Source organism: Ovis canadensis, chromosome 6 (genome assembly GCF_042477335.2).
Source record: "Ovis canadensis isolate MfBH-ARS-UI-01 breed Bighorn chromosome 6, ARS-UI_OviCan_v2, whole genome shotgun sequence".
In the NCBI taxonomy this organism is placed as follows: Eukaryota; Metazoa; Chordata; class Mammalia; order Artiodactyla; family Bovidae; genus Ovis; species Ovis canadensis.
The window spans coordinates 51,773,832-51,918,010 of record NC_091250.1 but is presented as its reverse complement, the minus strand read 5'-3'; the positions used below and the strand labels follow the sequence as shown (position 1 = coordinate 51,918,010).

Sequence of the window (144,179 nt, the reverse complement as noted above, 5' to 3'; positions counted from 1 at the left end):
CTGAAACAGGCACTGACAAGCCCAAGAATGTGACACGGGTTACTGAGTTGTAGTGAGAGGCAAATTCTTGCTCCAGAGAGAGAAATAGAAAAGAGGAACATTTAAGGTTTACTCAATAACTTTATATGGAAAAAAAAAAACCCTTTTCTCCCATAGTAGTTTCATGAGAAATTTCAATGGTTTGGGCTAGATATAATTGAGTATTCATGTATACTTTTGAGAATTGAGAATGCTGTAAAAAGTGAAATAATAATTTAGAGAAATAAAGTACTGGAATAGAGAGTTAAATGAGAATGTTTGACATACATATCAACCTGAAAAAACATATTCTGGAATCGCTTCGATTCACTAACCCATTTCTGAGCATCTGTATTTAAAGCCACTGTGAACTATGATGAAAATGTCCCTGATACCAAGAAACATAGTCTAATAATAAGGGTAATGGGATCAATACATAAATACATATTTTGAGCTTCTATGAGGTGCTCGGCTTTTCCCAAAGATCTTTATGCAGGTAAGATCATCGAATCTATGAAGGTTAATCTATAATTAACCTGGTTAATCTCACTTCTTTAGATGAAGAAACTGAGATTTGCGGAGGCTAAGTCATTCATCCAAGGTTGATAAACTAGGATTTAAACTCACCTTTTTTTTTGGTCCTAACGCTTTCTGCTTTCTTAACAGGGGAGATTAAACATGGACATCAATTATAAATGTTAGAATGTGGTATGTGCTGTAAACAAACAAAAGGCCATCAGAGCATGTAACATAGTCTCACTGGTAGTGGATAAAAACAGACATTATGGGGAAGATATCTGATCCAGTTCTCACAGGAAGAGTAGAGTTTTGTTGTTCTACATTTAATAACTCTCTTTAGGTTGTATTCTCAAGTGGTTTTGTTATGAAATATATTTGGGTTTACAGAACAGCTGCAAAGGAGTATTCCTTTGTACCCTTCACCCAGTTGTTCCTCAGGTGAACATCTTACACACTCTTGGCACAAGAAGCAAAATTAGTAAATTAACACAGATACAATACTATTTACTAAATGACAGATTTTGTTCAGATTTCCCCCATTTTCCCCACTAATGTCCTTTCTCGGTTCCAAACTCAAGTAATGAATTTTATCAGGAGAAGATTCAAGAGGAAGATATTCCACAAAAAAGGGAAGTCCTTGAACAATGTCTAAGTCCAGGATACTTCTTCTAAGGTAGCCAATGATGTTTCATGAATCTAAGTTGCTTTGTTAGCAAATGGAGAACTCTCCATTGCTCTTTACCTTTCTGTCTGGTTGAATATAATAAATAATGAATAAAAAGGGAAATAATTCATGTTGTTCTCTCGTTGCTCTGCGGTGTTTTCCTTTTGCATCACTAATAACAGAAAACTAGGCTGTGTGCGTTTCAGTGCTAGTGGCGCTCTCAATGGCTTTTGCTGTCTTGGTCTGACAGTTCTAGCCTCATGGTAACATTACCACAGATCTGAGAAAAAATATGCCAGTCTAATGTTGTGTTTCCCCAAATAACTTTTTCATTTTGAAAGGCAGAAAGAACCTGCTCTCCAAAACAGCATAAACAAAGCCATTAAGTTCACCCTAGATCTTCTTCTAAAAGGCTTTCAGCACAGTCATATTAAAAAAACAACCACTATAAGCTCCACAGAGCAATAATACACTAGACATAAATTTAGAGTATGTCTCCATTCAAAACAACCATCACAGAAACAGTCACCTGAGTCTCCAGGGAAATACGAATGAGGGGACATGTTGAACCTTATCAAGTTCTATATGAAGAACCAAAGGAATACTTTCTCAGAGGAACAGCAGGTATGTCTCCAAGCGAATCTTGTTTTCTCTGTTTGGATTTGATGCATTTCAGCCATGTTCATGTTCATCTACTTTTCCATTTTGCCCTGTAGATAATCATCTACATACATATTTTTAAAAGTTGATCATTTTCTTTTAAATAAGAGTTGCTATCAACTCCTCTTCTTTGACTTTAAGGGAAAACATGTGACATATTCTGGCTGATCCAAGGCAGAGGCAAAGCTGCAAGCTGACTGTGCCCATGTTACCAGGGCCAATGACTCAAAGGTCACCAGCCATCAGTATTTTTCCTGTTGTTTTTAGGACTGCAAACTGGCACATTTTTAGTGACATTACTCACAACCGCACTTTGGCTGTTTAAACTGGAAGGAATGATAATGAGAGTAATTTGCGGGTAATTAAGCCTCTCCTTTCCACCTGTCAGTTATGCAAACTAGAAGGAGATGAGCAGCACAGTCATGTGTTGCTTCAATTAAGAACAGTTTCACAGGGGCTTTGAATAATGTGGGTAGTCTACTAAAACGTTAGAGGAAAAAGTTGAAATCTGTTATGCTTTAAAAAAAGTTTTATTGAGATATTTTATGTATCATAGAATTTACCCATTGCTCTTAGGTAGCTATGAAACACTGGAATTGCAAGGTCACATGGTAAATTTGTTTAATGTTTTTTAGGAAACGCTAATCTGTTTTCCAATATAATTGTCATTTTACATTCTCACCAGCCGTGCATGAGTGCCAGTTTCTGTACATCTTTGGCAATCTTTGCTACTGTTTGTCTTTTTTATATACCCACCTTAGTGGGTGAGAAATGGTGTCTATGGTTTTCATACACATTTTCCTAATGAGTAAAGAATGACGTTGAGAAGCTTTTCATGTCCTTATTGGTTTATTGATAGCTTCTTTGGATAAATGTGCATTTAAATCCTTTGTCCATTTTTGAATTGGGTTACTTGCTTATTTCATCTCCCTGTCTCCTCCTGGAGGAAAGCACTATCTCAAATTTTAGGACCATTATTTCTTTGTGTATAAAAGTTTTGTTTTTATAATGTATGGCTTAAAAAATTATCACATATTTTTAAACAAAACTGGTGGCTCAGAGGTTAAAAGCGTCTACTTCCAATGCGGGAGACCTGGGTTTGATCCCTGGGTCGGGAAGATCCCCTGGAGAAGGAAATGGCAACCCACTCCAGTATTCTTGCCTGGAGAATCCCATGGATGGAGGAGCCTCGTAGACCCCAGTCCATGGGGTCGCAAAGAGTCGGACACAACTGAGCAATTTCACTTTCACTTTTCACTTTAAAAAAAACCAGTGTTTTACTTTGCTTCCTCTGAGCTTTACCAAAACAGATTTATATACTCTTAAAAATTCAACTTTCGTGTTGGATAAAATCAATTGTTTTCCAACAGTGGTGCTAGAATACTCAATGCAGAAAGTTAAGCTTTGAAAAAAGGTGTATAAATGAGAACTTGCAGTTGCTGATTCATGTCTTTTGGAAAATTTAATGGAGTTATTGTGAGTAGGGTATAAGGGTGACAAAATGCCCTCAGAATTTATGAACACCAACGATTGCACTCATCTGATATTAGAATGTACCACTGTGTGCCTCTAAGCAGTCCTACCCTTCTGGGAATGTTTCAGTTTGTGAGCCTAATTTTTATAACTTTACTGTCTCTTCTTTTCTCTGAATCTGATAATTACATCATTTATTCCTCTCACAGCTGTCAACAGGCTGTTTTCTATCTGATACAGATTTAGAAAACAGATAATTTAGAAATGGGATTGGGATTAGAGTGAATATTTTAGGCTCTGATTCAGAGTCTGAGAGATTCCCTTAGAGAAGAGTTAATAAGCTTTAGTGCATGGATTATGTGAAATTTATTTTGATTGCAAAAGGCTTTTTTGCTTCCTTTTTTCTTAGCTTTTCTGAGCAGAGATTTAAGAGAATGGATTTGAAGACTGAACTGGTTTTAAATCTTTGTTTTGCCGTTTTATTGGCAACAAATAAAATAGTCCATATTCTTTGTTCTCTAAATGGTATTAGAATGATCTATCACATATATTACATGATATCACAAAATAAGGTGATATCTCTAAAGCATCTATCTCTAAGCACTCAAATTTGAGGATATTGTCTTTTTATAATATATAAAGAAGCTCATTAATATCAAATTATTTTCTGATGACATCTAAGTAGGAAAAATAAAATCACTACAAACAATAGAAATTGTACTGCTTAGACAAGATGCGTAATGCGTGTTAGGAAAAAAGAGAATGAAGAACAAGTGTGGAATTGGTGGCAGGTCAGAGCAGTAGAAACGGCATCACTGCCTCAATGGACGTAAGTCTGAGCAAACACCAAGAGAGAGTGAAGGACAGGGAAGCCTGGCATGCTGCAGTCCTTGGGTCACAAAGAGTTGGACACGACCTAATGACTGAGCAACAATAGGGATGAAGTACTCCAAGAAAGCCAATAAAAAAAACTCCCACATTCCTGGTGAGACAAGGTGATGCCAGGAGGGCTATACCATCAAGAGAGTACTGAATGGGGGCTTAAGCGTCACCCAGCTCAGAGTTCTCAAATTTTATCACCACTAAGATTCTCTTTTATTACTTTTTCCTCCACTGACTCCCTTGAATTAATCTGTTTCACCAAGAGCTTTGATGTCCCGTGGATTAACTCATGTGTGGGGGAACAGAGTCTGGAGGGGAGAATGCTTTCCCCTCTTTTTCCTGTCCAGGAGAATGAAGAAGGGTTGGGTGGGGCTTCAGAGATTGTAAGACAGTGGTTGACAGCATGTGTTCTCTAGCTTTCAACTTGGCTAGGGTCCATGGCTTTATCTGGGCTTTATGGGGAGAAGCCATTCCCCTTCATTCTGTGCTGAATCTGGCTTCACCTCAGTGTAACAAAAACCACAGGGTATACAAGCTTATCAGCAACTCAAGGGTCCTGTAGCACTGAAAGTCAAGCAGACAACCTCATGGGCCTGGTGGACCTCCCTAGACAGTGTCTGTAACCAAGGTGGTGGTGCTTACGATTTTGGATTTGCAGAGGGGAGTTATCATCAAGTTGATAGGAGGGCAAACAGGAGTTCACTGGTTTGTTGGTATTTGTATAACTCTCCAGGTATTCTCAGAAGTAACTATGGGAGAAATGATTAAGGAGGTACCTGACAGTTATACGGATGAGGGTGATATATCAGATAAATTTTGGATTAAATGATAAAGTCATTTAAATACACAGAAGGATGTGGTCCCAAGATTTTTGTATTATGTAGATAATTTACAAATTAAAGCAAAAATAACCAAATGCATTAGTCTAGTGCCAAAGTAATAACAACAACAACAACAACAAAAAACCAGACCACCTTACCTGCCTCCTGAGAAATCTGCAATTTCTCAGGTCAATAAGCAACAGTTAGAACTGGACATGGAAAAACAGACTGGTTCCAAATTGGGAAAGGAGTATGTCAAGGCTGTATATTGTCACCCTGCTTATTTAACTTATATGCAGAGTACATTATGTGAAATGCTGGGCTGGCTGAAGCACAACTGGAATCAAGATTGCTGGGAGAAACATCAATAACCTCAGATACACAAATGACACCACCCTTATGGCAGAAAGCGAAGAACTAAAGAGACTCGATGAAAGGGAAACAGGAGACTGAAAAATCTGGCTTAAAATTCAACATTCAGAAAGCTAAGATCATGGCATCTGGTCCCATCACTTCATGGCAAATAGATGGGGAAACAATGGAAACAGTGACAGACACAGTGACAGACTTTATTTTGGGCTCCAAGATCACTGCAGATGGTGACTGCAGCCATGAAATTAAAAGATGCTTACTCCTTGGAAGAAAAGTTATGACAAACATAGACAGCATATTAAAAAGCAGAGACATTACTTTGCTGACAAAGGTCCATGAAGTCAAAGCTATGATTTTTCCAGTAGCCATGTATGGATGTGAGAGTTGCACTATAAAGAAAGCTGAGTGCCGAAGAACTGATGCTTCTAAACTGTGGTGTTGGAGAAGACTCTTGAGAGTCCCTTGGACTTCAAGGAGATCAAACCAGTCAATCCTAAGGAAATCAGTCCTGAATATTCATTGGAAGGACTGATGGTGAAGCTGAAACCAATACTTTGGCAACCTGATGCAAAGAACTGACTCATTTGAAAAGACCCTGATGCTGAGAAAGATTGAAGGCAGGAGGAGAAGGGGACGACAAAGGATGAGATGGTTGAATGACATCACCGACTTGATGGACATGAATTTGAGCAAACTCCGGGAGTTGGTGATGGACATGGAAGCCTGGAGTGCTGTAGTCCATGGGGTCGCAGAGTCAGACATGACTGAGCGACTGAACTGAAAGTAATAATTATTAACTTATATATTTTTACTAATAATTATATAATTATGTCTTTAGAAATATGATGTTTTGGCTAACATATGCATAAGCTGTTTATATTTCCTAGATATTTGTGATTACATTTTAAACTCTTAAGGACCTTAAATTGGGAATAGTGATATAATTCATCTTTTTCCATACAGACAGAGATAAATGAGGCCTGGAGTGATAAAGTTAGTATTGGAACTCAGCTCTCTTTTTCTAACTCAATGGTTTTCTATTCTCATTCTCTGTTTCTCTCAGTCAATTTAAAGATCACTAGCCCATAGCCATCTGTTACATAGAAGGGAACTCAGCAAATGTAAAGAGCAATTAGTGAATTGCAAAGTAGTCACGTTTGCTGGTAGTCCATTACATCCTAGAGATAAAGTACGTTGGAGTTTTGGGTGGAGCTGAGGAGAGAATGGTATCTCAGACTTGTGGCAGAATGTCACCTTGCTTAAAAACTGGGGAAAGTGAAAATACAGTGCATACTTAGCACTACCTAAGAAGCCACAGTACACATCTCAGGAGAAGAAAGAGCCAGAATGGTGGCATAGAGGCTGTAGCAAGTAGCCTAGCGAGAGTATTGATGAGCTTAGTAGGCAGGAGGGAGAGGGAAGGGGAACTGGCATCTTGTCCTATGGGGTCTCAGAGAGGTTGGTCATCTAGGCCTGTCCAGCAGAGGGCAGTCACAGCTTTGTTTTTCTCAGGCACTCCAAGCTTTCACAGCTTGGTCTGAGCTAACTCTGGGGTCTCAAGCATGGGTTAGGGCGGCTCTCTCTTTTCTGCAGGAGGAGTCTTCCCCAATCCGCAGAGAGGGAAAAGGCTTTTATCAAGGTCTCAAATTCCAGAGAGGACCTTGGAAACTTAGCTACATTTTCTCTTTCAGGGCACAGAACTGAGGAACCATCCACAAAGGTTTTCTTTTTGCTTCCCTGCTCTCAAGTTTGACCAGTTCTCTCTTTAGACCATGTCTGTTCAAAATGCAGTATGTTAGACAAAGGTTGGACTGAAATTATCATTGCTTAACCGAAAATTTCTTGCAAGAGAGGAAATATAGATGATTAAATGTAGAAAACCTAAAAGTATTTAACAGATTTCAGAAATGTATAAGGGGAAAAAAAAAAAAAAAACCAAAACACCTACTTAAGGGACTTCAAAACACCTAGAAGGCAGGTACTTTTTGTATCAATTATTTTGCTAGAAATTCTTGATAATAAAGAGTAACGCACCACCTCAGAATGTGCCCTTTAGTATACTGATTATTTTGAACTGTGGATACTTGAGAAATGGCAACTGTTCAGACACACTCTCTCTGAACTACTCTTATAAGCCTAAAGACAGATCCTCCAAAAGAAACTAAATTGTCATAAATCCTCTTCTGAGGAGTTTCATTACAGGAGACACCCAGATAAACTTTGTCACTAACTATCGTAACTTCAAACGATTCTTCTAAGGGACTACTCACTTTTCCTAAAAATCATTTACCCTGCCCAAAAAAGTCAATCTTCCCTTTCCCTTTTTCCTATGATGATATGTAAGCCTGAATTCTAGCCTACCTCAGAGAGATGCACTTTTTTTTCCCTGGGTTTCTCCCATATATTCATGAAGTATACATGCTAATAACCTGCTTGCTTTCTTCTTATTAATCTACGTTTTACTAAGGAGGTCTCAGGTGAGAACTCAGACAGATAGTGGAAAAATTCTTTTTCCCCCCTTAGAATAATTTCAAGTCCACAGTCTACGACTCTTTTGTTAATTTACTCTGTACTCTATATTTATTAATAGGAAAATGAAATGCTATTCCATTCTTACTAATAACCAAGTCTTAGGTCATTCTGTGGTATAAATGTTTTAAATTAATTGTTGTTTGTTTCTCTTTTTTTGAATTTGGGATTCAAAGGGTGTTTTAGCCAAATTATCCACATTGTTTTCCTGTCCCTACAGGGAAGTTGTTTCAAGAGACTTAACCTCCCAATAAACTGCTGAGTATTTTTTCTAATAAACTTTTACGTACTGCATTCTTTTTGTAAATTGAAGTATAGTTGATTTACAATATTGTGTTATCTTTATTATTAAAAATAATATAAAAATTATTTTAAAAATGCTTTATAAAGCATTATTTATTATGTACTTTTTGGACATATTTTCATGATGGATATAAAGTTACTAGTTCCTGATATTATAACAATTAAAGTACCCTTTGGTTCTAAATTGTTCTCAAAGATTCACCATCCAATTTTAGTGTGTATGTGTATCGTGGGTGGGGGATGTTTCCTCAAATTATCAAACAATTCTGGTGACCTACAATTCAACTCAATTCTGACACTCTCTACCTGGAGACAATCCAAGTCCAGGCTGCCACCTGTCTTTCTGACCAACAAGCTATAGGTCAGAGGTTCCAATGACCTCCTCCTTGAGTTTGATTAACTTGCTAGAGCAGCTCACAGAACTCAGAGAAACATTTTACTTACTAGATTACTGGTTTATCATAAAAAGATACGACTCAGGAATAGCCAAATGGAAGAGATACATAAGGCAAGGCAATGGGGAAGGGCACAAAGCTTCCATGTGAATTCCATTTCACCAGTCTCCTTGAAACTTCTTAGGTTACCAACCTGGAAGCTCTCTGATTCCCATCCTTTCTGGGTTTTCTGGAGGCTTCGTTACATAGACATGATTAAATCACTGGCCGTTGGTGATTGAACCAGCTTCCAGCCCCTCTTCCTGCTCTGTTGTTCATTTACTAAGTCGTGTCTGACTCTTTGCAACCCCATGGACTGCAGCTTGCTAGGCTTCCCTGTCCTTCACTATCTGTTTGCTCAAACTCATATCCATTGAGTTGGTTTTGCTATCCACCATTTTTATCTTCTGTCACCCCCTTCTTCTCCTGCCTCAATCTTTCCCAGCATCAGGGTCTTTTCCAACGAGTTGGCTCTTTGCATCAGGTGGTCAAAGTATTGGAGCTTCGGCTTCCGCACAAGTCCTTCCAATGAATATTCAGGGTTGATTTCCTTTAGGATTGATTGGTTTGAATTCCTCGCTGTCCAAGAGACTCTCATGGGAAGCCTTTCCTTCTCTGCGTGTGCATGCTAAGTTGTCACTTCAGTTGTGTCTGACTCTTGGCTACCCCATGGACTGTAGCCTGGCAGTCTTCTCTGTCCATGGGATTCTCCAGGCAAGAATCCTTCTCTGAGTGAACCTCTAATCACATGATTAGTTCCCCTGGCAACTAGCCCCCATCCTGAGGCTTTGGTCCAAAACCCACTTTAAGTTACAGAACAAAAGACACCTTTAAAGCTTTCATCACTTAGGAAATTCCAACAGGGTTAGCTCTGTGCCAGAAACAGGATGAAGATAAAATATTTACTTCTTACAGACTACAGCAACCTAATCAGAAATTTGAGTCCACAATCTCCCTCCTAATTCTGCCAATTCCTACACAAACCTTGGTTTAATTATTCCCACTGACGGATTCATTTGGCCAGAAGCAAGTTTATATACTTCCAATTGGATATGAATATATTCAATGCAATTTTAATTCAAGAGGAAACATTTTATCCATCCTTGTAAGAGAATAAATAAAATTATTTTCCCTACCCTGAGAAGAAGAGAACAGCCATTATATCTCTAAGGACTGGGCCCTTCTTACTTGGAGAGAGGGTGTGACAGATTGAAGATTATATGCTCTAGAGATGGTTACATCAGTGTTTATCCAGTCTCACATGCTTTTCTCACAAGGTGATTGACACTCCTCTCAGTGGGATTTATGTTCTTTTGCTCCCTCTCTCGCTAGAATCTGGTCCTTGACTAATGGATACCTCAGTAGCAATGGTATGAGATATCCAATGCTAAATCATAAAAAGGACGGAGTTTCTGCCTCTCCCTCTCATCGTAAAGGAATATAGGCTCGTGTGCCCAGATGGAGGGGAGTTGAAGGAGGAGTGGGGCTGAAAGCTACAAACTCTCAACATTTTTGAGATACCATCTTCTACTATAGGCAATGGTGTGGACTCAGAGGACTCAGATTTGAATGCTATTCATACTATGGAAGGAGAAACTGAAGTCTGCAGACTGAATAGTCAGTAGTGAAAAGAGGAGGTTTGCTTCTCTCTGACCCTTTTACATTAAACTGAGAGAATTTTCGTTTTGAAGACTCTCCAATACCCCAAGAGTGGAAGTAGAGACGGAATGAAAACCCAGGCCACACTAACCTGCCTTTGTCTGTGATGAAGACATGCTTCACACATGAGGTTAGCATCATGAGGTGGAACTGGGCAACCTCCAACCCTTTAGTTCCAGACTGGGAAAATTACCGTTTCTTTTAACATGGAAGGACATGAGAGCGAGTTTTTGATTAATGGCATAATTTCTGATTGACTTCTGTTGCTTCTTGGCATTTCATTTTGAGGTCTGTCACAACAGGCAAGATGTGGACAGTGAGGGGGCCGGTGGTCCGACCCGACTTCTTAGAGGCACCAGTGTGGTCTAACCACAGGTGCGCGGCCATTACACTGCTCCCACCTCAAACCCTTACATACCGGACCCTGATGGCTGTGTGAGGCAGCCCCCTCACACTGCAAGTCCTAGGGGGCAGTCTGAGCACCTCAGGGTGGGCTTTATCAGAGGCCCAAGGTGAATACAATGAGCAACTGACCTTCTAGGTTCACACCTGTTTTGACCCACATGTCATCTCCACTCAAGAAGGTCATGTGACTTACTGTTTTCTGTTAACACACACTGAACGCCACAGACCTTTTTAAATCCTACCCTGGCATATGGTATTCTTTGTCACGCTCATGTTTCAGAGATCATGAACTCAATAGTGTCAAAGTGAAAGGAAACAATGGCCTCACATTTTTTTTCTATAACAAAGCATACTCTAAAACATTATATTAGGTTATGATGTACTGCCCTCAACTGCTGGTTCCAAACATGATTTAGGGGTTTTGGATAAAGAGGGCTCATTTCTACATATCATACCTCACCATATATTACCTCATATCTTACTAATACATGTTTTATATAGTAAATATATTATTTTTAAGTGTTATATCACTCAATTATTTTTCATGGTACTACCCACTTAAAATGATCACAGCTCACCAATAAATGTGTGAATACATGAGAACATACATTCAGCCTTACCAATATTATGATATAATACGTTCACTGACAAATAATTTGTGACATTATAATACAAGTTCAGTCGTGTCCAATTCTTTGCAACCCCATAGACTATACAGTCCATGGAATTCTCCAGGCCACAATACTGGAGTGAGTAGCCTTTCCCTTCTCCAGGGGATCTTCCCAATCCAGGGATTGAACCCAGGTCTCCTGCATTGCAGGTGGATTCTTTACCAGCTGAACCACCAGGGAAGCCCATGGTGGCTAAGACAGTAAAGAGTCTGCCTGAAGTGTGGGAGACCTGGGTTTGATCCCTCTGTCGGGAAGATCCTCTGGAGAAGGAAATGGCAACCCACTCCAGTATTCTGGCCTGGAGAATCCCATGGACATGGGATCACAAGAGTCAGACACAACTGAGCGGCTTCACTTTCATTTTCAATACGAGTTACTATAACCACACAGGAGCGCAAATGCACAGTGTGACATTCCATGCACCGTGTTCTCCTGGCTCCACCCTCCAACTTCTGGCTTGAACCCCAGAGAGGGAGTCAGAGCTTCATCTTCTGGGCTCCTGTAGTAACTGATGAGAGATCCACTGTGGCCTTTTTGATATTACTGTGCTTTGTGGTCTACATATCTGGGAAGCTGTTAGAGTGTGGGTAATTCACATTTTCAACACACCTGTTTGTCAATATCACACACATGCTTGGTGGAGGTATCTAATTTATGTTTACTGAATGAAACAATGGCTCTTTTGACGTCGTTTTGTTTAAGTCTGTAATAGGTTCTCGGATTAAGATTCTGGTTGACATTTGACCTAGTGTAGAAAAATTCCCCCAGTTAAAGTCAAAACCGGTTATAATGACCTGGAAAGTTCTCAGAAGAAGAAATAATCTGTTTTCACCTTTTTAAAACTGAGAATATTTCTTCCAAGTCATCCATCGCCTTGGAAAAAAAGAAAGTGAAGTCGCTTAGTCATGTCCGACTCTGTGACCCCATAGACTGTAGCCTACCAGGTTCCTCCACCCATGGGATTTTCCAGGCAAGAGTACTGGAGTGGGTTGCCATTTCCTTCTCCAGAGGATCTTCCCAACCCAGGGACTGAACCCGGGTTTTCTGTATTGTAGGCAGACGCTTTACCATCTGAGCCACCAGGGAAGTTCAAAGGCCTTAGAAGATTAAGTCAAAAACCTTCTCAAAATGAAATTATTACATCACTTACAAATTCATAATTACTTTAAATGTCTCAGTCCATACATTTGCCCAATGTTCTTAGAATTAGTATCTTTAAATGAGCATTTCACCTTTAAGGGAAAAATAAGGTTGTCCTGGGCCTTGGTTTTTTCACAAAGGCAGCTATAATTAAAAACTTATACCTTCCAATAACTGTATTAATTATTTTAAAATATGCTCAAGGGTTGTTCATATATTTTGAGTTACATTTCTAAAGTTCATAAAAATTTAACTTAATAATTAATATTTAAAACACTTGTGAGGGTAGAAAGCAATCTCATTTGCTATGAAACAAGAAATAACTTTCAATCAATTTGTGTTAACTGTACTTCAGATCGCACATAAAATAATGCCTTCATACACCTAGATCCTTTTTTTTTTCCCCAGAAAAGGGCATGTAATTGTATACAGTTTCAGTAAGCATTCTCCTGTTTTTTTTTGCAGTCTTAGCATAAAGTTACTTGTGATTGTGATATTGATATGATTGATATGATTGATATGATTGTGATATGAATGGATATTTTTGATACCTAAACATGTTTTTTTTTTAATTCCCTCCCATTTCCACACTATTTAGAGGAAATACATTTGAGAAAACTTCATTTTCTCCTAGAAGTAATTGTTCTCTTTTCTTAATACTCCTCCCATGGTTAGAGAAGATTTGTTCCTTTGAGAGAGGCATCACATAACACTTTGGAAGTTAATACAACTTTGTAAGGGCCAATAGATCATGAGAAAACCCCTAGATTTTATTGAAGTAGTATCTAACATCCTGATATTGCCCCCTAATTTTTTTGGTCATCAGCCGCTGGATCATGGAAAAAGCAAGAGAATTCCAGAAAAACATCTATTTCTGCTTTATTGACTATGCTAAAGCCTTTGACTGTGTGGATCACAATAACCTGTGGAAAATTCTGAAAGAGATGGGAATATCAGACCACCTGACTGCCTCTTGAGAAATCTGTATGCAGGTCAGGAAGCAACAGTTAGAACTGGACATGGAACAACAGACAGGTGCCAAATAGGAAAAGGAGTACGTCAAGGCTGTATATTGTCACCCTGCTTATTTAACTTATATGCAGAGTACATCATGAGAAATGCTGGACTGGAAGAAACACAAGCTGGAATCAAGATTGCTTGGAGAAATAACCTCAGATATGCAGATGACACCACCCTTATGGCAGAAAGTGAAGAGGAGCTAAAAAGCCTCTTGATGAAAGTGAAAGAGGAGAGTGAAAAACTTGGCTTAAAGCTCAACATTCAGAAAACAAAGATCATGGCATCCGGTCCCATCACTTCATGGGAAATAGATGGGAAGACAGTAGATACAGTGTCAGACTTTATTTTTTTGGGCTCCAAAATCACTGCAGATGGTGACTGCAGCCATGAAATTAAAAGACACTTACTCCTTGGAAGAAAAGTTATGACCAACCTAGATAGCATATTCAAAGCAGAGACATTACTTTGCCGACTAAGGTCCGTCTAGTCAAGGTTATGGTTTTTCCTGTGGTCATGTATGGATGTGAGAGTTGGATTGTGAAGAAGGCTGAGCATCGAAGAATTGATGCTTTTGAACTGTGGTGTTGGAGAAGACTCTTGAGAGTCCCTTGGACTGCAAGGAGATCCAACCAGTCCATTCTGAAGGAGACCAGCCCTGGGATTTCTTTGGAAGGAATGATGCTGAAGCTGAAACTCCAGTACTTTGGCCACCTCATGCGAAGAGTTGACTCATTGGAAAAGACTCTGATGCTGAGAGCGATTGGGGGCAGGAGGAGAAGGGGACAACAGAGGATGAGATGGCTGGATGGCATCACAGACTCGATGGACATGAGTCTGAGTGAACTCCGGGAGATGGTGATGGACAGGGAGGCCTGGCGTGCTGCGATTCATGGGGTCGCAAAGAGTCGGACACAACTGAGCGACTGAACTGAACTGAACTGAAGGCAGCCTTAGTAAACTCGTGAGATGTAAGTGAATAACACCAGGCTTGAGTAGGTTTGAATCATGGTGTCACCACCAACCAGCTATATGCACTGAATCTCTTTGCTTTCCATTTCATCTACAAATTGCATTTTATCATTCATATGTACAATGGGCAGGACTATAATAATATTTCCATCACAGTGTTATTGTGAAGAGTAGTAGGAAATCTCTACTTCTGCTTTATTGACTATGCCAAAGACTTTGACTGTGTGGATCACAATAAACTCTGGGAAATTCTTCAAGAGATGGGCATACCAGACCACCTGACCTGCCTCTTGAGAAATCTGTATGCACGTCAGGAAGCAACAGTTAGAACTGGACATGGAACAACAGACTGATTCCAAATAAGGAGAGGAGTACGTCAAGGCTGTATATTGTCACCCTGCTTATTTGACTTATATGCAGAGTACATCATGAGAAATGCTGGGCTGGATGAAGCACAAGCTGCAATCAAGATTGCTGGGAGAAATATCAATAACCTCAGATAGGCAGATGACACCACCCTTAAGGCAGAAAGTGAAGAAGAACTAAAGAGCCTCTTGATGAAAGAGAAACAGGAGAGTGAAAAAGTTGGCTTAAAACTCAACATTCAGAAAACGAAGATCATGCAATCTGGTCCCATCATTTCATGGCAAATAGATGGGGAAACAGTGGAAACAGTGTCAGACTTTATTTTGGGGGGCTCCAAAATCACTGTAGATGGGGATTGCAGCATAAAATTAAAAGATGCTTGCTCCTTGGAAGAAAAGTTATGGCCAATCTAGACAGCATATTAAAATGCAGAGACATTACTTTGCCAACAAAGGTCGGTCTTGTCAAAGCTATGGTTTTTCCAGTAGTCAAGTATGGGTGTGAGTGTTGGACTATAAAGAAAGCTGAGTGCTAAAGAATTGATCCTTTTGAACTGTGGTGCTGGACAAGACTCTTGAGAGTCCCTTGGACTGCAAGGAGATCCAACCAGTCCATCCTAAAGGAAATCAGTCCTGAATATTCATTGGAAGCACTGATGCTGAAGCTGAAACTCCAATGCTTTGGCCATCTGATGCGAAGAGCTGACTCATTTGAAAAAACCCTAATGCTGGGAAAGATAGAGGGCAGGAGGAGAAGGGGATGACAGAGGATGAGATGGTTGGATGGCATCAACAACTTAATGGACATGAATTTGATTAAACTCTGGGAGTTGGTGATAGACAGGGAGGCCTGGTGTACTGCAGTCCATGGGGCTGCAGGGTCGGACACAACTGAGCGACTGAACTAACTTGAATAGGAAACGTATCTAAGAAACTTGGAATTAAGACTAGTGTGTAATCAACTATCAATACACTTTAGTTATTATTATTAATAGCAATAATATGAAAAATTACTAAAGTATAATCTTTTATATATGAAATTTAATTTAATTTGTGAGTAGGGGACAAATATACTAATTGTCCTGTTTTGCAAATGGGGAAGATGAGGCATATCATTTCATTAACTGTTTATCTTAAAAGCTCTGCCACGCACTGGTATCTGAGGTATCTTGTAACACCCTGGTACCTATTTCACACCAGAAGGCTTCTCCTTTACTGAAAATGACATTCCCTGGTGGCTCAGGCTGTGAAGACTCTACCTGTAATATGGAAGACCAGGGTTGGGAAGATCCCCTAGAGGAGGGCATGGCAACCCACTCCAGTATTCTTGCCTGGAGAATCCCCACGGACAGAGGAGTCTGGGGGGCTATACGCTGGGGTCACAAAGAGTCAGACACAAACTGAGCGGCAAAGCATACACACCATACAGTAAAGACAATCTTGTATTCATAGGATCTACAGTAGTTACACCAACAAATGGTCTTCCAATTTCATGCAGTATTCTAACAGGGAGGTGGGAATAAGAAGCTAATAATACTTGAAGGTCAAAGGGCACAGCTGGACATAGCCATCCAACAGATACAGAAATGTATCTTAAGCTCCACATTTTATCATTTAAAAATGGACACTTTGACTACTCTAACAGTCTGTTAAGAAACTGCTGGCATTTTAAAATAGCATAACTGAAGAGAATTCTATGAAGAGATTTACGCAAATATAGGTAGGTTTTAGGGCACTCACTCAATAGTAGTGGAGGACCAGGGGTCTAGTGACCGGGTGGGGGTCCCCAGCACAAGAATCCTAGGCTTGAGAAGTCAAGGGCAGGAGAAGTAACCAGGAGTCACCTAATGGAGAGGTCTGTCGGCAGGGGTTCTGGCTTGATCAAGCATGACACAATGCATGGGGCCAATCTGGGAAATAAATGTCCCAGCCTTCGTTTCTCTTCTCCCTGCTACCCATCTGCAGTCAGCACATGGGTGCCATGGGGGGCAGCATGGCACAGGGACTACGGTACACGTCTGCCCAGGTCAGCCTCCAAGTGCACAGAGCAGGATGAGTCAGGGTGAAGAGCACAGGGGAGATAACCAGCACAGCTAAAAACATCCAGGATCACTTCATTGTTAAAGTGACTCAGCTACTTACCCATTAAAACTCCCATCAGATGTTTCCGGAAAATGGATACTCCAGAATGGAAGGCTTCCTGTGTCTTGATTTGGGTGGCAAAGATAGAAACAAGTTCTTGACTTCCCAACTGGTCTTTGGCAATTTCAAATCCATAACTGAGAGTTGTATCAGTTTTCCAGTGCTATGTAACAAGTTACCAGAGACTTAGCAACTTAAGACAGTATACACTTGTTATCTTAACAATTTCTGCTATTGTGCCGGTGCTTGGTCATTGATTCCTGTCAGATTCTTTGCAACCCTACAGGACTGTAGCCCACCAGGCTCTTCCCCCTGTGGAATTTTTCAGGGAAGAATTCTGGAGTGGGGTGCCATTTCTTCCTCCAGTGAATCTTCCTGACCCAGGGATCGAACCAGCATATCTTGCCTCTCTTCCATTGGCAGGTGGATTCTTTACCACTGTCAGAAGTACAGGTCCAGCATGTCTGGCCTCTCTTCCAGGTCTTGCCTGCCGGAAATCAACGTGTTGGTCCGGGCTGCAATTCTCACCTGAGTTAAGGAGTCCTCTGCCAAGCTCATTGGCTGTTGGCAGAATTCATTTCCTTGTGGTTGTAGGGCTGAGTTGCTGTTTTCACTTCTCCTAGGCAGCTGGCAAGGAGACTCCCAGCCCCTTGAAGATGTCCCAATTCCTTGCCACTTGGCCTCCTCTCTGCTAGCCAAATGGGATGCTTGCTTTCCCCCAGACCAGACAGAATGTTTCTCCTTGACTTCTGGTACCAGCCGGAAAAAACGCTATCTTTTAAAGGACTCACGTGATTAGGTCTGGCCCACGCAGATAATCTTTCTATTTTAAGGTCAGCTGACCTGGGACTTTAATTACAAAATCACCCCCACAGCTGTGCTTGACTGAATAACTGAGGGAAGGTATGTGCTTATCAGAGGCAGGGAATCTCCAGGGCCCTTTTAGAATTCTGCCTACCTCAGTGCATCTGGCGGAGAGAAGGCAATGGCAACCCACTCCAGTACTCTTGCCTGGAAAATCCCATGGGCGGAGGAGCCTGGTAAGCTGCAGTCCGTGGGGTCTCGAAGAGTCAGACACGACTGAGCAGCTTCACTTTCACTTTTCACTTTCATGCATTGGAGAAGGAAATGGCAACCCACTCCAGTGTTCTTGCCTGGAGAATCCCAGGGACTGGGGAGCCTGATGGGCTGCCGTTATGGGGTCACAGAGTCGGACATGACTGAAGCGACTTAGCAGCAGCAGCAGCAGCAGTGAGTCTGGATAAGTGGAAGAAGAATCACCTGGGACCCTGCCTCCACGACCCATGCAAAGTCCGATGTCACCGATTTCTAAAATCTGGGGTAGATTTGGAGCCTCCGGACTAGTGGCAGTTGCAAATGCAATTGTTTTCAGGGGCCAAGCAGGTAGCAGGGCTCAGTCACATGAACTTCCAGTATTTTCTGTCCACACAAAGCTTTCCATCAGGTGGCAAGGTCATCATTAGTGACATCATCTGTTTCAGCTTTGGGGACCCTCCCCGATTCAGCAGGCATAGTTCATTCAAATCGCAAATGCAGTCTCAATGCAAATTTTAAATGCCCAGTCTCATGGAATAATCGTTATTCTGTTTACAACTGGAAGTTCCCTCCTTATCAGCCTCACAGACCCACACGAAGGAGGGGGTTGTGATTTGGCTTTTTGTTTTTGTACCCCGTAAAGATTCCATTTCTGCCAGATAATCTGGATGAAGACCAGGGAGAAGTAGGAACAAAGGGGATCTGGAAAGTTCATACTTTGCTGAGGGTTGCACTCTCTGGCAAGGGCTTATTTGAACCTACGCTGGTGGGCATTCTGCGGATTCTTTCAAGAGTTCTCCCTGTGCCCCCGCCTCCCTTACATGCAAACGTGCTGTTTCTGGGTGCATGCACGCACACACACTGATTCTCTCTCCCTCCCTCCCATGCACACATCTCCAGGGTTCTCCAACTTGCAGATTTTTTTTTTTTTTTTAGTACCGGTGAAGCACTCTCTTCCTACTCTTGCATGCAAAGCTCCTAACTCAGCCTTTGTAACTCTGGAAGGTCTCCTCGAACAGCATTCAGCTGTGAGGGATAGAGATTTGTTAGTGGAGTCGAGCATATTTTCATACGTTCATGATGCTTGCTTGTGTAGTTTGATGAATCTCTCTGTTGTATTCATCTTTTTGTAACTGGTTTGTAGGTGTTCTTCCTATTTTTCTAGATTCCAATATTTTGTCAGTTATATCACCTCTCTTAATTTGCGTATGGAATCTTTTTTTATCATATCTAAGTTTCAAATATTCATATAAAGTTACCAATTGTTTCTTCCCTTTGCTCCTTTTTTGAATTGGTAATATTTTAATTAGCATTTAACTTTATATTTTAAAAATCATATTTGATGTGACAGAGTTAAACTAATCAAAATCTTTTACTAATTCTTAAGGATCTGATAACTCTAAACGTTGGAATAGTGTTACCCTTATGTTTTGAACAAAAAGGGAAATATGCTTAAAGTGACAATTTAGGTATGTCATAGTCATATTTAAACCAGTCTTAGTGCTTTTCTAGATTTATTAAAAAGTTTACTAACTAGAAGAAAGTGGCAAAATGCCAGCCTTTTTATAATCTAATGGTAAAGCTCAAGCAAAGAATACAAAACTCAAAGGAGCAGCGGAAAGAACTAACTTTTATTCTCCCTGGGTCATTTAATCCTCATAATTTTGCAAAGTAAGTATCGTTATCTCCATTTCACAGGTGAACTCACTGAAGCTCAAAATGATTAAGTGACTGGGCCAAGAAATTTAGTTTTAAAGCTGATATTTGAACCCAGGATTCTTTGGTTCTAAGCCTGGGTAATTACCATGATATCTTTTTGAACATCCATTGTTTGAACATCCATTTCAAGTATCCAACCCTGAAAAAATGTGCAATGTTATACAATACTTCCCAAGGTGGAGATATATGTAGAAGTGCCCAGCAGAATATTTAGCCCTTGATCATCACTGTTTGTATTGACTTTAGGAAAAAAGAACACAGATAATAACCAAATACTTTCAGCCTTTTAAGAAGGCTTGTCTTACTTCTAAACACTTAGAATATCTTTGACAGTGATATTCTGCTTAGGTTTTTTTTTCTTGTTTTGAATGACAGGCCAAGTTTCTTGTGTAGTTTGATTGAGAGGTGTCAAATGGGAATAAAAAAAAAAAGGCATAGGAAAATATCATCCCTGGGAAGCCAGTACTCCCACCAGAAATTTCTTTGAGCACTTGCAGATTCCATCCTGATAATATGAATTTCTACTATGTTAGTCCTGTATGATATTTTTAGAAAATAGGACATTAAGATGATTCAAAGAGTCTAAAGAATTTAGAACTCTAACTTAGCTTACTGATAGTCTAGAATGGTTTTAAGGGAAATTTAACAATATCGGTATTCATGAGTTCATAAGAATATATCTTAGACTTAAAGAGTTCCTGAATGGTTTACAAAAGGTGTACTCTTTACAAGAAATAAGTATTTTGAATTCACAATCAGTCCAGTGAAGCCAGATTATGCTAAGGCTGTTTTGTGTTTACTACTTAACATTAAAGATGTGGGTGTGTGAGAACAGTTGGCTGTAAATGGCACCTAATAGGAATGCTGCTGGTGGCACATAAACAGCTACAGGCATAAGATAAAACATCTCAGCCCTCCTGAGGATCCTTGCATCATCTAACTTCTCCACAAATAGCGTTTATATCTTTGGAAATGTATGAAGTTTCATTTGCCAAAATGAATGTCTCAGTGTTCAAGAGTCAGATAATGGCAGCCCCAGGACATCATTTTAGGCTGGAATAGTGTGTATTTATACATACAGTCATTGGACGGAGAGCAAGGCCGTTGGAAGTTTTGAAACAATCACTGTTTAAGGTTCATGGAAAGTTCACTAAATCATTTTGCAAGATTGAAAGAAAGTGAAAGTGCTAGTCGTGTCTGACACTTTGTGACTCCACGGACTGTGGCCTGCCAGGCTCCTCTGTCCATGGGATTCTCCAGGCAAGAATAGTGGAGTGGTTGTCATTCCCTTCTCCAGGGGATCTTCCTAACTCAGGGATCAAATCTGGGTCTCTCCCACATTGCAGGCAGGTTCTTTCCCATCTGAGCCTTGGAGTTCATAAATGTTTTATCTATCCAACTCACCAGTTCTTCAATGAATTGAACACAGATTCAAGGAGGCAAAAAGGGATCTAACTATAGTGTTAGTTTTATTAATGGTTAAACTGGATTTAAGTCCATGGCTGGGTTTTCTGTCTCCTTTTGGGAGCATAAACTGCAGGATGCTGATTTATTTACCAAGGAGCGGGCAGAAAAGCTGAAACCCCACAGCAACACACCAGGGTGGGCATGGGCAGAGGCATGAGACAGTATAAGCTTGAATATAGGTTTCTATGCTTCCATAAGAGCAGATGTACCCTGCACTCTACCTCCTCCTATATTTCCATGAACATCAACCTCTCATCACCTCTCACTGAGAAAAAGTTCACACATGGACAGCCACATGGCCATGTATACACATACCACTGTGCCATGCTGAGCAGGAAAAACCACTGTCTCAGATGAGCTGCAGGCATGGGAATTCTATTTTAATTAATGGAATTGATACTTTCCGTGTAAATACTTTCAGCTTTACTGCAGAAGTGTGTCACACTGAAAATCAGTTGATCCTAAACATCCTAGGGCTAAGGAACAACTTTGCCAGCAATGGCAGAAGCAATAATAACAAAAAACAAAGACTGTATCTCTTAATCTATATTACGTTTATTATGGAAAGTGAAAAAAAGCAACAAAATCATATTTGACATTTTTTTAAGGATAAAACTAAGTCATCAGTTGAATTTCATTCATTCATCCATTCAAAACTCAAATCCAAAATGAGGGTGGATGTGCAGGTAATTTCAAAATCTTGATCTATCCTCATGTAAATCATAACACTCCATCTTTTTTCCTAGGTAATGAAATTTTATTGATAGGTCAATTGACAGAGGATGGGGACTTTCTTAAATAAGCAGTTTAATGACCTTTGTCTATAGGCATCATGAAAAGACATAACTTTAGATTCATAAATGGAATTTCACTTTATTACTGTTTCTCCAGTGATTTAACATCATACTACACTTTTGGTCTTTCTCCACTGAGTACACACATAAATGATTCTTATATTGACATCTATAATTTTTCTGGTTGGCACTTAATACATGACTTCCAAAATAATTACATAAATTTATCTTTTAAGCAACAGTAAATATTGACATCAAGATTTCATGTATGCTTTTATAACATCTATTTTTGGTAGTTAAAAAACACAGCTAGGTGTAGTTGTAATTGTGTTTTTATGGTGTTTATCCTTTTTTAATCTAAGATATAAAGATGGCACATTCAGTCTTTAAAATATGAGTACCTATGAAATGGTATAATTGACTTTCTACTGAGAAGTGGTTATATTTGTACTTTGCCACACAGAAGTTTCTGTTGATGGCAATTCTGGTATTTCTTTTCATAACTTCAACCTAATATCCAGCCAACATAAGTATTAGTGTCAAAATATCAGGATCAAATCGTATTAGGTTTAAGGACCAGATGAGACTTTTCAACGTCTAATAGAGTACCTCCTTTTTGAAGAAATGAGAGAAACTAAAACATCGATTCACTGACTGGCATTGTGATAAACTGACTGCTCTTGTCCAGTATTGACATTTGCTGGCTAATGACTCTAATCTTGTTATCTAGTCCACACAGTGTCACCAATTGTCAATAACAGTCATTTATTTGAGTCCATTTTAAGGAAATCCCAATTGCTAACATCCTGTTATTCTACCAGTATCATTTGTAACTTTTAAAAATAAGATCTTTACTCTTTGACTTTTCTTTGGTGTTGCTAAACATTGTTTTGCCGATCTCAAGAGAAGAATGCCTGCAAGCATGTTTCATGTAGAGCGATTATATCTCTTTTGAAATCTCGGGATACAGCTCTACAATATAGAGCTTTTCTGAGCCTGTGCGAATAAACACGCCACTAAACACACAAAACGAGTCTATGGAGCATAATAGGTTTTCCCCAGTGGTTGTCATTTCCAGACATGAAATTAGGTACTTAAGGAACAGCACTAAACCTTTGAAGCTGCTCGCGTACCTGTCTGTGTCTCAAGTAAAAGATCACCTAGATTTTCGGGACTCAGTGGGGCTGGGCTTTCCTAAGCGCCAAATGTGCTGCGAGGGAGTAACACCATTAAATAAGAAGCATCTAATCTGCTATCAATCCGTGTGAAACTGAACAGTCACGAAAAGATGCAACTTTCAATTAGTTGTTTTAATTTGTGATTGATTTAGATGTACCAGGATGAATAATATGCATTTATGTGTGCATATATATGTGGGTAAGCTATTTACAGTTATGTATACATTTTTATGTGTAGAAAATGAAAATACACATTGATGAGCCCTTTTGAGGCTTTTGAACGACTGTTTCTTCTTCCTGCTTTCCACTGCTTTGAGAATTTAGATAATTCATACAAGGTATGTACACAATCACACCCATAGTATGTACATCCTAATCACACAACACAGAGAAGATGTGTGAGGAATGTAAATCAACCCAGTGGTCAAAGAATTGACCTTACCTGTGACTAATGGCATGGGGAATTAGCCCTGGCATATTTGGTAATAGGCCAATCTACTGATGACTGCATTCAGCCTTTGTGATAATTATGTTATCTACTCTGGGAGATGATTAAAAGAAGAAAACAACAGCCCTTTCTGACCTTCAAAAGCGAAAGGACAAATTCTGTCACTTAACACACATGCACACTTTTGTTGGTTTTATTCACTTTCGGCCATGTGCCTACCTGATGACAGAACTTAGCCTTGAAATGGGATGCAGCGTGTTTTTTTGTGGTTTTTTTTTTTTTTTCCTACACATAAAAATAGAAAACCAACTGCTCACAGACTGTACATACTTACAAAATATACTGATGTACCACAACCAGCTACAGGGTAATGCACAATATAGTGTTTACATGTTAGTAAAGCAGAGATAAATACATTTAGAAGTTTAGTAATTGTTAGTATATTTCCTTCTTGGGTTTTCAGGCCCTGATGACCTTTCTCAAATACCTGGGAAAGGTATTTCCAGATGCCCTTGAAAACAAGACTTAGTCTCTCCAACCCTCTAGGGAATGGGGAGTGTGAGAATAATACTGTAATCTCCCAAGTTACCAACATCAGAAATGATGGAAAACATTTTACAAAATAATTTACTCAAAGATGTGGTTAAATAAATGCTAAGAAGTCTAAATGGGTAAGCCCCTTCTGCTCATTTCATAGTTTGCTCTATACATAACACAAAAACAATAGGAACCATAAAAAAATGTTTAACTTCTCTAAAGTTTTGCTTAAAAATAATTTAATTTTTAAAGGAACAAAGAGTAATGCTAGCAGCAAGGTCAAAAAGCAAGCTATCTTTTTCACTCCAAAATAAGCGGATGGCCTCCCATATCTTAAAAGATCGAGAAAGAAGTTAGTGTTTCTTCCCCACTCAGTTTTCTTTAACACACTTAAATCTTTAGGGTATTTGTTATCACAACTATCATCATGCTGGTTGATCATCAGTACCTTTTTCTAAAGTGTAAAATGCTGCTGCTGCTGCTGCTAAGTCACTTGAGTCGGAAATATGTGATCTTTATTCCAGCCAGTTGATTTCGAGCTTGAACCCAAAAGAATACTTGGTGAAGAATTAGTATTTAGAAACGCCCATCTACAACATCATATTCTGTAAGGCATTATGTCCGGCCGCTTTTGATATGAGTATTCACGTTTTAGCTTCCTCATTTGAGAACCCATTTTTTTCATAGCTAAATCTGGTCATCTTCCAGGCAAAATTAACTGAATTGATTTCTTATAGGCTAGTGTCCAGGGAGAGTAATTACTATACATTTAGCCTTCCATTTCAACCACGTTTCTGGTTGAAGCCGTCTTGAATTTTAAGCTAGCAAGACTCTTGGTGATTCCTTCGGTCTTGACTCATGTTAAAACACAGCTGTTAACCATATGATCTAGTGTTCACTAGTGCTGTACCTCTTTATGGAGCTCCTACAGAAGTTTTTCCAGCAAGAAAGCAGAAATTATGCCTTTGCTTATTTTATCCCGTGGGTTATGCTCAGTCTTCATAGAGCAAACCATAAATATATAATGGTGTGCCCATAATAGATGCACTTGGTGGTATAACTGCCTCTTTTTGGCACTTTATTGCTTGACTTTAATTTCATTATCAACAGTCTTTATTCTCAGGATGAATAGCTGAGATATCTGGGTCTTAGAAAAACACACCAAACTTGGGAATAACACCTTGTTGCACCATTCTGGCCTTCACGGTCATTTCACCAAGGCTTGCCATTATTTAAATGTCCTTTTGATTATCACCTTGATTTACCTAACAGCCAACAGTAATTTTTCAGGGTTTTTTTGTTTTGTTTTGTTTGTTTCTATCTACACATATATACCAATGTACTGGATTTACTTTGAGAGAGGTTATTTGGTTGTGGCAAGTGAGTAGTTTAGCTGGTGAATGTTCACAGTTAAAAGTAGCTGTAATGAACTCTGGTAGATGTCACTGATTTGTGAGACAGAATTTTTCCACTTCAGTCCATCTTCATTTATGTCCTTGGTCATTGCAAATCGAGTTTATTTCTGTAGCCAAGGAGAATTCATTTTTTTCCAACAGTAGGGTAAAGTTCATGGAAATCTGTTTCAGTCTTTACAAGACTAATTTTTCCCCTTTTGCCAAAAATAATGTCTAAAATTCTGTAGATATGCTTCAGCCCATGTAGCTGTACAATGACATTCATAAATTACTCAGCTGGCTTCAGAATTTCATTAAGAAGGATAAAGTCACAAAGTTGGACAGGAGATCTGGCACGTCACCTGGTATTTGCCAGGTGGCAGCAGCTGACCCACCTTTGGCGATTCAACCCAAAGGGCCACACATAGAACCAAGAACATTGCTAACAGAAAAGAAAATGCTCAGATGGGCATATAAAATAGCAAGCACTGAGGCAGAGGAGGGCAAGACTTCTGATTCACTGTGTAGACAGAACAGGGATACAGACAAGATGGCCAGTTTATTTATCCAAGATACTGCTGAGTTCACTGCATTCTTATCACAAAGGGAAGTTCATAGGCTCCGTTTCTCAAATACCGCTTAGGACAAAGCTGGAGAGAGTAAACAGCGTCATCTCCATGGCAGCATTGTAGATGATTAGTAAATCAGACACGCAGAGGCCTACACAAGGCTACAAGTGACATTTGTGATATTCAGTAAAAACACACACACATACATACATACATATATATATATATGCAAACCTTATCCTAACGTATTGTTTTCCTTTATACTGATTCGTAAAAAGTAGACAAGGGCTGTGGTAAATTATGTGGCACTAGAAATGGACAAATTGTTAAACACTTGCACAATATGTAGGAGGAAGAACAGACAGTTTCTCACATTTTGGAAGCAAAACAGTAACAAACAGGATAAAACAGAGGCCAAACAATTTACATTAACAGCCTACTCGTATAGGTCCTCTGTAAACAAATCTTAAAGTCACATCATAGTCTAGTCTTCATGTGGTATATACAGATATTTCCCAAATGATAGGAAATCCCAGAGATGAGAGGAAGACTATCAAAATAAGCTAGAACAATAAAAACCTTAATACTCTTAGATACAACCCAAAGCAGTTTCCCTCTTCTTCTTTCTTAAGATGACAAGCTCTTATTAAGAATTTGGTTCCAAAATTCAACCTCTAGGGTATATGGTACACATGCATATTCAGTCCAGTTTATTCCAGTTATGATATTTAACCTATAACATGGAGAACACTGATATCCAAAATAATAAATATTAGACCATTCTAAAGATTAAAGATCATCAGAAATCAAATTATATTCAATATAGCTGACTTGTCAAGGTAGGAAAACACAGTAATCTTTTTTTTATAAATATTTAATTTTGGATGCAAACAAAAAAGGCTTCTGGTCCACTGTGACCTAACAAAAGGTTTAACATGTGCTACTGACCCAAAACACAAAGCTTAATTAGGATTTCAGTGTATGTAAAGTAGCTGGTCTGTGGCATCCAGGGTAATACTCCAGAAAGACATAATTAGAAAAACACTGAAGGCAAATAGATACATAACAGTTGAAGTGGTCACATTTTTTTCTTGTAGTCATAAAATAGAAAAATTGGTATTTAAATTAAAAGTTTTCACTGGGTACACATCTTCACATGTTAAACATACGGATGGCCTAAGTCGTCTCTTTTTCGCTGCTGGTTTAAAAAATATCTTATACTGATTTACTTAATAAAGTATTTCCTCTATTTATTTCAACAACTAAAATACATTTAAAAGGACCAAAAGATAACTAAAAGAAATAAGGACAAAAACAGCTTTGAACGCTGTGTGTCATGCAGGTAACGAATCGCAGAGCAAGTTCGAAGAGTCTGCCATGTAAATTGTTTTGCAACTTCATCTGTTGAGTGAACCGAAGGAATCACAAACGATGTCTTGAATGTGTATGCGTCATAGATCCAACTGAAAGAGTGTTTTCAAAACACGGCTTTATCCTGAGACTCTTTGGGGGATCATAATGCAGAAACACCACTGTTTTGAATAGGCTCCTGTCTTATCTAAAATCTATTTGATGAGCTATTTCTGTGACAGTTTTTTCCAGGACTTTTCCTTCCATAAGATTCAGCAAGTGAGAAGAAAGCTTTTGTAACATTTTGTGACAATCTTTACAGTGTGGTAAAGATCGAAAGTAAAAAACTGAAGATTAAGAAGTAAAGGTTAGTTTTAGTCCCCAGAAAAACCAAAGTGACTCTAGCACACATTAAGTTTTAATTTATTGAATTTTATTAATTTGCTTCTAATGTGTGGCAACAACAATGTCTATAACTCTCTCTGGCCTCTGTTTCCTTTCACTATTTATAAATCACATGGTTACTCCAATCTCATGAAAACTAATGTTATTACCAGATGCTAAATTCTTCCTTTTTTCCCATTTTAATGCAGGGACAGCCTGTTCTAGCCAGTTCAGAGCAGAGGGTGACCTGGGCCCACCCATCTGGAGTGGGTGCTGTTGACAGCTGCCACTGTGTACAGAGGGTGTTCTCTATGTGTACACAGCATGTGTGAGGGAGACAGCCAGTGAGTGAGACAGGAGGGAGGTTAAACTCTGGCAAAGGCATCTCCTACAGAAGTGACATGAACACCGCAGCCAATGGGTATTTAAGGCCCAAAGAGTTTTAGACTCAATTCATTAATAATAATTTTGGCTGCTAATTTGATGATAATTTCTACTTAGATAGCCTTCTTAGTAGAGACCAACTGGTAAGAAACAAACATGTGCTTTATTTAAAAAATTCACTGTAAGTTTCAATCCTAACAACTGTAATTGCCATTCTCTGGCTCTGACTCTGAGAATGGCTCTGTGGTCTGCTTATGTACGCTTCATAGTCCAATTACTTTGAAAGAAATGGATGACTATTGACTAATTTATGTCTGATGTAGCTTGTGGTGTTAAAGTTGAGGTATAATATCCTCCTGCAATATGTTCAGAATCTGCAAAAGAGAATCCAAATTAAAAAAAAATAGAAACTTTGCATTTACTACATAAATGGCATTTATAAATCTCTGGAGAGATAGTACACAGCTGGACAATTCTTTCCTGGCTCATCAAGGCAGTGAGTTTAGAGAAAAGAGCCAATGCCCCTTCATCACTAACAGTGATTCTCTAAATGCAAGGCAGAAACCAACAACCTCCAGGGCTCACTCCCCTCTTCCCCTCTAGCCCCACTCAAGCCACTGTGGTCACCCCAGCCAGTGCCCTGCACAACACCCATGGGCCCCGAGGACACGCTTCCATTATGGAGACGGGTGAGGGCTCAGCTCAAACAGGTGCCTATGTTCTCAAGGACTGCTGCTGCTGCTGCTAAGCGGCTTCAGTCGTGTCCGACTCTGTGCGACCCCATAGACGGCAGCCCACCAGGCTTCCCCGTCCCTGGGTTTCTCCAGGCAAGAACACTGGAGTGGGTTGCCACTTCCTTTTCCAATGCACGAAAGTGAAAAGGGAAAGTGGACTAAGCTCACCCAAAGTTCAAATGATGTTTTAGTAAAGGCAGTTTCTTTTAATGGGTTGGAAGGATGAGATATGATGGTATTTCTCTTAAAATTAATAGGCTTGAAGAGATTACCTTTTTACCAAAGATTAGTCTTATGCAATTAGATGATATCAGTCTGCATACAAAAGCAGCAAGGGAGCTCATTTCTATTTGACTACATTTTCTATTAGAAGCTACCAAACCAAATCAAAGCAAAAATACAAACTGCATCCTGTTTACAGGAGCCACAGTTAAACCTGCTGTTTTGTTACTCAGGAGACTTTCTTTTTTTCAACACAAGAAAAGGAGTGTTTGGTAATTGGCTATTTATAATTCCTTACCAGAACCTTAACATTCTCAGCAGAATGTTATTGGAGACAGCTGAACAACATAAAATTCAGTATTATCAATAATATGATAATTCTCTTCAAGAATTCAGTCACATGTATTTCCTCTTGGGCAAGGAAATATGAATTTAATCTAAGCACAGAGATGACTCTTGCCCTTAGTGCAGGAAAATGTATATACATAAATTCATGTTTTATGTGGGCAGTATTCAAATGGTTTGCTAACTTTTTTCCTAATATAACTTTCTTACATTTATTAACAGGTATAACAAGGTTTATAAAAAGGGTTATATGCAGATGTTTACAAATATTATTTCATATTTGGCATTTTATGCATGTAAGTACTTTTATTTATATCCTCTAGCTGAGGAATGAGTCAAATTTGTTTCCATTGTTTTTCCATGATATTTCTCATCACCTACTTAAATTTTGTGTGGTATCAGCATTCTTATTGCAATGGGCTACAAAGTATTACTGTTTTTGCTAACAGTGTCTTTGCTACTTTTAATATAAAGCAGGGGTTTTAATGGAAATACCATAGTGTGATAAATTGAGGCAGTAATATAAAATGACACATGTGTAATGAGCATGTTATTCTAAAAACATCATATTAAAAAAAAACAGTGTTATTTCCTCTTAATTAAGGTTGTAAACCTTCAGTGAAGCTTACTTCTTCACTTCCTTTCAAATTGAAACAATATTTTTTATTTATGGAGCCCCAAGCAAAGGACCCCGCCATTGTTAGTAGCAATTTCTGTGAGTTAATGCTTTCTCTTCCTGGCCCCTCAGAAGAAAAATGAAGTAAGCTCTGACATAGACCGATGGACACCTCTGAAGCCCGTAGCAGTATCCAAGGGCTTCTGGACACGTTCCTTTTCAGTCCAGCACAGAAGAAGGAGCAGGACGAATGCAGCAGCTGGGGCGTCGAAAGTTCTGCAGCATGGACTGGAAAACGCCGTGCTGCCTGCCTTTGAGCTTTTTATTAGAAGAAGTATCTGAGGAGATGGACCTCCGGCTCTGGCCGCTTTGAGCTTTGATTAACTTCTCGTGTTCTCTGATTTGTCTTTGTAAATGGTTCTGTATGGCAATGCCCAGGGACTCCGGGTCCAGGGAAGCGCCATACACCTCCCAGGTCATGCCCTGCTCGTCCCACACCACGTCCCGGACACGCTTGGACTGTTTTAACTGGAGCTTGGACTCGGCACTCAGCTGCTTCTTCTTCTCTCCTGGAGTGAGTCCCACCTGGGCGGCGGCAGCCGTCACGTTTAACTTCTGCTCCTTGAGGAACTCGCTGACTCGGCTGGCTCGGCGGGGGCTGGCTTTGACGGAGCGAGAAGGGGTCCTTTTGCCAGAGCCAGGACTAGAGTCCCCAATGGCATCCGACGGCAGGCTTAGGCTGGCAGCTGTCTTGGTCTGTCTGGTTTCTTCCCCGGTGCCCTCCTGGCTCCTTCTAACCGGGGAGGGTGTAGGGCTGGGACCTGATGCCACGCCTCCACTTTCTTGAGATTTAGGATTGAGCAGTAGGCTTTTGGCTTCTGCCCTTGCCCTCACCTCCAGGATATCGATGCAAGGAGATTCTTGTTCTTTCATTATCTGAGGAGACGCAAGCTTCTTCTCTCTTGCATCCCCTTGATTTGTGAGATCCAAGCTCCTGGACTGGTCGGCTTTGCTGGCAGGGCCACAGGAGTCGGAGAGTTTGCAGTCGGGGTCTGGTTTGTGGCCACTGGTGGTTGCCCCTGCAAACTCAGATGGCTTCGTTTCACATTTCCCTAATCCATGACCTGTCTCAACTTGACGTCCTGCGCTAAGAGAAATCTGGTCACTGGGGCCAGCTTTCAGGGAGTTAGAACTAGTACCCGAAAGCTGTCTAAAGGAAAGCTCTTGCCCCGCTGGGGTCATTCCCGCTGATTTCCCGTCTTCTTTACACGTCTCCTGAGCATCACGGGATGACGTGTTCATGGCTGAGGTTTTAAGGACCTCCCCCGGTAGGCTCCCTGATTTACTTTCTCCTTGGAAAGCTGCAGAAACAGCTGTAGCTGTCTGGATGTGCACCGCTGGCATGAGGTCACGGCACTGACCAGCCTCCCCGGGGGCTAGGGTGTTCTCAGAGAGCTCCAATGTGTGGTTCGCACTGCCGTGGCAAATGACACGCAGCTGTTCTTGTTCGAACCGCTCTGGAGCAGGGGTTTCCTTTAAGAATGCAGCGAGGATGCTGGGGCTGGTGGATGCCGATCTGCTCTCGACACTCGCCACTGCCTGCACCTCGGCATCTTGCTGAGCCCTGGGCGGGGTTTTCTTGATCTCATTTTCAGCTTGGCTGGTCATTGTACTTGCTTCTTTAAACCTTGACACTTGAGGCTGTGCTGCCAGCGGCACCTTCTCTGGATCTGGAGGAAACATCGATCTGTTGCTAGGGAGGTGGGATGGTTGAGGAATCACCGAAGTCATGGCCTGGGTGTCTGAGGTGGCGGCAGAGGGCGGTTTGTTTCCTGAACATCCATCTTCTCCTGTTGGAGAGCCACAGGACCTTGTCTGGGAAGTGCAGACAGCTTGCTGCCTTTCTGCGTCGGGTCCACCTACAGTAGCGCAAGTAGGACTGGACGCCCTGGCTGCGGTATCTTCAGTTTGCACCATTCCCTGCACTGTTTCTTGAGAAGGAAAATCACAGGGCACTTGATCTTTGCCACAGATGACCCCCACCGGACAACCTGACTTCTCAGGTTGCCCTCCATCTGCAGTTCTCTGTGATTCCACCAGGGCATCTTCAGGCCCTGCTTGGGGGCTGGCATTGGGCTGGTTACCTGGAACAACCGGGTGGATGTGTTGACTGGCTGGCATTGTAAATGCTGCACATATTAGATCCTTGCCTACTGCAGAACACAGGGCTGGTGCTGTGGGCTCTCTGCCCCCTGACAGCTGAGTATTGCCAGGAGAGTTGAGTGTGGGAGGTGCTTTCCCCACCTCACTGACAATGTCAGGAGAGGGCATGGCTGGCTGCGAGGGCACATGCTCACCGGCCTGCATCAGGGCCTTGGCAGCTGTTCTGGGGCTGAGATCTGGCTCTGCAGGAGTGCTGGAAAGGCCATTGGTGTTCTCACACAGGACTTCTGGTCGAGGCTGGGGTGAGGCAGCCTGCACCTCTCCCAGGCCCTCTTCTTCTCCAGAAGCTGCAATCAGGGATGTTTTGGCTGATCTCAGAGGGTCAGGTACAGTCCCCATGGAATCTCTCTCCAGGAAAAACCTTGGAGCTCGCACCTGGACAGCGCTTCTATACGGAAGCAGCCGAAGCTCAAAGTGAAGATGCAATCAGGGGTGATTCCTCTGAAGGACCAATCTGTGAATCAAGGAAACAGTACCATTAATACAGTACAGTACCTGGGGGTTGAAACTATACCAATTTGTCACTTGTATAGGGTCTCACAAGCACAGGAAATCTTTTCTTTCCATAACTGTTGATATAAATGCAGATCTTGGGAAGAAAGATTATGGAAAAATTATTTTAATTAGACAAGGATTATCTTGATATGTTAGTTTCTGCTTCATCCCATTGCTGTCTAGAAAATAGGCTTTTAACATATTAATACTTACATATGCACTTGATAACTACTTCAAGTCATTGGTGTAATCTGATTTACCAGATATCAGAAAATCCTATAAAGCAACTGTAATCAAATGAATAAGTATTAAAATAAGAAATAAGCCCAAACAGATATGTAGACTAGATTATCTTGAAATAGATCCAGATATAAAATGAGGATTTAATATATGACAAAAGAGGCATTTCAATCTAGTGACGAAAGGATGGATTATTTACTATAAGGGGCTGGAAAACTCTTTAGTCATCTGAAAGAAAAGAAAGCTCCCTCTTATACCAATTCCAAAACTAAATCTTAGATAGACTTAGAGAGATTAAAGCTTAAAATATAAATATTTAAATAAAAAATTCTGTTCAGAAAATATAGGCTCATAAATATATCTAGGAGCAAGGTAGATAGGTTTCTTTGGCCAGGCAGAAAATATACCCAGAATTATGAGAGAAAACATCAGCACAGATGGCTAAAAAAAATGACAAAACTTTTGCATGGCAAAAGATGATACAAACAGATACAATAGATTTAAAAAAAGTGTTTACAACCCTAGAGGACAGGTAAAAATATCTGAAATATAGTAGAAGTTCTTAAAAACTTATAAGGAGACAAAATAATCCATTGGAAAAATGGATATGGAAGCACAGTTTATAAGGTAGGAAATCCAGTAGCCAACAACCTGATGAAAAGATGGATCAAATTCATTTGTAATCAAAGAAATGCAAATACACAATGAGATTTTACTCTGTACCAACTGCACTTGCAAAAACTTTTAAAAAATGTTGTAACACCATGGCCTGGGAAGACCTTGTGAAAGGAAATATTTCTATTAGTTGTACGTGCAAATGTGTATTGTTGCAGCTTTCTTAGGGAAGTAGTTTAGCTTGTAAAACTAAAAATACACATGTCCTTCACTCAGTGAACCTATCAATAGAAATAAAATACCAGCATATGTAGATAAATATACAAGTATGTTTATTAAAAAAGCTTTCCCTGGTAGCTCAGATGGTAAAGAATCCACCTGCAATGGAGGAGACCCAGGTTCAATCCCTGGGTTGGGAAGATCCCCTGGAGAAGGAAATGGCAACCCACTCTAGTATTCTTGCCTGTAAAATTCTGTGGATAGAGGAGACTGGTGGGCCACAGCCCATGAGATCACAGAGTTGGACACCACTCAGTGACTAACACATGCATACATGTTTATTGAAGAACTATTTGTAGAGGCAAAAAACTCAAACTGGTCTCCTTAAATAGGTGGAGAGGCAGAATAAATCATGATATAGCTCTACAGTAGGGCATTATACAACCATTAAAATAGCTAATGAGGCTATAACTTTTCACTTGGGAGAAATTTCACCAAGGTATGGTTGAATGAGAAAAGCAAGGTACATAAAAGAATATATATTTTCATTTCTGTAAAACAGTGACCTAAAACTCTACATACATATGTGTTATGTGTAGGTTTGTGTATAATTATATAAATTCCGAAAATATACATAATGAGACATATTAGGTGGCAAATGGAGTTTTGTGACTTAGAAATAGGGAAAAAGAGATGCAGGTATCCAAAAGTGGGAAAATTTTGGATGTTAACAAGTATATCTGAGTCTTTAAAAGTATATATGAAAATTCATGCATGTGTGTTTATGCATAAACATTTTTTTAGAAAGAATAACCTGACTATGTGATGAAGACAAAGCAATAGTTCAGAAATTAGCAGATGACTGTTTTAATATTACTTCCATCACTCAGAGGTTCTATGACCTCATGGGAATCTCTTAATCTTTCTGCACCCCAAATTAACTCATTGGCAAAATGAATTATATGATTTCTAAGGGCTCTTCCAGCTCCAAAGTTCAAAGATCCTACTTTTTGCTGTGATTTAGATAATAAATCAAACATCACAATCATAACTCCAGCTTTAGGGTCAAAGTAAGGCAAAGGTCAATCTGGTTGGGCCCAGATTTTGAAAATAAATACTTTTGTATTTTCGTTCAATGGTATTTGATTGCTCAATCATATGATATTTAACAATAAATCCAATTTATCTTCTTTCCCAAAGAGCTCTTCCTTCTAATTTCATTATTCATATTGATGGGTTAAATATTTTCCCATCCTTGGTCTTGACTGGTTTCTGCTCATTCAAATCACTTCCCCAGGTTTATGTTCCATTTCTTCCTTTCTAGAATTTTCTGTTGCAGTCACTTTTTGTGCCCCAAGCTTATTTTCGCTCTGCCTCTTTGGCATCTGTCTTTATTATACCTTTAGTACTACTCTCTGACCTCATCTTCAAAAAGCATACTTGTTCTTCAAAACCCCACTTAAACCCCATCCTTTCTGAAGGCTCCTAAGGCTTTTTAAGTCATAAAAATCTCTCTTTTCAAAATTCTACAGCTATGGCCATCTGTGTTCTTTGTATTGTGCTTTTCATGTACTGTTTTTGTGCTGTTGTTGCTTGTATAAATGTCTCATTTCTCCATAAGTCCTTCAAGTCCCAGGAGGGAAGGGGACGATCTTATTGATTCTTTTCTGTTCATTCCTCAGGACACGGTGCAGAGCCTTGTGCACAAAAAGGTGTTAATTGATCCCATTTCTCTCCAAAATGGCCATTATTAAGCCATGCCAAGCTTCAAAATAATCAGCAAATTTAAACCATGACACGAAATAGTAATGAAAACAGTATTTAAAAGAGTGCTATTTTTTGGAAATAAAATAGTTGTATCTTATTTATGAGACTTCGCATAATTAAAAACAAGTCCATTGGCCACCTCCTATAAAAAGTTGGAAGGTCAGAACATCTGGTTGGGGGATATCCCTTGTTACATGGCGGGAGCCAAGAAGCCTGGCTTGCCAGAGAGGACTGTAAAATATGAACACCTCAGCGTCCAGCAACTGAAGGCTGGAAGACTTAGAAAAGATGAGGAACTTCACTGAAATCTCAGAAGTCACCAAGTTGATCCCCCTTTCCCACAGAGAGCTGATTATACTAGTTTATATCTAAAAGAACATTTTCTTTTTGTGTGCTTTGTTAGCAGCAGTTAAATTATCCATCAGTTCAAGAAGAAAAGCCCAGATTGCTTGGTTAACACATGTAATCTGAAATCTCTTGATTCGTGAGTAGACAGGAAACCAACACTACTTGAAACACATTTGCTATTGTAATTGTCACTGCACCTCCATGAGCCCTGGACAGACTGCTTAACCTCAAGAAACAATTCTCCTCCCTTTGCTCCTTTCCTCTCCAACTAAATAGCAGAAACCCACAGTCTCTAATAGGTTACACAAATAGGTTATTTAAAAAAATGTAATTACTTGGTGGTTTAGAGTAAGGAGTAAGTCTTTAAAATCAGTAGGATTCCACTGTGATAAGATTTAATAACCTTTAAAAATGAGGCTATTGAATGAGGTGGCCCACAGACTGAATACATTCCTTCTGCAGGTCTGTCTGTGTGTTTCTTGCGCAACTTTCCCTTCCGTTTCCTTTCTCTTCCCCTCTCTCCTTTCCCTTTTTCTCTTCCCTCTGTCTACTGAAGAGATCATTCATAAAAATCCATATTTCTCTCTTCTGTTTCTCCACCTTCCCACCTCAGAAGACATGCATTTCCAGATACCAACACAACATGGTGATGTGAAGCTCAGTCTTTCTAGAGCGCAGGGGCATTCCAGACTCCACACAACCCTTCCTCACCTAGACTGCTTCACTCCTTTGCATAATTTACCCTGGCTCCTATGGACGGGGAAGTTTGAGAGCTTTGTGTTAAGAGCACTGACACAGCAGACTTCCCAACCTAATTTTCAGTCTTCTGAGGACAGGCGGGCATTGTGTTTAAGAACATGAACCCTGGGGCCAGGCCCCCTGGCTTCCACCACATATCAGTTCCACCATATAGCTCTAGCTTTGTGTGCTTGGACAGATAATTTAACATCTCAGGGCCCCAGTGTAATCCATAAATTGAGGCTAGTAATAATAATACAGCCTCACTGAGCTGTTGTGAGGAATAGATTTAGCTGTTAAAACAAGTAATGTCTTGGCTCATGTTAAGCACCAAAGAAGTGTTAGCCTCTTTAAAAAACCTCATATTTATACTTTGATCTGGAGCTTCCCAGGTGGCACTAGTGGTTATGAACCCGTCTGCCAATGCAGGAGACATAAGAGACACGGGTTCGGGTAGATGCCCTGGAGGAGGGCATGGCAACCCACTCCAATATTCTTGCCTGGAGAATCCCATGGAAAGAGGAGCCTGGCGTTCTACAGTCCATTGGGTCACATAGAGTTGGACACAATGGACACGACTAAGTACGCATGCAAACTTTGATCTATGTTAAAGAGAAATTTATTCTGACACTTGCTAAAATGATAAGGAAGACTTCATCTAGGCTATTGCAATAGGGGTAAAGCCCATGCAGGAGGAAAGAAAGACTGTGTTCAACTCCAAATACACAAAAATGTGTAGGGATTTATAACCAAGGAGTAGGTTTGTGTGTGAATGGGGGTGGGGTGGGGGCGGGTCAGTGGATGGAAAATTATTAAGAAGAGACATCAAGGGTAGGGGGACTGTTGCTAAAGGCAACAATCTTAAAATTCAACATTAAAAAAACTAAGATCATAGAATCTGGTCCCATTACTTCATGGAAAATAGGTGGGGAAACAATGGAAACAGTGACAGACTTTATTTTTTTGGGCTCCAAAATCAATGTGGACAGTAACTGCAGCCATGAAATTAAAAGACACTTGCTCCTTGGAAGAAAAGCTATGACAGACCTAGACAGCATATAAAAAAGCAGAGACATCACTTTGATCCATATAGTCAAAGCTGTGGTTTTTCCAGTAGTCATGTATGGATGTGAAAGATGAACCATAAAAAAAGCTGATCAGTCCTGAGTGTTCATTGGAAGGGCTGATGTTGAAGCTAAAACTCCAATACTTTGGCCACCTGATGCAAAGAGCTGACTCATTTGAAAAGACCCTGATGCTGGGAAAGATTGAAGGCAGGAGAAGAAGGGGACGACAGAGGATGAGATGGTTGGATGGCATCACTGACTCAATGGACATGAGTTTGAGTAAGCTCCAGGAGTTGGTGATGGACACGGAGGCCTGGTGTGCTGCAGTCCATGGGGTCTCAAAGAGTCAGACACGACTGAGCAACTGAACTGAACTGAAAGAAAGCTGAGCGCCGAAGAATTGATACTTTTGAACTGTAGTGCTGGCAAAGACTCTTGAATGTCCCTTGGATAGCAAGGAAATAAAACTAGTCCATCCTAAAGGAAATCAACTCTGAATACTCATTGGAAGGACTGATGCTGGAGCTGAAGCTCCAATACTTTGGCCACCTGATGCACAGAGATGACTCACTGGAAAAGACCCTGATGCTGGGAAAGACTGAGTGTAGGAGGTAAAGGAGGTGACAGAGGATGAGACGGTTGGATGGCATCACCGACTCAATGGACATGAGTCTGAATGAACTTTCAGGAGACAGTGAAGAACAGGGAAGCCTGGCTTGCTGCAGTTCATAGGGTCCGCAAAGAGTCGGACATGACTTTGCAACTGAACAACAACAAATTGAGAACGACCAAGACTGTCCTTATCATCTCATCTCATTAACAGCAGCAAATAAGAATTTTCTTACAAGACTCTCTGGGGCATTATGACTTCTTTCTGAATTGGGCATGAATTCCACAGAAGCTGATGGTATCATTAAGTCAGTTTGTTTTTAAGTCTGTTGGAGAACTGGACTTTTGACAGCAGGCCCCTTCGGCGCTTTTGCCTTTAAAATTGTGAACAAAGACTTAAACTTGTTCCAGCAATGCAGCAAGCCTGCAGGGTAAACACTACTGACTTTTTACAGGGAAGGTAACTGAGGCCCAGAGACTGACTCGAGGCCAATCTAATTCCTGTTATAATTGAATTCTTATGAACGGTAATGCCTGGGCCCCATCTATGCTGCTTCCTTATTATCTCTAATTCTGGAAAGAAAATGTAAAAAAAGAGGGAAAAAAAAGTATCTTCAGAGGAGAGGGAAGTTTCTTTCTGTAAGTGGTTTGCAACTTAGCAGCAGCTTGGACGGTACTGACTACAATGGCATTCCTCAGTGGTCACTTTATGAAAAGCTCAACTTGTTGAAAGCCGACACTGCCACTGCTCATTCTGAAAATAGTGGGTTCCACTACTCAGCCGCGCTGCCTATTTTCATAACAGACACCCACGCTTAATAAGACGGGCAGCAGGAAATTGCAGCCCTTTGTGACTTGCTCCAAAGCTGCTCTGGTGGGAAGAGCATTAGAGGCAAACAAGAATGGGGAGAGGCTTGGCAGTCCTGGGCCAGCAAGATGCCAAGATGCTGCAGATCACGGTGACAATCCTGTGGCAGCAATGACCTTTGCCCACTTAATGACATCTGTGCTGCTCGAACAAGGGCTCCAGGATGTCATCAGTGACATTAGGAAAGTGTTACAGGGACCCTGGTGTCCCTGTTTACACTCATCTGACAGCAGCCATCAGATCGGTAATCACAAAGACCCTTGGAGAACAGTAGGGTGAGAGATAAGAGACTGTTAATCCTCAAAAAAAGGATAAAGAAAAAAATATCATCTGGTTTCCTATTCAATCTGATTTTATTTGCTCCCTTTACTTGGAACCTTTGCCTAGATCATTTGCATTCTGAACCCAGCAGATCCTGCCAGTGCACAGCTTTAAGGGGAGGTGATTCAGTCCCAGGAAAACACCCACAGGCTAGGAAAAGCAGTTGCTGCTTCTTTCTTTAAAAAATCATACCCTCACACTAATAGCTGCCTCAAATGCACTCTTCAAAGATATCAGCTGAAAAACTGGTTCTTCCCTTCGAACTGCATCTAAAGTCAATCAGAAGGCTCAAGAGACAGGCAGTCTCTGCTTTGTGCCAACAACAGTGTCCCAGACTTTTGGTTATAATGGTTATTTTAATAAAGGCACATGAGAAACAGGCTGCATCCCTTCCCCATTCGGCTTTTCTTTTGTTCCACAGTTTTTCAGAAAAACAAATGCATGGTTTGTGATCTCATTGAATTCCATGGTAAGCAGGGCTGGACAAAAACAAAGACGTAAAAATGAGCTTTGAAAAGCATGAAGACCACAAATATATCCTTCCTTTTTGTCAAATATGATTTGAAAAGATGACTTCTAAGTTCACAACTGATTAGAAGCACACAGTACAGCAAGCACTCCCTTACTGTTCTCTGTATTCCAAACATTGTTCTTTATGTGAATTTGTTTGACTCAGAACAACTCCAGGTGGATGGTCCTACTCTGAGTTCCATGTTGCAGAACTGGAAGCTGAGGCAAGGTCATGCAAGCAAACAGTAAGAGACAACAGATTTAAATCCAGACCATATGGCTCCAGAGTCCAAGTTGTTAACCAATTTTACACAGGAGAGAGATGGGCATTTCTTCTAGAGGCAAGCTCAATGACCTGGGCAAGAAACAAGCGTAGTCAGACAATGAAAGAAACAAGAGAAAACTCAAAAAACATAGCCTTGAAACCATTTACCAGCTCAGGCTAATAGAGGTAGACCAAATTCCTGCTCTTCATAATGATTTATCCAACTTGAATGCATTAAGGGTCACGGAGTTTTCTGAGAAGCTGATGAAAACTATGTACTCTTTCTAGAAACACATATGTGCGCACACACATACACGTATGTAGATTATTTTAGGAAATTCATGTCTAGAAAACTTTCTAAGACTGCACCTTAATATCCTTTTGTCTGAGGCCTTGGAAAAACGTCACAAGATGGAATTTATCTGCCTCAGAGTTGTTACAGAGCTTAAATAAGTTAAACACTCTGCTGGTTCTTGGAAAAAGATACACAATCAGGAACTATTATCATTTAAAAATATTATTTTGGAGTCATTTACCTAAGAAGGTAGAAACCATGCAATCTATTTCTAGAAAGCCATCTTAAACATGCCAATACTTAAAATTTAAGTTTACAATATGTTCTCCCAAACCCCTGACCAAACACCATCATTTGAAGAGGAACGTTTTAGCTAACTTGAAAATAAACACAATAGTGAGCTCTATTCTTTTTAGATCATGTAGGAAATGTGACCTTTTCAGGTTTTTTCTCATGAAAGTCAAGACTCAAGCTTTAGTAACCTTCAAAAATTAACCCCTCAGTAGCTCCACTGTCCTACCTGTGGAGATAACTATCTAAAGTTACCTAAGATAATTTCTATAAACATCCAAGATACCTAAGTATCTAAGGTATCTAAATATCAAAGTTGCTGTTTCAAAAACGTCTTAAAATATTTAAACTTGAACTATTCTAGGGAAGAATGATTAAATATTTGTTTTGCCTTTTTTTTTAACCTTTTCCTAATCAAGGTGTCTCTTATCATTTACTAGGCTTGCTTTATAGATATTTGAATCTGAATGTTTTCTCTCAAAACAGCTTTGAAGGTCTTCAGTTGCAAGCTTGTCTTAACTGGAAAGAGAAGGCAACAGGATCTCAGAGCTAAAAGGTAGATGAACAACAAGCTGTTGAAATAAACCCAGCAGTCAGTATTTGCAACTTTTTTTTTTTGGATTTGCATTTTAAACTGTTGTGTTAGACAGGATCAAAGCTGCCCCGCAGCCCAATTTTCTCCAAGATCCATTAGCGCCACGGAGCTTACAAACCAGAATTCTCGTTTGTTTCGTTTGACCTTGCAGGCCTGTTGCCACCCTTCCCCCACCCACACAGGTGCGGCTCCTTAAAACCTGGCCTCTGGCTCCACCCACTTCCCTTCTGGCCACGTGCCTCCACACGCGTGGCAGCCCTAGAGGGGGCTGCTGAGCGGAGACCGCAGCTAGCAGCCAGCGGTAGGAAAGCTTACTGGTGATTTTGGCCACTTAGTTCAAGTCACACTGGGGCCTTTAATTGGACGATGAAAAGTGTCTGATGGCAGGATTTGTGGTGACCGGACACAGATGTGAAAAGAGAGCTCTTCCCCAACCGTCAGTCAGGGCTCTTCTTAAAGCCAGTGGATTTGAGGTTCTTGCTTACCTGGGAAAGAATTCCGAGAGGAACTTACAGGTAGGAAGTGGATTTATTTATCCGCCCACACACAGGCGGAGTGTGGGCCACTTCAGAAGGGGAGAGAATGCAAGAGTGTGCGAGAGTGCAAGAGAAAGAAAGGGACAGAGAGAGAGGGACAGAGAAAGAGAGAAATTCAAAATATAGCGTGGTTAGTTTTCATGGGCTGAGTAATTTCATAGGCTAAGAAGTGGGAGGACTGTACTAATTATTTTGGGGAAGGGGCAGGGATTTCTAGGAACTGGGCCACCGCCCACTTCTTGGCCTTTTCTCTTCCGCCTCAAAACTGTCATGGCGCTGGTGGGTATGTCATTTACATGCTAATATATTACAATGAGCCTGTCATGAAACTCAAGGTTTACTGCAAGTCGAATCTTGGACCTAGTTGGTTCTAACCTGTCTTTGTCATGTCCCTATGGCCATGTCATTCTTTCAAAGGTCATGCCCTGCTCCCTTTCCTCGTTTCATCCTCTCCTAGAGAACAAGGTGGGGAGGAGGGAGAAAGCCAAGTGAGGAAGATGATGGATCCTTGGCGGCACAGACCTTCTGCTGTTGACCTGCATGTCTGAGAGAGTCTGGGCTACTCTGCTCTTTGTTTTTTCCTTCAAATGGTTAGTCTTTCTTTATTTTTGGCTGCACTGCACTGCAAGGTCTTAGTCCTGACCAGCGACCAAACCTGTGCCCCCTTCAGTGGAAGCACAGAGCGCTAACGACAGGACTTAAAGAGAATTCCCATGGGTGTTCCGCTTTTGAGTAGTTTTCTTGTTGGGAGAAGGCAATGGCACCCCACTCCAGTACTCCTGCCTGGAAAATCCCATGGACAGAGGAACCTGGTAGGCTGCAGTCCATGGGGTCGCTAAGAGTCAGACACAACTGAGAGACTTCACTTTCACTTTTCACTTTCCTGCATTTGAGAAGGAAATGGCAACCCACTCCAGTGTTCTTGCCTGGAGAATCCCAGGGACGGAGGAGCCTGGTGGGCTGCCATCTATGGGGTCGCACAGAGTCGGACACGACTGAAGCGACTTAGCAGCATGAGCAGCAGCAGTTTCCTTGTTGAGGTCAGAATCTGCTTTGGGTGAGGTCTGAGTTGTGATTAGCGAAAAAGATGAACCAACCTGTCTCTCTCCTGCGTTATAGTCTGTAAAGTCCTAAGTTAGGCCTCACTGAGGTCCTTAAAATTTTTGATTTTGCCCTTCAGAAGATTTCAGTCCGTTTGAGGAGACAAGACACATTCAATCCAAAGCTATAAATGAGCAAGCTAGTCTATAATTAAGTGATTAATGATATGGTAATAAACCAGAGTTTATAGAAGTTTAAGTCAGGGGAGGGGCCCATACTTATTCAGCTGACACTTTCTGGTACAATTCCTCTGTCTGCTAGAAAAAATTACTTGTGTAAGTCTGAAGAAAACGGAAAGTAACAGAAAGTGAGCAAGTAAGAGTAAAAAAACAAATATATAAAATAAGTCACACTTTAAGTCACAATGAGACAACTAGAAAGTACTTTTACATCCATTCACTCATTTAAGAAGCTGAGTACCTTCTTGATGCTGGATATTCAGATATAAATAAGATATATTCATCTTTTTTGAGGAGCTCACAGTTCCTATAAATCATTAATTTCAATACAACATAAATGTTGGGAAAAAAAAACAAAAGCAAATGTACTATGAAAGCACAGAGGTCTCATTATTTTATTTGGTTACAGAGTCGAGGAGCTGCAGTTTTGTAAGATATATTTAATACAATCAGGAGGATGTAGACATGATCTATGGTAGGTGTTCTTACTTTGCACTACTGATGTTTTGGACCAGATAACCCTTTGTGGGGAGGGACAGAGGAATGACGGTCCTGTGCCTGTACCCTAGTGGCACCTCCACCTCCTTCTGGTGATAATAAAAAATGTCTCCAGACATTGCCAAATGTCTCCTGGGAGGCAAAACTGTCCCCAGTTGAGAACCACTCATCTAGGAGACAAATGTATCCACTTGGATAGAAAGCAGCATCTTCAGAATGAATACCATGAGTGGATGTGACAGCCTTTGAATTTACTCCAGGTACATAGGAATTAATGATAGAGTTTTCTGCTTTCAGGTCAAACATAGTGTTCTTCATATTCTACCTGTGAGAATGCAAATTTTTTTGAGAATGCAAATTAATACAATTTTTTTGGCGCTATTTATCAAAGATACAAAGTCAAATACACTTTGACTCAACAATTTCACCTTAGGTACTTATGAGTCAAATACATGTACTAATTGATACATGTACAAGGTTATTCACTGCATGAAATAACAAAAGATTAGAAGCAATCTAAATATCCATTAATAGGGAGCAGATTAGTTACACAATTTATGGCACGTCCATATAAGTTCAACGAGGTGAAAGTTGCTCAGTCGTGTGCTCAGTCGTGTCCGACTCTTTGTGACCCCATGGAATTCTCCAGGCCAGAATACTGGAGTGGGCAGCCTTTCCCTTCTCCAGAGAATCTTCCCAACTCAGGGATCGAACTGAGGTCTCCCACACTGTGGGAGGATTCTTTACCAGCTGAGCCACAAGGGAAGCCCAAGAATACTGGAGTGGGTAGCCTATCCCTTCTCCAGAGGATCTTCCAACGTAGGAATCGAACTGGGGTCTCCTGTATTGCAGGCAGATTCTTTGCTATATAAGCAGTCAGATTTAATAATGAGGAAACTTTTATATATTGATATGGAATGCTGCTGCTGCTAAGTCTCTTCAGTTGTGTCTGACTCTGTGTGATCCCACAGATGGCAGCCCACCAGGCTCCGCCATCCCTGGGATTCTCCAGACAAGAACACTGGAGTGGGTTGCCATTTCCTTCTCCAATGCATGAAAGGGAAGTCGCTCAATTGTGTCTGACTTTTAGCGACCCCATGGACTGCAGCCTACCAGGCTCCTCCGTCCATGGGATTTTCCAGGCAAGAGTACTGCAGTGGGGTGCCATCGCCTACTCCGATATGGAATAGTCCAAAACATATTGTTAGGTAAAACAACAAGTAAGACAAAAACATAATGATAGTTAAAAAAAAAATCCTTAAGATACAGAGCAGTATGTTTCCAATGCTACTAACTATATTAGAAAGGGAAAAATGAGTATCTTTTGCTTGTGTATACATAAAATATCTCTGCAAGGATAAATAAGAAATTGTTTTCAGAGGAGGGGAACTGGGTGTCTAGGGGAATAGGATGGGTGGAAGACTGCATTCATATTCTTTGGTACTTTTTAAATTTTATGTTATATGAGTGTATACATATTTAAAAATAATTAAAAATTTAAAAGCTCGTGCTCCCCTCCTAGGCAAAACTGAGAAAATCTGTACCCTGAATCTTTTCTATCAGTGCTGATGGATTTGTGCTGATCTGTCCTTTCACACTCTTGCCATCTACTCTTTGTTCGGTAAGGAGATCAGTCTGGAATGCAACCAGTTAAAAAGAAACCATAATTTCCTTATCCATCTTGGTTATCTACAAGCTCCAAGCTAGGCGATATAATTATTTTTCAAAGTCAACAGCTGAGAAATGCTTTTTAAAGCGATGTCTGTTGGGCCACAAAATAAAGTTTACTTAAGATTCTTTTCCCAGACTCTCTGACTCCTGTTTATCAGTTGATTTCCTTTTTTTCCCTCCCTCCTTTCCTATTCCTGGTAGCTTGAGCAGTTGGTCCTCAAGTCATATATACTTCAAACAATAAATCCAAGAATGGCCTAAAGCCAGACTCTGGGGAAACTGGGTCAAAACATCAATGAGAATGATTTTAAAAAGTTATTTTGTTTTTATTTTGAGAATTGACTAAATATTAAGATATAAAGTTTAGAAAACATATTTTAATTGCCAGTTATCAAATCCACCTCTTCTGTGTCTACCAGGCTTAACTGAATTTATCATGTCTCACAACAGTGCAGTACCATACTACTTGGTCTCATTTAGCCAATTCTGAAAACGTACCTGCCACTTGCTGCCCGTGTTATCTTCCTAAAACAAACATACGCTATGTCACTTCTCTGTGCAAAACCATTTTAATGGTTCTCCATTACCTATAAAATAAGATACATGCTCCTTAGCACAGTTTAATAAATGTCCTTCACTATCTGATCCGGTTGTCTTTTAATAGTGACATCCTCTCTCATCATCTGTCAGACCTTGTATGTTGCTTACTCTTCTTTCAACAAGCTTCAAAGAGGGTTATTATCTTTATTTTACAGATGAGAAAGCTGGCTCAGAGAAATCCAGCTCACCAAAGTTGCAAGTTCAGTACGTGGCATAGTTGGAATTCAAATCCTGGTGAGTCTGAACCCACACTCTACTGCTTCCAAAGGCACAAAATGAGGTAAAAATGAATTCATGATGTATGCATATTAAAGACAGCAAGAGGGGTAAATATGCATAGCTTTTTGGAATTATAATGTCTCCCTAGGACCTTTTCTGATTACATCAACCCAAACCAGTTGTCCTAGCTCTCATCTCCTGTAGTTAACTGTTCATTGTTGTACCAATGGCAGTTTTTACCTCATCCTTTGTGCTCCAGGCAGAAGGCACAACTAGTACAAAAGTGGGAACTTACGGGTAAGGCTGAAGAGCCCAGCGTGGCAGCTGGAGCTGAGTAGGAGGGCAAGGGAGTGAAATCAGGTGAAGAGACAGCACAGGGCTTCTAAATGCCTTTGCTCAGGTATTGTCTTCCCAATGAGGTCCTCCAGACCAGCACATTATTAAATCACCAATCTCCGATTTCCACTCTCTGTTACTTCTGAAGTTCCACTAAGCTTATGTATAATTCTACTTCTGGGAAGTGAGCCTAAAGAAGTAAACAAAACAACATGCAAGTGTTGGTGAACAATGACATTCATTGGAGGGTTATACAGCAGGAGCTCTCTAACCTCCATCCAGCTAAAGAGCTTTCCATTCTCAATGTAGGCTTTACTGGTGAGAATCATAACTCATGGAAACTTCACAGAAGGTAGCCCCTTCTCTGGTGGTCCTGCCCAATTCTGTTTCCATCACTTATACTGTATTAAAGCCAAGAGTCAGTGGCTTTTCCTAAACTTGCTCATTTCAATTGCTATGTTCTCACCACCATATCATTTGACTACTGTATTGCATAAAAAAGGATAAAACTTGATGACAAAAGTGTTTTTGCTTCTTGGAAACCAAGGTGAATGCTTTGGTAAGACTTGACAAAGGTAGGTCACTAAAAAAAAAAAAGGAACGATCAGATTAGGAATGGGTAAGATGGCTATAAAAGGGGAAAATAACAACATTTAGTATTCTTATTCTTAATTAGAAATTCTTTGCTTTACTCTAATAAAACTGAAGTAGAAAAGTATCAAAGAGTCCATTATGAGTTTATATAAGAAAAAAGATACAAACTCCAACTAGTGGTTCCATTTGCCCTGTGTCAAAAGGCTAGTGAATGATGAAACTTAAAATGTTTTATGTTGGAAGGAAAATAATAAGAATATACATATCATTTCATAATTTCTTATTTTCTCTAGTTTTGATCAATTATATCAGTAAGTTGTGATGCTATAGGCTGTAAGAAATTTATATCTAATGTAATATGTAAAGAAAACACATATGCAGAAAAAATATTAGAGGGAAATATAGAAAATATTAGTGTGTTGATATATGGTAGTTTTATGGGTGACTTAAAAAATTTTATTCTTTTGTACTTTTAAAACCCTGTAGTCTTATTTCCACTGTATAAAACTTAGTAAAAAGTGTAAAGAAGAAAAAGAATGGAAAAATATTACTGTCAAATCAAACTCCAGAACCCTGAGGTTTCCTACTTTATAACCCAGGTTAAAACTCTGGGTTCCCCATTGCTAAGAGTATCAGTAAGAAGGATGTTTTTCTCTAACATTGCACTTTCAGATCTAATTTTCTCTTGATTCACTTTGGATTTTCAGATATTACACCAGCTCTTTACTTTGTCTAACTAAATCAGTTCTGCCCTCTAGTCCTAAGTATACAATGAGACTCCACTGGATACCTGAGAAGAAATCTGGGGTTAAACCTGCCTCATTGAGGTAGTTGCTGCCTTAGAAGGTTTACAGTCACCCTGATGTTTCTGGTTCAACAGCATTAACATGCCTTTTCTAGGAGTTACTTATTACTGCTCCTCATCAGCCCTTGGCATTCTTTCCTTTCTGGGCTCCAGTAAGTCTCTGGCTTCTGGTTTAAGCCATTGAAAAGGCACAGTCGTTTCTCTCTCTTACTGCTTGTTTTAAGACATATTATGTCCTCTTTTTGCTTGTTAATATCTTTAAGTTCTACATGAATTTGAGTCTGCCCTTGAATGATAAGAGAAGACTTCAACTGTAGTGGGGAGGAATTCAGAAGAATCCACAAAAAGAAGACACAGACATGGGGAAAATATACTAGTTGTTCAAGGAAGAGTAGGTTGTCCTGAAAATTCAAATATAGTGTACTTATAAGCAGGAGTATCACTAAAAACGTTTACCAGTTAGTATATGCCTACGTGTGCCTGACTTATCGGATGCAAGGCTATGTATGAAACAACCAATACTGGTATGTAGTTACATAAAAATGGCTATGGGGAGCTAAAAGCTGATACCATTCATCAGGTGAGACTGGAAAGCCTTTATTGGCTTTGTTAACAAATTTGGGTTTCTTCAGTGGGCAGTAGGAAGCTACTAGAGCTTTTCCAACAGGCCAGTGAGACAATTAGAAAGTTTACAAATGAAGCAGATTTCAAATTACACTGACTAGTAGAAAAGAATCCAGTGAGGGAGATCAGTTACAAGGCTACTGCCACCTAAAAAGGTAGGGAGAGTCCATCAATGTTGTTAATATAAAGAATATAAAGAGAAAAGAGATACGAAAACTATGGCAGAGGTGCCATGTGGGAGGGAAGCAAGGCTAGGGAGGAATCAAAGATGATTCCAAGATTTCAAATCAGAGCGACTGGGAGGATGTTGGGAAGGTTGACAAGATGATTAAAGAATAGGGAACCACATGTACACATAGCTATATTTAAAATGGATAACCAGCAAGAACCTACTGTATAACACAGGGAACTCTGCTCAATATTATGTAACGACCTAAATGAGAAAAGAATTTAAAAAAGAAGAGATACATGTATATGTATAACTGAGTCACATTGCTGTGCATCTGAAACTATGACAGCATTGCTAATCAACTACATTCCAGTATAAAATAAAAACTTTTTAAAATATAAAGAAGCTCTAACCTGAAAAAAAAAAAAAAACAACCCAAAACTGAACAGGGACCAAAGCTGGACTGGAAGACTTTTAATGGGTGTCTGTGTAAAAGTTGGCAAATGGCATGAACGGGGTTACTCCTCTGAGCTGCTCTTCCACTGCTCTCTCTGTCTGTGCCTCTCAACTCCAAATAAACATATAACCCAATAAAAACAGTGCACTTAATATGCAGCTTCTCTTTCCAATTACATTGGTCCTGTGTATTCCTTTTTATATAGAAATTATGGAGCTGCTAGTAAGGTACCTAAGTGATGAATGATGGGAATAGCAGGCCTATAAGCAGTGCTGTGCTGGATCTCCATAGTCAGTAACTCTATCAGTAACGTCAAGTAGCTTGAAACTGGCCATGGTGGGCGTGTTTACAGAGTACTGTAATACTGGCAACACAGAAACTGCCAAACTATAAATGGAGGGCTGTTTTTCTCCTAGAGAGCCAGTTATTAAATATTTATATCTCTCTTGAGAAATTGGCTATGAAAGCAAGAAAAATAGTGAAGTTTTATATATGCTCTTGAATGACTATAAGGCAACATTTAAGAGTATCAGTTGGAAGGAGAAAAGGGGGGAGCATATAATTTTGAGGTATGCTTGATATACCTGCTATCAAGGTTCAGGCAAGGTGGGATGGCAGAATTTATTCCCACTGAGAAGGAATTGCTAAATATTTCTAAGTTAGCTATTGTTTCCCTGAAGGAAAGACTTTTGATTTTTAAGACAATATTTAATACTCTGGCATAAATATATTTTTCAAAGATGACCACTGTAGGCAATTCCTGCTTCTTATCCTTCCTGTAGCAGTTATCCTGCTGGATTTCCTCTGCAAGTCTGGTGAATTATTCAACTGTGCAATAATGACTTTTCTTCAGCAGCTAGCATGCTTAATATGTGAGTGTTAGTCACTCAGTCATGTCTGATTCTTTGTGACCCCATGGAATATAGCCTGCCGGGCTCCTCTGTCCATAGAATTCTCCAGGCAAGAATGGGTAGCCATTTCCTTCCCCAGGGGATCTTCCTAACCCAGGGATCGAACCTGAGTCTCCTGCATTACAGGCAGATTCTTTACTGTCTGAGCCACCAGGGAAGCCCAATATGTAAGAGTTATTTAAAAAGATAGTAATTCGTCTCAAAGGTATATTACTAAACTTCTCTTTTAGGGCACCTTTCTGGAACTCGGTTTGTGTTAAAACATCTACCCCATCCCTCTACCACCCCGTCTGCCTGGTCTTTCTCCTCCCTCCTATAGAAAGCTAATGTAGTTTGTATTCACTCATTTCACAGTTATTTCTAAGGCTTAATCCCTCAACTGTGAAATTTATTACAGAAATTCTTAACCAGAGCTGGCAGGATACAATAGGTTATTATGCCTAAATGACATTTTGGTTGGATTAAGGCTAAGATCCATGGCCCATGGTTAAGATACCCGTTATTTAGAACCATATTCTCCCATACAGGACAAAATACAGTTCTTCAAGCCTCTGCAAGTATTAGAAAAAAACTATGGATTGAGCGACAGAGATTCCTATGTAATTTTCAAGACAATGATGGCTGTGCTGTGCTGTGCTTAGTCACTCAGCCATGTTTGACTCTTTACGACCCTAATGACTGGAGCCCACTAGGCTCTTCTGTCCATGGGATTCTCCAGGCAAGAATGCTAGAGTGGGTTGCCATGCCCTCCCCCAGGGGATCTTCCCAACCCAGGAATCAAACCCAGGACTCCTGCATTACAGGTGGATTCTTTACCATCTGAGCCACCAGGGAAGCCCAAGAATACTGGAGTGGGTAGCCTGTCCCTTCTCCAGGGGATCTTCCCGACCTAGGAATTGAACTGGGGGCTCCTGCATTGCAGGCGGATTCTTTACCAGCTGAGCTACGTGGGAAGCCCCAAGAAAATGATTAGGCATTATCAAAGAATCCAATCTCTTGTTCTGTGGTTTAATACATAATTGGTGTTCAAAAATATTTGTGGAGTGACAGGAATATTTTTCTGTAGCAGTAGAGTTCTCATTGCACTAAGTTTTAAATCAAATATTTGAGGAACTTAGGCAATACATGTCCCTTTCATTTAAAATTCTATTGTATAACTGTCAGCTTAATTTAACCAACCAATAGCATGTAAAGCTTGAGTATTTATGCTTAGCTTGAGTATTTTTACTTTTCTGGGGGGAAATATTATGAGACCTATTGACTAATTACTATTTTAAAATTACCAAAGCAGAATACATAGTGACATGAGAAAGTATAAAGAAAGTGAGGAAAGGGATGTGGTAAATTGATGTACAAAAGGACAAAAGGAGTGGGGGAAAAAGAGAGATAAAAGGCTTCGCTTTATCTGCTGGTCTTAGTACAGTTTCTCAGGTGTGAAGAAAGTGGCTTCACATTGATAACCTCTGGGGCCTATATCAAATCTGGTGACTAAGTCAGTCTCCCTGCAATCTGCTTTGATGCGGAGAAAACACAGTTCAGTTAACTAGAATCAAATTAGCTTATCAAAGTTGCCAGACAAATGTAGACCCCACTGTGTTTGGAAATACAAATGGTTCATCTGTTTGTTTCAAACATATTTTTTCTTATATGTAATTCATCATATTTGGCATTTTTACCTTTTCATTTGCTATGGCACCTCTCCTATAAATCTCATGCTTAGAGATACACATAGAAGAAACAATACCTCATCACACATATTGCTAAAGGCCAAATGAAGGCAGAAAACAAGGTGTGAAATGATGCAGAAGTGGGAATGTGGCACAGCAGAGAAGGATTAGAGTGCATGGGAAAAGTAGCAACTGAGGGAGAAGGCAAACATCTCAGAGGCTGTCATGCTCCAGGACAGCTACAGTGTCAAGTCTGTGAATCAGGAGGATTTGACAATACAAGTTCGGCATGTCACACTAAGGGAAGATGAGTATTGTTTGGAAGCATGTACACTCCATCATATAGGTTAGCAATGTGTTATGATATGGAAGCGTATTATTGAGCACGTACTATGCTCCAGGTATTCTTGTGTCCTAAAGACTTCATAAGCTTTATCTCATTTAAAACCCACAATAACCCTTTTTGTTGTTATTTAGTGGCTAAGTTATGTCCGACTGTTTGTGACCCCATGGACTGTAGTAGCCCATCAGACTCCTCTGTCCATGGGATTCTCCAGGCAAGAATACTGGAGTGGGTTGCCATTTCCTACTCCAGGGGATCTTCCCTATCCAGAGATTATTAAACCCCTGACTCTTGAGTCTCCTGCATTGGCAGATGGATTATTGACCACTGTGCCACCTGGGAAGCAAGGCGATGGACAGGTAGTTAAAACAATAGTCTGGACTAACAGTGAGAAGGGGAGTGGAAAGAGGAAGGACGTGGATGTGATACATCTTTTCAAGGAAGAGTTACCAGGACTTGAATTCTAACTGGTTAGAGTGAATAAGGGCAAAAACTGGAAGCTGGGCCTACATGTTGGTGAGAAGGCTGTAAAAATTAGGTTTTTAATAGAAGACTGCAGGGAGTGGCTGGAGAGAGGTAGGCAATAGAGTCACAAAATGGAGCTGCTGATGTCGAGTACTGAGACAGATCACATTGTGCCACACCACACAGGACTCTGCTGATCCCATACGGAATGCCCTTTCAGAGGTTTATGGTCGGTTGTATCACTATGGCAGTCATGATTATCTTAGCACTTCCTATTTTATGATTTATAAAAATAATATTTTCTTTTCATATTTTTAATCACTCTTTGGCCATTCAATTCAAACTTTCATTTCCACTGATTTCCTGATGGCATGTTTCTAGCTGTTTGAAAACAACTGCAATTAATGTGATTTTTGCTTCAATAGAATACTTAGGCTCTCACAAATTTTTCTGTCAATATATTAGCTATACTAGTGGATTTTGAGCTTTTTTTTTTGACACAATGTATCTTTAAAAAATTACCTCACAATCCAGTACACACATTTTTATCCAATTGTTTAGCCCATTAAAATAAAATGGTACTAAAATAATACTTCTGATATTTCAATTCCTTCCCATTTAAAAATGCTGACTAGATGCAGACTTACATATAGATTGGATAAGCAAGAAGAGCATACTGTATAGCACAGGAACTATATTCAATATCCTATAATAAACCATAATGGAAAAGAATATGAAAAAGTATGTGTGTGTGTATGTATATATATATATATATTCTTATATTGTTGTTGCTGTTCAGTTGCTAAGTTGTGTCCAACTCTGTGACTCCATGAACTGCAGCACACCAGGCAGGCTTCTCTGTCCATCACTATCTCCCGGAGTTTCCTCAAACTCATGTCCATTGAGTGGGTGATGCCATCCAACCATCTCATCCTCTGTTGCCCCCTTCTCCTCTTGCCCTCAATTTTTCCAGCATCAGGGTCTTTTCCAATGAGTCAACTCTTTGCATCAGGTGGCCAAAGTTTTGGAGCTTCAACTTCACATCAATCCTTCCAATGAATATTCAGGGTTGATTTCTTTAGGGTTGACTGGTTTGATCTCCTTGCTGTCCAAGGGACTCTCAAGAGTCTTCTCCAGCACCACAGTTTGAAGTGTCAATTCTTTGGTGCTCAGCCTTCTTTATGGTGCAACTCTCATATCCATACATGACTACTGAAAAAAATATAGCTTTTACTATATGGGTCTTTGTTGGCAAAGTGATGTCTCTGCTTTTTAAAACACTGTCTAGGTTTGACATAGCTATTCTTTCAAGGGGCAAGCATCTTTTAATTTTGTGGCTGTAGTCACCATTTGCATTGATTTTGGAGCTCAAGATAATGAAATCTGACACTGTTTCCACATTTTCCCCATTTGTTTTCCATGAAGTGATAGGACTGGATGCCATGATCTTAGTTTTTTGAATGTTGAATTTTAAGCCAATATATACATTATTTTATATATATATATATATATATGAAGTATTATATATATAAAACTAAATCATACACCAAAAACACAATGTTGTAAAGCAACTATGTGTCAATAAAATAAATTTTTAAAAAGTGTTGACTGCTGCTGCTGAGTCACTTCAGTCGTGTCCGACTCTGTGTGACCCCGTAGACGGCAGCCCAGCAGGCTCCCCCATCCCTGGGATTCTCTAGGCAAGAACACTGGAGTGGGTTGCCATTTCCTTCTCCAATGCATGAAAGTGAAAAGTGAAAAGTGAAGTCTCTTAGTTGTGTCCGACTCTTTGTGACCCCATGGACTGCAGCCCACCAGGCTCCTCCATCCATGGGATTTTCCTGGCAAGAGTACTGGAGTGGGGTGCCATAAAGTGTTGACTAAAATCCATCAAATTTATATCTATAGTGACCCAAAGATTGAAAAACAGACAGCTTAACTGAGAGCTTCAAATAAGACGTAACCATGTGGTCATCTTGGGCCTCTGGTGCCCACACAGAATCTAACATGTAAAGCTTTAGAAATGTTGCAAATAGGAAAGAGGGAAGGAATCACATCTTTTGGGTAGATCCTCCATTTTTCTTAAAAAAGATTTGGTAAATTCACTGCATGACTATCTCAGTTTATGCCATCTGCAAACTTAGTAAATTTGTCCCCAAGTCCCAGACAATCCCAACTGTAGCATTAAATCCAACAGCCACAACAAATTGGAGTTTAAAATCTTCTGAAGCTCATGGACAGGCAATAGGAGCTATAGATGTAGCCAGAGGAGCTTCAGTTGCTATGGCAAGCACTGTGTCATGCTGACTTCTACATATTCCAGGATGGGGCCAGGCAACCTCTGTGTATGTATGTGTATGTGTGTGTGTGTGCACGCTCAGTGTGTACAATCACACGTGGGTATGGGGAGGGGGGGATGAAAGCAACTTTAGAGTAAAGCAGTGCCTTTGTCTGAGAAGAGAACTCAAATAGAAGACAGGTTTGGCCCTGTGACTTGAATAGTAGAACAAATGCTGCATCTCTAATTTTAAAGCTTTACCAAGGATGTCTACATCTTATTATTTAAGATATTCTAATCAGTAATAAAATAGTAGCATCCTGCCTAGAGCCAGCAGCCACTCAATGCCAGACTGAGTCAGAACATTCTTGATCCTGGTTGTATTTGAGTAATTTTGGTATCAGTAGGAAAAAAAGGAATCAAATCAGAGATAAAAGACGATAGGATAGCTTTCTTCTTCCTTCTTGAGAACAGATTTGGATTCCCCGACGGTTGGACTAGATCTGCTCTGGAAGTCCTGTGCCCCTGCTGACATGATGAGAACTGTGTCCATCCTTGGAGGAGGAGCAGAAGGCAGCCCTCCTTCCTCCTCACTCATTTCCCACCAGCCCTGCAAAGAGCTCTAGGGAAAGTAATTGTGCAACCCCTTACTCGGCTGTTTATTTCTTCCTTAATGAAACAGACCTTTGTTTATCTCCTTGTCCATGTCAACAGGAATGACAAACAGTAATGTTGTCACCGTAATGTAATCTGGGTCCTAATCGGACTAGTTAATATTTGCCAACACATTTCATAAGAAAAAGAGAAAATCAAAACGCAACCTGCTTAACTGATCTTAACAGTGGGTCAGTTTCATGTGGAGCTCTCAGTTCCATAATGTCTACAATTAACCTAGGCCAGGCAGACTTAATTTTAATGGAAGGTTCTCTGAGCCTTACCTGTCTCAAGGGGCTTGAATCCAGGAAATTCTTGCTTAAAAACAGAATTACCTGTCTCAGAACTCAGAGCTATTTTGTCCCTCTGCCATATAGCAAATAAGAGTATTTTTGATACTAACAATGAATTTAGTAACCATTCTCTTATATTTATTGATCACCTACTATATACTATGTATAATCATGTATAATTATACTTTATACAGTTCTTACTCCTTGTATTTTTTCTACCATCTATGCACTGATTTTTTAAAAATTGATTTAAAACATTTTATTGAAGTGTAATTGACTTACAACATTTTATTAGATTCAAGTATATGACATAGTGATTCAATTATTTTTATAGCTTATACACCATACAAAGTTATTATGATATTACTGACTATATCTCCTGTGCTGTACATTACATCCCCGTGACTTTTTTATTTTAGAACTGGTAGTTTGTACCTCTTAATTCTCTTTGCCTATTTTGCCCATCCTCTGAACCCCTTAGCCTCAGGGAGAAACCATCAGTTTGTTCTATTTGTCTGTTTCTGTTTTCTTACATTTGTTTAATCTTTTAGATTCCACATATAAATTAAAATATACACTGATCTTTAGGTTCCTTTCAGAATATTTATTTTAATTTATTGTGGTTTTGCTAATGATATTCTAATTCACATTTTAATGCAACCTGTCTTAATTAGAGATTCATTTTGTTAATTACTGTTGTACTTACACTTCTGTTATTGCTTAGAATTTGGATTTTCCTTTTCCTTATTATTTATACATGAAGAAAGACTAGCTGAAAATGATACCCTCAGTAGGTAGTTTCTTTTTAAAAAATTTTATGCAATAGAAATAGATATATTGATATAATATCCTTTTTATAAAAACATGTAAAAATGGCATGATGGGCTATGGTGAATGATGAGGAAAAGGATAGAAGTGGGATAGAATGAAAAAGAGAAATTAATTATTTGATTAACTAACAAGACAGAGTCCTTTAAAGACCAATGCTCATAAACTAAAATGAGTTGAGAGCTAAGATTAATTCAACCATCACTAATAACAGTAACTAAATTTTAGAATATATAATATTTAAAGGATAAATTTTTCTAATCTTCAGAAATACTATTAAAATTTTTTAAATTCAGATTTTTTTTTTAGAGTAGTTTAAGATTTACAGCGAGTCTTCCCTGGTGGCTCAGATGGTAAAGCGTCTGCCTGCAATGCGGGAGACCTGGGTTCAATCCCTGGGTTGGGAAGATCTCCTGGAGAAGGAAATGGCAACCCACTCCAGTACGCTTGCCTGGAGAATCCCACGGACGGAGGAGCCTGGTAGGCTACAGTCCATGGGATCGCAGAGTTGGACACGACTGAGCAACTTCACTTTCACTTTCAAGGTTTACAGCAGATTGATAAGAAGATATAGAGAATTTTTTAAAATATACTTCTGTCCCCACGCATGCATAAAGTCCCCACCATCAACATTCCCCACCAGAGTGGAGTGGCATATTTGTTATAATCAATGAACCTTCATGTACACATCATCCAATGTCTACAGTTTACATTAGGGCTCATTCTTGGTGTTGTATATTCTGTGGGTTTGTACAAATGTGCAACGACGTGTTTCTATCATAATGGGAACCACACAGAGTTGTTTCGGTGTCCTGTTTCACTCTGTGCTCCATCCTCCCTTCCCTGCCCTTCTTTTTTAGTATATGTGCTGCAGAAGCAAGCACCCTCCCTGCCCTTCTAACCCCTGGAAAACACTCATATTTTTATTATCTCCATAGTTTTGCCTTTTCCAGAATGTCATATAGTTGGAATTTTACAGTATGTAGACTTTTCAGATGTGTTGGTTGCTTCCAAGTTTGGGTAATTATGATTAAAGCTGCTATAAGCATCCATGTGGAGGTTTTTGTGTAGCTATGAGTTTTCAACTTATTTGAGTAAATACCAAAGAGTGCAACTGCTGGATTGTATGTTAGGAGTATGTTTAACTTTCTAAGAAATTGCCAGATAATCTTCCAAAGTGGTTGTACCTTTTTGCATTCCACCAGCAACTGAGTGACTTCCCTTTCACTTTTCACTTTCATGCGTTGGAGAAGGAAATGGCAACCCACTCCAGTGTTCTTGCCTGGAGAATCCCAGGGACGGGGGAGCCTGGTGGGATGCCGTCTATGGGGTCGCACAGAGTTGAACATGACTGAAGTGACTTAGCAGCAGCAGTAGCAGCAGCAATGAATGAGAGTTCTTATTCCACATCCTCACCAGCCTTTGGTGTTACTTTGATTTTTTGGATTTTAGTCATTCTAAATGATGTGTAATGGCATCTGGTGGTTGTTGTAATTTGCATTTCTCTAATGAAGTATGATGTGGAGCAGCTTCTCATACGCTTATCTGTTCTTTGTATATTTTCTTTGGTGAAGTGTCTCTTAAAGATTTGTGGCCCATTTTAAAATCAGATTGTTTTGTTTCCTAATTGAATTTTAAGAGTTCTTTGTATATTTTGAGTTAATAGTCGTTTTCCAGATACGTCTTTTAAAAATATTTTCTCTCAATCTGTAGTTGGTCTTCTCATTCTCTTGGCATCATCTTTCATAGAGCATAAGTTTTTAATTTAGATGAAGTTCAGTTTATCAATTCTTTCTTTCATGGATTGTGCCTTTAGTGTCATATCTAAAAGGTCATCACCATACCCAAGGTCATCCGAGTTTTCTCCTCTGTGATTTTCTAGGAGTTTAATAGTTTCACATTTTGCATTTAGGTCTATGATCCACCATTTTGAATTAGTTTTTGTGAAGGGTGCAAGGTCTGTATCTGGACTAACTTTTTGCTTACCTTTGCTCTTTTCTTGATGATCAGTTGACTATATTTATATGGGCCAAAATCTGAACTCTGATGACATTTCATTACTCCATTGATTTATTTGTCTGTTCTTTAACCAAGATCAGACTGCCTTGATTATTGTACCTTTATAGGAAGCCATGAAGTTTGGTAGCATCAGTCCTTCAGTTTTGTTCTTCTTTAATATTGTGTTGGCTATTCTAGGTATTTTGCCTCTCCACATAAACTTTAGAATCAGTTTGGCAAGGTCATAAAATAACTTGCTGAGATTTCAATTGGTGTTACATTAAATTTATAAATCAAGTTGGGAAGAACTTGCATTTTGCCATTTTTGAATCTTCCTATCCTTGAACATGGAAATATCTCTTCATTTGAGATAGAGTCTTATAGCTTTCCTCATAGAGTTTCTACATATTTTGTTAAATTTATACTGAAGTGTTTCATTTGGGGGAGGCTAATATAAATGGTGGTTAGTTTCTTTTGATAAATTAGATATCACTCTTTTTTTTTTTTAAAAAGAATGGATCTTTAATCAGAATAAACTGAAAAATTTTTTATGTAGGACACATATAACTTGATGTTTAAATCCAGTTTAACTGTTTAACATTCTAGTTCACCAAAACTTATAAAGTCATTTAAATTGTGTTAGGAAGATAATAAATTATTGATATCACTCTTATGTTTCTCTATAGAAATAACAAGTAATCTGCTACACATGAGAAGTATATCCTCCCCTCACTCACCCCAAAGCCTCTTAAAGTAAAAGAGAAGAAACATAAAGGTACTAGAAAATAATGTGAATTCTTCATAATCTGTAAAGAAATGGAGAAAGACCAGTCACAGATTATTATTATTGTTGTTGTCAGGCGAATTGTCATTGTTTTCTAGCCTCTTCTCTGAGATCCCTATGATAGGAAGTCAAAGCAGGTGGATCATTTCTCCCACCTTCATTTGTAGAGTGGATATGTTAGCTGGGAGATGCTCTGCCTGCCAAGAATCCAGCAGCAGGAGCTGTGCCCCAGCAACTTCAGTTTGAACATATTCTTAATATTCCCATAATGGGTAGAGGGAAGATATACTCATAAAATGACGGCATATAAGAATACATGTCAAAAGTAAGGCTGGATATGATAATGTAAGACCAGATACTATAAAACTCCTAGAGAAAACACAGACAGAACATTTTTTGATATAAACTGCGGCAGTAATTTTTTTGGATTCATCTCCTAGAGTAATAGAAATAAAAGCAAAAATAAACAAATATGACCTAATCAAATGTAAAAGCTTTTGCACAGCAAAGGAAACCATAAACAAAACAGGACAACCTACAGAATGGGAAAATATATTTGCAATTAATGTGATTGATAAGGGATTCATTTCCAAAATATACAAACAACTCATATAGCTCTATATCAAAAAAACAAACAGCCCAATCAAAAAAATGGGCAGATTTCAACAGATATTTCTCCAAAGAAGACATACAGATGTCAAATAGTCACATGAAAAGGTTCTCAACATTGCTGATTATTAGAGCAACGCAAATCAAAACTACATGAGATATCACTTCACACACTCAGAACGGCCATTATAAAAAAATCTACAAATAATAAATGCTGGAGAGGGTGTGGAGAAAAGGGAACCATCCTACACTGTTGGTGGGAATGTAAATTGGTGCTGCCTCTATGGAGGACAGTCTGGAGCTTCCTTAAGAAGCTAAAAATAGAGTTGCCATATAATCCAGGAATCCCACTCCTGGGCATATATCAAAAAAAAAAAAAAAACTAATTCAAAAAGATACATGTACTCAAGTGTTCATAGCAGCACTATTTACAATAGTCAAGACATAGAAGCAACCTGTGTTCCTCAACAGATAAAGGGACAAAGAAGATGTGGTGTATATACATATATATAGAGATGTGATATGCATATATATCACACTGCTTTTTTTTTTTTTTTTTTTCCTGAGAAAAACCCAAACAAACCTTCTGGCCAACTTGCAGTATGTGCCAAAGTGCAAAATATGCCACTTGCAACAATATGGATGGACCTAGAGGTTATCATACTAAGTGTAGTAAATCAGACAGAGAAAGACAAATATCATATGATCTCACTTATATGTGAAATTTAAAAAGATGATCCAAACAAACTTATTTGCAGAATAGAAATAGACTCAGAGACACAGAAAACAAACTTATAGTTACTAAAGAGAAAAGGTGGGCAGGGAGGGATAAATTAGGAGTTTGGGATTGACAGATACACATTGTTATACATAAAGTAGATAAACAAGAAGGATACTGTATCGCACAGGGAAATATATTCAATGTCATGTAATAGCCTATAATGGAAAGAAATCTAAAAATGAATACATATATATGTGTATATGTATAACTGAATTATTTTTAAAAAAAGAAAAAAAAGTATGTGTCAAATATGCTTGTCTGCGGGCTTCCCTGGTAGCTCAGCTGGTAAAGAATCCACTTGCAATGAAGGAGCTGCTGCTGCCGCTAAGTCGCTTCAGTCGTGTCCGACTCTGTGCGATCCCATAGGCGGCAGCCCACCAGGCTCTTCTGTCCCTGGGATTCTCCAGGCAAGAACACTGGAGTGGGTTGCCATTTCCTTCTCCAATACGTGAAAGTGAAGTCACTCAGTCGTGTCTGACTCTTCACAACTGGGATTTTCCAGGCAGACGTACTGGAGTGGGTTGCCATTTCTTTCTCCAGCAATGCGGGAGGCTCTGGTTCAATTCCCGGGTCGGGAAGATCCCCTGGAGAAGGGATAGGCTACTCACTCCAGTATTCTAGTGCTTCCCTGGTGGCTCAGATGGTAAAGAATCCACCTGCAATGATGGAGACCTGAGCTGGATCCCTGGGTTGGAAAGATCCCCTGGAGAAGGGCATGACATCCCACTCCATGGACTGAGAAGCCTGGCGTCTCAGCCAGGTGTCCATGGGGTCGCAGAGAGTTGGACACGACTGAGTGACTAAGCACACACACATACATACGTGCCTGTTTGGGCAGACCTAAACATAACACTTTTTTAATACCTTTTTTCCTTTTCAACAGTTCATTCTGCTTCATAAGCTTCTCACACATTTTGGGAAGGGCCTTCAGCCCAAACAAAGAATTTTTCTCCCAGAACCTTTAAAGTTGGGGAGTGTTTTGACTCACAAGTGTCCATTCTCCATCACAGTGGCTTTTGAGATCACAGCTGAATTCTCAAAATGTTTTAGGAATTTTAGATTCTAGCCCAAATGGTGGAGAAAGTGGCCACTGTTCCCTCTTTTTGTGGGCTAACCTCTCAGGAGAAGTGGCAGATTCTGCCTTTGTGGGGTCTATGTCTAGGTGGGAGGCAAGATGACCCCAGGGAAAGGCATGAGAGATCTGCAAAAGTAGAACATCTGTCCCCAAGGGACAGTCTGCAGTGTACACACTGTGCATTTCAGGAGAGAGGCGAGGAACCCCAGGGAACACAGGCTGAACTCTTCTGCTTCTGAACCACTGTGCTTTCTTGTGTAGATATTGTTCTATGTGGCTGCCTGCCCTTCACTGCTCCACCGGTCAGATCTTCAACTTGGCTTTTCCTCTTTTGTCATGGGACCTTGGAGAGTCAGTCCACAATGGTGACCTTCCGATAACTTGTCTGCAGTAATCAGACAAGAAAAAATTGTCATGTTTGTCTGTTGGGCCATCTGCTGGGCCTTAATCATTTCAAACTCCTTTTTTCCATCCTCTGTCCTTGGGTTCTGAGGCTCCTGGATATATAATATTTTCTTGTCACTAGTTGCTCATGATTTGACTCATAAGCCTTCATCCCTGCATTCCACCCAGCCTCATACTGTCATCACTGGTGACCTTGACGTATGTGAATCCAAAACACTTTCTGGCTTCATCTTAGTCGACCTCTTAGCCAGGTTCAACACATGAATGTTTCTTCTTTGAAATGTGTGTCTCTTCTAGCTTCTATGACCCACAGTTTCCTTGGTTTTCTTCTGTATTTTGGTCCAGACAGCCTTGGGTAGCTTTTTTTCCTTAGTTCTATCTGCCAGAGTTTGTTAGATTTATTCCTTGGCTTTTTTCACTATCCCCTATTTTCCTTTAAAGGAGGTCTTAATCCTATCGCTTTATCAGCTTCCTTATCTTTGCTGCAATATTGCTGTTTAACAAACTACCCTAGAATTCAATGTCAGATAGCCATGAGCATTTTCTGCCTGAGGAAATTGAGACCTAGAGAGAAATACTACCTTCTTATAGGGGACATAAGTGACATAAGCCTTCAAATCTGATGCTCCAGTCACTGCATTTTCTACTGTATTATGAACTTAGAAAGGAACTATCATATCCATCTCATTTCTATCAATTGACAATGTGGAGTTATCACATTTCAAAATAATTTTTAAAAATTCACCCATATTTGTTCTCTAAAATTCTGTACAAATATGCCATTAATGTCTCTTGCTAACCTCCTTTATCTGATACTTAAATGAGAACTTTCATCTCTCTCTAAACCATTGTAGTGGTCAATCCCTATGAAAGTATTAATTACATGAGATATTCAAGTTTAGTATAATATCATATAATGTTACTCATTTGGAATGAAGGAGGTATCCGTAAAGATTCCTTGGTGGCACACAAACAAATGATCCTGACTAGCTTACAGAGAAGGGGAATTTATCAGAAAAGTAATAACAATACCTAGAGCACCTCCTTTGAGTAGATACCATTCTACACATTAAAATCATCAATTCCTAGAGAACCTCATATATAGGCATCATCACTAGTCTCACAGATGTGGAAACCAAGGCACAGAGAAGTTAAATGGTAACTTGCTCCAAATCACTCAGTTAGAGTGTGGCTAGTCTGGATTTGAACCCAAGCCATGTGGTTCCCAGAGTTTGGCACTATAGCCTATCAAAAGACACAGGGTAGTTGTAGAATGGAAGAGAAGGCTACAGAAGCAGGGTAGAAGAGGGAAGAAACCAGGGTATGGTAAAGAACTGTCACTGGGATAAGTTATTTCTAATCACCCCCACCGCCACCTCCCAAACCCCTGCCTGCATCAACTAAATGTTCCAGATGCAAAGCCCAAGGAGAGAGGCTAATTGACCTTGCCTGGAGCAGGATAGGTCCCCTCATGTGATAGTTCTAAGGTTTGGGAAAGGTAGCCAGCAAAACATGCCCATTTCATGGAGAATGAAAGATATTTATTCATATAACACAATGACCACATAGCAGCTCTGTGAGAGATCCCAAAACTATCTTAAGAACATGTCCTCATAGACTTCCTTATTTGGGAGAGATGTCCCTACTCATTTCCCACCTTCTACTTCTGCCCCAAGGCCACTCTGTAGACCTCATATTCTCCCACTTGAATTGAATCACAGCATGTTTAAATCTCCATCAGGGGAAAACTCTTCCCTAACCCCATGGAGCTACTGATTCCACCAGAGCTCTGATTCTTCACAATCCACCATCTTGAAATGACAGTCCATGATCCCTACATATCTCCCTTCCTGTAGAGTCACTTCCAGATCACCGTGGTCTTTTTTCTTCCTCTGTCATTCCTGTCATTCCACCAACACTGCCCTTGCTAAAACCACCAATGATTGTATTTTGCCAAAACAAACACTTTTCTCTCCTTATCTTCGCAGACTTCTCAGCAGCATTGACAGTCTGAACACCTTGTCCTTCTGGAAGCTCTCTTATCTGTGATGTGCTCTCCTTGGGTTTTCCTCTCTTTTCTATAGACGTCTCCTTCATAATGCAGTCTTTGGCTTTTTTTTTTTTTTTTCTCAGTTAATTTCCTAAATGTTGGCATTTCCCAGAACTTTTGCTCATCTCACTTTTTACTTTCAACTTGAGGGGCACCATTACTTATATGTTCATGAATCTCAAATCTCAAGCCAGAATAGTCAGTCAATCTCCAAAACAGCAGTCCTCCACTTAGAAGTGTTATTACCTCTGCTGCTGCTGCCGCTAAGTTGCTTCAGTCGTGTCCAACTCCGTGTGACCCCATAGAAGGCAGCCCACCAGGCTCCCTCATCCCTGGGATTCTCCAGGCAAGAACACTGGAGTGGGTTGCCATTTCTTCCTCCAATGCATGAAGGTGAAAAGAGAAAGTGAAGTCGCTCAGTCATGTCTGACTCTTAGCGACCCCATGGACTACAGCCTACCAGGCTCCTCCGTCCATGGGATTTTCCAGGCAAGAGTACTGGAGCGGGGTGCCATTGCCTCTCAAGTAGGTTCAAATGCTCACACACCTTGATCTCTAATCATGTTCCTTCTTCTCAACTAGCTAAGCGAATGTCACCTCCATCTCCTCACATACAGCCAGAAACTTCAAAGCCACTCTTTTCTCTCTGCTCTTCTCCCTCACACCCAACTAGCCACCATGTCTTAGAGATCCTGCTTTTTAAATATCTCCTCTATGGACCACTTTCTCTCGAGTCTCCCGACTGCTGATGTGATGTAGGCACTTATCACTTCTTGCCAGAATTATTTCAAGGACTTCCTATATAATCTCTCTATCTCCAATCTGTACCTTCTTCTAGTCTCTGCATTGCTGCCAGATAGATTTTTCTAAAATGCAAATATAATCATGTAACTTCCAGAATTAAAATCCTTCTGTGACACCCACTCATTCCATGAGGAAATTCAAATTCCTAAGCTTGGCACACAAAACTCTTTGTAAGGAAGCTCCTGTTGCCTCTGAGCCTCTAACTTGTTAGGATCTCCAGAACCTTTTAATCCAACTGTAGACAAGCATCCATGATGCTTCCTGTTTCTTGAATGTCCTCTGTACTCTCAATACTGTCGCTAAAATTCAGGTCCACCCATAACCTGTGAATGTGAGCTTAACCCACAACTAGCGTCTTTGTAGATATAATCAAGTTAGGAAGAGGTCACGCTGGGTTAGATTAAGTCCTAAATCCAATATGACTAGTTCATTAAGAAGAGGGGAGAATGGACCTAGACACAAATACCGGGGAGAAGCTCCTGTGAAGAGACAGGAGCAGAGCCTGGAGTGATATGTTTACAATCCGAGCACTGTGGGCAACCACCAAAAGCTAGGAGAGGGACATGGAAAAGATTCTTAGAGCCACCAGAAGGAACCAACTCTGCTGACACCTTGGTCTCAGATTCTAGCCTGCAAAACAGTGAGAGAACAAATCCCTGTTGTTTCAAGCCACCCAGTTTGTGGCATTTTGCTATGACAGATCTAGGAAACTAATACACTCTTCCTAGCTCTTTATTCCCTTGTGAACCTCAGTTCAGCTCAGCATCTCCTCCTCTGGGTAACTTTTTTAGACCTCTCCCACCCTAAGCGTTTCCCAACCCCTGATTTAGACACCTCCCCTCTGTTCTCATTGCATCAGTGCGGGTGCATAGCCCCTTTATATGGTATTGCTTTGCTGTCAAACAGTGATTTTTGTTCCTTTGTTTTTATTTGTTAAGCAGTAAGGTCTAGGAGGGTAAAGAGAGTTCCTACCTGGCAGGCCTGATATCCTCCCTGGCACTGGCAAGAAAAAAAAAGCGTGCAATTAACACTGGTAAAAGTTTAACATGCCTCAAAAGAAGTGTGCTTTTATTTCCTTCAAATAGAAAGTTATAAATCATCAAGTAGAGTGGACATAAGTTAATGGGAAAATAAGATCTAACATTAAACCAATAATGTGCAATGTATTGCCAACAAAATCACTTTAACATAAAGGAAGAGCTGTTTCTATTATTGAAGTTAGTTTTATTCACTAGCTATGATGAGAATCATGTCCATGCCATCTCAACTCATGAACTGTTTGCTCTGCATTTTTATTCACTGCTTTGACTAGCAGTTTTAAACAAAAATAAATGTTCTATATCCTTTTTAAACAAGAAAATAAATGGAATCCAGGAAAGTTCACATCATGCCTTGTCAGCCTGACCATGAGCAGTTGTGTTCTCTCTCTTGCTTCAGCAGCGCACATCCTTTATTGGGATAAACCCACAGGTTTAGAAGATTTCATTAAGAAAGGATCAATCCAAAATGTGTAGGCGCTAGCCTGAGAACTTACTTTGCAGATGTGTTGGTGCTTTTCATTAAAAATGACCTCTTCGTGGCCTGAAGTGGCTTAGTGGGCTATTCCTACTTGATTATCATGAGGATTATGAATTTATGTCAGAAATCTCACAAATCTGTGGAAATTCACCTAATAAAGTTATAAGGAGCTGGACTTGTTTGCTTTTAAGAATTCATTAATACAATAATTTGTCATACATGCAATTATATTACTCTCAGATGGGAATGGAGGCCATTTTTTCCTAAAAGTGATAAGAACATCACCCACATCTGCTCAGGCCTAAGAAGACCACATGCTATTAGGATTAACAAAGCTTGCCAAGGGCCTCAGCATGTAGCTTTGTAAAACCTCTTGCTTAACTAAAGGCTATAATATGAGATGAAGGCAGGCCTCCGCAGTAATTATTTTTATATCCATTCAACTCTTATACAGCTAAATAAAGGGCCTGAAGTACTAAACATGAAGCATACTACTTTTTTTAGATATTTCAAAATTTTTTAACATACACTAGTGCTGGGCCTGTGGTAGGTACCAGAAAGACACAGAAATGAGCAAAACTTCATTCCGGCCTATAGGGGTTGGCATCTGCTGGGGACAGAGGCAATTTAAGTGCCAGAGATTTCAACAGGAACACAAGAGGAAAAAGACTCATTCCAATCTGTGCAATCAGTGGAAATAACCACACAGATCACGGTACACACAAAGTGGACTTCGAGAACAGCTCCAGGTTTAATGAGGAGTAAGGCGGAAGGAGAGATGGTAAGTCATTAGGCACCAAAGGTGGAAATAATGTTATTTATATGTGTTTATATATGTGACATTTAAACATGTATATTAACTCATTAATTCATTCATCAAACATTATCTAGCTTTTGCTACATCCCAGGCACTGACAGTATCATGATAAATATACCAGTTCTCACCTTTAGGAAGTTCCTCCCTAGGGAAGAAGGAAGAACAAAAAGGGATGATTGGAATATAATGAGCTTCATGAAAGAATGAGATACAGGGCATTAGGAAATCACACTGTTGGTGAAACTGAGAGAGGGCCTACCTAGGGAATCTGAGTGTAAGTGACAGCAAAGCTGCCTTGAAAGTCAAGCAGGAATCCTCAATAGCATAGTAACAAACTGAATCCAACAATATATAATAGAGATCATACATCCTGATTAAGGTGGGCTTATGCCAGAGACACAAGGATGGTTCAGTATGTGCAAATCAATCAGTGTGATACACCATATTAATAAAGGGAAGGATAAAAATCACACAAGCATCTCAACAGACACAGAAAAGGCATCTGACAAAATTCAGGATAAAGACTCTCATCAAAGTGAATATAGAGGGAACATATGTCAGCATGACCACACCAGTCAGAATGGCTACCATTAAAAAGACTACAAATAATAAATACTGGTGAGGATGTAGAGAAAAGGGAACTTGTGTACACCTTGGGTGGGAATACAGATTGGTACAGCCACTATGGAAACTGGTATGCAGTTTCCTCAAAAAAGTAAAAATAGAACTATCATACGATCCTACAATTCCACTTTGGGTATATCCAGAAAAAGAAAAAAACACTAATTAGAGAAGATACATCCACCTCAATGTTCAGAGCATACTATTCACAATAGGTAAGATATGGAAGCAACTCAAATGTCCATCAACAGATAAATAAAGAAGATGTGGTAAAAATAGATAATGGAATATTAGTCATAAAAAAGAATGAAATAATGTCATTTAGAGCAATATGATGGACCTAGAGAATATTAGGATTAGTGAAATAAGTCAGACAGAGAAATACAAATACTATATGATATTACTTAGATATAGAATCTAAAAAATAAAACCAATGTAAGTAGCAAAACAGAAAAGACTCATAGATACAGAAAGCAAACTAATGGTTACCAATGGGGAGAGGGGAGAGAGTACAAATCATGGGCATGAGATTAACAGATACAAACTACTAAGTATAAAAATAGATTATATTTTAGGGAATTATCACCACTGTCTTATAATAACTTATAATAACTCTAATGGAGATAATCTATAAAAATACTGACTCACTATGCTGTATATCTGAGACTACCATAATATTGTAAATCAACTGTATCTCAATTTTAAAAAAAGAAAGTTGAGCAGGAGTTGTCAGTGAAGGGTATAGAGCATTTCACGTGCACATTGAGAACAACTCATGGACAGATGTTAGAAGAGAGAGACAGCTTGTTGGCAGGAGTGGTCGAGGGTGGGGTGAGGTTGGAACAACGTATTGTTGAGCATTACTGGAGCTCCAGATCAGGGGTGATAGTGCAAAGCAGCCATCTGTCAAGAGATGAGACTAAAGGGAGCAACAAAGTGAGACTGCGCTGGGCTTTTCCCCTTGCTAACAGGCAGTCACTGAGGGCTTGACAGGGCAGGTGTGTGGAGACTGGAGGGAAAAGGACCTTTCAGGTGACTGCACGAGGCACTGAGAGAACCAGGGTATGGTCACAGGAACAGAGAGGAAGGGACGGATCTAGAAATACTGAAGCTATGAAGTCTCCTGTGCACCATGACTGACTGGATGTGAAGGATGAGTTAGCTGGGCTATCCAAGATGTCAAGATGAGGCAGTATAGTAGCAGGTAAGTGCTGTGATGAAAGTGCTCATAAGACACCATATAAGTCTGTGAGGGAACGGACCCCACCACCTTCAGGAGGGTTCTGGAAAGCTTTGCTGAGCAGGATGACCCCTGAACTGAGACCTGAACGGTGAAGAGTTAGCCACGTGAAGGAACGGGTGGAAGGGAGGAGGTCACTCAAGGCAAAGAAAACAGCATGAGCAGAGGCAGGAGACTGAACTTGATGTGTTAGAGAACTACTAGCAGTTTAGGGTTACTGTGGACCTTATCTTTGAGAAACATTTCTCTGTGGGAGAGGCTCCATTAGCAAGATTGTTAAGAATTTTCTGGAAGCGGATGATTTGAATTCACACCCAGCTTGCCACTTATGAACTGTGTGGCCTTGGGTAAATGACTTAACTCCTCGGTGCCTAGAGCTTATAACACAGGGACGGAAGTAGCATCTACCTCATGGGGTTGTTGTGAGCTCTTGGAAGAAGGCTTTGCACACAGTGTTGGCTAGCAGCAGCAGCAACATATGTAATGTTAGTCACAGTACAACTACTTGTAGTTTCTTACTAATAAACTTACTGCCAGGAAACCTTCCAAGTCCACTGCCCCTTCCCCACCTCCCTTCCCTTACTCCATCCTCTCCATAATCACAGAACAACCCAAGATCATGGTCCGTAACTTGACATTTTAATTCTGAAAATATTTTGGAACCTTAGGCTGCACTGAAAAGATCTCAGTTCTTAACTCTGTCCTACAACGCACTTCTTTTTGCTTTTCTCAAATCTTACCATGTCCTTTCTGCATAATTATTCCCGAAAGAAATGATCAAGATTCACCTTTTATACAAAATGGAATTGACACGGATTGGGGAAAAGGCACATAAAGTAATTCAGCGTCCAAGAACTAGCAGAGAAACTGGGTGTTTGGTAGGGAATCTCTATGAGCAAGGAGCTCATTAGAACATCCACTCTGCCTAAATCTCTAACTCTGCTACTCCAGCTGCTTAATCTATCCTCAGTGGACAAGGAAGTCATATACTAGTTTTCCACTTAGATACATCATTTCCTAGCTTGACTTCATCAGTTGCTTATCTTTTCAGCTCTTTCCCTTTTTCTTTTACAAAATATCTATATATCTTTTTCTTTAACTGATAGACACTTTCCTTTTCATAGAGGTTGCTCAATCATACTCCTTTTTTTTAATAGAAGGAATATATTTTCCTCATGTAATTACACATAAAAATTAAGAGGACACAATACTTAAGTAGTTGTCATGTTCTCTGAATGTTTTAACAAAAGTTTTAGAAGGAATTATCAATATTAGTCAAGGATACTGGTTTGTAAAACACAAAAATGTTCATTTCAAAAGCTGAACTGCTTCAAGAAAATTGTGGGTTTTTGCTGATCATCTTGTTAAAGTTATATAGATAACAGTATCAGGTGGGTGATGCTCATTATAACCATTCTATCATGGTGACCCAGAAATCTTGTCCTCAGCTTTCTGATTCCTCATACTCTGGCTGGGACTGACTTCAGATAAGCTTTGATGTTTCTCTTCCAGCAAAATTCACCTTTCATTGTTGCTTTCCTGTATTCTGTCTTTATCACATCAGATAAAGTTTCTTTTCATCTGAGAATCTACCTCATAATTGGAAAGCTTACTTTAAAAAAATACTATAGATCCTTTGCCCTTCTTTTCATTTTAAAAATGTGACTCCAGCTTCAATGTATTTGCATTTTCTATGTACATTTCCTCTTATACATTATAAATACATTCCTATTTTTATTTTATCTCTTATCATTGGTTCCAGGAGTTTTTTGACTTTCAGAATGAATAGAAAACAAAAACCTCAAGGAAGAAAAGTCCCCAAGTACTGACTGGGAAATATATGCTTTATTTCATTACATTAAAGATGCTTTAAATATAATAAATATCTTACACACAATAAAGCCACTTATAAAAAACAACTGTTAATTTTAGAAGGATTTATAAGTACCACAAAAATACTTATAAAGCAAATTGTTATTATTTTTTAGTCTACTATGCTAATCTCAAATTCCTGAAGAATTTCAACACTGAACGAGGAAAACTGAACTAAGTAAACATTTTTGAGGAGTCCTATGTTTAAGGCATTATGTTAAGTTTGGGGGGTGGGCTATGCCAAAAAGCTGGCTGATAGGCTCTAGAAGTGAACATTTTAAGGAAGATACACCTCTAAGAACAACTACTGTACTAGGCTTATAAAGGAAAGTGCTAGGAGAATACAGGAGGGCAAATATTCAGTTGACACTAGAGTAAAATTCAAAGGCTTTTTGCAAGTGCTGGCAAAGATTTTAAGAAACACATATAATGTTTTTTCCTTAAGCTTTGACATTTTGGGGTTATGTGTAATTAGAAATTAGTCTACTGTGGCTTACACATTTGAACTAACTAAACTGGACGGTGTGCTATTTCATAGCACATGGTAAAGATGTTAGTTGAGGTTTGAAAGTTGAGCTTTGGGAGTGAGGAGACAGCCTAAGGAAAGATTCAGAGATGGGAAATTATAGACTTACTGTGGTCCATTATGCCTGGAACTTAAGAGTCTATAAAGGAGGAGAGCTGGGAGTTGTGCGAAAATGGGGTATGGGTTGGGATATTCTTTGGGAAATGTGGCTCTCAGCCCAAGTCTATTATGAATAGACTTCAGTGCCAGGTTAAGAAATTTAATTTTATTATTTCAAAGCCCTATACTTTGAAATAAGTGAAAAATAAATCACTAACTAAAATGTAGAATGAAAGTACAGAAAGAAATGTGTATATTTAGAGATGTTTCTGAAAATTCAGCAAATCATAATAAATCCTAAAGTTAAGAAAGATTGATGATCTTAATTTATCTACTTAAAAATAATTGTAATATATAGTGGGACTATATGTAACTTCATTCTGTATTTTCCAAGTCTCTTGTAAATGTGTTATCATACTTTCATAATTTAAAAAACAAAAAAGAGAAAAGAAGAGGAATATTGATGAGCTGGTTCCATGATAAGATTGATTTTTACTAATTGCTATCTAGGAGAAAATGTGCCTGGTTTCAGTGTTGGGGCAGCAACTCATATCAAATGATGACAAAAAGGTGTTATCAATTTCTTTGGGAGGTCCCATAGTTTTTTTTAGCTGATATATAGTTGACCTACAATATTACATTAGTTTTAGAATTATACTACACAGTGATTCAACATTTGCATATACCATGCAATGATTACCACAAGTTAGTAACCATCTGGCACTATACAAAGTCATTACAATATTATTGACCATCTTTGTTATGCTGTATATTACATCCCAGTGGCTTATTTATATCTGGAGATTGGTACCTCTTAATCTCCTCAACCTATTTTGCCCCCTGCATCCCTTCCCTCTAGCAATCACCCATTTGTTTTCTGTTTATTTGTCTAGTTTCATTTCATTTTGTTTGTTTCATTTTTTAGATTCCCACATATAAGCAAGATCATACAGTATTTGCCTTTTTATTGACTTTTTTCACAGTAATCTCTAGATCCATCAACATGGTCAAAAATAACAAGCTTTCGTTTTTATGGCTGACTAATATTCCATTGTGTATTCAGTTGACTCTTGAACAGTGTGGTTTTGAGCTGCTCAGGTCCACCTATATACAGATTTTTTTCATTATAAATAAAGTGCTACACAGTCTTTTGGGGGTTGGCATTGCCTATTGGTGGGCAAAGCTGTGTCCCTAGCACAAATAGGTTATAGAGACAATTCCAAAACAGTGATTGCCAACGCTGATGTTATCTTGGTAGAATGAGTTCCCAAAGAAGGCTCCCAGGGGGAGTCCCAGTTGCCTCCTGTTTTTCCAGGAGGCTCTCCAAGATCATCAAGTAGGTTTGACCCTGGCTTCTTTCAAACTGCTGCCTGTGCCAGGACTCAGAGAGAAGCTGATAAGGGGCTATTATGCTGTGATCTTTCAAGATCCTCATGGCTCTGAAATTCAATGGCACATTACTCCATGTGTTTAAACGATTAATCAAAAATTGTAGAGGGAAAGTGGCCAAGATGGCAGAGTAGGAAGACTCTGAGCTCACCTCCTCCTGCAGACACACCAAACTTACAGCTATTTACAGAGCAACTATCCATGAGAACAACCCGAAGACATGCAGAAAAGATTTCCACAACTAAAGACACAGAGGAGAAATCAGCAATATGAGCAGGAGGAGCAGACACACAGTGTAGTCAGGACGCATCCCCCTGGACTGGTGAGCCATGAATGGAAGGAATGTCACAATCACAGAGGTCCTCCCCAAGGAGCAAAGGGTCCAAGCCTACAAAGGGCTGAGCTTGGGGTCCTACACCAGGAAAACAAGCCCCAGAACATCTGGCTTTGAAAACCAAGGGACTTATGTTCAACATGCCAGTGAATTTCAGAGCCCTGAGGATCTTAAAAGATACAGTATCCTGCTCCTTGCCTTGGATAGTGCTCCCCAGAGTAACTGCCGATGTCCCCAAGCCTCTTGTGCTTTCTCACTTGTTTCTTTAATAGTGTACATTTTCAAGGCGGCTGGTTTGAGATGAGACACAACATGTGATCCTGGAAGATTTTTTACCCTACTTTAAAAGTAAACTGGTTTTTACCTGAATCAAAGCAGAGATGCTCAGTCTTTTAGATAAAAATCTAAAAAATAATCAGCATGGCACAAATAGATTTTATGATTGTTCTATGCTGTCTGGTCACTTATACATAAGACAGTGTAAAAGTGTATATATCAAACGGATATTCTTTTAATTTTTCTCCCCTTCACTAGTGATTTTCTGAGTTAACAAAGTTTACATGTCCACCTTCAGGATTGAAATATGGCATTAATTCCATATAAATAATACATTTCACATTAGGGCAGCAGCAGGAAGCAGACAGGCAAGTTCTTAACCTGTGTATCTGTGCTTTGATTTAACTTTGGCAGGGATGGAAGAAATTTTTTTCAAGCAGGACACCTTCATGAGTCACTGAAAAACAGTATGCTTTTGTCAGAACAGTATGGAGCTCTTCCTAAATGATAGTGGAGCAAGGTTTTATGCTTTAAAGGTTGGTAGATGTTAATTATGCTGCAAATTTAGCCTATGATTTATGTTTTAGAAATGAACATGACACACACAAAACTCACAAGGCCTGAGTAATTAATTTTTTTTTATAATTCCTGAAAGATACTGAAAATGAGACTTCATTTCTAATAGCAATAGAAATGCTGTAGTAACAGCTCCTATTTGAAGACTATTATGTATAAGATATTGCTCTGTCTTATTTATTTTCCACAAGAAGCCAGCAAGGAAAGTATTATTTTATCAATTTTAAAATAAGGAAGCTGAATTTTATTCCTCATCTGCCGAGAACTCCAGGCATGGTTTTCACCACTGAACCCTTCTCTCTGACACTCTTCCTAGGTGACTTTCATTTCCACTTTTGGACAGTCCTTTTGTAGCCTTAGATCAAACTGTTTCCTTTTCTGACCCTTAAACATGGGTTTTATCAGGAATTCTTCTCTTTAGTCCTCTTCTTTCCTGCCCTTGGAAATCTCTTTCACACTTAGGGTATCTAATGGTGCTGATCTAATAGCTGTAACTTCTTTACAGGCACCACTTTCCCCCACGCTCCCATCCTCCTATATTTTACAACTGTGGACCTGCATGTTATGCCAGTATCCCAAATTCAGCAGGGTACAGCGACTGAATGGTGAATTTGTCTATCCCATATTCGACATCATTCTGCCAAAATGAACTTTCCCTCTTGACATCTCTGTTCCTATTAACAGCACCAGTGGTCACCCAGCCAGGTCTGGCTTAAAATCCTGGAATGGTTTTGACAGCTTCAGATCCCTCATCCCCCATAATCATGCAGTCCCCAGCTCCTGTCACAGGTCTGCCAGAAATATTTGCAACTTTCCTTCCTATAACCAAGACTCAAATAACAATACTTCTCACATTTATGTAGCTCTTTTGAATATACAAAGCTCCCACAGATATTCTTTCTTACAATTTCCACATTAACCTTACAGATGAAAAAGACTGAGGCTTCAGGAACTTCTGTGATTTATACCATAGCTTAGAAGCAGAGTTAGGACTTGAACCCAGGGCTTCTGACGCTTGTTTTCCAGTTTCGATCTTCCAACCCTTGAGCTCTCCAAGTCATGCTTGAGCTGGTATAGGTGCCTCAGGTATGGTTTTTTCCCTTTGCTTCAATATAGCTTATATAATCAGTAATAGTCACTGTCTTATAATCACTGTCAAATGACATTATCTTAAAAGACTGATCACTTCACTTTCAGCTCAGAATCCTTCAGAGGCTTCCTATACTGAAACATGTTCATATTATTTAACATGCACTGAAGAATACCTCCAGTTTGATTTCAACACCATTTTGATTTCACCACATTGGTTTCCACAAGCCCCCTATACTCCAGCCAGACAGAACAACTCTGTTTCTCAAACATGCATCTCTCAAGCATTTGCCTGAATTTCTGTGCTCAGCCCATGTCCCCCTGGTGTGTGTTCTCCACCTCTGTCTTTTATTTCATTTATTAATTATAAAACATTGATGTATCAGTAAAACATAGTATATCAGGGACTGGATGAAATATGGAGGAAACTAGTAAATAAGATAGAAAAGACCCATTTCTCAAAGACCTTAGGAACTAAGAATCTCAAAGTTCAGGACAAACACCATGCTCTCCTCAAAGTAAACCTTTCTGATGCTCCTGGCAGGAAGTGGTGACTTCGGTCTCTCAATAGCCACAGTCCAGTGAGGAGACCTTTATTACAGGATTTATCATGTCTTGTCTCTCACCCTAGGTTGTAAGCTCCACTTTTGATACAGACTCTAAGTAGCTCGGTATTAGTGCTCACAGCATGTAGTTTAGCACTTCCCATATTATAAGACCTTAATAAATAAGATTGGAGTGAGCAATCACCTTCAGGGTCTGTGAACGTGAGATTGTTGAGAGAAGGGGTCATAGCCCATTCACACACGGCCAGTAGAAGACACAGCAAGCGCACAATACCCTCACCTACATCCACCATGTGGTTAACGTAACAGCATTTTTGGCAACAGAATCCTTAGCTGATATTCAGGGCCCCGTGATCCCTGCCTCCATCCATCTAAAGAGAGTTTTGAGATCGAAACTAACCCAAGATTTCTGGACATCAGAGCACAAATCTGTTCAGTCTGCACATTTTTCTATGTCAATAAACAGAGAATAGGATTAGCATCTTCTCCATATGGCTTGATTTTCTGATCTTAGAACAAAGAGGATGCTAAACTCAACCATGATTCAAAGCTGACTTTATTTTTTTAAGAATTAAAAAAAAATATGTACAGTAATATTTACTTTTGGGGGGTACAATTCTATGAGTTTTGATAAATGCTGTATAACCACCACTACAGTCAAGATACAAAACTATCCTGTCATTCCCAAAGAAAGTCCTTGACTATTGACCATTCATCTGTAGTCAAATTCTCCCCCACTCTTAACCACTCATTTGTTTTCCACTTCTGACTTTGCTTTTTTCAGACTGTCACATAACAGTAAAAGTACAGAGCTATTTCGGACTGGCTTCTTTATTTGGCATAATATATTTGAAATTCATCTGTGCTGTTGGTTGTATCGATAATGTCTTCCTTTTCACTGCTGGATAGTATTCCATTGCACAAGTGTGCCACTGTTTGATTATACATTCTCTAGTTGAGCTATGTTTTCAGTATGTCTTGTTTTGGCAATTATGAATAAAGCCACTAGAAATAGATCTTTGGGTTACTGTAGGTTTTAATTTCCCTTAAGTTAATAGGAGTAGAGGTGCCAGATCATGGGGTAACTGAATGTTTAACTCTATAAGCAACTGCCAAAATACGTTCCATAGTCGCTGTACCATTTTGTATTCCAGTTATGTATTCCAGTTATTTTTGTATTCCAGAACATGTGAGAGTTCCAGTTATACCACATCTTTGCCAACACTTGGTATTGTAAAGTTTTTGTTTTGTCCTTGTCATTCTAGATGCATAGTGTGGGACAGTATTTTAAAACATCATCTTTTTAGAACCAGAATATCTCCACTTCCATATTAAGCCCACATTAAATACTTGCTCCTCTCCCTCACTTGAATCTCTGTATTATCTCTCTCACTAGATTACAGATTTATTCTTGGTAAGAAGTCAATCTTGGGCTTCCCCAGTGGCTCAGCAGTAAAGAATCTGCCTGCAGTGCGGAAGATGCAGGAGACGTAGGTTTGACCTCTGGGTTGTGAAGATCCTCTGGAGGAGGGCATGGCAACTCACTCCAGTATTCTTGCCTGGAGACTCTCATGGACAGGGGAGCCTGCGAGCTACAGTCCATAGGGTCTCAAAGAGTCAGACGTGACTGAAGGGACTGAGCATGCACAAGGAGTAAATCGTAACCACTTTGTGTATAGAGTGCACTGTCACCCTAACCCAAGTGCAGAGATTTGCAACAACAGGCAAATGACACATGCTGCGTTGGGCTTCCCTGGTGATTCAGATGGTAATCTGCCTGCAGTGCAGGAGACCCAGGTTTCATCGCTGGGTGGGGAAGATACCCTGGAGAAGGGAATGCCTATCCACTCCATTATTCTTGCCTGGAGAATTCCATGGACCGAAGAGCCAGGTGGGCTATAGTCCATGGGGTCGCAAAGAGGTGGAGAAGGCAGCTTATCTCTAAATGAGCCTTTTCTTTTCTGTAACATTATATTATATGAACCTTCTGTAGCACCTATGGAAATCTAAAAATGGAGTTTGGAATCTATTGTGGCAGAAAATATGTTCATCATTACCTCATTCAGCCATGTGCTGAGTTAATCTCATTAACTTCTGTATTGCAAGATGATATATATTTTGAAGTGATGAGCTCAGTGGCTTAAATGACATGAATCCAGGAACTTTTTTTTTTTTAACAGATACTACTTTTGAAGCTTTAGTCTTTGAGTGTAAGTAAACCAACAACTCATAGTTGCATGCAGAATAAAATTTGTATAAATAGAAGAAAATGTCTTAAACATAATCCATGAGCAGACTGGAACCTGAGTCCTTCAGTTTAAAGGATTCTCACAGAACTCAAAAACAAGGGGCTGTCTGACCTTAGCCATTTCTCTTTCTATTTATTGACTAGTTTCCGTGATGGTTTTGTACCAGCTGGCAATTTAGCTTAGATGCAAACCCAGTTCCAGAATTCTCTTCTCTAAATGTTTCTTCATTACACTTGGCTACAAGGAAAATCTAGGTGAGCTTTGGAAGACAGAAGTGAAGCAGTAGTATTACTACTCTCAGAAGGGCAATGTGGTACAACAGGTGCTGGGCACAGATCTTCCAGTTCACCTTGGTGAAGTCAAGAAGCAGCCAGGTTGTGGTTCTTTGCCTCCCACCAAATCCACATCCCATGAAGAAGGAAATGGCAACTTGCTTCAGTATTCTTGCCTGGAAAATCCCATGGGTAGAGGAGCCTGGCAGACTACAGTCCATGGGGTTGCAAAGAGCTGGACATGACTGGGCACGCAGATCCCCATCTTCACCTTCTGGGCCAGGTGCATGAACAGCTTTGCAATGCAGAGTGCCAGCTCCTTCCACAGTTCTCCCAGATCACTGGGGCTGGATGGGACAGTTGTCCGACACAGCTTCCAGTCTGCCTTTGCCCGTCCTCACTTAACATCCAGCTTTTCTTCCCACTACCAGCGCTGTTAGGGGTTCTGTTAGTGGCCAGCTCTGTTAGTAGCTCAGATGGCAAAGCATCCGCCTGCAATTCAGGAGACCCGGATTCCATCCCTGGATCAGGAACATCCCCTGGAGAAGCAAATGGCTACCCACTCCAGTATTCTTGCCTGGAGAATTTTGTGGACAGAGGAGCCTGGCGGGCTACAATCCACAGGGTCACAAAGAGTCAGACATGACTGACTAACACACACACAACACACACCAGCTCTGTTAACCTATGATGACTTCAGACCCAATACCAGATGCAAAAGGAACTACTTTTCATAACTTTTCTATAAGCTCCCACAATTGTGCAAGGTCTAAAATTTATAATAAAACCATTATTCCATATCACCATAGTAGTCAGTCAGTTCAGTTGCTCACTCATGTCCGACTCTGCGATCCCAGGGACTGCAGCACACCAGGCCTCCTTGTCTATCACCAACTCCTGGAGTTCACTCAAACTCATGTCCGTTGACTTGGTGATGCCATCCAGCCATCTCATCCTTTGTCATCCCCTTCTCCTCCCGCCTTCAATCTTTCCCAGCATCAGGGTCTTTTTCGAATGAGTCAGCTCTTCGCATCAGATGGCCATAAGTATTGGAGTTTCAGCTTCAGCATCAGTCCTGCCAATGAACACCCAGAACTGATCTCCTTTGTGATGGACTGGTTGGATCTCCTTGCAGTCCAAGGGACTCTCAAGAGTCTTCTCCAGCACCACAGTTCAGAAGCATCAGTTTTTCAGTGTGCTCAGTACCATATAGTACTGCTTTCCTAACTGATACAGTTTCCATTAAATCATTTTTGTTCAGAATACATGTGCATGCACGCTCAGTCACTCAGTCATGTCTGACTGTTTGCGACCCCATGGACTGTAGCCACCAGGCTTCTCTGTCCCGGGGACTCTCCAGGCGGGAACACTGCAGTGGGCTGCCGTGCCCTCCTCCAGGTGATCTCCCCAACCCAGGGATCGAACCCACATTTCCTGCCTCTCCTGCATCGGAAGGCGGGTTCTTTACCACTGAGCCACCTGGGAAGCCCCATTCAGAATACATACTTGGTTACAAATGTTATTTTTGTGCGTGGCTTTCTTTCTTTTTAAATGTATAGTAGTGTTAAGTGTAATCATACTGATTTATTAAATCTAAGTACATAATTTTACTTTGTTTTTGAGAAAAGGACTTGGACTATGCTCTTCTGCCCAATTCCCCTCAAAATTACTGGGCTAGGAAATCAAGATTTTGCGCTATCACTAGAGAATACAGAACTAAGAAACTATTATAATTTGAACATTGGTATAATTACTAGCATTAAAAACCACCTGTTTTTAACTAGCTGTTTCTTCAAAATATGTTTCAATGTGACACTTGGAATCTTACATATGCTAAGATAAAACATAAACATTAAAATTTTGAAAACAATTTCACAGTTTTTAATCACAATGTATGTGCATCAACCTCTTTACTTTTTCTTCATATTAAGAGTTTATGGTCTTCAAAGGCATTTTTCATCTTTATATCCTCCTATAGAGGAGGACATGGATAAGTCCTTATTAAACATAATTGAAGTGAGTAAAGAGTAAACTTCAACTTCCTGTTTTTTTGCAAAAAAGAAAAGAGCAGCAGTGCATGAACGACCACAACGAACTGATCCTCTGATGCTTTTCTCACTATTATATAGAAACCCCAGCAGGAAACCACAGCTATATCCTTTTTACCAGTACAGGAAAATCTTATGAATTGCTGGCAAGCATAAAAGAACTCTACTGACATCACACAGATGTTTGTGACAGTTTCTACTCACCACACTAAGGTGCTTTACAATACTTTCTTAAATGTTTCTCAAGGACAAATTCCCAAAGAAAAATAGTGATAATAATAGTTATACCATAACTATGTATTTGGGCTTCCCAGGTGGCTCAGTGGTGAAGAATCCGCCCACCAATGCAGGAGACGCAGGTTCAATCCCTGGGTTGATAAGAGCCCCTAGAGTAGGAAGTGGCAACCCACTCCAGTATTCTTGCCTGGAAAATTCCATGGACAGAGCAGCATGGAGGGTTATAGTCCATGGGGTCACAGAGTCTGACACAATAAGTGACTAAGCATCATGTGTTTGGAGGTAAGTTATACAGAAAAACAGTAAACACTGCTGACACTCAATTCGTCCCTCAGTGTCACTGAATTAAAAAACACCTGATGTGTTAAAATTCCTTGTTTCACTCATACCTGTAAAAATGTCTAGACAACGAACTGTATTACCCTCTACAGAAAAAGTACTGTATTTTTCCCTTCATGTTCAAAATGGCCCAAGCATTAGACCATTCTAGCTATGAAATATAGAAAGTCCTTTTTGTCTATTCTCATGTATAATCCTACTCAGGATTTACACAGCACATGTTTTAAATTTGTAATATGAGCCTTGATAATATGCTTTTATCAATGAAGGGACTTTCCATTGAGGATCTCTTAGTCATTCAGGAAGTACAAAGAATAGATTGATGACGGAAGTCCAGCGTTTCTGAGGGTTTTAACTTTAGTGGGAACCACAGACATGTATACTCATTTAAGAATGAAGTCAAGGGTATAGAAATTGTGTGGCTTTCTTGTTTGCCCATGTTACCTAGTATGTAAGTTCTCCATAGAATATTTGTTCCAGGAGGACCTGGCATAAATGAATGAATGCATGAGTGCTTGGTGCTGACAGAGGAAGGGGGCAGATAAGAAGGATATCTTCAAAAGGCTGAAGGACTTAAAATTCAGTAAATGGGCCCAAGGATAAAGAAAAAAATGCAAGCCTGTTAAAAATAATTGGACTTTCCAGCTAGAGTTGATCTTAGGGATTTCTGGACCAGTCTTCTCATTTCTAGACAGAATCTGAGATGCCTAGGGCAATGACATGGTTTCATATACCACCTGCACAGATTGTGACATTTGTGTACCTCTCTCATGATTTCTGGCTTGTCTACTTCTTATCTAAATGATTTTTCACAATATTTTCATTTACAAAATATTTTACTTAATAGTTTTCTTTGTGACCCCATGGAATTCTTCAGGCCAGAATACTTGAGTGGGTAGCCTTTCTCTTCTCCAGGGGATCTTCCAACTCAGGGATCAAACCCCGGTCTCCCATATTGCAGGCAGATTCTTTACCAGCTGAGCTACAAGGGAAGCCCAAGAAAACTGGAATAGGTAGCCTATCTCTTCTCCAGCACATCTTCCCAACCCAGGAATCAAACCAGGGTCTCCTGCATTGCAGATGGATTCTTTACCAACTGAACTACCAGGGAAGCCCTCTTCTCTAAATGATTTTTTACTTAATATTTTTCATTCAATTGAATGTAACTGGTGCACTAGTTAAAAATACTAGCCAAGCCTTAGGAAATGGTACCTGTAAAGTCACAGGTTTGTTGTGTCAGTGATATATTTTTCATATAGCATATTTAAAAATATATACTTTAAAATTTTACTCTAAGTATTTTTCTATTAAGATAAATTTGTAACTATTCAATACAAAGTAAATATGTATACTACCTAAGATCATCTCACAGGTCAGGGTAGAAATCTCTTGCACTTTGGAAAGCAGTGCATTCTACTGTGCCACACTCTGGAACGAAGAGTTTGGGTTTTGAAATAACACCAAGTAGTAGAGACATTCCAGACTGATGGTAAGAGTCCAGCAATAAGCCTAGTGCCTGTAGGGGACTTCTGTTTTGTTTTTGTTTTTAAGTAGAAAAAAATCAAGTGCTTATTATTAATACTTAAAAAATGAAAGCAGAAATCATGACTTTAAACCAATGAGTGAATTATCATGTTCAAAACAGACCAATCTATGTATACTCATCCTCCTGTCATGTACCATTAGTTGATTAGAAATAGAGTTTTAAGAAGAAACTTGTTTAAACGGGCCTCCTGTGCACAGACTACCTTTTGTTCATCCTTCAGTCTGCAACTAGAACAGTTAGCGGCAAGCTATAAGAAGGGATCGCTCAGTTTCATAACTAAATGACTGTCTGTGATTAAAACCTCAATCACGGAAACACTAGTTCTATAAATAGTTTCTAGGTCCAAAGTCCAGAGGTAAAGCTAAACGCAGCCTTGCCCGGTTTTCTTTCTTATATGTGTGTATGTGCACATGTGTAAACATGTGACTGCATACAATATATTTGGTTTTTCTTTCAAGAAACAAAGGCGTTGTGTGTACGACATATGTGTCACCTGGATATTCTGATAAGACATTTTGTTCTGCAATTTTTCTGCCCATACTATGGTTCATGAAGTTTTAACTTAAAATGTTTGTCCGTGAGCTCACCCTGTTTGCTCAAAGAATGACTTATCACTGATCTAGAAGCTTTCACATTTTCTTTATAAATAACACAAAATGAAATCTGAGATAGGAAAAAGCAGTCTGTAAGATCCTGTCCATTCCTTATATTTTGACCCACAGTATTAATAACGTTCATATTAATATATTGCAAGGTATATAACATAGTGGTAAAGGGTGTAGCCTTTGAAGTTAGACAACTCTGGATTCTAAGCTCCATCACTTAGTATCTGAGGGACTCTGGGCATGTTATTTAACCTGTTTCCTCCTCTCCAAAATGGGGGAGATAATAGTATTATACAAACCTCATGTTATTGTTGTGTAGTCGCCCAGTCTTGTCCAACTCTTTGCAAACCCATGAACTGTAACCTGCCAGGCTCTTTGTCTGTGGGCTTTCCCAGGCAAGAATACTGGAATGGTTGCCATTTCCTTCTCCAGAGGACTCCTGACCCGAGGATTGAACGCACATCTCCTGCAAGGGCAGGTGGGTTCTTTACCACTGACCCAACCAGAGAAGCCCAAACCTCATAGGTTTGTTTAAATGAGAAATGAGTTTAGCAGATGCTATTGGCAGACGGGCCTAAAGAATGAAGTTTTGAAAGAGCTGGAGGTCATTAATTATACAAACCTATAATCTTCCCTGGTGGCTCAGACGGTAAAGAATCCACCTGCCATGTGGGAGTCCTGGGTTCGAAACCTGGGTTGGGAAGATCCCCTCGAGGAGGGCATGGTAACCCACTCCAGTATTCTTGCCTGGAGAATCCCCTTAGATGAGTCTGGCGGGATACAGTCCATGGGGACATGAAGAGTAGGACACAACTGAGAGACCAGGCATAGTATGATCTGCTTCTGTTTAGTTTCCTCACAGTGGAAAGCAAATAGATAAAAAGAAGCGTATTCCATTCTCTCATGCGCCGGAACCGAGATGGCAAAGTGGCCTGAGTGGGTCCTTTGGTCTCTTGCTCCTATTTATCCCACTTAAATTCCTCTTCTCTCTCGTGTCTGGCTGGCCTTTTGTTCTCTCCACTCGCCATCACTGGTTCTGTAATCCAGGTACCGTCTCCCTTCTCCCTGAGCTACTGCCTTCTAGGCAGCAAGGCTAGGAAGTTCTGCAAGTAGGGGCAAACACGCAGAGATGGGCTCATTCACCAGGGCTCTGCAGAGACATGGATCACCAGCTGAACCTCCAGGGCCCTAACTCCACAGAGGAAAACCAGGGGAAAGTGATGAGCACCACCTCAGAAACAAAAGACAGCAGGAGAGTATGAGGCATTTTGCCAAACAGCTATGAAAACAGCCAGGTATTTTCAGTGCCCTGAAGTGGGTACACAACCCAGTAATGATCTAACTCAAAGTCATCCCCCCAGGGTAGACGTGATCCCTGAGAATCTAAGCAATACTCTAAAACCATGACCTTTAAACCATCTAATAATTCACTAGTGTATCACAAACAGTTTATAGCAAAGATAAAGTATCAATGACAGTAAATGATTTATTAAAAGAATAATTAAAGCAGTTCTCTCTAATGTCAACTATGCTGATCTCGATAATAAAGTCACTTCTATAATAATGTTACTTTCATTCACCTCACTTGCATTTGTAGATATTTTCCTGAAGAGAGAAAAGAGAGAGGGGATGGAGTTACACAGAATTTCTTGTGTACTCATGGGGAGGAAACTCCCTACAGTATTCAGACCAGCCACCAGCAGGAACTCAGAAGATTTCTCGATCTTCTATTTACCCACCTTGGTCACTCTTGTGATCCTCTGTTTCTTGGTTGTTTTTAGCAGGATAAAGTTGAAAATACATTTGTCTGCGTTTTTATTTTCAAGTTCATGAAGGAAGTACAGTGGGGGAAAGACTTCCAGTTTTCATGCTGGCCTGGCTGGGGGAAAAAGGAACCCAGGTGTGATGAACAGGTGGTGAAGCTGTGAAGACGGACGGAAAATGATCTGAATCACTGCAGCCTAAGTAAGGAAGAGGGAGGCATGCGGGTGTGTGTGGTTGGGACTGAGAAAGGAGCCTGGTTGTTAGGCTACTGGGGGAATTCCTGGAGATCCTGACCAGAAAAAGAGCCCACTGTCACTTTGCTGAGCCACATTTATCAATAAATTTATCAATCCAGTAGTCTGGGAATTATTTGAGAATTCAGACTACGTTGTATTCAACTCTGAATCCCTAGCACATAGCACAGGATCTTACTTATAAAGTACTTAATATCCAACTTACTAAATGATCCAAACATCCGTCTTCCTTAAGTCAGGGCCTTCTGCCAATCCCTTCTCACATTCTGTACTTTAGCTCCTAACTGAATTCCTATTTCCAGTTTGAGGAATGTTTATTTGATTTACCAAACGGAAGTACTGATATACCCTCAACCCAGTCCAATTCAGATTACTAACTTTTATCATCCCTCCTGAGACCTGGACCCAGCACTCAAAAGCCACAACCCCCAGAGGGATGATCTTTAAAAGCCCATCGCTGCAATTTAAAACGTCAAAATAACCACCAGGGGAAAAGGAGGATAGTTTCATAAGAGAACATAAAAGTTTTAGTGTAAGTCAATTTAAGTCACTGGACACCTCTGGTTTTATATATATTATCAATATACTTCAGGGGATATGATGCCTATTACTTAAGACTTAGATAATATTCAAGAAGGAAATACACTCTGTCCCAAGGAGGCATAAAGTTGATGTGGCACTGTGTCCTCTGTTGGCTTCCACTGATACTATTCTCAGCATTGTCTTCTTGGAGTGAAGCTGCTGAAGCACCGACACTTTGGGATTAATAATTAGGTGCGAGGATGTTTTTAGAAGTAAAGTGGGAGGCACGATGAGGGGGTGGCAGGCATGAAGTGTGCACGAGGAAAGAGAGTGGCAGCTGAAGTTGAGAAAGTAGGAGAGATTTCAGAGAGCTGGGAAGGGCTTTCTCGACTTCAGGGACCTGCCTGCGTTTTCCGCCTGTCGTCTCCGAAGGGCATTTGCTTTTATTTGCAACCTGAATAAATCAACACTGACAGGGTCACTTCATTTCCAGCCATATTGACAGAGCAGTTCCACACAGTGTGGTGGTCAGAGTGCACAGGGACTCGGGCTGCCATGGCCATGGGTTGGAATCATTACCAACTACCATCATTAGATGGCCCTTCCTCAGTTGCAGAGACACAGTCACAAACTGGGATGCAAGTCAATACCACCCCTGACGGTTTATTCTCAACTCCCCAGTCTATGAAACAGAACACAGCGCCCACTGAAAGCTTGAGATATGCTTTGGGCTTTCAGGAGGCTACACATGTGTAGTGTCTACAGAAAGAGTTGTGTATAAAACAAAGACATGGTACATTAAAGATATATAAAGCTAACCAACAAGGACCTACTATATAGTACAGGGAATTATACTGAATATTTTGTAATGACCCAGAAGGAAAAAGACTCTGAAAAGGAATACACACACACACACACACACACACACAAACCTGGATCACTTTACTGTATACCTTAAACTAACACTATAACAATATTATAATTCAACTGTACTTCAATACATAAAGCAATCCAATGTAAAATTGATAACTGATCAAACTTTTTGTTTCTTTGTTTTATATTTTCCAATGTGGTACCATAAAAAGCATGCGAGCAAATAAAAATTTCCACTAGTCTGTTCTTAACAGAGCAGGTCAACTCAGTTTGCATTCATTACCCTTTCACAGAATTTATATATTTTGATGATGAGAACTGTTTAGATTCTCATGAGAGTGTATAGTAATTAACTACACACTGCACAATAACCTCTCTACTCTGTAGAGTCCCATCAATTTCATGAACACACTCAGAGCACTGGAGAGCTCAGTGGTACTCAGAAAACATCCAGTTCAGGCTTTGAGAACCCAGTATCTATAGCTCGCACAATTAAGGGAAGCTGTTGAGTACAAGGGATTATACACAGTTTCAGTGTCAGGGGGACAAGAGGGAGAAGTGGGGTCTCAAGTGTAATAAAGACAAGTGTAATAAAGGCACATACTGTTACTCAACTCTGGCTTAGAGAATGTGGTTGGTGTCTCATTTTTATAATAGATCTTATTTTAAAATATTGGCTTAATTAAAAAGAAATACCTGCAGATCAGATAGAACATGATCTTCCTGCTGGCCAGTTTTCAATTTCTGATCTAGTACTGACATTCTCAGGCTTCCCGGTGGCTCAGCACTCAAGAATCTGATTGAAGCAACTTAGCACACATATTCACAGCACACACACACATCCTCAACCCTGTCGGAGAGGTATAAGTGAGGCACACCCGGCCCCTCAGGTGCTCAAGAAAAAGGACTCTCCTGCTTTGAGAATCTACAAGTGCAGACAAGAAACCATCCCCCAGGCGAAAGGAAAAGGCAGAGGCGTTTTCACGCAGTCAGAGCTTAGCCCCTGACCCTGACCCTGACAGATTTCTCTCTGTTCTCTGACTGCTTTCAGAACTTGTTCAACATGAAAACAAGGCCAGTCCTCCACACCCATCTGTCATAAGCAATTTTTACTCCTTCAAGGATGCAGGGGGAAATGTACATCGATTTATTAACCTTAGCTCTGATTAAAATTCTCATTAGCATGAAAATTCTAGTCACTTCATTTTTTGCTTGTCTATTTCGAGGAGAAATCACTTATAGGATTCAAAGGAAGGGAGGCTTAGACAATAACACAAGTAAGGATAAATTACCAATTCATGTATAAAACAGTAGTTAGAAACAGGTCTAAAGAAGCATGGAGAGTTTGCTGAATTAATTGAGCTTTAAACCATGTTTTGAGGGGATTGAGAAACTAATTTCAGATGAAGAAATAAACATTCCAAAATGATGCAACAACAAAAGCAAAGATCAAAGTCCAACAAAGTAAAACCCACAATGAATCAAATATGTTTTGCATTTTTGAACAACAACAAAAATTTTTAAAGTACATGATGAGAAAACACATTTACATCAGAATGAATAAAAAACAGTTCAAAAATCCTGTTTTATTCCACAGCCCTGTCCTACACAGATATAATTCAGAATAAAAACCCAGAGGCGATACAAAATTCTGAATCCTGATAATATTTGCCATATTGTCCTTATTAAGGCAGACACACAAGCATAGGGTATTAGATTTCAGAAAAAATTTCAACAAGAATTCAAACAAAAAGATGCTCTTATTACTCAGAAAATATACTGAACACAGTTAACTCCCTCAGGCATTTCATTTACTCCAAGTTTTATGTTATAAAGAAAGAGTCTCCCATAGACACAATATGGGTAGCTTAATTTGAGTCTATTTAGAAGTCAATATTCTGAAAAAAAAAAAAAAATCAAGAATCTATCCACGTAAACCATCTTGATTAATACCCCCTAAACTAGATCTCTTACTTTGTTGGACCATTTGCAATTCAGGCTTAAAACCAAAAAAAGGTATTCTAACTCCTTTCCCTCCAGAAAATTAGTAGATGCAAATGTGATTTTTTAAGGAGCTCTGGAGGTCTCTGTCTAGCTTTCCATTACTGAATTAGCAGCAGTCCTGAGGTCCCTCAAGTTGCTTGTGACTTTATAGATTTTCACTGTCTAGTCTTGAGTTTTTTCAGGATTTTCTTGGTTCTGCTAGTATCACCGGCTGCAACTACTGACTAAAGCAATCTTCCTAGGGATGGCTTGGGGATCTATGAGGTTTAGGACCCAAGAATTAACATTTTAAAACGGAATCTGATTTGTGAGGCCAAGAAGGTGCCTGGTCTCAGATCACAGAGTAGATCCACAAAATTTTTCTGCCCCATTAGACCCTTTAGACAGAGATCACTGTACTGACTCACAATCCAGGAAGAAGGAGGCAGGAGTAATTGGGTTTCCCTCCCCCTAACACTCAGGAGCCCTTCAGACCCTCACTTCAGGTCCTGCTCCTCCTCCCCTTTGCAGAGAATCAGTGAACTAGAAAGCGGAGGTCTAGGTTGTTTTGCCCCAGTGGTTTAGGACAATTTATTAACTTCTCTGGGACTCATCTGTAATCTTTCCTCTTCCTTATAAGTAAAGGCTGGACACTAAACAGGAGTGTCCACAACTGGCTATTAAAGTCCTTTGTTAACTATTATAGAATATAGATTTCTAAGCCCTACCTATAGATTCAGATTCCATAGGTCACAGCATCTAAGCCTCCAGCTAAGGGTCAGTTATTACTGACTGGAAATAATAATTCAGGCCCTCAGTTATGCTGCTAGCTTCAAAATGAAGCTGTTAGTCTAATCACAGGCATGTAAAATTAGAAAGCTGCTATTGTATTGCCAACTGTAACATGCCCAGATCAAAAGCTGTGAAAATTTTTCTCACTGGCATTCAAGAGAGTACTTTGAATTGTAACAGTATGTATGTATATGTATGTATTTATGTCTTCCTCCATGAAATTTAACAAATGCCTTTCCAACTCAAATGCAGCCTCTACATGTTTTTATTATCCCAGACTTGACTCATGCAAAAAAGTTAGATTATTACTAATGTAAACATTCTGAAGTGGAGAAAGATGAAAAGGAGTCCGAGACATATTTATAAAAAGTGAATTTCCATATTTGATTGCCTTCCAAATCAACTAATTGAAGCACATGAGGCTCTATTTTTAACTGGCAATGGTTCTTTTGGTTAAAGGTACAGGTTTATTCAAGAGGATATCAAATTCCTAAGACTGTTTTATTGCTTAGGAAAGACAGCAAGAGCTGAGAGAAGCCCACCAAAAGTTTTCAGAAACACATATAATGCACTTTCTTCTCTGATTTTATCTACTTAAAATAACTGTTTAGCTACAGTAGATGTTAATTTCTCAAAATGCATACAGATATATTTACAGATTTAGTTAAAATGATGGACAAGTCACAGAGCAACTGTAAAAGAAAGTCTGGCAGTTTCTGCCCTTCCTTTTGGGATTCTGAGTATCAGGTGGTCTGATTCATCCTCACAGAGCTGCCAGCATCAAGCATGAGAGGCTGCACCTATAAGGCGCTCAGGAAAGAAGGATGTTGAGAATAGTGCAAGCAAGGTTTGCTCCACGTAAGACAATCACTTGATCACACTTTGTGTTCTGAGAAATGAAATAATCATGCAATATTGTGGTTTTTCATATAATTTCAGTAGTTCAACTATTAAATTTATTTGAAGTAAGGCTTATCCAGTAAATTATTGCAAAAGAAATAAAAAATATGGCAGAAAATAACAGATAAGTGACCGACGTTATAGCCTTTCTGTCTAGCTTTCTTAAAGTAGTAGGACTGAGAAAAAAAACCTTAGAAAATAAATAACTATTTTCGAGTCATATTTTAATCTAAACAGAAATTCTGCTATTAATTTCTCCCCCCACCTTGATACTCATTTGTTTTTCTTTTTTTTTTTTTTAATGATTTTAAAATAAATCTCACATATCCCCACCTCCTTCTCTACTTCTCCTATATCACCATCTTCTTCACTGCCCATCTGGATCCATCCATCTTTCATAAACTACCTTAAGATCTACCTCCACTTTGAACTTTTCTAAATTAATTCAGTTCCCAAGGATCTCCCTGTCTTCTGACTTTACTGCCATGAGTTTACTGGTAAATTATGATGACCTGCCTTTCTCAAGACAAGTTTGCTATTCAGTGGTTTAGTCACTAAGCTGGGTCTGACTCTTGCAATCCCACGGACTGTCGTCCACCAGGCTTCTCTGTCCATGGGATTCCCCAGGCAACAATACCGAAGTAGGTTGCCACTTTCTTCTCTAGAGGATCTACCCAACTTAGGGATCAAACCCAGGGCTCCAGCATTGCAGGCAGATTACTGACTGAGCTACAAGGGGAGCCCTATATTCGGATTGCTATTCAGAATATGGTGTACATGCTTGTGTAGATCTCTAGGTGACTTCCAAACTGGAAGCATCTCTTTGTATCACTTAAAGCAGTAGCTTTCAGACTTTTTAAAATGATGCATGATATGATATCCATTTTACCATAGTCCAATGTGTGTGTACACACACACACACACACACACACACACATTGTTACAAGAACAATATTTATTCACCCTTCTGTTGTTTTATTCTGTTTTGTTCTTTGAAAATAAAAATGCTGGGTCAGACCCAGCTCTTCCTCCCTCCCTCCCGAGTTTTACAGACTGAGACTTCTATTCTACAATCTAGGGCCATGTTGAATTCAGGATAAAAATACGGAGAAGGCATAAATGAATCAACAAGTGACCGCATAAAGAACGGCCACTGAAAAAGCTTGAGTGTGATCTGGGACTGGAATTGTGTGTCTTAACCCTCCAAGGCCAAGGTCAGACCCAGTAAATGACCTCACAGTGGGTTGTGATGAGTTGATTACTCTGGGACTGCTATATATATTTTCTTTACTTAAAAAAATTATAATTATTTGTGGCCATTGGCCTGACTTTTCTTGTATTACTTTTATTTTTGGTTTATTTATTTTTTTTGCCTTTTGGAGTCATCTGGGACAATTAAATGCTTGGCCTATACAGTATTTTCTATTCTTTTGCCCTGAGCACTGCTGGTCAAAAGATAAGATTCCTTGAATTTCTGTAAAACTCAAATCTCCATTCCCTCATTCTCTTTTATTTTCACAATATGCACAGTAGGTGGTAGACATTTCGTGGATGAAGAAATTAAGGCACAGAGAATTCTGACTTTCTCAATGACACATCTCCCTTTTAATCAGGCTATTATAAATTCAGGTAAATATGGTTTCTAGACATTTAAAAGAAATAAGCTTGGGTAATGTGAACAACACAGAGCCTCGGTATGAATGTATTTACCTAACTCGTCTGGATCAAATGAGTTAACAGCTCTTCTGGACTTCAGTTTGAAGATGGATCCACTTCCTTCTCTATCCCCATCTTTCCATGTTCATCTCCTCAGTTTTTCAGCCACCTAGAACTACTTGTTCTTCTTTGGCCACTGTATATTTTGGTCCCTATACAAGGAATGCCCTTCTTTTCCTCTTTACCAGGCTAGTTCCTCATCCTTCAAATCCCTGGGAACTGTCCTTACTCCTCTCCTCTCCCACAATGTGACTGTCATAGCACCCTGTGCTCTTCCTCCCTCCCTCCCGAGTTTTACAGGCTGAGACTTCTATTCTACAATCTAGGGCCATGTTGAATTCAGGATAAAAATATGGAGAAGGCATAAATGAATCAACAAGTGACCGCATAAAGAACGGCCACTGAAAAAGCTTGAGTGTGATCTGGGACTGGAATTGTGTGTCTTAACCCTCCAAGGCCAATCATTCATGACTTTATGATTCTATGACCATGATTTTAGTGTTTCCCTGAAGGGTGCAGATTTTGTGACTGGAAATTCATACAGTGAAGGATAGCTGTGTCTAATACGTTCTTTCAACTTTATTTAGGGCACAAACAAGGGCATTTTGAAGGGACAAATAATTAAGTATATTGGGTACTTGTACTAAGGCAATTTTAAAAAATTTTTCAGATTTTAAAACTGCTGCAGCCTATTATACAGAGTGAAGTAAGCCAGGAAAAAAAAAACCACCAATACAGTATACTAACACATATATATGGAATTTAGAAAGATGGTAACGATAACCCTGTATGCGAGACAGCAAAAGAGACACAGATGTTCAGAACAGTCTTTTGAACTCTGTGGGAGAGGTTGAGGGTGGGATGGTTTGGGAGAATGGCATTGAAACATGTATATTATCATATGTAAAACCGATCGATACATGATACAGGGTGATCGGGCTGGTGCACTGGGATGACCCAGAGGGATCGGATGGGGAGGGAGCTGGGAGGAGGGTTCAGAATGGGGAACACATGTACACCCATGGCGGATTCATGTCAATGTATGGCAAAACCAATACAATATTGTAAAGTAATTAGCCTCTTAAACAACAACAACAACAACAACAACAAAAAACTGCTGGTTGGAACCCACCCTGACCTCCAGTTGGGGGTTCTGACCATGCCTCAGATCTCCATTTCCCACATGAAGCTATGCACTTGCAGTTTTGTCCTCATCATTTTCATTAGTCTAGTTAGTATTAGGTGAAGTCTCTCACACATATTCTGCATGGATCTTCATAAGTTCCTTTGCACTATTTCCAGAATAAATTCCAATGATATAACCTCTAGGCTTGCCATGGCAGTTACTGCTTTTTTTCTGTTTATGAATCAACAACCTACCCTCAACCCTGCCAACAAACTAAAAGCAGCAAAGCTCTTGAAAAATGTTCTTTGCGATCCTATTTGAAAAGAATATTCCCTAATACAAACTCCTGCCATTCCCAGATAGCAACAGAGAAGATTTTCTTCTTTATGCTGTGACTCATGTATCTTTATTCCCACAGCTGCTACTCAGGGCAGGCCAGTGGTGAACACAATGGAAAAGAAAGAAGAGTTTATAACTGGAAAATAAGCACATTCAGAAGAAGTACACTCAAATCATTATCAAAGTAAAATATGCAGCATTACCAACAAGAGCAAACAAAAGCCCACGCAAGAGATGTGTAAATATTTCATGAAGCTAAAGCCTTAATCAACTCTCTCTCCAAATCTTGCTGGTGTTGTAAACACTTCAGTTTCCTCCAGTCCCACCATGACCCAGATTCTTTGCAAAAACAAAAAGAAAACACGATCCAATGGATCTTTAACAAATGTGGTGTGAAAAATATTTATTAATAGATAGAGAATATCCAAGGTATTGCCTTAACAGGAAGAAGAGTATACCTTAATAAAGGTGGTTGCTTCTTGACTTTCAGAGCCTCCTTTCTCCTCTCCCCCTCCAAACCATTGCCTTTTCCCCACTACCTATGCTACTCTCAAGACATTTACTTCATCTTAACCTTGAACTACCTACACCCCAAGCCAAGATTTCTCCCTAGGCCCTTCTAAAAAGCACTTTAAACCTGACCAGACTTTGCTGCCTTCCTACCAGCCAAAATCACTTTCCAGTGTCTAAATTCTTCCCCCTTCTTTTTTCCTCTACTCTTTCACTGCCCATTGTTGCGTCTGAAATTTTTCTATCTGCCTGGATGGCGTAGGGATCTTTTGTGTGTTTTGGTTGACAGTGTTTTTCAGTGATTTCTTTTCTAAAATCCATCTCCAAAGAACTGTTTTATAGCCTCTAGTCTACCCTGATTTAATGTGATTCCAAAGTTCACCTCTAGATATTGAACAGGTCTCTACAATGATTTCCCTTTATCAACCTCTGACTCCCCTTCTCTCTCTGCCTATCTCAAGAAAAACTATATATGTAATGTGTGTATACACACGCATACAAACGCATGTATATTATATAGAACGATAGTATGCTGACCTTAAACGGAGTAAGTGTAGGAAAACGAGAAAAATGCCTGTGTAGTATTGCCAAACACACAACACACATACACACACACACACACACACACATCCCTATTTGTATATTCACAGTATGCAGACCTGATTGCAAATCCCCCTCTCCCAAGAACAAGAACAACAGGCGTCTTCGCCGGTTTACCTTCAAAGCCAGAGCCTAAGGGAGCAATGACCTTGCCGAGAAATTCATCACCTGCGAGAAAGGCTGCCCCTCTTGGAGCTCAGGACGGGATGGGAACCAGAGCAACAGGCAAAAAGGATCACCAGGCAAAATGTGGGACCGAATCCATCCCCCATCAGTACCGACCACACCGCAAAGCTGTGGTCTCCCAGGGTTGCCAGATGGGCAGAGGTGGCGCGGGGGGCGTCTCCTCCCGCGGCCGCCGGTCACCTACCTGCTGTTGCCTGGCTGTCTCTGGCGTGGCGGGGCCGCTGCCTGCGCTTTGGCGAGGGCTTCCCGTCGCATATCACACGCAGCGGCTCCCGGAGCCACACCGAAGCCTCAGCGGGCTCGGGAGCAGCGGTCCTTTACAGACCTGTTCCGGGAGGGAGCCGGGTGCTAGCAGGAACTGAAATTACTATGCAAAGAGCAGAGGCGGCGCGCAGGAACCGGGCGGAGACCGCGGGGGCCACCCCACACTCCGGGACTGCAGTCTCTGCCGCCCGGCACTGAGCCAAACTGGAGGTGGGAGTTCACGTCCCCGACTGCTCGTCCGTCAGGCCCGGGCTGCACCTATCTGTCCTCGCCGGGCAGTGCTGCCCTGCCGGAGTATCCGAGGAAGGGGCGGCAGGAGTGCAGACAGCGGCGGCCGAAGCACCGGCAGCACCGGCGGCGGCGGCAGCGGCGGCAGCAGCAGCAGCAGGACGCCGAGCTCCGCCCCCGCCGCGCCCCCGCCCAGCCTTCCGTCCCGCGGGAAGGGGTTGCGGCGGCGGCTGCTGCGGGCCAGGGGGCAACCGGGCCCCCGCTGGCGGATTGCGGTGCTGCTGCAAGGAGATCGGCTGCAGGCGGAAAGTTCAGGAGGTTAAGGTAGAGGGCCGGGGCCCAGAGCAGCTCCGCAGGAATTCTGGCCCTCGCTCCCACCCGCAGGCCGCCAGACTCCAGCACACGGTTTCTAGGAGAGCCACGTGCAGGGATCTGAAACCGAGGAGACCACCCGAGGTTTCCTCGGTGTTGCAAAAAGTACGATACCCCGCGCACTTGGAGATGGCATTGCGGACAGTGTTCCTGCCCCCTGCCCCCTACCTTCCCAACTCCCCTCTCCTGGGCATAGATGGCTTTGGAATGGCTCCAGCAACACTGAATGGATGTGTAGTATGGTTAGCAGCTGCAGATGGTGCAAATGAAACTGAAAAGAAGTAATGTTCACCGACTATTTGTTGGCAGGCACTGTGCAAAATGCCTTATATACAGCCTCTGTAATTCTCTTAAGGACCCAGTGAAATGAGTGATACTCTCCGCTTGACTGATGAGAAAAGTAAAGCTTCAATGATTTAGACACTTTGCTTCAGGTCACACAGTAGTAACTGCATAACTGGAATCAAAACACTGCCAAAGAGATCCTCTCACTCATGGGGATCACCTGGGGATCTTGATAAAATGTAGATTCTGACTCAGTAGGCCTGGGGTGGACCTGTGGATCTGTGGTTACTAACAAGTTCACAGGGGGTGTTTGTGCTCCTGGCCAAGGGACCAAACTTTCTAAAGCATTAAGTGAGGGATTTTAATAAATTTCTTTTATGCCAGCCCTAGATGATTGGTTGTAACTTCCTAAAGGTAGGTTAAGAAGGATTCTAAGGCTGTGTCTTGACTCTTGCACAAAGAATGTTGCAGTCCATTGTGTGTGTGTGTGTGTGTTAGTTGCTCAGTTGTATGTGACTCTTTGTGACCCCATGGACTGTAGCCTGTTGGGCTCCCCCATGGAGTTCTCCAGGCAAGAATACTGGAGTGGGTGGCCATTCCTTTCTCCGGGGGATCTTCTCAACCCAGGGATCGAATCCAGCTCCCCTGCATTACAGGCAGATTCTTTACCATCTGAGCCACCAGGGAAGCCCATTAGCCATGTCCAGTTTGGTTAATAGAGGGAAGTTTGTGAAAAGTGTGCTGGGTGGCCATCCTGGCAGTAGGCTACTTCTACCACTTTTAAAATAACTTGTTGGTTATTGAGAATGATTATGATGCAACATATAAGGATGGGTGTCTTCATTCCATACCCAACCGTTGTTGCTGCTGCTGCTGCTGCTGCTAAGTCACTTCAGTCGTGTCCGACTCTGTGGTTTTACACTTCACATTTACATAACACAAAGTACTTTACAAAATGCTCATATGAATGATTTCATCTGTCTTCATAATGACTCTGTAAGGCAGGTATAATTTTACTTTACAGGAAAGGAAACTGAGGTAGAGCAATTTTCCCGATATTACACAACTAAAAACATGTGATAGGGGCTAGATTGTGACAGATCCCTAGCTCAGGCTTTTTTTTTTTTTTAAATTATTAAACTACTGTATTAGTTTCCTGTTAGCCACTTAGTCATGTCTGACTCTTTGTGACCCCATGGACTGTAGCCTGCCAGGGTCCTCTGTCCATGGATTCTCCAGGCAAGAATACTGGAGTTGGTTCCTGTTCCCTTCTCCAAGGGGTCTTCCCAATCCAAGGATCAAACCCAGGGTAGTTTTCTCCTGTTGCTATAACAGATTGCCACAAATTTAGTGGCTTAATACAACATAAATTTATTATTTTATAGTTTTTGAGGTACAAAGCCTGAAAATTGGTTTTATGGGGCTAAAATAAAAGTTTCATCAGGGCTATGGATTCCTTCTGAAAGCTCTAAGGGGAGAATCTGTTCCTTCCTGTTCTTTGCTCAGTTTCTAGAGGCACCTGCCTTTCTTGGCTTGTGACCACATCACTCAGACCTCTTTTATCCTCTACCCTGACTCTGACTCGCCTGCATCCCTCTTTTGTAAAGTCTCTTGTGATTACTTTGGGTTAATCTAGATAACCCAGAATAATATCCCCATCTCAAAATCCTTAACTTATTCATATCTGCAAAGGCCCTTTTGTGATGCAAGGTAAGATAGTCAGAGGTTCCAGGGATTAGCTATTTTGGTAGGATCATTATGTCTACCAAAGCTTCACTTAGTACTTATCCTATAGTTTCTACTATATTTTACTCATCCATCTCTTCTGCTTGATTTCTCAGACTGCTGGGAAGTTCTTTCAATGCAAAAATTCACTTGAAAGTCATTCAAGAGACAATAGCAAATGTATACCAGCAAGAGAAACCCCAAGGCCATGAAAAAGCCAAGAGGATGGCTAGGACTGTGGTCATGAAGTGGACACAGAGGATTAGGAGGTGCTTGTTGGTCTGAGTGGAACTCAGGTAATCCTTAAGGCAAGTCCTAAGCACAGTTACAGGCTCATTTTAGCAATACAGAATTTTTAAAAAAAAATTCTGCTTCTCAAAGGTACGTTGTTCCATGATGAATAAAGCAATTCAAAACCCACAAAAAGTTGAGTATAACACCAAATTCCAAAGCATAATAACTGTCAGAGTGATGATAAATAGTATGCCAGTACATGAAGCAAAGCCAAATCATATTATTGAATACCTCAAGGAATTTATAGAAAGACTGACATACACAAGTTTAAAATATCATTAGGAACACAGGGTTTGTGGGAAATGAAAATAATCAAGGATTTGAACAGAAGAAACAATAGGAGAAGCAATGTGAGTCTGTACATGATTAATTGCCAAGTGAATTAAAGTGAAAATTTTATTTGGAAGTTAGGTTTATACAGGGGAGTGGAGATAGAGCTGGAAAGGTAGACTAGAAAATTGTTTTGTAAAGCGTCTTAAATGTCAAGTTACGGAGTTTAGACTTAACCTGAAATTATGACAATAATGATACCTTATGTCCACATACGGAGAAGGCAATGGCACCCCACTCCAGTACTCTTGCCTGGAAAATCCCATGGATGGAGGAGCCTGGTAGGCTGCAGTCCATGGGGTCGCTGAGTGTTGGACACGACTGAGCGACTTCACTTTCACTTTTCACTTTCATGCATTGGAGAAGGAAATGGCAACCCACTCCAGGGGTCGTGCCTGGAGAATCCCAGGGACGGGGGAGCCTGGTGGGCTGCCGTCTATGGGGTTGCGCAGAGTCGGACACGACTGAAGCGACTTAGCTGCAGCAGCAGCAGCATGTCCACATAATGCCCAGTAATTTGCCAAGCACTTTTTACATATTTTCAGTTATTTGATTTCTTCTTCTCTGACCCTGGAGAAGCAGGGCAATGCGTTCACAGACACATGAACACATATACACTTCACGCCACAAGGAGAAGGAAATACAGCCTTCCTATCAAAGGTGTGTTCTCATCCACTCTGTATGCAATAGCAGCTCCCTCCCCCTTTACCTGTCATTCTTCTTGTCCTCCCTAGCCTACTTTATGTGTTTCCAGCAGACTTCCTACTGCATTCTGATGGCGTATATATTTGTTTATTGTCTCTCTATTGTTTTTGAGGGCAGGGACTTGATCTCTTTTTTTGCTGCTAAATCTCTGTCACCTAAAACTACACTCATTTATTAAGGGCTCAGTAAATTAAATGAATCATTACTCTAATTTATACATCAGGAATCAAAATGCCAAATATTTAAATAAACTTTGTGATGTCCCACAGTTGTTCAGAGCCTTTACCAAGACTAAAGCCCAGAGTCCAGCCCAATGCTTTTTTGATAGTCTGTTTCCTTTCTGAGTGAAAGGTCTTCAGTTCAGTGCAGTTCAGTCCAGTCGCTCAGTTGTGTCTGACTCTTTGCCACCCCATGAATCGCAGCACGCCAGGCCTCCCTGTCCATCACCAACTCCTGGCGTTACCCAAACTCATGACCATCGAGTTGGTGATGCCATTCAGCCATCTCATCCTCTGTCGTCCCCTTCTCCTCCTGCCCCCAGTCCCTCCCAGCATCAAAGTCTTTTCCAATGAGTCAACTCTTCGCATGAGGTGGCCAAAGTATTGGAGTTTCAGCTTCAGCATTAGTCCTTCCAATGAACACCCAGAATTGATCTCCTTTAGGATGGACTGGTTGGATCTCCTAGCAGTCCAAGGGACTCTCAAGAGTCTTCTCCAACACCACAGTTCAAAAGCATCAATTCTTCAGCTCTCAGCTTCCTTCACAGTCCAACTCTCACATCCATACATGACCACTGGAAAAACCAAAGCCTTGACCTTTGTTGGCAAAGTAATATCCCTGCTTTTTAATATGCTATCTGGGTTGGTCATAACTTTCCTTCCAAGGAGTAAGCATCTTTTCATTTCATGGCTACAATCACCATCTGCAGTGATTTTGGAGCCCCCAAAAATAAAGTCTGACACTGTTTCCACTGTTTCCCCACCTGTTTGCCATGAAGTGATGGGACCAGATGCCATGATCTTAGTTTTCTGAATGTTGAGCTTTAAGCCAACTTTTTCACTCTCCTCTTTCACTTTCATCAAGAGGCTTTTTAGTTTCTCTTCACTTTCTGCCATAAGGGTGGTGTCATCTGCATATCTGAGGTTATTGATATTTCTCCTGGCAATCTTGATTCCAACTTGTGCTTCTTCCAGCCCAGTGTTTCTCATGATGTACTCTGCATATAAGTTAAATAAGCAGGGTGACAATATACAGCCTTGACATACTCCTTTTCCTATTTGGAACCAGTCTGTTGTTCCATGTTCAGTTCTAACTGAAAGATCTTAGGGGCATTTAAACAGGGGCAGTACTGTATTTTAAAAGGAAAAGAATTTGAGATGAGAATCTCTCTAACTGTCACATCTTGCCTAAAAACTTCATCATTTTAGCTGGATTGGCAAGAGGTATTGACAGGAGGAAGTTAGCAATGGTCAGTTCTTGAGGACTCCCATCAGTGCTGCATTAGGTGGTGCTGAGTCATACTGTAAGTTGTTTTGTAATTGTTCTCTAGTTAATTCATATGTACATATCTTGACACTTTGTATTACACTTTTTGGCTCAGGGACTATAGCTTTTTTTTTATATCCATGCATTCTGCCCAGTTGTTATTCTTTAGTTGCTAAATTGTGTCCAATTCTTTTGCAACCTCATGGATTGTAGCTCAACAGGTTCCTCTATCCATGGGATTTCCTGGGCAAGAATATTGGAGTGGGTTGCCAAATCCTCCTCCCGGGGAACTTCCCAATCCAGGGATCAAACCCATGTCTCCTGTGTTGGCAGGTGGATTCTTTACCACTGACCCACTAGGGAAGCCCATTCTGCCCAGTACTGGACTCTAAATAGATTTTATCACTGCATGGTTACAAAATGGCTGCCATTGCCTTAAAAACCATATCCTTACAAACCACATTCAAGACAGTGTAGGGGATTCAAATATGCCACCGCAAAATATGCCGCTTAGGCATAAGAATTATTTTGAACCAGAGGAAAATGAGAACCAACAGTTCCAGAAAGAAGCCTTCTTAGAGTTTCCCTTATATGACTAAAAGCAGAAATTTCTGAGAAGTGAGGATTACCCTAAATCCTCTCTCCTGGGATAGTGTAAGGCCATGAAGAGGACAGAAACCTTGCACCATGATGTCTGCAAACAAATCTTATTAAAGTAATTCTTCCCTTTCATTAGGTTTCCCCCTAATATTTGCCTTCCCACAGTTTGCTGCCCCTAAAAGCCTAAACCCCCTTTTCCTTTGTCTTGTCATTTCTATACAAGTTTATTGTTTTTGTGAAAATGCTGTCTAAGCCCAAGTTCTAACTGCCTCTTTGAGTTACTCATCACTGAGTTTTTTCTGCATCTATGCCTGATACATTTTAATAAACTCTATTTCTTTTTCTCTTATTAATATGTATTTTCACTGTCTAATATGCGGGGCCCCAGTTAGAGATCCTAGGAGGATAGAGGGAAAAAAGCCTTTTCTCTTCTCTGTAATAGAAAGAAAAGGATTCCATTGGAAAAGGGAACATATTCTTTTTATGGAGGAGAAAATATTTTCCAGAACCTACTCTCCTATTTCCAAGTCATTGACCAGAATCCAGTCACCAGATCACTCAAGGAGTTTGTGAAAGTGAGCACGTAGCCAAGAAGTACAGGCTTGCTTTGGTTTTTCTAGGCTAGATGTCCCGGTGCCCCAATTGAAACTGAGGTTCTCTTTTTAAGAGAGAAAGAAGGTAGGCTCTAGGATCAGCCTTTAGCAGTTCTTTCACAGAGAAATCAGGATGGAAATACTCAAGATTCACTGTAAGGTCCATTTTGATGTTACCTGACTGTCTTTCGATTTCTGCAAGTCATGTTAAGTCAGGCTCCTACCTAGTTTCCCCCCTTTCTCCTCTCTCTCTCGCCTGCTTCCTTCCTCTCCCCTTTCTCATTCTTCTTTTCTTCTCTTTCCTTTTCTCCTTCACTCCTTCCTTCCCTCCTTCCTTCCTTCAGTTCCTCCTTCCTTCAATCTTTCCTTCCTTCCCCCTCTCTCTTTCCCTCGCCCCGCCTCTAATACTAAACGGCTTTCTGCAGCGTCGTTTTTGGTCATATTTAGTATTCTACTGTATATTTAGTCAGTGCCCTGTTGTCAAATGTTTAGATTCTCACCATCAGAAATATTCTCACAATAGGCTTGTTCAACTGATTGGCTAAGAGACACTCAAGTAACTGCTAGTCGTACCAGTGTGATGTTTTGCGGCTCCCTAAACTCATATTTTCCATGCCTGCCCTAGTAGTTTGCAAAACACAGAAGTATACTCTTACACAGCACCATGACTTTGTTTTGATCTGTGCCCCCCTCAACCCACCTCCTCAGTGCCCTTTTTTCAGAGCCACTTACCGAATATATCTAGTTTAGCGATCACCTCCTGGAATCCTTGCCCAGACCACCCATTCCCATATTTAATTACTTCTTCCTCTGTAGACACACCTAGTACCAGTCTTTGTTGTAGTTAAAAATTGTACTATAATTTTGTATTTTTATTTGTTTTTCTCCTCTAATAGACTCTGAATTCCAGAAGGATTAAATCTTGGTATATTATTTCTGTTATCAAACTTGACACATTGCCTATTGATTGTTAACAATTTTTGAATTCCAGGCCAACTTAATTTTTAAAGGGTATTACTATGCTTTAGTTGTTGTGCTAGACAATTTAAAGTTTATTAGTCTATTTAAAGTCAGAGATGATGGAATGATCCTTTTATAACAAGAGGTATACAGTTAACTTTAAGATGAGCGAGGAGTCCTAAATTACTTTAGGCTCTGAAAACTGGTTGTGTCTACGCTGTCTTCATAGGTATGCAGTGTGGCAGTGTTTGGTTTACACTTGGCTAATTTAGCCATATGTGCTTAAGGGTAATAATCATCAATTCTATTTATAAATTGTATGTCATACATGTAAAAATCTATTTTATACAGGACCATGTTTCAAATGATTATTTTTCTTCCAGGAGTTTTCAGGCTATGAGGAGCAAACAATTAATAAAACATTAAAAAAAAACACAAAAAACCCCACAAAAATGTGCTGAGTTGACATCAGCTACTGCAAACTTATTTGAAAGATACAAGGAGGGAAGGACACACAAGGACAATTTATGGAAGGGAACTGCTGTTTCTGTCTTCTGAGCTTCCATTTGCTCCTTGCTGATCAATTTTCCACTGAGGAACCACACTTCAGTCCATGTGAGTAGGTGGGTCTGACCTTGCTCTAAGGAGAACAGAAGACCTAGGATAGAGCAATAGAAGGTTCACCTGTCCCAGGCTGCAGTGGTCAGTTCACAGACAGACCTAAACTGTTGCTGGAACTCGGGAGAATGGGGTCCCCTGGCTAGTAAAATGTAAAACTGAGGCTACTAGTGGGGGCCGCTTGGAGGAAGTTTGCATGAGGGAAACATGAAGACAACAGGAAGGAAAGCAGGGCTGGCAGATGAAGAGAAAGAGATGAGTTCTGTTTCTGGTGATGTCATTTAAACCACTACATTCAGCTATCCCCAGATTCAAGTTCTACTATTGAAATTTTCATTGCTCAGTCATTTCCGAGGTGGGTTTGTCTCCTGCAAGGAAAGGGTTCTTGTAGGCTCTTATAACAGATGCACAGAGAGACTTCATATGTCCCTCAGAATAGAGCAGCACACCTGGTGTTTGGCAGTGACGCTTGCGGTCCAATAAGAAGGTCTCTGGTGACTTGGTCACACTATTCTTTTAGAAGCAGCCATCTGCTATTGCTTCTTTTTCTGAAGCCTGCAAATGACCTTGTAACTGTGTTTCTTTCTGCTTCTCTGCTTACACCACTGTTCTTTGAAATCTTCTTTTTCTCTGCACAACCTGCATTCAAACTTCCCAAGAAAGAGAATCTGATTGGCATTTGATACAGTCCCTTAAATGTATGAAGCGCTTTTTTACAGGTTGTTCCCTTTGGCATGCTTTCTTGTGCCAGGGTTCCCCACCCCCACCCCCCAACCTCTTTTTGGCTAATGCCTGTGCATCTTTCAAGTCTCAGGGAAAGACATTTCCTCTACAAAATCTATCTGAGACTCTGGAACTGGGTTAAGTACTTCTTTGTGCAGTGGCCACAGGACTAGAAAAGGTCTGTTTTGATTCCAGTCCCAAAGAAAGGCAATGCCAAAGAATGCTCAAACTACCGCATAATTGCACTCATCTCACACACTAGTAAAGTAATGCTCAAAATTCTCCAAGCCAGGCTTCAGCAATACGTGAACTGTGAACTTCCAGATGTTCAAGCTGGTTTCAGAAAAGGCAGAGGAACCAGAGATCAAATTGCCTCCACTGGATCATGGAAAAAGCAAGAGAGTTCCAGAAAAACATCTATTTCTGCTTTATTGACTATGCCAAAGCCTTTGACTGTGTGGATCACAATAAATTGTGGAAAATTCTTCAAGAGATGGGAATACCAGACCACCTGACCTGCCTCTTGAGAAACCTATATACAGGTTAGGAAGCAACAGTTAGAACTGGACATGGAACAACAGATTGGTTCCAAATAGGAAAAGGAGTACGTCAAGGCTGTATATTGTCACCCTGCTTATTTAATTTATATGCAGAGTACATCATGAGAAATGCTGGGCTGGAAGAAGCACAAGCTGGAATCAAGATTGCTGGGAGAAATATCAATAACCTCAGTTATGCAGATGACACCACCCTTATGGCAGAAAGTGAAGAGAGACTAAAAACCTCTTGATGAAAGTGAAAGAGGAGAGTGGCAAAGTTGGCTTAAAACTCAACATTCAGAAAACGAAGATCATGGCATATGGTCTGATCACTTCATGGGAAATAGATGGGGAAACAGTTGAAACAGTGGGCCTCCCAAATCACTGCAGATGGTGATTGCAGCCATGAAATTAAAAGACGCTTACTCCTTGGAAGAAAAGCGATGACCAACCTAGATAGCATATTGAAAAGCAGAGACATTACTTTGCCAACAAAGGTCCATCTAGTCAAGGCTATGGTATTTCCAGTGGTCATGTATGGATGTGAGAGTTGGACTATAAAGAAAGCTGAGTGCCAAAGAATTGATGCTTTTGAACTGTGGTGTTGGAGAAGACTCTTGAGAGTCCCTTGGACTGCAAGGACATTCTAAAGGAGATCAGTCCTGGGTGTTCTTTGGAAGGACTGATGCTAAAGCTGAAACTCCAGTACTTTGGCCACCTCATGTGAAGAGTTGACTTATTGGAAAATACCCTGATGCTGGGAGGGATTGGGGGCAGGAGGAAAAGGGGATGACAGAGGATGAGATGGTTGGATGGCATCACCGACTCTATGGACATGAGTCTGAGTGAACTCTGGGAGTTGGTGGTGGACAGGGAGGACTGGCGTGCTGCGATTCATGGGGTCGCAATGAGTCGGACATGACTGAGCAACTGAACTGAACCGTATTTCTAAAGTATCTACCTGTTTATTACTAGGCGTTTCATTGTCTATTTATTTGTCCACCTCTTCACTACCACTCCTAGATAGTAATTTCTTTGAGGACAGGATTTTTTCCTTGACTTCTATCAAGCACAATACAGATAAAAAATAATTTTGGTTAACTATTGAATAAAATAATCAACAGTGAGATTAGGGTGTATCCCAAGCCTCTATCAGAAATACCATTGACCAAAACAGCAAGGGGTCTCCAGAGTTAGTTCACTCAATATATTCAAGGTGTAACATCAGGAAAAGGGCTGAAATATAGCTTATGTAAAGAAAACTGTAGTGTGAGTTGAAAGTTTATATGCCCATTTAACTTATGTAAATACAAATATATAGTGTTGGGGAGGGATGGTAAAAGAAATACAGCAATAGCAATTTATACAGGATTTGGGCATGGCGTTCTACCATTTAGTATGTGACCAGGGATTAGCATGTGATAAGAGACAAAAACCTGCTGTTCCCTCAGTAAGACTCTCATAGTAGCATCTTCTTAACAGACTGGGGATGATTTTTATGTTTAAAGGTCCATTCCCCCGACCTCATAAAATATGGCATCTAAACACTAGCAACCACTTGCTTTGGTATTAGACCAAAGGGTCAGAAATCTGTTCCAGTGCTGAAAGAAAGGGTCCAAAAGAGGATTTACCACTTTCTTCTAATGAAAAGAATTGACGGATGATTGATAGACTGACAGACAGATAGATGAACTAGTGTTGATTGTATCTTTTGGTTACAGAGGCTTGGAAGTCACTGCTTTTCTCTTGTTCCATGTTGCTATTAATATAGGTTTTTTACCATGTATGCTCAAGACTTCAGATCCAAAGCCAAGTCTGACCAAGACAGGTAGTGGACTTCCACCCTCTAGCTGGTAAAATATAGAAAACAATATCACTCAGTTTCTGCATTGAACATAAAATGACAGGTGGGCTCTGGGCTACTGTCCCTACAATGATGATCCACCTTCATCTCTGTTATCTACTATTTTCTCCTGGTTCATATGGTCCCACTTCTGCCTGATTTCTCAGTAATGCTCCATCTGCTGGCATTTCAGCTTGCTTGCTGAAGACCCTGACCATTCTTTTTCCTTGCCAATCCTTTTTCTCCAAGGGCAATAGGCTAATTGTACCTTGGTGCTGTTTCTCCAGTAACTGGGTGAAGTTCGGCTTTAAATTAGATGCACCTCCTGGAAGATCCCCTGGAGGAGGGCATGGCAACCCACTCCAGTATTCTTGTTGAAAAACCCCATGGACAGATGAGCCTGGCAGGCTGTAGGCCATGGGTTCACAAAGAATTGGACATGGCTAAAGCAACTAAGCATGCACACAGCTAGAAAGAGAGTGCAACTAATACATGGCTTCAAGTATAACTGCTATCTAGAGACTGGCTGCCTTGCCTAAGATGGCTTCATCTTCTTAGGGGAGCAGAGGCTTCTAAGACTGCTTCACCTTCCGCCTACATTAAATATGTTAGCTGTATATTATAAAAATTTCTGGTTTCTTTCAGGGACTATTACTTCTTTCAGCAGTTAGGCCCATAAACCAAATTAATTTCTATAGTACACACTTCCCTGGTTCTCCATCCTGCTGACATCACAACATTCTCCATAGAAATACAAACATTATCCCACAATATCTGTCAACTCATGAATGGATACGTAAAATGTGGTATATCTGTACAATATAACATTGTTTGTCAATAAAACAAATGAAATGTTAATACATGCTCCAATTAAAAAGTGGATGAAAGATCTGAATAGCTATTTCTCCAAAGTTCAGTTCAATTCAGTCGCTCAGTCATGTCCCACTGTTCACGACCCCATGAACCGCAGCACACCAGGCCTCCCTGTCCATCACCAACTCCTGGAGTCCACCCAAACCCATGTCCATTGAGTAGGTGATGCCATCCAGCCATCTCATGCTCTGTCGTCCCCTTCTCCTCCTGCCCTCAATCTTTCCCAGCATCAGGGTCTTTTCAAATAAGTCAGCTCTTCATATCAGGTGGCCAAAGTATTGGAGTTTCAGCTTCAACATCAGTCCTTCCAATGAACACCCAGGACTGATCTCTTTTAGAATGGACTGGTTGTGTCTCCTTGCAGTCCAAGGGACTCTCAAGAGTCTTCTCCAACACCACAGTTCAAAAGCATCAATTCTTCGGTACTCAGCTTTCTTTATAGTCCAACTCTCACATCCATGCATGACTACTGGAAAAATCATAGCCTTGACTAGATGGACCTTTGTTGGCAAGGTAATGTCTCTGCTTTTGAATATGCTATGTAGGTTGGTCATAGCTTTCCTTCCAAGGAGTAAGCGTCTTTTAATTTCATGTCTGCAGTCACCATCTGCAGTGATTTTGGAGCCCAGAAAAATAAAGTCAGTCACTGTTTCCACTGTTTCCCCATCTGTTTGCCATGAAGTGATGGGATCGGATGCCATGATCTTAGTTAGAGAAATGCAAATCAAAACCACAATGAGATACTACCACACACCCATTAGGATGTCTACTAACAAACAATAGAAAATAAAAAGTGCTGGTGAGGATGTGGGAGAAATTGGAATGCTTATAATTGCTGATAGGAATTACATACGGTACAATTTCTTTGAAAAAGAGTTTGGTAGGCCCCCCCAAATTTTAAACATAAAGTTAACCTGTGCTGTGCTATGCTGTGCTTAGTCTCTCAGTCATGTCTGACTCTTTGTGACCACATGGACTATAGCTGCCAGGCTCCTCTGTCCATGGGGACTCTCTAGGTAAGAATACTGGATTGGGTTGCCATGACTTCTTCAGAGGAACTTCCCTACCCAAGAATCAAACTGGGATTTCCTGCATTGCAGGCAGATTCTTTACCATCTGAGCTACCAGGAAAGCCCAGAGTTATCCCATGAACCAGCAATTCCATCTTAAGTATATACCCAAGAGAAATTAAAACACATGTTCACCCAAAAACTTGTATGTGAGTGTTCATGGCAGCATTGTTCGTGGGGCCCCAAATTAGTATTAACCCAAATATACATCAGCCATGAAAAGATAAATAAAATTTAGTATATTCATAAAATATGATCGTATTCAGAAATAAAAAGTAACAAAGTATTGATATTTGATACACCATAGGAAAACCAATAGAACATGCTGAGTGAAGAAGCCAGTCACAAAGAAACAGATATTGCAGGATGCCACTAATATAAAATGTCCAGGATACACAAATCAATAGAAACAGAAAGTAGGTTAGTTGTTGCCTCGAGGTGTAGGGTTGAGGGGAAGAGGGAATGGGTAATAACTGGTAATGGGTATAGGATTTCTTTCTGAGGGGATGGAAATGTTCTAAAATTAGAGGTGAGTACAGTAAAAATATTCAGTTGTACACTTTGAAAGGATGAATTGTATGACATGTGAATTATATCTCAGTGATCGGCCCTGGGATTTCTTTGGAAGGAATGATGCTAAAGCTGAAGCTCCAGTACTTTGGCCACCTCTTGTGAAGAGTTGACTCATTGGAAAAGACTCTGATGCTGGAAGGGACTGGGGGCAGGAGGAGAAGGGGACGACAGAGCATGAGATGGCTGGATGGCATCACCGACTCGATGGACGTGAGTCTGAGTGATGGACGTGAGTCTGAGTGATGGACAGGGAGGACTGGTGTGCTGCGATTCATGGGATCGCAAAGAGTCAGACATGACTGAGTGACTGAACTGAACTGAACTGAACTGAAGTGAAAGTAAAAGTCACTCAGTCTTGTCCGACTCTCTGCAACCCCATGGACTATACATTCTGGACTCTCCAGGCCAGAATACTGGAGTGGGTAGCCTGTCCCTTCTCCAGGGGTTCGTCTCAACCCAGGAATTGAACCAGGGTCTCCTACATTAAAGGTGGATTCTTGACCAACTGAACTATTCAGTTCAGTTAAGTTCAGTGGCTCAGTCGTGTCTGACTCTTTGCGACCCCATGAATCGCAGCACGCCAGGCCTCCCTGTCCATCACCGACTCACGGAGTTCACTCAGACTCACGTCCATTGAGTCCATGATGCCATCCAGCCATCTCATCCTCTGTCGTCCCCTTCTCCTTCTGCCCCCAATCCCTCCCAGCATCAAAGTCTTTTCCAATGAGTCAACTCTTCGCATTAGGGACACCTATATCTCAGTAAAGCTGTTTAAAAATATTATCTTAACAATTAATTTAGCTGGATGGAGTACTTTTTGAGAATCCTTAACTCCCATCATTCTAAGGCTGAGCATGCAGGCAACTGGTTTTCATCTCTAATTCAGTTTCTTTAGTGCATTACCCTGATCAATGATGCTTACTCTGCCAAGTACATCAACCATGCAAATAAATTGATACTCTGGTTTGCATGCCCATCTCTTGTGATTTTTCCAGTCCAAATAATTCCCCCAGAGTTTGATCGCACTTGAGATGAACTGATGGAATTGATTTTAGCAAACTGCAAAGCTAAATGTCCGGCCTGTATTAGCCACATACAGATACTGAATCCCCAAGAGACCCTGCCTAAAATTATTAGTCAGTCAGCAGGTTGGCCTCTTGCTCTTTCTTCTTGACAGGTCTAAGCTACATTAAATTAGATGGAATATTATTTTTCAATGCAAAACTATAAAGACTCCTGTTGGAAATGTAGAGTATCACATCACAGAAGAAAAATAAACCAAATATAAATGAAAATAATATATAGTTACTGATCTTGTCTTCTGTAATAGATGTGAAACCATGGCAAGAATGAACAGTGGTTTGGCCTTCAGCATCACTACTACATCAGTAATCAATAAGAACTGAGCTAATGAATGAATAAACTTATATCCTAAGTATACTGTTTGTAGACTGATGAATGTATCTCATTTGCCCCAGATGGATTAAGTTTATCTAATTATCATGAAATTGCACAACTCAACTTGTATTCTATATACATGGTGTTTTCCAAAGTTGAACAAAATAGAAAATCTGACTTATTTGATAGGATGGTAGGAAAACCTGGCACCTCAAAGGAAAATTGTTTCTTTATATCCTATCTTTCCTCTTCCTTCACCCAAACAGAATTTTACCAGGTATCTCACTTTACTTTCTGAAACCTGAAGTCACTACAGTACTCATTATTGATGAGTCAATGGGATTGATACCTACCCAAGATCCCAGCGAAATTTAAGCTATATTTGGTTTTAGTGATCTTATAGACTCATATGCATTGATATCTGTGTTAATATTATGATATCCAGTTGACTCAGTTTTCTCTGGTGAACTTCACCATGAGTTGGTGGCTGAGACATTATTGATTTTTAAGTAAAGATCCAAATAGAAATTGAGCAAATGCATTTTGTAAACTCACATCTGGTTTGGCTGCTGTGTCTTAAGCCTGTTCTTTTGGCATGGGTGAAGACAGAACCAAACATCTAATCAGTTCATGAAATGTAAGTAACACAGTGGAACAGGATTTCTAAAAGCCATGATTCTCTACCCTGGGAGGCATGGTTATTAACCATACTAAATATATATATATATATATATATGTATATATATATGTATATATTCATGTACACACATATGTATATATATAGAGAGAGAAAGAAAATGCCTTATGCATAAATATAGACACATAAATATATGTCTGTATCACAGAATATATATATGTATGTAGGGGATACACAGAGTCTAGATACACAAATAATATGTTTTGTTTTTTACAGATTGAAAGTGTCTCTGACAAGAGTTACATTTGTCCAAATGTTACCATATTTTCTAGAAACCTTTTATACACATGGAAAATGAATGCAATAAAGACTGCTCTAGTTAAGAAAAAACACTTGATGTTACTAATCACTTAGTGGGTTATTATATCTACTTGTGTGTGTGTGCTCAGTCATGTCTGACTCTTTGCAACCCCGTGGACTGGGGCCCACCAGCCTCCTCTGTCCATAGGATTCTCCTGGCAAGAATACTGAAGTGGTTTGCAATTTCCTCCTCCAGGGGAGGTTCCAGACCCAGGGATCAAACCCATGTCTCCTGCATCTCCTGCATTGGCAAGTGGGTTCTTTCCCACTTAGCCACCCGGGAAGGAAGCTCTCTACTTGTTAGTTCCAGGATTAACTTGTCTTTCCAATTATCCATTTCCTATAAGGAATCTCTGCATTTCTTTATAAGACATTGCTGCAAGTTACACCATAAAGCATATCAATGTGAAATGGATCTTTTTTTCATCTAGCAATAATGTTACCATTAGGCCTGGCTTCTCTGATCATGAATTCAACAGCAAAATGATCCAAAGTTAAAAACTAACAAATACTAAAATCTCACAGTCATTTAAAATAAGATTATGTTCTAAATTTTATAAAATGACATAAATAGGATGTGTGCATCAATTATTCATGGATCTCAATGTACAAATTACATCCATAACCCTAAACTATTACCACTTTACTGCATCATAATGACACATTTAAAACAGACAATCCAGCTCTAATAACCATTGCATTAATTATATATGATTCAAGGAACAATTTTGTTTGTAGTCTAACAGTTTGGAAGGAGCTGGGAGGAATCATGTTTTGCCAAATTCTTGTGAAATCTGCTTAGGGAAGTCTGAGTGGTTGATTTTTTTTCTCTTGATAACTTTTTCTGCAGCAAGAAGTCTTCAAACTTACTGAACAGTTCTGATGAACAGATATTTGTTAAGATTCTACCATATGTCAGATATTACACTAAGCAATAAGGACACAAAGTTAAAGAATACACGGCCCTGCCCAGGAGGAATTAGTTGTACCGTGGGGGAGACAGACACATCATCAGTTGACTTCCATACAGGAAGGAGTTGCGTGTGAAGCACTGTGGAGCACAGAGCAGCTGGGGCTTTGGGGAAAGAGAGGATCCTCGAGACGAGTTAAATTCAAGATGGACAGGAGTTAGTGGGATGAAGTGGAATGAATAAGAGATATTTGTGAAAGAAGGTAACCTGGGTTGTGCTCAAAATGGGTCACTAGAAAATAGAGTCACTGCCGTATTTATATATTTGAAGTCTTTATTAAGAAACATCTTTCATTCAATAAAATGCTTCCTGAGTGTTTTATCATATATAGGGCAATGTTCTAGGTGCTGTAAATACAGCAATTAAGAAAACATACTAAAGTTTCTGACATTTAGGAGTCTACATTCTAGTGAGAAAAACATAAAAATGGAATGAACAAATAAATAGATGTTATAACGTCAGATGGTCTTCCCAGATGGTGCAGTAGTAAAGAATCTGCTTGGCAATGTGGGAGATGCAAGAGACATGGGTTTGATCCCTGGATTGGGAAGATCCCTTGGGATAGGAAATGGCAGCCCACGCCAGTATTCTTTCATGGAAAATTCCATGGACAGAGGAGCCTGGAGCGCTACAGTCCATGGGGTCGCACACACAACTGAGCACACAAGCAGGCATAATACCAGGTAGTGATGAGTTACAGAAAGGAAAACAAAAAATCCGAGTGAGGGGCCAGAGAGCAACACGGTTCTGTTTTTAGATGGAGGTGGGGGTCAGGGAATTCCTCTCTGAAGAAGTGGTTTTGAGTAGAATGAAATTAGAGGGCAAGTCGTGTGAGTATCTAATGGGAACTGCATTTAGGTTGTTAGGAACAATCTGTACAAGGATTCTGAGATAGGACTTTGGTTTAATAGGTTTAAAAATAAACAAAGAGGCCAAAATGGCTGGAACACAGTAAATGAGGGGAGAACAATAGGAAATGAGTTGATAGAGGTGGCCAGAGGCCAGCTTATGTGGAATACTTATCTTTACCGAAGTTGTTTTCTCTGCTTCCTAGTTTTGAAGCCATACTGTATTGCCTGGAATTCTTTGCAGGTGGGAGTGTGTAGCCATATGAAAGAGTTCTGACCCCTCAGTTCAGTTCAGACACGCTGTTGTGTCTGACTATTTGCAACCCCATGGACTGCAGCATGCCAGGCTTCCCTGTCCATCACCAACTCCCGGAGTTTGTTCAAACTCATGTCCATCAGGTCAGTGATGCCATCCAACCATCTCATCCTTTGTTGTCCCCTCCTCCTCCTGCCTTTAATCTTTCCCAGCATCAAGGTTCTTTTCAATGAGTCAGTTCTTCGCATCAGGTGGCCAAAGTGTTGGAATTTCAGCTTCAGCATCAATCCTTTAAATGAATATTCAGGACTGATCTCCTTTAGGATGGACTGGTTGGATCTCCTTGCAGTCCAAGGGACTCTCAAGAGTCTTCTCCAACACCACAGTTCAAAAACATCAATTCTTTGACCCTCAGCTTTCTATATGGTCCAACCTTCACATCCATACATGACTACCAGAAAAACCATAGCTTTGACTAGACGGACCTTTGTTGGCAAAGTAATGTCTCTGCTTTTTAATATGCTTTCTAGGTTGGTCATAGCTTTTCTTCCAAGGAGCAAGCATCTTTTAATTTCATGGCCTGCAGTCACCATCTTCAGTGATCTTGGAGCCCCTCAAAATAAAGTCTCTCACTGTTTCCATTGTTTCCCCATCTCTTTGCCATGAAGTAATGGGATCTGACCCCTGGAATGTGGTATAAGTGCTGTATATTACTCCCAGTCTTATTCATGTAAGTGTTCTGTGTAATTCTCTCATTTCTTTGATTTCCCATCTCATGGAGGACTCAGACCTTGGGCAGTCCTGGTCTCTAACTAAGCACATTCCTGTTCACTAACTAGGAATATTTGCTTTAACAAAATACAAGCAACTATGCTAAGCCACAAGATTTAGAATTCTTCTCTCCCATCCTCTTCTCTCTTGTCTTTGGACATCTTTCACGCTTATAATATCTATCTAATGGTACTGCCTCTGATGGCTGTAATTCCAGGTATCATCAGCAATCATTGACCCTAGCTAATAAAGCTTTTAGTAGGTGAGACTTGAAAAGAGGCATCTATTGAATTTGGTACTTGAGTTCTTTTTCTTTTCTTAATCCTTTACCCTAAACATCACCCCATCAGCTTCCCTTGGGAGGGAAAACCTTATATAAGCAAAGTGGCCATAGAAGATCTATTTGAAGCCTTTTGTTTTAAAGAGAAGGGGGATAGTCATATCTTTTGTCTTAGTGATGCTGTGAGGTATGGACATGAACTTCACAGTTTGTAGGAGTCATAAGCTTCAGCCTCCTCCCCACAGAAACCTCTAAATGATTCATTATTCCTTAATTCTTTCGCTGCCCAGTTCCAAGAAGAATAGCAGGAGTGATCAGAAGTGAGGAAAAAGAAAAATATAGTCATTTGCTAAGCAGAATTGAGTTTGGACCTCCTCATTCATAAATAAAAAAAGATTATATGAGGAAAGGACTAGTGCATTAGAGAATTTGACTGAATAATCAATCAATTCACCTTAACATTTATTTAATAATTCTCTTGTATTTGCATCTTTGGGGTATAAACACATGACAAAGATATACTTGTCTTTGTACTCTATATCTACTAATATATATAACATTTTAAAACTTTTTTTTCTCCCTGTAGGAATGTGCTTGTCACTTTTATTTCTCCTATATTTGTAAAATGTCATGGTACCACAGTGAACATTCACTGCTTCGTTGTGTTTTTTATTGGGCATATACTCTGTTTTTGGCACTGTTTTAGGTGCTAGGATATAAAACTCCCTGCTCTCATGGAGCTCAGGAAAAAAAATGAAATTTGAATATAAATAAATTGGTTTTACTTTTGGTATTGGTTTCCAGTTTCCATTTTAAGAAAGTTCCACAAATTTAGTGGCTTGAAACCACAGAAATTCATCCTCTTCAAGTTCTGCAGGTCAGAGGTCTGCAAAAAGACTGCACAGGGCTAAGAGCAAGATGTTGGCAGGCTTGGTTCTCTCTGGAAGCTCTAGGGGAGAATCTGTCTTCTTGTCTCTTCCAGCTTATAGGGGTTGCTGGCATTCCTTGGCTTGTGGCCAAATCAGTCCACCCTCTGCTTCAATCATCACAGTCTTCTCCTTTGTCTGACCTGCCCATGTTCTTTATTAGCACACTTACGATTTTATTGGGCCTATAAGCATTATCCATCATAATCTCACCATCACCAGATCATTTATGTAATCATATCTGCAAAGTTCCTTTTAGCATGTAAGGTACCATATTCACAGGTTCTGGGGCTAGGGTGTGAATATCTTCAGGGGTGGGAGTGGGCCAGTTTCACCTAAAACACTTTTTCAATATTTAAGAACAAAGAACTTATTTCTCTTTGGGGAATGCTTCCGTTGGTGTGTTTTTATAAAAGAAAGTTGCTTTTATAAAAGAATGATTTCATTTACTTTCTCCTAGTTTGCAAGTAGAATGCTACAACAAGGCACATGTGAATTCCATTTCACTAGTAAGCTGGGTATTCACAGACTCAGTTCTGCCACTTTCTAGCTTGTGATCTTGGGCAAATTCCTTAGCTGCTGTGTTCCTTATTCCTTTATCTCTGTAAAATGGTGATAATATTAACAGGACCTTTGTCAACTGTTGTTCTCTTTGTCTGTGGATTACCTGAGATAAACATGAAAATTGTCTGGCTTACTGTAGGCAGTGTTTCTCAACTTCTGGTACACAGGCTTGCAGAGGCTCCACAGATAGGATTCAGTGAGTTTTTGATCCTCTGGATTTACATGCAAGATTTTGTTTATATGTATAAATACACTTTTTTTGTGTGTGGGAAATCTTATATCTATTTTTCATTACATTTTCTAAGGGTCTATAAACTTGTCAAATGCTAAAAATCATTGTACTAGATAATCATAATGGTATTTCCCTTTTTTATTTCAATTTCTCCAGGAGTGGGATTGGTTCATTCCTTTCCCCCATTATAACCACAAACTTGACCTATAGGCGAATCTTCTGAGTGAATACTCACAGTGTATGGTAACATCAGTGATGCATGTTTTATCTTTTTATAGTGGTAGTTTCTGGTACATAGAGCACATCCAGTTTAAAGTAGTTGATATGCTTATCTATCACAAGTCAGTATCTTTATGATATCAATATTTTATCACATTCCATTTCAACTTCCACTATTCCTCTTAAAGGAATAAGCATGACTTCAGCTGCCAGTAACAATTTAGCCTTTGTCTGTCTGAAGTTTTAAATTTCATTTCCATCCACTTGATTCAAAAGTCATCAAATGTCCTGTCTTCACTTTGCCAACACTCACTGGCAGCTTCTTCAATCTGCCCATTTTAGCCCAGTTTACTGAGCCACAAGCATGTTTTAGGGACTAAAGTAATTTGAATGGAGGGCCTTTATTGAGCCCATGTGCATGGCTGGCTTATGAAAGTTGTGGCTCCATGATATGATCTTATCACATTGTATGATTCTTTACCCCTTATACCTAATACCTTAATGTATGCTCAGTCGTGTCCAACTCTCTGCAACTCTGTAGACTGTAGCCCTCCAGTATACTCTGTCCATGGGATTTTCTAGGCAAGATTACTGCAGTGGGTAGCCATTTCCTACTCTAATACCTAATACCATATCTAGAATATAGTAAGTGCTCAGGGAATATTTGTCATATTCAATCAAATGTTTATTAACACCAATCTCATATTTTTTTCCTCATGTAATCTACTTTCCCTTCTATTTCCTTCTCTATTAATGATACCAATATGAAGCTGTGATTATTTATATCAGGGGTCAGCAAACTATGGCCCTAAGGCCAAGTCTGGCCGCCACCTGTTTTTGTAAATTGAAAGTTTAACAGGAACATGACAGAGATAAGTAGCTGTAAAAGACTGTGTAGACCATGAAGTTTGATATGTTTGCCATCTTGGCCTTTGCAGTGTTTGCCAACTGCTGACTTAGGTGAAGATTCCCCAGCCAAGTTCTCTCTTGTGATGGAAGAGATTTCTGTTCACATTGCTTTCTTACATATGGACTTTTCTCCCTGATTTTCCCACAGCTCATTCTTAATCTCCACCTACACCGAGGTCTACCTTGTTGAACTCTTTGTAAACTGGGAATAATAGATGTGACCTCTGGAGGGCAGGAATTGCAGCACATTTTTCCTGCATCCTTAATTGAACTCAGTAACTATTGCTTATATGAGTGTGTTCTCCAAATATCTGAGCAAACTTACATTTATGATCATCTCGAGACTTTGTTGTAGGTATCTTATGTAGAGCATAAGGTTTTTTTTGAAAGATATTTACCTGTATCTTAACTGCAGCTTCTGCACAAGTAGATGCTTCAGAGCTAATTAAAGGAGGATCTTCAGAGTGGGCAAAAAGCCCAGAAATGGCATCATGGGAGACACAGAGAAGTATGCAAAGAGATTAAGAATTAAGAATGAAATACCCACTGACTTTCTACAGCACTTTTAATGATTTTAGAGTATATTGTCTAGCCAGAAAATAATCAATAATAAGAAAAGGAAGATCTACATAGCATTAAGTGGCACTTTATGTTCCATCTTTTATCTAAAATATTAAAAATATATAAACCACTAGTACAGAAGTGTACTTACTAATGGTGAGAAAGACATGTCTTACTCTGGACTGGCTGAGTGACATTCCTAACTCATAGAGTTTGAGATGTGAGATGGATGAGATCAAACATTTAAGAGTGTTTCTTTTTAGGACTCTCCTCAGATTCTAGCCATGGGAAGGATTGGACACCCAACCTCTAGAATGTCGTTGGAGGAATACTTAAAATTGATTAACTTATTTCTTTAGATACTCCACTCATCTCATGACAGAGAAATCCGAGCTTTCATAGGCCTTCCTGAAGTGTAAAGGGAATTCTTCGATGTTAAATTTCAGAACTTTATGCATACACATGGGCTTCCCTGGTAGCTCAGCTGGTAAAGAATCTGCCTGCAATGTAGGAGACCTGGGTTCAATTCCTGGGTCGGGAAGATCCTCTGGAGAAGGGATAGGCTACCCACTCTAGTATTCTTGAGCTTCCCTGGAGGCTCAGATGTAAAGAATCCACCTGCAATGTGGGAGACCTCGGTTCAATCCCTGGGTTAGGAATATCCCCTGGAGGAGGGCGTGGCAATCCACTCCAGTATTCTTGCCTAGAGAATCCCATGGACAGAGGAACCTGGCGGGCTACAGTCCATGGGGTTGCAAAGAGCTGGACATGACTGAAGGAGAAAGCACACACACACACACACACACACACACGGAAACATAAACCCGGGGACATGTGGCACACCTTTCTGTCACCTAGTGGCTGCAAAATAGCATAAAAAAACCTCTCAGGTACATTGAGATAAATGGACTCACCCCAAACCTGAGCTCACTACCTCATAAAGAGGTGAAAAGACGATGAAGTTTACCCTAGCATAGGGATGGTCTCTGGGAAAGAAAGGCTACGGGGCAAGGGTATTTGTTTTCTTTCTTTTTGTATCTTTTTCTCTGGTTGTGGCACCATAGGCTAATTCTGTAATTTATAACATATTCTAATGACAAGAAACTCAAAGGCCACAAAGGCATATTTGTGTTTAGTAATGTGTATTTAAAAATTCTGAATTCTAGAAATATTTCAATTAACCAAATTTGATCAAAATAATTAGGTATACACACATCACATGGAGACACAGACATATGCACTTCTATGTCTCTATCTATCAATCTTTTTGCCTACCTACCTACCTCTATCTATTGCTCCATAGCAATATCTGTTGCTCGGACAAGTTGTTGGCAATATAACTACAGTAGCAATAAGACCTGTATAATTAGGGTGAATAGTAATAAGATTTCCTCTTTTTATGTTGCTTAATAGCTGAGTCCTAGGAAACAGAGATAATACATTTTTTACTTATGGGTTACAGTTATGTACTCTCTACCTTTCCTCGTTTGTGGTCCACTACTGCCTTTGAGAATAAAAATGCCACTCCCAGGGTACAGGGAGAAGGAGATGGCAACCCACTCCAGTACTCTCGCCTGGAGAATCCCATGGGCAGAGGAGCCTGGTGGGCTCCAGTCCATGGGATCACAAGAGTTGGACACGACTTAGCGACTAAGCCTCCACTAAGGTCCAGATGAGTGACTCATTTATCACTAGGATAGGAGAAAGCTTCTGGATTCAGGAAAATTAGTTTTGCACAAATTTAATATACAAACCAACTCAATCCTTAGTCTTACTGAAAACATAAAGCCTGTCTGCTTAGGCTATATCTAGATGATACAAGATTATTGAATAACCGAGGATGAGATTTAACTTCTATGTGAAGGGTAGGTCAATTTTTATTGCTGGTGGAGTCAACATAATTATGTAATATTTTATAAAAGTTTCAAGACAGTAATAAACCTCTGATCCTTCATGTCTTTGTATATACCTTGTTCTAACCTAGAAACTACTCTTCTGACAGCTCACGTTTAAGTCTTATTAGGTATACACTGAAAATTATGCCAAAACTCCACCCCTGCCAACCACACTATCACCCTCATCACCTCCTACATTCCCTCTATCATACTTAGTATTTCTAAAACGTTTTTAATCTTATTGTTTCCTTCTCCCACTCTATACCATAGTTAGTACTTATTTTTGCTCCACTTCTTGGATTTGAATATTATTCTGATTAAGAAGTGTCAAGCTTCAATCTCCAAATTTTCCTTTGCTCAAACACCTCCTTAAACCCACTCAAATCTTACCTCACCAGGGTCCCTGAGTGCCCTGCTGAGTTAAAGTCTAGTAATGTGGATTTCACTGTTCTTCCTATTGAAAATGTAGACTATAGGTTAAATAAAAATCACAACTGAAAACAACAGTCTTATTTTGAGCTTCCTCAGTTCTTCTTTGTTATTGGGACCGTAAGAATGTAAGGCAAGCCAGCCAGAGCAGGGGCAGTTTCTCCAAGGCTGGGCATCATTTCCAACCCTTCAGTTTAGCTAGAAGCATGAGGACTGTAAACTAGAATTATGTTAGAGGAGAAGACAAATCTGTAAAGAACACCTGAATCAGCTGAGACACAAGCGGAAGTAATCTCTATCCTTAACTTACCTGTGGGGCAAATTCTGGACTTCTCAGACATATCATCTCTAAAAGGAGCTTCCTAAGGTCTAGTAGTTTATCATGAGAATGAGCATCATGTATCTAAAGCACAGTACCTACACATAAGAGGAACTCATTTAATGGGAGCTTTTGTTACTAGTCTTTACTTCATGGAGAATAGGATTTGTAAATAAATTAAGAATGAGTTGAGATTTTTCAGAGCCATGGTGGCAAACACGTCCTTATCCTGGAATATCAGATAAATGTGAGAGGGAATCAAAAAGACTTGACTGTTACCAAGATTTGTCTTCACTCATTTAGAAGCCATCCCTCATAAACCCACTCACTTGCTTCCCTCACCAAGATCCCCAATGACTTGCCAGGTCTGAGGGTCTAATAAGGTAGATTTCACTGTTCTTCCTATTGAAAGTGTAGGCTATAGGTATCTTAATTTGGGCTGTTGTAACAAAAATACAGCCTGTCCCTGACTTAAAGTAGTTCAAATTAGAATTTTTTGACTTAATGATGGTGTGAAAGCACTATGAACTTATTAGAAACTGTTCTCTGAATGTTGAATGTTGACCTTTCCCAGGCTAGCATTATGCAGCATGATATTCGCATGATGCTCGGCAGTGGCAGCAAACCACAGCTCTCGGCCAGTCACGAGATTATGGGGGTGAACAACCAATACACTTATAACCATTCTGTTCTTCATTTTTCAGTATAGAATGCAATAAGTTGCATGAGCTGTTCAACAGCTTATTATAAAATAGGCTTTGTATTAGATTATTTTGCTCCAGAGTAGGCTCATTCATGTAAGTGTTCTGAGCCCATTTTAGGTAGGCTCTAGGTGTATTAACTTCATTTTGGAATTGTGATATTTCCAACTCCATCATAAGTAGGAAAAGTTTTGTACCATATCTAAGACTCCCATAGACAACAAGCATTTCTTTCTCATTGTTCTGAGGCTGGGAAGTCCAAGATTAAGGACTACAGCAGATTTGATATCTAGTGAGACCCTGCTTCCTGGTTCACAGACAGTCATCTTTGACGTATCTTCACATGATGGAAAGGGAGCAAGAGAGCTCTCTGGGGTTCTTTGTATATCCCATTTGTGAGGATCTACCCCCATGACCCAAATATTTTCTCTTTTTTTCCCATTGTTTTTTATTTTCAATTGGAGGATAATTGCTTTACAATGTTGTGTTGGTTTCTACCATCAACATGAATCAGCCACAGGTATACTTATGACCCCTCCCTCTTGAACCACCCCCCCCGCCCCCGCCAGCTCCATCCCACCCCTCTAGATTGTCACAGAGTACTAGGTTGAGCTCCCTGAATCATACAGCAAATTTGCACTGGCTTTCTATTTTACATATCATAATGTGTATGTTTCAACCAAATAGTTTATAAAGGCACCATTTCTTAATACCATGACGTTGTGGGTTAGGATTTCAGTGTATGTATCATGAGGGGAAACACATATTCAGAGCATTGAGATAAGTTAAGTAAAAAAGTACAGTTAAAAGCAATAGTCTTCCTCCAATCCATTAAACACTACCCCTCCCCTAAGACGTGTTTTCTCTTTAAGCTAAAAAGTGACATATTGGATATATGCTCCAATGGCACCTGGGAACTTTCACTTACTATTGGAGTGTTTAGAATGTAATTGTGATGTTCAGCCCCAAATTAGGGCAGAAGATGGCCCTGTTCTTGATGTACAACAAGACGAGAGGAGGCAAGTTAATGTGTTTCCTTTCAAAGGCCAGTTGTATGACATCATTAACCCAAGAAATTTAAGAATGTCTTGAAGATCTTCATCATTTTGGCCTCTAAAGTAGTTTTATGTGCTCGATTTGGAGAAAGTCACCTATACAGGACTTATCTATGAGAAACAAAGACATGAAAGAGCTATCAAATTCCAGGAATTGGCCTCTCTTTTCCAGGTCCCACTACAAGGAATGTATTGATTTCTGATGGTAATGGGGGACATGCAGCAAAATCATTGGGTTCTGCTTTTCCTCTGACAAACCATATGACCTCAGACAAATTATAATCTATCTGGGTCTTGTATTTTTCATCTAGAAAACATGGGAATTGGACTAGATGACTACATTCCTTTAGTTCTAATATCGTATCAACATCATTATTTTGATTACTGTTCTGAATTTTCACATCCTCCAGGGACCCTGGATGCAGGAAATAAAAGTTGGACAGGAAATTAGGAGCCCTGCTCCCTTAATGACTGGTGGAGTGAGAACAGTCTCTACTCTCTGGACCTCAACTTCCTCTTCTGTAATGGGGTTCAGTGAAGAACAAACCAGGCATGTTTTTTGCCCAGGGACCAGAGTTGTGGGTGTGGGAAAGAGAACATGGAGCAGGTGAGGTCAAGGGTCTTTCCACCTCTTAGATTCATCTTAGACACTTTGTCCACCATTACTCAAGTAAAGCTAAAATTAGAGGATTCATGAAATCTAAATTCCTGTTTTTTTTTTAATGTTAGTTTTCTTTTTTTGGCAGGTGGAAAGACTGATGAGTAAGGAGAAGAAAGCAATTCTTAAAAATAATTTTAAAATCCAGTCTCCTGATACATAGAAGTATTTCTCATAAACCCACGGACAAAAAATTTTTAGAAAAACAGAATTTCACAAAACTGTTTTTTGTTTGTGTTAAGAGCATGAGTTAATGAGTGATAATTACTTAATGTTAAACTCTTGCCCTTATTTGTTAAGAAAAACAGGGGCAGAAAAATCTATATTGTGCCATTCTATATTATTAACCTTACAGATTGCCATCTCTGAGAATTACAAAGAACAATTAACCTTAATGATCAAAGAAAGGCAGTGCATTGCTCTTCACCACTGGTTAACTTCTAAGATGGCAATTAACTGCCCTTCCCAACTCTGAGATTTCTGGAGGTTAGAAAGGACATGCCATTATTTACTGCTCAGCAGTTGTAGATTGGTAAACCAGAAATCAGATTATTTTATGTTTACATTTCAATTAAGCAACATGAAAGATAAACAAATAAGACTAAATATAGTGTTGCAGAGAAAACTCTTTCTGGTTGTCTTCTTTAAAATTTCCCAAGCTCAGATGACTATAAGAAGTATGAACTGGAACCTTTTCTTCCAGGTTGTGTATGTTGAGAAGTCGGTGGCCCCCATTTTACAGATCAGCTAGGCTCAAAATGTCAGGCAGTGTACGCTCCTCGGTTCTGTCTCGTCACAACAAAGATTTGAGGTGACGGACATTAAAGCCCTCAGCACGTCACAGCTCTTGGGTCTTGGACAGACTGTGTTATAGCTCTCAGGTCTCAAACAGACCGTGTTATAGCTCTTAGACAAATCAGTGTTCCAGCTCTATTTTATTTAGAAAATAGCAGGAGAATCCATCCTCTAGGTGTGAGGGCATGCTGACCCAAAGACGCTAACCAGCGTGCAGGGGAGAGAGAGAGAGCATCTTCTGGCTCCTCTTTTTATATGTTTTTCCTCCCCCTGGGCCTGCCCTGTGTAAACTGGGCCAGCCAGGAGTGCTGTTTGTTCCACCTGAGGTCCTCACTCAGGTCCTCGGACCTTCCTTTGACCTTCCTTTGTTCTATTTTCGAGGGCTTTTCCCTTCCTTGTCTTTTAGCCACTGCCATTCTGTTTCCTATTCCAACTACCTAACAAAAACAATTGTCATTAACGAATAAGGCTTTGTAGCTATGTATGAGTGAGGAAGTAAAAGAATACATAGATGAAAGTTCTAGCTGCAACTTTAAAAAATGCAGTATTTATTCCTTGATTCCTCAGTAAAAAGTAAGCATAGACCCTAATGAATTCTTGCTATTACTATTATTTCCTTGGTTCTTTATTTCTTGACCAAGGTACTATCAAATACCCAAAGAGCTAAAGGTGTGTTTAAATAATGCTTGGGCATTTTTGAAAAATTAAATAATTAAAATATTTAGTTTTTTTTTAATATAGGCAAATATTTTCATATGACATAACATTGTATTTTTAAGAGTATAATTCTAGTGCCACAAAAAAGAGAGAAAATAAAATAGTGATTTATGAAAGAGAAAAACCTGGCTTTGATGCTTTAGTTATAAATACTACTTTCCTTGACTGGAGAAAAGAATATGTTACTTAAGATCTTCACTTTCTAAGCTTTCTTTCCTTTTTTTTCCCTCTTGAGTACTATCTCCAGAGATTTATGACCAAGGAGCTCTCTGATTAATTCCCTTCAGAAGACATCAGGAGGCAGGTAAACTGGAAAGTGGAAAAATCATCCTGCTTTAAGTACCCAGGCCTTCTCTTCATTGCGTCCCATCAGCTCAAGAGAGTCATAAGTCTGGAAGCTCTGTGCTTTGCCACAGTGGTGTAAAATCACTACAAACATACTAGTGAACCTTGAACGACGACCTTGAGAGAGCCTCCAGGGCATCATCCCAAAGGCAGCACCATTCTTCAAAAAGCAGTCATAAGCTCATTTAGAATATTCTGAGAAAGTTTTGAAATATAAACTTGTGAGCACGACAACCCATGTGATGCCAGACTGTGGGGCCCTGGGGTCACTGAGGTTTTGTACAATAATTGCAGTTGTGTTTCCTTGATTTCCCTCCCCCATCCCCAGAATTCTCATGGGAACCCCCACCCTTGCTTTCCTTTCCTCTCTCACCTCCAGGGTTCTGGGGACTTCATATTCTTTCTCAGTGGCTGCTGCAACTTTGCTGCTGCCACAGCCTAGATCATGCCAACCGTGTCAGTGTTGCTGCTGTTGCTGCTCCCATTCAATACTCTTGTTGCTTTCTTTTCCTAATTTTACTTTCCCTTGTCAAAACTTCTGACATCAGTCCTAACAATGATGGAGAAAAGTTTCTTTATCACTGGTAGGTGCTTTCTAGTCTTCCAAGGCTCCACCTGGCTGCTTTTTACTTACTAATACCCTGTTAGGAATTTTGGATATGATTACCAAAGCCCTAGGTTAGCACAGCAAATATATTTCTCCTCAGTGATTGCTGAGTAACGCAAACTGAGGCACACATTTTATCAACCTAAGATTTCTGCCTTCTCTAATGTTGTTTCTGAGGCCTCTCCTCCTACTTGTCTTCTTTGTGTGGCTGTGCTAAGATTAGGCCCAAAGTTTCTTCCCCTCAAACCCAGGAAGTTCTGCTAATAGAACTTTTAGTGTTATGGTCTGATTTCCCAGACTCTCCAAGGCAAATACAGTGAACAGAGTCTGTATTAGTTTTCTACTCCTGCTGTAGCAAATGACCGCAAATGTGGTGACTTAAAGCGATACAGATTTATTATCTTATAGTTTGTAGGTCAGAAGCCTGGTGTGTGTCCATCAAACTAAAATTAAGGTGGCTGCAGGCTATGGGGAGATTACGTTTCCTACTTATTTAGGTTGTTGGCAAAATTCAGTTTCTTATAATTGTAGGACTGAGGTTCTTGTTTTCTTGCTGCCTCCAGAGGGTCATTTCCAGCTTCTAGAGTACACCACATTCTTTTGCTCCTGGCCTGCCTCCTCCAACTTCCGAGCTAATAATGGCAAGAGGAGTCCCTCTTTTTTTTAGATTCTTTCCTTATTCTTCTTCCACCTCATTTCTTCCACCTTTTATTCTGCTTCCCAGATCTGCTTTTAAGAATTTACATGATTAGATTGGGCCATCTAATCTCAAGGTCCTTATCCTTAATCACATCTGTAAAGAAATTTTTCCTTGTAAGATAATATCCTGGGGATTAGGGTGTGCATATCCTTGGGGGTGGTGGTGGCTATCATTATTTTGCATACCAAAGAACCTGCTCATTAATTCTTTGTGTGTTAGTATTTCCAAAATACATGACTAGCATTTAATGGAAAGTCACAAACTGAAATCATGCTCTGCATTAGATGACTTTGATAGAAGTAAGAAATCAATATGGGGGGTGGGAGTTATTCATTACATTATTAAATGGGGAAGTTCAAGCAGTTTCAGGCACAGATTGATCCAGGAATTTGCCTTTCTTCCTCACATGCCACTCCACTTCTCTGTGCTCATTTCAAATTCAGGCAGGTTGCTTCTTTGTATCTAGGTTTTTGCCTTATTGTTCTAGCAACACCAGTCAAAGGAAAGGTTTTATTTTTCAAGAATTCCAACAAATGTTTGGCAGAAAATTCTCATTTACCCTGTTTTGTCATATTCATCTTAAAAGCAAACACCCTGTAGTTAGGATAATTTGGTGCTTTGATTGTCTAGAGATGACTCACATGCCTAGCTCTGGAGCCAGGTGATGGGGTCAGGCCCATGAAATCACATGGATTGAAAGTGGATAGAGGTTCTATTATTTGAAGGGGTGTGAATACTAAGTAAAAGCAACATATGTCTACCATTATTTCTCAGAATTTTAGGAAAATACTACCTAGAGATTTAAATAAAAATATAAGTTGCAAGAGTAAGAGAAAACAGAAATAGGTGGCCTTTCTATAATGCATGATACAAAATATGTGAGTAAATCAAAATGACTTTTAATTTTAAGCACATTACTTAATCTCAATTTTCTCATATTCAAAAGTAATAGTCCTTACTTTGCCAAGTTGTTGCAGGCACTAGAGATAATACCAGGCTTCCCAGGTGGTGCTAGTGGTAAAGAATCCGCCTGCCAATGCAGAAGATGTAAGAGATGCGGGTTCAATCCCTGGGTTGGGAAGATTCCCTGGAGAAGGGCATGGTAACCCACTTCAGTGTTCTTGACTGTAGAATTCCATGGACAGAGGAACTTGGAGGGCTACAGTCCATAAGGTTGCAAAGAGTCGGACAGGACTGAAGCGACTTGGCATACACGCACAGAGATAATAAATGTGGAGGATCTACCAGCATGTCTGGTAGTTGGGTGATGCTTAATGGATGACAGCTATTGTTATCATCCTTATCATTATTTCAATAAACGCGAGCTTTCTCAGTGTTTGAAGAACAGTATAAATTATAGCACTTCTATATCTAAGTTTTCCTTGAGGGCAAGTAAGCTGCTTGTAATGTTCTACTTTAAATGTCAGGCTTGAAATGAAATTTTGATCAATTTGTTCTAAAGCCATTAGGCCTCTTTATCGATTCAGCTCTAAGGAAAACTCCGATAGTTTTAAATATATCAATGCTGTTTGAAGTTAACTTTAATTTAACATAAACCGAAGGCAAATTGAGGTCAGACTAGCAACACTGCCAACATGAAATTTGCATCCTTCCAAGATGTTCTTTCCTTGCTGTTCATCATTAAATCAAGTTTCGTTTAATTAGCCCAAATGGATATGGTTTTGAACCTATATATTTCTCTTCTCAATCCCCTTTTTCTTATAGAGGGCTAACTACCACTGATAAGTAGGAGTCTCTGCAAGCTCCATGATGGCAAGATATGTTTCTTATTCACTGTTCTATCTGTCCAATAACACTGTACTGGGTCTACAACTAGATGCCCACTAAGAATTTCTTGGTTAATACTTGTTTACAAGAAATCAAGATGCAGAGTATGTGTGCATTCATTTGTATGTGGTCTAGTAACTTGCTAGAGGTCTATAGCTAGCGAACAGCAGGGTGGATGTGAGCCCCGAAAGAGGGCCTCCACTGCCCACCTCATCACCACTATATGACGTACTTCACTATCCACCTGGCCCTAGTCCAGCCCTTTCCTGTGGTCAGCCAGAAAGAATAAACACCCAAAGTCACAGCTCCTCTTGTGCCCCAAATCAAGGAAAACCAGCACTGAAGATGAACGGGAACCTTGTTCTCTCTTGTCAGTGAAGTCTGAAAAAGTTTGCTGCTTGCCTAACCTCCTTCCCCGCCCAAGTCTCATTGGAGAAACTTAGTTATCTGATTGCCAGGTGGGGCCGTGGCTTCACTCTGCTCCAGGTCCTATTGGGGGTGGGGCTGGCCTTTCTGGTGTTTCTCCTGCCTTTTTGTTCTTTGCATCTCTGAGATTGGAGCCCTGTCCTGAATTCCACTCTCTTTACCTGGGTCCCTAAAATTCTTGCCCCCTCCCCACTTGGCTTCTTAAAGCTTCCTTCCCTTAGGAAGTGGTGCTGCTGACAGGCTTTACTTGTAGCTTGAAAACACATTGCCCAAAACCTCACTGCATTGCTGGCCAGAAGTCTTTGTAGGTGTTCTGAGTCAGATTGCCTGGGCTCAAGCCCCAGCTGCGTAACATTAGTCAAAGTAATGATGTTTGTGAATTCTTGGTTTTCTCATTTGTAAAATGAGGGTAATAAAATACCTCCTCGTAGGCACTCAGGATTAAATAAGATAATGCGTGTGAAGTCCATGGCACAAACCGGGGAAATGTTAGCTATTATTTATGTCCTTCCGCTAGTCTAAATGGAGAAGGCAATGGCACCCCCACTCCAGTACTCTTGCCTGGAAAATCCCATGGACGGAGGAGCCTGGTAGGCTGCAGTCCATGGGGTCGCTAGGAGTCGGACATGACTGAGATGACTTAGCAGCAGCAGCAGCAGCTAGTCTACATCTTAAGAAGTTGCTCTCAGACTTGTGGCTTAGGATGTTGATTTCTTTCGTAAAAAGGTTTTGCTTCTCTGTTCTGCTTTGCTGAGACCCTGGTCTGTGTCAGTGTGGGTCCCTCATTCCCAGAGCGGCTGGATTTACACCCATTATGAATAGCTGTGGTTCTGAAACTCTGAGGCCTTAGTCAACATAGGACCAGTGAGGGTCCAGATAGGAGCTCAGTGTCCAAAAGAAGTCCACACAGATTGGGGAAGAAGGAGTGGACAGGAAGCAATGCGGATTCAAGGGCTATGAAATCACCACCTAGCTCCCGAGTGAGTTGTTTGTTGGGTCAAATTGAGGGCACTGTTTATTTCATGCTCCAATGGAGAGTGGAACTTTGAGTTTGATACCTTTCCTGGCCTTCTCGTGAGGTTTTCAGGACCAGGAAAGGCTTGGACTGTTAGGATACACTGCAGTATACACTGAGTATTGCTGCTGCTGCTGCTAAGTTGCTTCAGTCGTGTCTGACTCTGTGCGACCCCATAGACGGCAGCTTAGCTTCCCATAACTGCTATAACAGATTGCCACAAGTTTAGTGGCTTCAAACAACACAGATTTGTCATCTGAAAGTTCAGGAGGTCAGAAATCTAAAATGGTCAGCAGGACTGTGTTCCTTCTGGAGGCTCTAGGGAAAATCCACTTCCATGCCTTTTCCAGCTGTGTTCTCTGGCTACTGGCCCTTTCCTCCACCTTCACAGTCAGCAGTGTAGCCTTTCCGAATCTCTCTCTGTGTTTGGATGATGAGTTGCTACTGGAAAAGGACTTGCTACTTCATGTTACACAAAAGCTTGCAAAATATTAAAAAAACGAGTAAACTCTTTTCCCAGTATTTGGTGTGTAAAACACACGTGTGTGTGTATGTGTGTGTGTTAGTTGCTCAGTCATGTCTGACTCTATGCAAATCCATGGACTGTAGCCCACCAGGCTCCTCTGTCTATGGGATTCTCCAGGCAAGAATACTGGAGTGGGTTGCCATTCCCTTCTCCAGGGGATCTTCCTGAACCAGGGATCAAACTTGGGTCTCCTGCATTGCAGGCAGATTTTTTACTATTTGAGCCACCAGGGAAGCATGAAACATGTGCATATCCTCAAAAACTGACAACTCTTTTTTGGCACTAAAAGGAAGTGTTGATAGTTTAAATAGCAAACAGATACACACACGCAGAGATATTTTTTACAAAATAATAGAGGATAAACCCATATCATATATAGGCTTAGCAATTTAGTTCAAAGGTAAAAATATTAAATTCCCAGAGAAATATTCAATTGCCAGATAAAGGGAGAGAAATCACAGGGAAAGAATAATTTTTACACAGAAATTGCCGTGGGTCCCTAGGATCCACAATGTATGCTTAAGACACCCAACAGAGGTCTTAAGGGGTAAAACATTAATTTTAATATATTTCCCCTTAAAAAAGCCTCTTCAGTGCCTGGAAGGAATTGGCATATATAGGAGAAAATTCTTAGAGGTGGTAGATATAGGTGTGAAGCCATTAAAACTTTTTATTGACTGTCATGTTCATTCTCGAGCATAAAAGGAACCTTCCACCCCACCAAGACTCCAATTTGAGTTGTATTAGTTTGCAAAGGCTGCCATAACAATGTAACACAGACAAGGTGACTGAATCAACAGGACTTCATTCCCTCACATTTCTGGAGGCTGGAAGTCCCAAAGCAAAGTATTGGCAGTGTTGGTTTCTCCTGAGGCCTTTTCCCTTGGTTTACAGACAGAAGCCTTCTTACTGTGTCTTCACGTTCTTCCCTCTGTCTACGTTGTCGGTGCCCTTCTCGCCTAAGGACACCAGCCATATTACATTAGGGCCCACCCGTATGCCTTCATTTCAACCTCTTTAAAGGCCCTGTCTTCAAATGCAGTCACATTATAAGGTTCTGGCAGTGGGTCTTCAACTTGTGAACTTGGGGGATACAATTCAGTTTATAACAAGGCTAACTAAATTTATTTTTTGCATCATCTTTTGATGGAGTCGTTTATTCCAACTGTATCCATTACTCTTTTTGGTGAGAGAAGGGTTAAAAAAGCAGTAAACTTTATTGCCAGTCACCCCCTGGTGTTTCCAAACGTGGCTGAATGACCAGTGTCACATTCAAACCAAAGCAAGAGAAACCCATTCTGGGTCCAATTCTCTGTCAAAATCATCCAGAACCATGGGGATTTAGAGGTTACCACAGAAAGCTATTTAAAGCTATCCAAACTGCTATCTGTACCTTTTTTTAGCATTTCACATTAACTCAATCTTTTGAGGACAGAGGGTTAAATTCCTTGACTTTTGTGTTTCAGTCATTTTCTTTTCATATGTAGTGGGGTTTATATTTCAAGTCACCCTTTAGATGTGCAGAGATGTAATTTATTTTCTATAACTGAACTCAACTGGTCCGTGAGACCCCAACTATGGTCAGGAATGGGGAAGAACTATAAATTGCTCACTCAAGTTTTCTTAGTCACTTTCAGTTTAAAAATCTTATTTTCCAGAATAAGTCAAACCCCCAGGGTAAGCCCTAGGTCTCTGGGAGAGGCCATTGGTCCTTGCTGTATCATCCTGTCCTCCTTGGTCTTGCCTGAAGTATCTCATACCTGGAGCTGAATGTACTATACTGTTAATGAAGCTTAAACTTCAGGGCTTTTTCTGAACCCTTGGAAGGGGCAGCAGTGATGGGTTCATATAGTCCTAGATTTTATAACTTTTACAGCAACTGATTAAGACAAGTGTTGTTTGCCACCTGATTTTCACTCCACCAAAATTTCACCTTTTATAAAATAGCTTTGGGATAGCTGTAAGAATTTTGGGGGTCTGATTATGGGGAAGTTGAGATGGGGTATATTCAGTTTGTATTTAGTGTGATAGATTCATGTGGTTTACAGTCACTTCCGTGAATAGTTAAGTTATGGACTGGTCAATCTTGGCTAGAAATAGCTTCTCTAATAGAAATACTCCTGTCACCTGCTGTGCCAATTCAAAACCATAGAAGGCTGGGGTCATATGGGGATATAGCGCCTACGATGCCTGGCATTAGAAGTATGTGGGCAAATGGAGGAGAAAAAACTTGGGAAAAGGCCTATGGAAGATTCAGTTACCAGAGGGGTAACATCGTAAGCAGAAAATTTAGTTCTCATTGACAGCTTGACATAGAGATTTTTCTTTTTAGGTTAGGAATACATTCAATAATGCAGCATGTGCAATTATAAATGTTACATCTATTTTTTTCCGACAGAAATTATGCAAAGTAGAACTTAGAATTCCTGTTTGTGAGGTACGGGCACAGACAGCAGGTGCATCCACGTGTGAGGCCACATGATTTATGCCTTCCAACTACCAGTTATAAAAATGTCAGTGATCCTTGAGAAAGCCTCAATTATGTACCTTTTTATTCTTTCTGTAGAAACTATTACAAAATAGTTATCATATGAATAAGTGGTCAAAAAGTATGTAGCCACAAATGTATGAAAAATGTTTTATGGAGAATTTATAATTTGTTAATTATAATTAAATTATAATTATAAATTTATAAAACCATTTTTATTATCTAGATTTTATGATATATCTGTTAGCTTTTACATATTTATTTTTTTCTTTTCTCAAATATTTAAAGAAACATTTACTTTCATTCTTAACATTATATTTATCATGTTATATTATTTTTTCCTCACAGGGATCCCCAAAGCTTGTAGGCAAACTTCATGCACCATGAACCCTATTCAGCTTTCCTTCTGTCCTTTGCGCGGTAAACATTGCTGTGTGTGGGGGCTTGGATTCCGGCCCCTATGCAGTGACTGTGTGTTCTCATTGTCCAGATTGCAGCTGTCTTCTAGGCCTGTGTTTCCTGAGCGCATGCATTTCAGCACACCTCACCCCATTTCTGAGTGCTAGGAGCATATAATGCCCCAGTGACATTTGGGGTCCCCCCTGACATTTGGGATACTCTACTGGCATGCAGGGACGTGTAGGCCTTGTGAAGCAGAGGGCATACTACTGCAAGTCCTGTTTCTGAACAAATGCTCCATGTCAGTGTACCTACTGCTCCAGGATCGGTGTGTGTGGCAGGGGTGGGGGTGGAGATGGGGCACGAGGACCCTCTGTGAGGTTATCTTTACACAGCCTGCTTTGTTTCTGAATTTTGAAACATAACTGGAGATTTTAAAATCTGCTTCCTCAAAGTGTTTGGATTTCAGATTTGTTTTACCAGTCATCTCCAAGCACCGTCTCCCAAGCCCAGGATCTGCTTTTATAGCACCATGGCGCCATAGTAAAGAGAACAGCCAGGTTGCCCAGGATCAAATACTAGAGCCATCCGTTGCAAGCTGTGTCAGCTTGGATAAGTTACTTAACCTCTCTGAGCATCAGTTTCCTTATCTGTACAGGAGGTTGTCACGAGGATGAGGGAATCAAAGTGTCTAAAGTCCTTGGAATACAAAATGCATGTGGTTCAGCTATTAATATCTCCTTTTGCTATAGTGTAGGCGCTTATGCTGCATCTTTCTGGTCTGCGGCTTACAGCACATTACGCTATGAGGGTCAGGTTTGTTCCCTGATATTTAGTGATAAGACTTTGGGATGTAAAACGCCTTTTTTTTTGTCTTAAATCACAAAGGCCCAAAAGTTATAATCAAAAGCCTGGATTTTAGGACTGTTGTTTCAAAGATGGGATTCTAGTGCCTGTTTTGGCAGTCTAGAAATGAATAAAAATATTTTGGTTATGTTTCCATCCCAGCTGTAAAGATACTAAATTTCTCTGAGGCAATGAAAACTTCTGGCTTAAAAAGATAAATTTATAAAACAGATTTTAAAAAGCACAAATATTAAAGCAATAACATATTTCAAAATGCTACATAAATAACAATGAAGAAGAATCAACACTTTTAATTTCCTTTAAGGGTGCCAATTTCAGGCCATGAAATTTACATTGTTTAATCTTTACTGTAGCCTCATATAGGTAGTTTTATTTCCATTTTACTGGTAGGTAAACTGAGGTTTGCAGATTTCAAGTTACTTGCCCAAACTGTTTAGTGCAATAAGAGGTAGGCCTTGATTCAAGCTGACATTTTGCTTCCAAAAGACATTCTTTTCCCACTTATTGCTTTTGACAGTTCACCCCTTATTCCCTAAAATTTAATTCTCTGAATGAAAAGCATCTGACTGGGAAAGAGCATTTTTCTGTAAAGAAGAGGTTTCCATCATCAGCTGAAGTCCTGTCAATTGTTGGGGGCATGCTCCTGAATCTATCTATAAAATAATCTAGGATACAGGTTCCATGTGCACTGTGACATCTATTATGAAAGTATATCTCAGTGTGATTGGGTAGTCAATTCTAATAAACACTTCTCTTCCAGTAAATTCTGCCAACACATTGATTCTATTTAAAAAATTGAAACTGTCCTTGTGGAAAAACCTCATTGCATCTTTCTCAATTATTTGTTGCTTTGACACTAAACCTCATCTTTATTCTCATCACAAATTCTTTAGAAAAACTGTTCCTCCCATTCCCATAATGAATTAAATAGATCATGCTTAAGGCAGTGACAATGAAATTTTGTTCTGAATTCAAAATAGGAATACAGAATAAATACATGAACTCATTGCTCTAGCTAACATTGAAAGTTAGCACCATATAATATGTTGTATGTGTTTTCATGCTTGATCCTAAGTAAAACTACTAGAATGATAAAATTTCCTTTATATGGTCCACTCCTTTCTTAGCAATACCACCTTGCATTTATATCCACCTCATAACACTATATCTAACAATCTTATTTCTTTTTTTTAATATCAGAAAGCTATCTTCTGAATTTTATTTCTTACTTTCATGTTTTTAATTGAAGTATAGTTGACTTAAAATATTATATTAGTTTCAGGTGTGCAACAATGATTTGCTATTTTTATAGGTTATGTGCTTAGTCACTCAGTTGTGTCCGACTCTTTGTGACCCTGTGAACAGTAGCCCACCAGGCTCCTCTGTTCATGGGATTCTCCAGGCAAGAATATTGGAGTGGGTTGCTATTTCCTTCTCCATTATAAGTTATATATATTGTAAATAATGCTTCCAGGAATGCAGGGGTGCCTGTAACTTTCTGAATTGGTGTTTTCACTTTCTTTGGATATATACCCAGGAATGCAATGGCTGGATCACATGATAGCTCTGTTTTTAATTGTTTGAAGACCCTCCATACTGTTTTTCATAGTTGTTACGTCAACTAACGTTTCCCTCAACCATACGCGACAGTTACTTTTTCTCTGTATCCTGACCAACACTTGTTATTTATTGTCTTTTTGATAGTAGCCATTCTAACCGGTGATATCTCAATGAGGTGCTATCTTGTGGTTTTGATTTGCATTTCTCTAAATCACAGTGATGCTGAGCATCTTTTCATGTGCCTGTTGGCCTCCTACATTTCTTCTTTGGAAAATCAGCTATTCATGTCCTCTGCCTAGTTTTTAGTCAGATTGGTTTTTGATATTGAGTTGTATGAGTTCTTTGCATATTTTGGATATTAATCCCTTATCAGACATGTAATTTGCAAGTATCTTTGCTCATTCAGTTATTTGCCTTTTTGTTGATGATTTCATTTATTGTGCAAAATCTTTTTAGTTTGATATATTCCTGTTTGTTTATTTTTGCTTTTTTTGCCCTTGCTTGAGGAGACAGATCCAGAAAATATTGCTAAGATTGATGTCAAAGAGTTTATTGCCAATGTTTTCTTCTAGGAGTTTTATGGTTTTAAGTCTTACATTCAGTCTTTAAACTATTTTGAGTTTATTTTTGTACATGGTGTAAGAAAATAGCCTAGTTTCATTCTTTTTACATGTAGCTGTTCAGTTTTCCCAATACTGCTTGTTACAGAAGCTTTATTTCCCCTTTTTTTTCTTGCCTTACTTTTCCCTGATTAAGTGACTATATTTGTATAAATTTATTTCTAAATTCTCTATTTTTCCATTGACCATATTTTGGGTTTTATGGCTATACCATACTCTTCTGATTACTATAACTTTGTAGTATAGTTTGTAGGGAGCATGATACCATCTGCTTTGTTCTTCCTTCTTAGGATTGCTTTGTCTTTGTGGTTCTGTAAAAATTTTAGAATTATTTGTTCTAATTCTGTGAAAAATACCATCAGTGTTTTGATAGAGATTATACTGAATATGTAGATTTCTTTGGGTAGTATGTAAATTTTAATAATATTCATTCTTCCAGTTCATGAGCATGGCATATATTTCCATTTATTTGTGTTGTCTTCAATTCTTCCATCAATGTCTTTTAATTTTCAAAGTATAGTTCTTTCACCTTCTTGATTAATTTTATTTTTAGGTATTTAATTCTTTTTGGTGTGACTATAAATGGGATTTTAAAAAATTTCCCTCTGATAGTGCAGTATTAATACACAGAAATACAACAGATTTTATCGTGCAAATTTAATGATTCATTTATTTGTTCTAATATTTTTTTTGGTGCAATCTTTTTTTGGTGACTATTTTCTATATAGAATACATGTCATCTGTCATAGTGACAGTTTCACCTCTCCCTTTCCAAGTTGGGTGCTCTTATTTATTTATGTTTATCTGCTGCAGCTAGGACTACTAACACTATGATGAGTAAAAGTGGCAAGAGTGGACGTCCCTGTCTTGTTCCTGACCTCAGAGGAAGAGCTGTAAGTTTTCCATCATTCAGTATGATGTTAGCTCTGGGTCTGTCATAAATGGCTTTATTATGTTTAGGTATGTTCCTGCTATACCCAGTTTGTTGAGAATTTTTATCATGAATGGATGTGGAATTTTTCAAATACTTTTTCTATATCTATTAAGATGATCATGTGCTTTTTATCCTTTGCTTTATTAATTTGGTGTATCACATTGACTGGCAGATACTGAATAATTTTTGCATCCTTGAAATAAATCCCACTTGATCATGATGGATAGTCTTTTTAATGTATTGTTGAATTAGGTTTGCTAATATATTATTGATAATGTTTGTGTCTATGTTTATCATGGATGTTGGCCTATAATTTTCTTTTTCTTGTGGTGTCTATATCTGGTTTTGGTATCAGGGTGATGTTGACCTTATAGAATGAATTGGATATATTCCTTTATCTTCAACTTTTTGGAGTAGTTTGACCTGGATAGATATTACATCTTCTTTAAAAGTTTGATGAATTTCACTTGTGGTTCCATCTGATCCTGGACTTTTATTTATTGGAGTTTTTCATATTCATGCTTCAATTTTCTTACTAATAATTAATCTATTTATATTTTCTATTTTTCTTTGATTTAGCCTTAGAACATTGAATATTTCTGGAAAAGTATTCATTTCTTCTAGATTGTCCAGTTTGTTGTCATGTAAGTGTTTGCAGTATTCTCTTATGATTGTTTGTATTTCTGTCATAGAGGTTGTAACTTATCTTTTATTTCTAATTTTATTTCTCTGGCTCTTTCCTATTCTTTCTTAATAAATTGGGTAAAAGTTTATTAATTTTGTTTATCTTTTCAAAGAACCAGCTCTTAGTTTCATTGATCTTTTTTTAATCTTTCTTTCTTTCTTTTTTTTCAATCTCTTTTATTTTCACTCTCATTTTTATTATGTTATTCTTCTACTAACTTTGGGCTTTGTTTGTTCTTTTCCTAATTTCTTTAGGTATAAGTTTAGTTTGTTTGCTTGAGACTTTTCCTGTTTTTTTAAGTTGGCCTGTAATATTATGAATTTCTCTCTTAGAACTGCTTTTTTTTTTTTGCAATTCTATAGATTTTATAAAGTTGTGTTTCTATTTTCATTTGTCTCAAGGTATTTTTTTGGATTCCTCTTTGAGTCTTTTATTGACCCATTGATTTTTTAGTAGCATATAGTTTAGCCTCCACTAAGCAAAAACATATGTGTTTGTTTTTTTGCAGTTTTTTCTTGTAGTTTATTTCTCTTCATAGAATTGTGGTCAAAAAAGATGCTTGATATAATTTCTTGAATTTTTTACTGAGATTTATTTTGTGACCTAGCGGTGATCTATCCTGGAAAATGTTCCATGTGCACTTGAATGTGTATTTTGCTGCTTTTGTATGGAATGTTTATATATATAAGCCACATGGTGGCTCAGCAGTAAAGAATTCACCTGCTAATGTGGGAAATACATGTTTGATCCCTGGGTTGGGAACATCCCCTGGAGAAGGAAACGGCAACACACTCCAGGATTCTTGTTCTTGCCTGAGAAATCCCATGGACAGAGGTGCCTGGCAAGCTACAGTCCATGGGGTTGCAAAGAGTTGGACATGACTTAGAGAGTAAACAACAACAACTATATATATATATATATATATATATATATATAAATGCCTCTTTGGTCTATTGTGTCATTTAAAGCTAGTGTTTCTTTACTGCCTATCTGTCTGGATGTTCTATCCATTGATGTAAGTGGGGTGTTAAAAGTCCCCTATGATTATTATCTTACTGTACATTTTTTCCTGTTATCTGTTAATAATTGCTTTATGTATTTCAGTGCTTCCGTGTTGAATACACACATACATACATACACACACAACTGTTATATCCTCTTCTAAAATTGATTTCTTTTTTTGAATATGTAATGCTTTTCTTTGTCTTCTGTTATAGTCTTTGATTTAAAGTCTGTTTGATCTGAAACATAACTCTAAGTATTGCTATCCCAGTGTTCTTTTGATTTCCATTTGCATTTAATATTTTTTTCCATCCCCTCACTTTCAGTCCATATATATCCTTAACTCTGCCTACAGTATGCTTTTGTAGGCAGCATATTGATGAGTCTTGGTTTTTCATCCATTCAGCCACCCTATGTCTTTTGATTGAGGCATTTAGTTCATTTACATTTAAGGTGATTATTGATAGGTATGCTTTATTGCCATCTTGTTACTTACTTTCTGTCTGTTTCTATAGCTCTTTTTTGTTCTTTACTTTTTTATTCTCTTCTCTTGTGGTTTGATGATATTGTCTAGTGTTATGTTTGGATTCCTTTCTCTTTGTTGGGTGTGCACCTATTGTAGGTTTTTGGTTTGTGGTTAGCATGAGGTTCATATATATTGACCTATGTATATAACTGTTTGTTTTAAACTATTAGTCACTTAAGTTTGAAACCTCAAAATTTTCACTCTTTAACACTTTGGTGTTTAACATCATATTTCATACCTTTGTGTATACCTTAATTACTTATTTTAATCATAGTTGATTTTTATGACTTCTGTCTTATAATATCAATACTAACTTTTAAAATGATTGATCCACTGTCTTTATTGTATACAGTTGATTCTTGACAATGAAGGTGCCAAGAGTTCTGACCCTCCAGACAGCAAAAAATCTGAATATATGATTCTTCCAAATTTCCTCTACTGTAGCCACAGATTAAACCAACCATGGATTGTGGATTGTGTAGTACTGCAGTATTTGCTATTGAAAAAATCCACATATAAGTGGATACATGCAATTCAAGCTCATTATATTCAAGGTCAACTGTATATGCCTTTACAAGTGAGTTTTTTTTTTTTTAATCTTATTTCTTGTTGTAGCCTTTACTTTTTTGTTTAAAGCTGGCCCTTTAACATTTCTTGAAAGACCAGTTTAGTGGTGATGAACTCTTAAGTTTTGCATGTCTAGAAAGCTATTTATCTCTTCTTCAGTTCTGAATGATAAACTTTTTGGGTAGAGTATCCTTGTTTACAGAATTTTCCCTTTCAGCACTTCAAATATATAATGCCACTCCCTTCTAACCTGCAAAGTTTCTCATGCAAAATCAGCTTATAGCCTTATGAAGGTTTCCTTATAAGTAACTCTTTGCTTTTCTCTTACTGCCTTTAAAATTCTCTCTTTATCTTTTGCCATTTTAATTTTGGTATGTCTAGATGTGATTCTCTTTGTGTTCATCTTGTTTTGGAAGTCTCTTTGATTCCCAGACCAGGATATCTGTTTTCTTCCCTAGGTTGGTGAAGTTTTCAGCCATTATTTTATCAAATAAGTGTTCTGCTATTCTCTTTCTTACCTTCTAGGATCCCTATAAGGCAAATGTGGCAGAGGATGGGGTATGTTGGAGCCAGCACCTGGTGTGGGTTGGCATTTTCCTGGGGCACACCAAGGGCCACTGCTTCATCAGAGTTGGGAGTGCGGTGCTGGAGCCAGAAACTAGTTTGAGCTGGAGGGGTTGCTGGGGTGGTCTTGGCAGGGCAGAAAGAGTGCCTGGTGGTTTTCAATCAGCTTCCTCTGCACTGAGACTCAGAGGGAGTAAGTTTGTGGGTACACTCTCTAAGAGTGGAGTCTCAGTATCCTACAGTCCTTTACCTCTCTCAGTTGTAAGCCCTATTGGTTTAAAATCCATTAACAGGGTTTGTTTGCCTGGTGTCAGTCCCCAGGGCTTGGATACCCAATGTGGACCTCAAACTGCTTGCTCTTTAGGGAGCACCTCTGAGTTTGTAATATCCTCTTCCTATCTTGGGTTGCCTGCTAGAGTTGTTGGTCCTGGCTCATTGCATCTCTGCCCCACCTACCTATATATCAATGTAGTTTTTCCTTTATATTCTTTAGAAAATCTGCCCTGTTAGCTTTAGGTCCTTCTCTGAGAGAGTTGTTCTATATTTGCCTCTGATTTTGCTGTATCTATGGGAGGAGATGAGCCCAAAGTCTTTCTTCAGGGAAGGATCTGGTATACTAATTCAGGCTAATGTCATCAGACCTCATTTTTTCCCTCTTGTATCTGCATTTTCAGTTTCCCCTATGTAGATTTGTGGATATGCTTGTCTTCCTCTCACCTTCCATCCTTCACAGAGGATTATTTCTCCTCTGGTCTTCAATTTAATTTAACCAGGAAGTGTTTAAATTATTTCCATTTTGCCACATGGGAGGGTTTAAAAATAGCTTATTCTGCTCATAATCACATTGTCATTTAACAATGTTCTGTACGTTCTAATTAATGTAATAAGATTGAAATAGAAGCAAGTTGTATATACTTTTGGAAACTGAGGGCAATATTATTATTTGCAAATGTGAAGATATACCTAGAAAATATATGTGATTAAACTAAAAAAATACCATAATAAAAAAGTTTTGCAAAATGGCATACATGGAAAACATTTAATGATAGCTATGTGTTATTCCAGTACTTCTAATTTAGAAAATATAATAAGAGCTCATTCACAAAATTAACAAAATACACAAATTAAGTTAGAAATAACCTTATCAAGAACTACAATTATTGTTTCAAGTAAACTTTTTTTTTTTTATAAACATGTAGACAAAATGCCTTTGGAATATTTGGAGAAAAATATTGTACTCTAATTATGAGAAGACAGAATATCACAATGCTATTGTCTTTCAAACAAATATGTATGTAAACTAAATAATTAAAATTCAAATGGGATTAAAAATAAAAAAAAACTTTATAACTGTTTCCAAGGTTTGTCTGAAAAAATTAGATAAAAAGAACTGAATTTATTGCTAATGAAAGTTAGTGCATGCATGCATTCTCAGTCACTCAGTTGTGTCCAACCCTTTGTGACCTCATGGACTGTGGCCCACCAGGCTCCTCTGTCCATGGGATATTCCTGGAAAGAATACTGGAGTGGGTTGCCATTTCCTCCTCAGGTGATCATCCTCACCCTGGGATTGAACCCTGTCTCCAGCATCTCTGCATTGGCAGGCAAATTTTTTACCACTGAGCCACCTGGGAAATAGTAGAGTTATAAAAAAGGTTGAAATAAAATATTGTATACAAAAATTTTGAGATTAATTAGAATTTCAATAAGTTGCAATTAAAAAATTATTTTTATTTTTGGTTGCTGTGAAAGCTTTCTCTAGTTGTGGTGATCAGGGGCTACTCTAGTGGTATGCAGATTTTTCATTGCTGGGACTTCTCTTGTTGTGGGAGGTTCTAGTAGTTGCAGCTCCAGGGCTCTAGGGTTCTGGCTCAGTGGTTGTGATACACGGGCTTAGTTGCCTTGAAGCATGTGGGATCTTCTTGTACCAGGGATAGAATGCATGTCACCTGGATTGGCAGGCAGATTCTTAACCAATGGACCACCAAGGAAGCCTAAGTTGCAGTTTTGTGTATGGTTATTTAGTACTTAGGTGTTCTAGAATTCCCCCAGTTCTTACCAGCCTGTTGAAGTCACATTAACATTAATTTCAAAATTATAGTACTTAGCCTCTGATTTTGATACTGAAGGACATCTCCAGTTCTCTGTCAAAGTTACCGCTAGTTACTTCTGGGCTGTCCAGTTGTGTCACTAGTATCCTGGAACAAATTGGCTAATGTTCTTCTTTAAGTGTCACACCCCTAAGGTGGCTCCTCTGAGCCCATGGGCTGGCTGCCAAAGCCTCTCAGTGATACCTGGCAAAGTTGGGGAGGAATGTTCACCAGGACCAGCAGTAATATTTGTGCTCATAGCCTCCAGTGTTTTTTTTTTTATTGGTTTCCTAAACCTTCTGCTCTTAATCCCTCTTATCACTAAAATCTAGTACCTGAAGCCAAAAACAGATAGATTGAAGCAATCCCTGTCTTCTTCAGCTGTATTCACCTTATCTTTCTTCATAGGCTTTACAACTCCTCCATTCTATTTCAGCCCCAGAAGAAAAAGACCCGTGCATCATCAAAACACACAAATAGACTACCAGGTCTTCAATAGCGAGATTCTGAGTACAAGTTCAAGCTCCAAGACACTCTACTATATAAGAACTCATCTAACTCTATTATAAATCATTCATTAACTGTGATCTGTTACAGTGTATGAGGTGTCAAGCATAGTTAAAAAGTTAAAAAGTCATAGTTTCTATGAGTCACAGAGAGGAGTCATACCCCTTATTTGCTAGGGAATCATGAGAGCACACCAAATATATTTCTAAGCTACATAGACTACATTTCCTACTTTACTAAGATAAACCTGTTACAAAAGTTTAGTCTGGCATGACTTGGTTACAGTTAACTGATACTGGCTCCCACAATCCTTTATTCCATCTTAAATGTCCATTTGAGAGTATTCTTAAGAATCCACATCAAACTCACCAGAATATAGTGAAAAGTTGAATATTAGCCCATAGCCAATCTTCTGGCAATACTCTGGTCTCTGCAGATCCACAATAGTGATTCACTGCCCTCCCACATTCTGTCAGTAACTTTCCATATAATATACTCAGGCAGGATGCCAGAACTCTGAAAATAATTGTGTGCTTTCTTACAATATCTCTACCCATGTTATCAATTGGCATGTGTAATTATTAAGTAAATGTTGATTGAACAAACTCTTAACTGGCAGCTATATTAGGTATAGAGGAAAATGGTTAACAAAGCACAATTTTGTCCAAAGATGCTAATTGTTAGTGGAGAAGACAGGCTTATAAATAAATGCTGATGATGGTCATGATGATGATAATGATAGTGACTATGATATAATAATGATAGAAGTATAATAGGGAGAAGGATTTTTTTTAAATTCAAAAAATGGTTAATCAGCTATCTACTGACCTCCAGCTTATAGCATACTCAAAAATTAGTTCTAGATGGATCATAGACAAATACAAAAATAAAAGCAGTAACTTCTAGAAAAGAACATTAGGAAAATATCTTCATCCCCTTGGGGAGAAAGATTTTCATAAGCCAGACATCAAAAACATTAAGAAAGGATTGATAAGTAGAATTTCACTAAAGTTAAAAACTTTTGTTCACCAAAGACACTAGTAACAGAGCACACTGAAGAATAGGAGATAATATTTGTAATACAGATATCTGGCAAAGAGCTATATTCAGACTATTTTTATATCAATTAAAAAATATTTCAGAAAACACAATTAG

The 144,179-nt window shown here is 39.8% G+C and overlaps 1 protein-coding gene across 1 annotated transcript; it reads right to left on the bottom strand.

Moving 5' to 3' along the window:
- Nucleotides 1-27,974: 27,974 nt before the first annotated feature.
- GPRIN3 (GPRIN family member 3) lies at nt 27,975-95,889 on the bottom strand. Its single transcript, XM_069593726.1, has 2 exons — nt 95,412-95,889; nt 27,975-32,920 (listed from the first exon to the last, which is right to left on the bottom strand). Exon 2 carries the CDS (start codon nt 32,803-32,805, stop codon nt 30,463-30,465), a length of 2,343 nt encoding a protein of 780 aa, XP_069449827.1. The 5' UTR covers nt 32,806-32,920; nt 95,412-95,889; the 3' UTR covers nt 27,975-30,462.
- Nucleotides 95,890-144,179: the final 48,290 nt, after the last annotated feature.

Coding starts and splice junctions, on each gene's coding strand:
- GPRIN3 (XM_069593726.1), bottom strand. CDS start 32,805: ATGGGGACTGTACCTGACCCTCTGAGATCAGCCAAAACATCCCTGATT.